The following is a 136,741-nucleotide window of genomic DNA, read 5'->3' as shown; positions in this document are numbered from 1 at the left end:
AGAAGGAGAGCTTGCTATTTTGCCTTCACTGGCTTAAGGCTCTTGTTCCCTAGGGGAGAAATTTCAGGCTTTGTGTCTTTTCAACAGTGACTGTTCTTCATCTCCCCAGACCTGAAACATAAGGGAAATTTGCCAATATGTTGTGACGTGCTTTCAAACTTACAGCATCTGGTGCAGTTTGTAAAGTACCTTCAGGGATCTGTGATTTACCTTTGTATCCCCAGTTCTCAGGGTGTCTGTGCACTCAAGCAAAACCACAGTCTGCCTTTAGCAACTTGTTAAACATTTTGGCTGAATTCTTTATAACAGCTTCTATGAATTGAGTATTTTCCCCAGGTGAAAAGATTGCATGTCCTATCTTTCTTTGAAAGTACCTGTCTTTTTCAGATTTCAGCTTAGATGACTACCCTATAACCTCAGAGCTCTGATAGGTTTAAGCAAAGTTATGAATTTGTGATGATGCAGCTCTATTTAGTTGTAAAAGCAGAAGTGGCTGACTTCCCACCCTGTCCTCAGAGTGTCACTGTTTCTTCCTTTCCAGGGGCTCTGTTCCAGGGACCCAGCCTTGCAGCCCTTACATGTTGACGTGTTTGCTCAGTTGCAGTGGGATAAACTTCCGCCACTTGCCATCAAGCTTGCTGTCAAGACCTGAAGGAATTAATGGATACTGACAAAGCAGAGACATTACTTTGCCAACAAAGATCCGTCTAGTCAAGGCTATGGTTTTTCCAGTGGTCATGCATGGTTGTGAAAGTTGGACTGTGAAGAAAGCTGAGTGCTGAAGAACTGATGCTTTTGAACTGAGATGTTGAAGAAGATTCTTGAGAGTCCCTTGGACTGCAAGGAGATCCAGCCAGTCCATCCTGAAGGAGATCAGCCCTGGGTGTTCTTTTGGAAGGAATGATGCTAGAGCTGAAACTCTAGTACTTTGGCCACCTCATGCGAAGAGTTGACTCATTGGAAAAGACTGATGTTGGGAGGGGTTGGGGGCAGGAGGAAAAGGGGACGACAGAAGATGAGATGGTTGGATGGCATCACTGACTCAATGGAGTTGGTGATGAACAGGGAGGTCTGGAGTGCTGCGATTCATGGGGTTGCAAAGAGTTGGACACCACTGAGCGACTGAACTGAACTGAACTGAAGCTTCAGTGTAGGTCCTACAACTCTCCAAAATAACCTGGCTGCAGTGCTTAAGACAACTGTTTGATTCATTGCGTCACAGTTCAGGTTTTAACACATCCTGCAGTTACAGACATGAGGATGGGGTCGGGTGGTTTCTGTGGTTAAATGCTTAGGCAGCAGAATGTGGGAGAAGTGAGGCTTTCCCATGCGATAGTGGTGTGACCAAACCACCTAGAATTCAGCCCTTGAACACACTAGCAAGGAAGTGCTAAGTTCCTACTCAGGCACCTAAAACCCACTTGCAGCATCAGAATCTCCTTTCTGGAATCTGACATGCAGACCCGCCTACTTACTGTGCATAACCCCATATCGTGAAAAAGGAGAGGAGAGCTAAGCAACTGCTATGCTTCCTATATGTGTGATACTGTTTCCTAATAAATGTTCTGTTGGGAATGCATTGTTTGACCATTAGCTTTTAAATATGTATGTGCTCGGTAGGTGTTGTGTAATCAAAGAAGGGCGATCTCCCTGTTCTGACCACAAAACTGTGGCTTGTATCACATAAAACGTCCTACCAAAAATTATTATCCAAGTTGAACAGAATTTGTAAAACAATTGAGAAGGCAAACTCAAGGGACTTTTTATATTCTACATGCCTTCTAGAAAGCAAACAAACACACACCTCTTTTTGTAGAAAAATATCATTATCATTCATAATCTATACTGTTTTTATTTACCTGTGCATGTGCTAAGTCACTTCAGTTGTGTCCTATTCTTTGCTGTGGACTGTAACCCCCTAGGCTCCTCTATCTATGGGATTCTGGAGTGGGTTGCTATGCCCTCCTCCAGGCGGTCTTCCCAACCCAGGGGTCGAACCCAGGTCTCTTATGTACATGGCTGGCATTTAATAAAAAATTGTGAAGCATCCTAAAAAAAATAGACTAAATGACAAAACATTAATGGACAAGTCAGGTAATAAAAACTGACCTATTGATACTTCAGATACTGATGATATCAGATAAGAAATTTTAAATAAAAATGATCAATGTGTTCAAGTAGAGAGAAAAGTGTAAAGAATCTCCACAGCATAGAAATAATTCAGGAGTCAAATGAAAATTCCAGAACCTAAATGAGTTAGAAATGACATTAAAAATAATTTAATTAAGGAATCAGTTCAGTTCAGTTCAGTCACTCAGTTGTGTCCGATTCTTTGCGGCCCCATGAATCGCAGCACTCCAGGCCTCCCTGTCCATCACCAACTCTCGGAGTTTACCCAAACTCATGTCCTTCGAGTCAGTGATGCCATCCAGCCATCTCATCCTCTGTCATCCCCTTTTCCTCCTGCCCTCAATCCCTCCCAGCATCAGGGTCTTTTCCAATGAGTCAGCTCTTCGCATGAGGTGGCCAAAGTATTGGAGTTTCAGCTTCAGCATCAGTCCTTCCAATGAACACCCAGGCTTGATCTCCTTCAGGATGGACTGGTTGGATCTCCTTGCAGTCCAAGGGACTCTCAAGAGTCTTCTCCAACACCACAGTTCAAAAGCATCAATTCTTCAGCGCTCAGCTTTCTTCACAGTCCAACTCTCACATCCATACATGACCACTGGAAAAATGAGGGCAGAAGGAAATTCAAGAAATAAAAGTGTTTAGCCACTGGCATCAAAATTCCATTTTTAATGTTTGTACTTGTTTTTCTCTTTGGAACCTCTCTGTGGGTCTCTTTTTTGAAACTGAATATGTCACTATGACTGTGGTCTCTGTATTCTGGAATGAAGTTACCCTTCTCCAGAAAACAGTCACATGTTACTTCCCTCTGGATCCAGGACTTTACAAATTTTGAGCCGTTAATCCCTGAATAAAGGTTGAAATTTCTTGAGAACACAGATGATCACAACCTGGGCTGCAAGATTTTCAAAGGGTTTGTTTCCTTTTGGTTCAATCTTACAGTGAAGATAGAATTATTTGAGTCCCTATCTCATAGTATTTAGAAAAGCCAGAGGAACCAGAGATCATGGATTTAGAAAAGGGAGAGGAACCAGAGATCAAATTGCCAACATCTGTTGGATCATCGAAAAAGTAAGAGAATTCCAGAAAAGCATCTACTCCTGCTTTATTGATTACACCAAAGTCTTTGTGTAGATCACAACAAACTATGGACAATTCTCAAGAGATGGGAATACCAGACCACCTTAACTACCTCCTGGGAAATCTGTGTGTAGGTCAAGAAACAACAATTAGAACTGGACAGGAAACAACAGATTGGTTCCAAATTGGGAAAGGAGTACGTCAAGGCTGTATATTGTCACCCTGCTTATTTAACTTATATGCAGAGTACATTATGTGAAATGCCAGGTTGGATGAATCACAAGTTAGAATCAAGATTTCTGGGAGTAATATCAGTAACCTGAGACACGCAGATGACAACACCTTTATGGAAGAAAGTGAAGAGCAACTGAAGAGGCTCTTGATGAAAGTGAAAGAGTAAAAGAGTTGGCTTAAAACTCAACATTCAAAAGAACAAAGATCATGGCATCTGGTCCCATCACTTCATGGCAATTAGATGGGGAAACAATGCAAACAGTGACAAACTTTTTTTCTTGGGATCCAAAATCACTGCAGATGGTTACTGCAGCCCTGAAATTAAAAGACACTTGCTCCTTGGAAGAAAAGCTATGACCAACCTAAATAGCATATTAAAAAGCAGAAACATTACTTTGCCAACAAAGGTCAGTCTAGTCAGAGCTATGGTTTTTCCAGTAGTCATGTATGGATATAAGATTTGGACCATTAAAGAAATCTGAGAACTGAAGAATTGATGCTTTTGAACTGTGGTGCTGGAAAAGACACTTGAGAGTCCCTTGAACTGCAAGGAGATCAAACCAGTCAATCCTAAAGGAAATCAGTCCTGAATATTCATTGGAAGCACTGATGCTGAAGCTGAAATTCCAATACTTTGGCCACCTGTTGAGAAGAGCTGACTCATTGGAAAAGACCCTGATGTTGAGAAATACTGTAGGCCAGAGGAGAAGGGGATGACAGAGGATGAAATGGCTGGATGACATCACCGGCTAGAGATGGACAAGAGTTTGAGCAAGCTCCAGGAGTTGGTGATGGATAGGAAAGCCTGATGCTGCAGTCCATGGGGTCACAAAAAGAAAGACACCACTGAGCGACTAAACTGAACTGAGCTCATAGTATGGAGATGACTTTGTCCTAACTTCCATTTCTCCAAGGCCCAGTATAGTGTTAGTCTCTCAGTCATGTCTGACTCTCTGAGACCCCATGGACTGTAGCCCACTAGGCTCCTCTATTGATGGGATTCTCTAGCAAGAGAACTGGGGTGGGTTGCCATTTCCTCTTCCAAGGGATCTTCCCAACCCAGGAATTTAACTTGGGTCTCCCAGGTTGCAGGCAGACTCTTTATTGACTGGACCATCAAGGAAGACCTCCAGGTCCCAGGATCTGTCTAAATAAAAGTTCAAATCTGTGTGAAAATGCAAGAATCTTCTCAGAAAAAAATAGAAGTAATGATTAAATTAGTTCTCTGAGCTCCTGTTTTCTCATGTTTTGGCCTGATTACTTCTTAGTTTTAATGAATGACTAAGGATATTTTAGTCTAGGGCGTCCCTTGTACTTCAGTCGATAAAGATTCTGCCTGTATGCAGGAGATCCTGTTTCAATCCCTGGATCAGGACGATCCTCTTGAGAAGGAAATGGCAACCCACTCCAGGATTCTTGCCTGAGAAATCCCATGGACAGAGGAGCCTGTCAGGCTATAGTTCGTGGGGTCACAAGAGTCGAACATGACTTAGTGACTAACCCACCACCACCAAGGATATTTTAACATAAAAGAGAGGATTAGTACTAGATTACATATTCCTTAAGTATCAGTTTTGTTGTCTTGAGAATCCTTCACAGATTTCCTGTTGATGAATATATGTAGTAATCTGGAGAAAAAGAATGATATTATCATAGAATGGAGCACACCTCAGATGCTTGTTTTATTAGTTGAACTTTGAAAGCTATCAGAAATTATTTTACATAATTCTCACAAGTGCAAATTTCAGAGATTTTTGCAGAATCTCACCTACAGGATTTTTATAGAATCCCACCTACAGGATTCAGTTTTCATTTACCAGAGTGTATTAACTCTGAGTAATCACGTGAAGTACAAACTTTGCTGCTATGTAAACAACAGATACTCAATCTTGTCACTTTAAAAATAAAAATTTCTCCGGAGTTGGTCATTGAGTATCTCTTGTTCAGTTCAGATATAGAGAGTAATGCATACTGTTCCTTTTTCTCCTTGTTTCCATGTTGTTGAGATACTGTCAGCAAAATAATTTAGTTTTTAGAGCACTTCTACTCAGATAATGCTCTAGGTCATGCTAATTCTCTTAGGAGCTTGAGTGAACTTGTGAAAATTTGCTGTCTATCATTAAATGTAGCATCATTAATCCAGTCAAGGGGTCAAGGAATTATCTCATCTTTTAAGATCTTTCATGTTTGATGGACATTTGGACAGACTATTGATAATATAATTATAATGCAATCAAAAACTCTCTAGCTGAGTTTCAGAAATCTGACATAAAGCATCTAGCTGAAAATACTCAAATATCCTGTCAGAAGAAGTGAATAACATGTTTATAGCATGACAGGAAATTTTACCAAATTGTACAAATAATAATCTAAATACAGTTATGAAAGAAATCCCTCACTTTGGGAATATTGACTCTACCATCATTTTAGAGAGTCTCAATATGCAGTCAGAGGAACTTAGTGAAGAAAGTTCATTAACAAATGTAGTTGCATGAAGAAAATGATGCTGACACTCTCTAAAGGAAGTGATGCCAGCAAAACAAAACAAAACAAAACACAAAAAAACTTCACAATTAAAGGAACTGTTGGAAATATTTCATGTCTTTGAGCACAGAAAGGATATAACAATAAAAGCTTATCCCAACTTAGAAAGGAGTGTAACAATTTCTTCAGTATAGAAAAGATATTCCATCTGCATAATAAAGTGTATTGAAAGAAGTTGTAGCCCTGTTTATACTACTCTTGATAAACAAAATAAACCACTTTAATTCTCAACGTTTCTAATATTTCAAATTAAATTTGGACAAGATAATATCAATTTTATTAAAAAAACTTTTCCTGTATAATTATAATCAACTGAAGCTGATTTTTAATGTTTTTACAAAAGGTTTTAAAGGTCACAAATCAATCAAATTTACTCCACTTGTTTCTAAGATTGTTTTTGCATAGTTTCAGCTTACACAGTCATTTCTATATCCTAAGCTATTATAAGTGCTTGCATTTACATAAGGTTGAGAATTTGGTACATCTACTTTGTTTTCACAGGTATAATAACTACTAGAGTCATTAGATTTCCAATTGTTAAATTTCCATTGGACATTGCATGCTTCACTGTTTTGGCACTTGAAATACTTCTGGAGGTACCAAACCTGGAACAAAAAGATAAATAAAAATGAGTCCTGTGCTTTATCTTGAAAAACAATTACCTCATAAATATAAACTCTTATTTCCAAAACTTATTCTTTTCTTGTTAAATCATTTTAGTTAAGAGAGAAGAAAGTGACAATAGCTCTGGTGATTCTTTATACTATTGTTAGAATTCTCTAATGCCCTCAACTTTCTTGGACTCAAAACTACCTCTGGTCTATCTATTACCACTTTTTATTTTTTACTATCATCTGTTAGAATTTTTTAAATTATTTTTTATTGAAGTACAATTGTTCCACAGGGCTTCCCAGGGGGCGCTAGTGATAAAGAACCTGCTTGCCAATGCAGAAGACATAAGGGTTTGATCCCTGGGTTGGAAAGATCCCTGGAGAGGGGAATGGCAGCCCACTCCAGTATTCTTGCCTGGGAAATCCCATGGACTAAGGAGTCTGGTGAGCTACAGTCCATAGGATCATAGAGTCAGATATAACTGAAGCGACTTAGCATAGCATAATTGCTTTACAATGATGTGTTAATTACTACTGTATTTGGATATTGGCATTGATTATTCAATCCCTTATACTATGTATAAAATAAATAATTAATGAGAACCTACTATATAGCACTTGGATCTCTACTCAGTGCTTGGTGAAGAACTAAATGGGAACAGAATCCAAAAAAAGAGGGGATATATGTGTCTGTTACCAATTTTACCCAAGAGTTCATTGAGTAACCTTGGTCTTCCAGGACACTATTGAGTTATCTCGGTATAATTATCAATAGTGCCTCATTTCAGTCTCAAAATCATATGGTCAATAAACCAATCGTATGACCAATAAATCATATAGTCATCTGGATTATAGTTCACTTAAAATATTGTTATAACCTTCCTTTAGTAAAGTATATAAGCTCATATTATTTACTTTAACAATGTGAAGTACTAGAAACAAAGCAGAATTTCTTGGCTCCAAGGAGATAATTTATTTTTTATTACACTGGATAATATCCCTGACCCTGAATTGACTTTGTCCTTATACCTTGTCTCCATTCCTTAGGGTCCTAGGAAAGCATGACACAGTCATGTGAAATAAAGGCAGGGAAGTGTAGCAACACTTCTGAATTTCTTCCTCCAGTGCTCTCAATTCCAAGGAATTTCTGTATAGAATAGATTTTTTTTTTTTTTTTTTTTTGCAAAAAAAGAATTGCCTAAGTTACAGAGAAAAGCTTCCAGGATATCCTTCCTTCCCTTTGTACATCTTTGACCATGTATGGAGGGTGACTGTCAGAGAAACATCAACAAAATTAGCACACCAGATATTCCTTTATTATTGACAAAAAAGGAAGAAAGAGGTTAACTCACAAGTCAAAATGGAAATATCTGAAACATTCCTTGCTGTCTGATTTGTGTTGTTGGAAACAGAATTCAGAAGCGTCTGGAAGATATGTACTGGATGACATCTAATGAACATCTATAAACAAAGGAAACATCAGTTACTTTGAATGACTTGGAGCTAATTCAAGTGCAACAGAAATAAGTTCATGTCATCAAAATTCCATTCAACATTCATGTTACTGCTCCTTTGTTCATTGTCCCCTTACCCTCAGTGGGATTTGAAGACCTTCTCTATTCTTCTCAAGTGTTCTATTTAACACCACTACTACGCTCTTAACAGTTAGCAGGTGATAGGTGAAAACAAGTCATCATGTAACCCATCATGTAGACATCTGCAGAGGTTCTAATTTTCTGTATTCACCATAGAACACAATCACATTCATTCAACCTTTCCCATGAGACCTCCCAATTCTTTTCCAATTTACCTGTCTTTATGTACTTTTTTTTTCCCTCTCTCTCTTTTTTAAGTTATGAAAGTATGATAACACATTCACATGAGACTTGGAAAATATAGAACAAAGTTATATATTGTTCCACTATGTGTGTGCATATATGTGCGCTCAATTGTGTTGGACCCTTTACAAGCTCATGGACTGCAACCCTCCAGGCTCCTCTGTCTGTGGGATTTCCCAGACAAGAATACTAGAGTGGGTTATCATTTCCTCCTTGAGGGGATCTTCCCCACCCAAGGAGAGAACCCATGTCTCTTGCATCTGCTGCACTGGCAGGCAGATTCTTTACCAACTGAGCTACCAGGGAAGTCCTTGGTTCCACTATATATTACAATTATTACTTTTTAAAAAATGTACATTACCATATGTAAAATAGATAACCATTGTGACTTTGATGCATGAAGCAGGACACCCAAAGCCAGTGCTCTGGTACAACCCAGAGGGATAGTGTGGGGAGAGAGGAGGGATCGGGATTCCGGATGGGGAGGACACATGTATACCTGTGGCTGATTCACACTGACGTATGGCAAAAAACATCAAAATATTGTTAAGTAATTATTCTCCAATTAATTTTTAAAAAAGAATCCTGAAAAATTTTGGAAATTGAAAAAAATACAATTTTTTAAGTAAATGAAGATTTTCAGTGGAAGTTTCAATATCAAACTCTCAAAAATTAATAGAATGAATATATAGAAAAGTAGAAGGATATAGTAGACCTGAAAAGTACCATGAACCAAGTCAACATAATTAAGATTTATACAATTTTCACCCAACCGTTGTCTATCCTACTCTTTTAATTTTTCCCTCCTCACTGGGCCCTATGCTGAGCTAAGTCACAGTATCTTTAAAACTTTCCCTGGCATCATGAATTTTCTCTTGAGATATAAAAGTTATTTTATCTTGCATTAACTTCCAAGATTCTTAAGAGGAAATCTGGAGTTTAAGCTTTGTTTTCATGCTTCTTCCTCATTCAGATTTCAACTGGTCTCTAACTATCCTCTTTGAGGTCTGACATATACAACATGGATGAGCCTTGAGGACAATATGGTGAGTGAAATAAGCAGTCACAGAAAAACAAATATGATATGATTTATTTGAATGTAAAGCTAAATGTAAAATTCATTTATTGACTATTACCCTAGTCAAATTCACAGAAATAAAGAGTGGAATCAGGCTTTCCAGGAGGCAGAGGAAGGAGAAATCGAGTTGTTTAGTGAGTATGGTGTTTCAGTTTTGCAACATGAAAAGAGCTCCAGAGATTGGTGGCATAGCATTGGGAATGTACTGTACACTTAAAATTGGTTAAGCCAGGGGATTTAATGTTATTTATTGTTGTTTAGTTGTTAAGTTGTGTCCAATTCTTTGTGGCTCCATGGACTGTAGCCCTCCAGTCTCATCTGTCCATGGGATGCCCCAGGCAAGAATACTGGAGTAAGTTACCATTTCTTCTCCAAATGTTATGTATATTTTACCACAATTAAAATTTTTTTTAATTAGATGACAGGAGTGTAACCAAGGTAACCCTAAAAGTGAAAGTCTCTGGAAGCCCAAAACTTTGAAACTTCCTTCTTTAAGGAAAAACCAGCTCGGAAGAATGATCTCTGACAAGAAGTGAGTAGCAGTCAGATAAGGTAATTTCTGAAAAGACCTCAAAATCACTCAGTAAGGAAGCCATTAATGGCACACATCTATTCTTTTCTTCCAGTTTGAAAGCTATGCTTTTCATTTTTTATAAATGCAGCATCATAATTGCAGTTAGATAATGATTTGCATAATTTTTGATTTATTATTTCAATCAACCTTAGTTTAAAAGCTTTATTACATGTATCACTCATATTACCAGCATTCAGTCCACATTGCAGACCTTAGTAAACACTTAAGAAGTACTTGTGTGAAATGTTATCAATATTTCACCCAAATTACCTATTGCATGAAAAATACCCTTGTCAGAGTCATCTTTAAATTGTCAACCAATTGTTTTTAGACATACTTCAGTCTTTGGAGATAAGCAGACTAGGTTTTTAGCTTATTTTCTGCTTCTTATTGCTCATGTGACCTTAAGAAATTTATTTATTCTCTATGAATTTCAGTTTTTGAATCTTAAATTTAGGAATAATGTATAGAGCCTGTTTGGAGGTTAAGTAAAACATCAGCTAGAAGGCATGATGCCATGGGAACTAACAAAGAAAGAGTTTCAAGAATAATGCAGTTAACAGTGAAAAACCTCAAAAAGTTTAAATAATGCATTAAGAGTAGTGACAAAAACTATTTACTATATGCCTATAATGAGCCACATACTCGAAACCTGAGTTGGATTAATCAGATTCAAAAGAGACAGAATAATAATCCAGGTAGCAAAACCAGAAAGGGCAAAAGTCACTGAGAGATTTGACCACATGCAGGTTAATGCTGAGGACACAGTCTTTTGGATTGGGGCTTGCTGTGTGTTATAAGAAAACGAACAAGTAGATTGTTCTGGATAGTAGGGAGTTGGGAGTTTGGTATTTTTGCTACAGTCAAATATTAAGAAAAACAACAACAGAAAAATAATCATGAGCATAACTTGATCTGATTTTTCTGTATTTTAACTTAAGTAAGATCAAGTAATATGTGAGGATAAGCTAGATAATTTACATGATTGTACCAAGTGGCTTATAGTCCAGAGAATGACTTTTTATCAGTGGACAACAATTCTAAGGGGGAAGAGAATCCTGTAATTTAATCTGCAGCAGTGATTATTTAAAATATACCTCACAATTGGAAATAAATAATTACCCACTCCTTCCTGACTCTATAAAAAATAAAAAAACAGAAATCACGGGTAACAAGAAATAACAAAGAAATAGACTTCCATAGCTTACCATATGAACCAGCAACTCTAATCACTGTAGATCCTTGCTTTCTGAACCTGTGATATAGGAATTTTCCAATGTCTCCACTCAGATGCAGAGAGCAAAAGTGAAGGGCATGAAAGCCATTTATCAGGAACAGCCAAGAATTAATGTTCTTACCCAAACTCTCCTTGCCTGTACTTTAACAATACCAAGAAATAGCTGCAGACATACCACAGATCATACCACAAACCTTGGTTTTATTCCTATTTTTCACACCATCCATATTCATGAGGGAGGAGTGATTCTTCTCACAGTCGCTGTTGCACATATTGCAAATTATTTTGGTAGAAAAGTTATAGCAGTTACTTCCATACTGTATCCATATCTCTGAACATAAGTGAGGTCCCAGGTCTGAATAAGGAAAGTCTATAAAGATATGATACATACACACATATGCATGACAGGTATGCACAGATATAGTACAAATTAGCATATACATCAGAATTTCTAAATATTTGTATTATACATTCCAATGATTAACAGGAGTTATATTTTGAAAGAGATGATTGCTTAAAATATGAGAGAAGGAAAAGAACACAGCCTGAGATGAAACAGATTTGGATCTGGAGCAATCTGAAGATTAAAGAAAAATCATGGCTATAGAGGGAAAAAATAATGAAGGGATTATTCAAAGCACTCAGAAAAAACTTCAGAATGTTTTGTTTGCTGCAAAAAAATTTTTAAAAAAGCAAGACCTTAGTCCATATCTATTCTGATACTTACCACCTCAATGTTTTCAGTGATATTTCTATAAGACTCTTCTCTAAATGATTCAAATAGATTTCAGGTTGAACCCAAGTTCTTCCCATTATTTATAGGAACCCTCATGGCACTCCAGTTTTAACTCTTAATCCACTTAGTTTCCTGTCATCTATTTATCTTGAAAATCTTGAATTTTTCTTGAGAATGCCTTGCTATCTCACTACTTTTATGGAAACATGCATCCAATCCCTGCATTAAATATTGTACCCCATTCAGTCTGACCTGTTTCCTCCAGCTATATGGTTTCTTGAGCTATGTGTTCATGTTTATGTACACTTATTACACTGAATTATAATTTTTCTGTTTACTTCTCTGCTTCTCCTGTCATACTCAAGATGAGAAATTGTTGTAACTGTTATACCAAAAAAAATTATATTCTCTAGGTTTCCCAGGTGCTTGACATATGGTGCACAGTGCATCTTTTTGATGAAAGAAGATAAGAAGTTAAGAGAGAGAGGAAGAAAATCAGTGACATTTATGCAATTTTCAGGAGAGGAAAGGATATAGTTAATCTCTAAAAATATTGAGTGAGCTATCTGGCAAGGCCTTGGTTTCTACTATCATTGTTGACACCATACTTTATATCCAACTTAATTTGAACAGGAAAGTTGCCTGTTCATCACTCCTCCCTGGTCTTCCACTCTTAAAATATATGTATAAATATAGCTGATTCACTTTGTTGTACAGCAGAAACTAAAACAACATTGTAAAACAATTATATTACAACAAAAATTTTAAGAACTAAAGTAGAGGGCAAAAAAAAAAAAAGTATTCAGATAGAGTTCTCACTTCTAGAGAGATCTAATGGAAAAACTATCTTCTTTATTTTTTATCCTCTTTAAAATAACAATAGAGGCAATCCACACTAGCCATCACTTCCTTTCTTGAGTATCAACAGAGAAGCAAAAATCCTAGGGTATATAGAAGCACCAGCACATGAAAGGAGAAGGTGATGGCACCCCATTCCGGTACTCTTGCCTGGAAAATCCCATGGACCGAGGAGCCTGGTAGGCTGCAGTCCATGGGGTTGCTAGGAATCAGACACGACTGAGTGCCTTCGCTTTCACTTTTCACCTTTCACTTCCATGCATTGGAGAAGGAAATGGCAACCCACTCCAGTATTCTTGCCTGGAGAATCCCAGGGACTGGGGAGACTTGTGGGCTGCCATCTATGGGGTTGCACAGAGTCGGACACAACTGAAGCAATTTAGCAGCAGCAGCAGCAGCACATGAAAGAGAATTCTCATGCTTAAAGGAAAAGAAAAGGAAAAACTGCCTCCTCCTTAAAAAAAAAAAAAAAAAGACTGATATTTTAAAATGTATCGCTAATCAATTTACTAAGATATCTCCAAAAGATAGTATATACATAAGGTAAGAATAGGATGCTACAAAAAAAAAAAAAAAAAACACCTCTTAAAAATCATTCAAAAATATGATAGCCAAAAAATAATCAATAGATTAAAAAGTAAAATTTAAGAAATCTTCCAGAATCTAATGCTAAAATAAACAGAAAATACAAAGAAAAGATGATAATCTGTAAATCTGAACATCCAAAAGAGAGAAGTCATGGAAAGAGCAGAGGAAATGAAGAGAAGTGAAAAATAAACTATAAGGAATAGCACATATATTCCCTAAATTTGAAGGCCCTAAACTTTCAGATTGAGAAGACTGTAGCACACCAGGCTCTCTTGTCCTTCACTATCTCCTGGAGTTTTTTCAAACTCATGTCCACTGAGTTGGTGATTTTATCTAACCAGCTCATCCTCTGCAGCCCTTTTCTCTTTTTGCCTCCAATCTTTCCCAGCAAAAGAATGTTTTCCAATGAGTCAGCTCTTCGCATCAGGTGGTCAAAGTATTGGAGCGTCAGCATGAGTTCTTCCAAAACACTCATACCCAAGAAAAACCCTAAATGTCAGGAACCCAGCAGCTAAAGTTGGGTCATTTTTATAAAATGAAAATTATACTGGAGACAGACTTATTAACAACATTGTTTTCCAGAGACAATGAAGTAACTCCCACAATACTGTCTAAGAAGTGAATTTTTAGCCACAAAATTTATAGCTAGCTAAGTTAAAGACTTATTTCAGACATATGAGAACACAGAATATTTATCTTCCATATACCCAGCTAAACACCATCACAGCTAAACTCCATTAAAATGTTTAAATGTCAGTGCTAAAGAAGGAAGAAAGAAGGGATTTAAGAAAACCTAGTCTAAGGAGAGAGAAGGCGAATCATTTGAAAAAAAAAAAAAAACCATATAAAGAAACTAAGTACATAAAGATGAAAATGCTTATTTACCAGAAGAATCTACACATGTTTACCATATGTTAATGGTTTTTCTTTAATTTTGTAAATATTTCAGGACTTTGAACACAATGAAAAAGAAGGGAGAAAACTGGGGAAAACTATGTTACTGATAACTCTGAAACAGAAAGATCTTTCACTTTGATTTTTCTTCCACTTTAACTCTTCAAAGTACTTAGAAGTAAAGTTATTCAACACTTTAGTGTGTATTCTAACATATTAAAATGATGTGCTCACCTGAGACAGTTGTAGGCATATCTGTGGGTAATGTGGTTGTTTCCACACGTTCTGTTACGTTCAGTTGTACATCATAAACTGTCTTGCTGTTAAAAATGAGCTTGTAGTAATCTATAATTCATATCAGGAGATTAATAACTGTCACATAGACTCTTCCAATAAATTATACTACTAACACAGCAGTTATTTAAAAATTTAATAGAAAGGACATTTTAAAATGATAGCTACAAAAGAGTAGAATATCAACTTTACATACTTTTAAGATTAACATTTATTTGAAATAATGTTTGATGTTACTCAACAGAGTACTAGTTCTTATATAAGGAAATGCCCAAATAAGTTTAAAAATATGGAACAAAAAGTGTCTATGTCATGCAGAGATTTCAAAATAAAAGACTGTAATTCAATAGTTAGGTTTTAAAAATGCAAACCCCACTTTTGAGACCAGGAGTCACCAGAATACATTGGTGAGGCTACATGTTATAACTTTAAGTTTCTTGGAGAGAAATAACCATACTTTATGGATATAGAATTAGTAAATACTAGCCTCAGAATTAAAAAAATAAGAATTACAGAAATCATGTATCTAAGAATATCAGAAGATTCAAAAAACATATATATCCATTTTGTGGATTATTAAACAAAACCTGTCTTTTCTACATGACTGATACTAGTTTTCTTGCCAGCCCTTAATCATAATAGAATCTTTATGAGAAGACTTATGAAGTTTTATGAGATTTAGAAGATTTAGAAGTTTCATGAGAATTAAATGAGAAACAATCATGAAGAATGGACACAAAGAAACAATTGCTATAATCATCCTCTGTTTCCTTAGAATGCCTTTGTACCCACTCTTACAGGAGGAAAGGGAAAGGGAATAAGTGTTTCCCAATGTCATCCAGGCTTGAGAAGAGATACTTCAAAAATGTCATGAAAATGAAGAATTTATTTCTAATAAGTGGACTCCTCATGAAAACTCTCAGAGTATAAATCAGTATACTGATTTCGGTTGCATTAATTGTATAACTTTTAGAAACATAGGCTTTACATTACTCTCTACAGCACTGGTTGCACTGAAGGAATCTGATATTGAAATAGCCTAAAAAGAATGACTAGTGTTACATGGTCACACAGAAATAAAACCTGTTTTCCTCTGTTTATCTGGGAGTTTTATATGGGTATGTCTCAGGATTTGGAGTCATTTGCAATATGCCTAAGAAAAGTAAGGGACAGCCTCAGAGAAAAGTGAGCACTTACACATCAAGCCCAGGGCTCCCAGTCCAGCCAGTATCACCAGGTTCAACAACAGTGAAACACAAGCAATAGGGTACCACACCTTTGATGGAGCGCTGTGTCCTGTGAGGAGAATGACAAGAAGTCAAGCATTTCATGTTACTTCCTCTTTCTTTAACTCCCTCCAACTCCCGCTCTTCTATAAATAGTGGCATCAGACTTACTCTAAAGTTTAATTTTAAAAATTGCTTGCAAAGTCAATGAGACCTCATTTATATTAGGCCGACATAAATACACCTGTACATTCACATCTGACACTAAAAACACAGAATTTTATATAAATGTGATTGTATGATATATTCTAGATATTTTATGAACACTCACTTATATTTTAGCAGTTTTTCCTCACTAACTTCTTAGTCTTTTTCTCATTGATCTACCTTCCTGTCTCCAGGTAATTAATGCTAACCAGCTGCTGGGTGTTCTTTTAATTGGAATATAGTTGCTTTACAATGGTGTGATAGTTTCTGCTATACAACAACGTGAATCAGTTATGAGTATACATATATCCTCTCCCTCTTAAACTTCCCTTCCAGCCCCCTGCCCCCATCTAGTTCATCACAGAGCTCTGGGCTGAGTCCAGGATAGTTTTGAAATCTGCTGTTTAATATAATTGCTAATTCTTTCTCTTATGATTGATTTTTTCCAAGTAATCTATTTAATATGTTAGTAGAAAAATAGACTCTCCAACCCAAACTTTTATAATGCTTTCATTCCCTCACTGCTTTTCTCCCTAACTCTAGGTTATACGGTGAGAGTTTATTAAAAATGATTCTAGGGGATGATAAACTTTCTCTTACAATATATCTGTTTCATTGAAAGATTGTTTAGCACTTTTATTATTGCAATTTTCATAGTCATGCCATTATCAGCTATTGCTTTTTTGCACACCTCTAAATGTCCCCTTAATTAATCATGGGACTGAAAATTTTCTTGAGTATTTCTCAAATGGAGTATATGATGTTTTTTAAATTTTTTCTAAAATGGATAAATTGTATCTTTTTTGATTTTAGGTTAAATGAATTGCAGCCAAAGATGAAGAAACTCTATAAGTCAACAAAAACAAGACCAGGAGCTGACTGTGGCTCAGATCATGAACTCCTTATTGCCAATTCAGACTCAAATTGAAGAAAGTGGGGTAAACCACTAGACCATTCAGGTATGACCTAAATCAAATCCTTTATGATTATATAGTGGAAGTGAGAAATACACATTTAAGGGACTAGATCTGATAGATAGAGTGCCTGATGAATTATGGATGGAGGTTCGTGACATTGTACGGGAGACAGGGATCAAGACAATCCCCATGGAAAAGAAATGCAAAAAAGCAAAATGGCTGTCTGGGGAGGCCTTACAAATAGCTGTGAGAAGAAGAGAAGTGAAAAGCAAAGGAGAAAAGGAAAAATATAAGCATCTGAATGCAGAGTTCCAAAGAATAGCAAGGAGAGATAAGAAAGCCTTCCTCAGCGATCAATGCAAACAAATAGAGAAAAACAACAGAATGGGAAAGACAAGAGATCTCCTCAAGAAAATTAGAGATACCAAGGGAACATTTCATGCAAAGATGGGCTTGATAAAGGACAAAAATGGTATGGACCTAACAGAAGCAGAAGATATTAAGAAGAAGTGGCAAGAAAACACAGAAGAAATGTACAAAAAATATCTTCACAACCCAGATAATCACGATGGTGTGATCACTCACCTAGAGCCAGACATCCTGGAATGTGAAGTCAAGTGGGCCTTAGAAAGCATCACTATAAACAAAGCTAGTGGAGGTGATGGAATTCCAGTTGAGCTGTTTCAAATCCTGAAGATGATGCTGTGAAAGTGTTGCACTCAATATGCCAGCAAATTTGGAAATCTCAGCAGTGGCCACAGGACTGGAAAAGGTCAGTTTTCATTCCAATCCCAAAGAAAGGCAATGCCAAAGAATGCTCAAACTACCACACAATTGCACTCATCTCACATGCTAGTAAGGTAATGCTCAAAATTCTCCAAGCCAGGCTTCAATAGTACGTGAACCATAAAGTTCCAGATGTTCAAGTTGGTTTTAGAAAAGGCAGAGGAACCAGAGATCAAATTTCCAACATCCACTGGATCATGGAAAAAGCAAGAGAGTTTCAGGAAAAAAAAAAAAACAAAACAAAACAAAACAAAAAAAAACATCTATTTCTGCTTTTTTGACTACGCCAAAGCCTTTGACTCTGTGGATCACAATAAACTGCGGAAAATCCTGAGAGAAATGGGAATACCATACCACCTGACCTGCCTCTTGAGAAACCTGTATGCAGGTCAGGAAGCAACAGTTAGAAATGGACATGAAACAACACACTGGTTCCAGATAGGAAAAGGAGTACATCAGGGCTGTATATTGTCACCCTGCTTATTTAACTTCTATGCAGAGTACATCATGAGAAATGCTGGGCTGGAAGAAGCACAAGCTGGAATCAAGATTGCCGAGAAAAATATCAATAACCTCAGATATGCAGATGACATCACCCTTATGGCAGAAAGTGAAGAGGAACTAAAAAGCCTCTTGATGAAAGTGAAAAAGGATAGTGAAAAAGTTGACTTAAAGCTCAACATTCAGAAAACGAAGATCATGGCATCTGGTCCCATCACTTCATGGGAAATAGATGGGGAAACAGTGGAAACAGTGTCAGAATTTATTTTGGGGGGCTCCAAAATCACTGCAGATGGTGACTGCAACCATGAAATTAAAAGATGCTTATTCCTGGGAAGAAAAGTTATGACCAACCTAGACAGCATATTCAAAAGCAGAGATATTACTTTGCCAACAAAGGTCCATCTAGTCAAGGCTATGGTTTCTCCAGTGGTCATGTATGGATGTGAGAGTTGGACTATAAGAAAAGCTGAGCACCAAAGAATTGATGCTTTTGAACTGTGGTGTTGGAGAAGACTCTTGAAAGTCTCTTGGACTGCAAGGAGGTCCAATCAGTCCCTCCTAAAGGAGATAAGTCCGGGGTGTTCATTGGAAAGAATGATGCTAAAGCTGAAGCTCCAATACTTTGGCCACCTCATGCGAAGAGTTGACTCTTTGGAAAAAACCCTGATGCTGGAAGGGATTGGGGGCAGGAGGAGAAGGGGACGACAGAGGATGAGATGGTTGGATGGCTTCACTGACTCAATGGACATGAGTCTGAGTGAACTCCGGGAGTTGGTGATGGACAGGGAGGCCTGGCGTGCTGTGATTCATGGGGTTGCAAAGAGTTGAACACAACTGAGCAACTGAACTGAACTGAACTGAACTGAATTGCAGATATTTTCTTTCCATATCTACTGAATACTAAATAGTAACTGGTTACTTTAATTACTTCCTTGCTTTTATCTATTCTTTTTGTTGTTTATGGAATCTTATTATTTACATTTTAGATTACTTGGTTTTATTATCCAAGTCCATCATGATTTTCATGTCTCTTTATTTTATTTTTTCTGTATGATCTTCTAGGACCTGCAACTGGGCCTTAATGATCATTCTTTCCATTAAAGTCATGTTTTTTTCAAATTGAAAATTTTTAGTGTGATAATTTAATATCATAAGTTATTTCGGTTATCTTTCTCTTGTAGGGATTCTGTTTTACTTGGAGCTGCTTGTAGGGTTTTTCCTTTTCCTCTCGTTCTGGGTTTCCTATGGTTCTGTGTTCCATAAATTTAGTAACTTTTATTTGTTTTCCCTTGGCTTTACTGACGTTTAAAATTTGATAACAAGATTTTGAGTACTTTGTGTGTGTGAAGTCACTCAGTTGTGTCCGGCTCTTTGTGACTCCATAGACTGTAGCCTACCAGGCTCCTCCATCCATGGGATTTTCCAGGCAAGAGTACTGAAGTGGTTTGCCATTTCCTTCTCCAGAGGATATTCCCCACCCAGGGATCGAACCCAGGTCTCCCACGTTGTAGGCAGACGCTTTGCTGTCTGAGCCACCAAGAAGTCACTTTGAGTACTTTGAGAGGCATCAAATCTATGTGTGATGGAATGCACAGGTGTTTCTTTCACTAAGTGCCAATGGAATGCCAGAAAACAAGTCCTTCATTTTATACCCCATAGAAGAAGAAACCTGTTCCTTTGTCTTCTCAGATGCAAAGTCTGAGGCTTTCTATGATTTAGGATTATAGAGGACCTTTTCTGCATTCTTATTTAGTTTCCACACTAACCCTCAGAAGCCAGAAAGATAAGCAAGTCCTCCCAGGACCACATAAGAAGTTGGCACCATCTTTTTTCTACAGAGTCTAATAAATCTCAAGAGACTGAATCCTTCCTAGGCACCAGAGAACCCTGAATCTAAGCCTTTTATTTATGAATCTTCAGGCTCTTAATGAGAGCAATGGTACACAAATCTCTTCTTCATTGGCACCCCATAAGGGTTTTCAGTACATACCATCAATCTGCTGCCTGGTTGCTAGCCCCAACAGTAGCTCCTTACATGGGCTTATGTATTTGCCAATAAGAAATGGGGGGGAAAAAAAAAGGCAGAATGAAAGTACATTTGAGCTGATTGAAGTGCTAATTAAAATCAGTCTGAAATGAACATTTATAGATGCACCATACCTTTACCTGGATTTTCTCTTAAAACTCCAATAAAATATAGAAAGTAGTTAAAGAAGGCATATAGATTCATAATAACAAAGAAAGGAAACCACGGAAATGGCCTTTGGGAAGGTAGGTAACAGATACAAAAGCTATTACTAACTTTGTAGGCACTTAGAAACTGAAGCAAAGTCAGTAGTGAGGAAACAAAAGTGAGCTGACTCTCGCGTAAGAACCCCAAAGGCTCCTGGTATTTTATCTTTCCAAGTGGAGGTATGGGTGAGTTGAAAACTGAAAAAAATGCCCGAAAGTTGACATAAGATATAGGTATTCCCTCCTATATATTTTTCTCCACTTTTTACAACAGTTACTCTCTCTTACCCATTATAACAGAAGAATGCCCAGGGAGGAGTGCTGGAAGATTTATTCACCTCCAGAATAGTCAACTGGCTCAAGAAGGGGGGAAAAATTCAAATATCAAAAATTGGATTTCTCAGAAAATTGCTTCAGTTCATGAATGCTACTTCAGTTCATCACTTCATAGCAAATAAATGGGGAAACAATGGAATCAGTGACAGACTTTATTTCTTGGGCTCCAAAACCACCGCAGATGGCGACCATACCCATGAAATTAAAAGACGCTTGCTCCTTCGAAGAAAAGCTATGACCACCTAGACAGCATATTAAAAAGCAGAGATATTACTTTGCCAACAAAGGTCCAACTAGTCAAAGCTATGGTTTTTCCAGTTATCATATATGGATATGAGATTTGAACTATAAAGAAAGTTGAGCACCTAAGATTTGATGCTCTTGAATTGTGGTGTTGGAGAAGACTCTCGCTGCAAGGAGATCTAACCAGTCAATCCTAAGGAAATCAGTCCTGAATATTCATTGGAAGAACTGATACTGAAACTCCAATACTTTGGCCACCTGATGTGATGAACTGACTCACTGAAAAAGACCCTGATGCTGGGGGAAATTGAAGGCAGGAGGAGAAGGGGATGACAGAGGATGAGATGGTTGGATGTTATCACTGACTCAATGGACAAGATTGAGCAAGCTCCAGGAGTTGGTGATGTACAGGGAAGTATGGCATGCTGAAGTCCATGGGGTCACAAAGAGTTACACATGACTGAGCAACTGAACTGAATTGACTGATGAATGCTACCATTTAGCAAGCCCATCTCACCTACACAAGCTCTCATTAAATCAGTTTAGTACCACACACTTAAGTGAGTATAGACAACCAAGGATCATTTGATATTTGAAGAAAGCAGCCAATATAAGGCTGAAATAGAAAACACAGAAAACAAGAATTTAGGGGAAGCAGAAATAATACAATGAGAACAGTTCAAAAACTCTGTAAATAAACAGACTCTCTTATATGACTGTGTTAGTCATTCAGTCACGTCTGACTCTGTGATCCCATGGACTTGCCAGGCTCCTCTGTCCATGGAATTCTCCAGGCAAGAATATAGGAGTGGGTTGCCATTTTCTTCTCCAGGGGATCTTCCTGACCTAGGGATCAAACCCAGATCTCCCTCATTTCACGCAGATTCTTTACCATTTGAGCCACCAGGGAAGACCTTATAAAGCATGGAAGTATATAAATGTAGAAAACAATTTTGTCAGTTTCTTATATAGTAAACATAAGCCATCCAACCCAGGCTTCTACTCTTAGTTGTGTTCCTTCAAAAATTTATAAAAATAGGTCTCTACAAAGACTTGTATATCTATCAGCTTTATTCATACTAGCTCCAAACTGGAAGCAACTGAAATGTTCATCTACAGATAAGTGAGCTAACAAGGTATGGTGTAGTCACACACTGGAATATTGTTTAGCCATGGAAAGAAATTCACTGCCAATGCATAGCACACAGATGAATCTCAAAAACATTATGTTTACTGAAAGAAGCCAGGCATAGAAGAAGTCACAGTCAATCATTTCATATTATTTGAAACTATTTACATAAAAACTCTTCTCCAGTGGCTCAGATGGTAAAGAATTTGCCTGCAATGTGGGAGACCAGGTTCAATTCCCAGGGTTGGGAAGATCCCCTGGAGAAAGAAATAGCAATCCACTCCAGTATTCCTGCCTGGAGAACCCCATGGATAGAGGAGCCTGGCAGGCTAGAGTCTGTGGAGTCACAAAGAGTTAGACACAACTGAGCAACTACAATGCTGCTGCTCCATAAAACCTCTAGACTTAACAGAATAGTCTAGAATGACAGAAAATAAAGCATTCTGATTAGCTGGGGCTAAAACTAAGATTGGTGGTGAGGATAAGACGAGGCACACAAGTTGTCTTCTTGTGGTGACAGAAATATTGTAAATATTAATTTTGGTTGGTTGTATGGGTATATATTTTTTAAGTCCAGTCAACCATATGCTTAAGTGGGCATATTATTTTGTATTTAAATTATAATGTTGACTTGAAAGTACAATTATTAAAACCATCAGAGAAGTAAGAAACAATTTTGCATCCACATATAAGAACAGAATGCCATAGAAACAGCCTTTAGAAAACCATAGCAGAAGTTCATTGAAAATAAAATAATACCAGATACATTTTTAATGGAAAAAGATAATTTAAGATCATCCATGAAATATAATAAAGGATAAAATGAAAAATGGGAGGGGAAAAGTCAATGAGGTTTAATATTATAAAAGTTGGAAAGATTCAGAAAAGTACACGAATACTTTGGGGGGATGGATGGAGAAAGTAATTTTAAAAAGCTGATTCTCCAGAATTAAAGGTTATGAGTTTATCACCTTTGGTTTGTCTTCCTTCTTTTCTCAAAAAATTTATTTTATTTTATTTTTTGTTGAAGTATAGTTGATTTACAATGCTGTGTCAGTTTCTGGTTATATATATATGTGTGTATATATATGCTGCTGCTGCTGCTGCTGCTGCTGCTGCTGCTGCTGCTGCTGCTGCTGCTGCTGCTAAGTCGCTTCAGTAGTGTCGGACTCTGTGAGACCCCATAGACTGCCTCCCACCAGGCTCTCTGTCCCTGGGATTCTCCAGGCAAGAACACTGGAGTGGGTTGCCATTTCCTTCTCCAGTGCGTGAAAGTGAAGTCGCTCAGTCAAGTCCGACTCTTAGCGACCTCATGGACTCCAGCCTTCCAGGCTCCTCCATCCATGGGATTTCCAGGCAAGAGTACTGGAGTGGGGTGCCATTGCCTTCTCATATATATATATACACACATGTGTATATATGCATGTATATAGATATTAAGATTCTTTTCCATTGTAAGTTATTACAAGATATTGAGTAGAATTCCCTGTGCTATACAGTGGTTCTTATTGGTTACCTATTTATATATAGTAGTGTACATATGTCAATCTTAAATTCCAAATTTATTCTTTCCTCCCTTTCTCCTTTGGTAGCCATAAGTTTGTTTTCCATGGCTGTGAGTCTGTTTCTGTTTTGTAGCTAAGTTCCTTTTGTATCATTTTCAGAATCCACGTATAGGTGATATCATATGGTGCATGTCTTTGTCTGACTTCCTTCACTTAGTATTATAATCTCTAGGTCCATCCATTTTGCTGCAAATGGCAATATTTTATTCTTTTTATGGCTTAGTAGTATTCCATTATATATATATATATACACCATATTTTCTTTATCTATTTATCTTTCAGTAGACATTTAGGTTGCTAATATGTCTTGACTATTGTAAATATTGCTATGAACATTGGGGTTACACGTATCTTTTTGAATTATGGTTTTCTCCAGATATATGTCCAGGAGTGGGATTGCTGGATCATATGATAGCCCTATTTTTAGTTTTTAAGGAGCTGCCATACCATTTTCCATAGTGGCTGCATCAATTTACATTCCCACCCACAGTTAGTAGAGTTCCCTTTCTTCCACAACCTCTACAGAAAATATCTTTTATTTTCAAAGGAAATCTTTATTTTTTCTGCTGCAACATCTCCCACTAGGTCCTTCTTACTTTTCTCCTTGCTCCAGTAGGTCTCACCTCTCATAGCTCTGCTCTCAGTCGCCTCAGCTGTGCCCTTGATGCTCCCTGCTCCAGTTTCAGCTTCACCGCCCAGCTCCAAGTCAGGAGTTTCATGGCTATCTTTTTCAGGAAAGATAAACAGTGGCAATATTTTTAGAAAATCATTCTTTTCTCTAAAATCTTTTTTGCCTTCTAATTATGCAGGTAGTCCTGTGTTCATGGCTTGATTCTGATTCTGATGATAGATTTTTCCAATAGACAAACATGATGTGACCTTTCATAAAAATAAAATTGAAACAGTTTCAGTTCAGTTCAGTCACTCAGTTGTGACCCCATGGACTGCAGCATGCCAGGCTTCCTTGTCCACCACCAACTCCTAGAGCTTACTCAAACTCATGTCCATCGAGTCAGTGAGGCCATCCAAGCACCTAATCCTCTGTTTACTCAGATATATAGAAAAGGATAAAATTGTTACATAAGGAAATACACATTAGAAAATATGTAGCAGAACATAAGGGCTTCCCAGGTGGCATTAATGGTAAAACACCCACCTGCCAATGAAGGAGACATAAGAGAAGTGGGTTCGATCCCTGGGTTGGGAAGATCCTCTTGAAGGAGGGCATATCAACCCTCTCCAGTTCTCTTGCCTGGAAAATCCCACGAACAGAGGAGCCTGGCACGCTACAGTCCATAGGGTCGCAAAGAATTGGACACGACTGAAGCTACTTAGAACAGCACTGCAGAACATAAATTGCACCTCCAATTTTATAGATACCACCATAGCAGTCTATGGTGTTTGTTGTATGATGAAGACAGAGTATTTTCCCCAAATACATGCAGTTCTTTCATCAGATGTTATAGAGACAGAGAAAATGACTCTTTGGAGGGAAACTAGTCCCGAACACATGATCCACTAACCTGATGCCTCTCTACTCAGAGATTTGTTCACATAGAGGGCTTTTACTTTATTATTTAAATATAAAATATCTCATAGCAATAAGAAATTTAATTGAATATGACTTTCATGTTTCAAAAAAATATCTTCCTACTGCTTCATTGTTATTAACTGTCTGGGAATTAAATTGCTGGATAAAGAAGACTGCACTTCTATTGTGCTGAGATAAGGAGCCTTCAGTCTTACTCTTTTTCAGAAATAAATAAATGTTTAATGCATAATCACTGCCTGGGTGTCCCATGATCCTATGAAACTCATAGCATATACCTATTTCTTATCTTATAGCAATTAAATAAAAATATTGGATAGCTATGTTCACACTATTGCTGTCTTTTTCTTCCTCTAATAGCCTGTATGTAAAGTCATCCTAAAATGTCTAAAAAATATAAGAAATGTTATTTTGGTGGCAACAGCAATCTGAATTTCCAGAGGTTTAGACCACAGTCTTTCTTCACATACTATGATGAACTTTGTTGTTGTCGTTGTATATTCATTAAACCAAGTCTGACTTTCATGCGACCCCATGGACTATAGCCCAGCAGGCTCTCCTGTCCTTGGGATTTCCCAGGGAATAACAGCGGAGTGGGTTGCCATTTCCTTCTCCAGGAGATTTTTCCAATGCAGAGATCAAACCCATGTCTCCTGAGTCTCCTGCACTGACAGACTGATTCTCTACCATTGAGCCATCAGGAAGCCCCAATGATGATGTTTCAAACTAAATAAGATAGACATAACTAGGCTCTGGCATAGTGACTGATATATGGACTAGTTCTCCAGAATTTAAATCTCAGAAGGGACTAACAGCCTTGAATTGAAGACAGGAGAACCCACCAGTATAGCTGATAACCTCTTCTCTGGTCTTTTTGATCCTCGAGGAGAATCTTACCTGTTCTCTTGAGACTGTGGCTTTCCTGGGGTTCCTTTGTCTTAGGATTTGAAAATTTGAGAGTTGCATAGGTCACTTCTTCAGACATTGTTGAGCAAAGCACAGTTCAGTCACCCAGTGTGCTGTGCCTATCACCTTGAACTCGCAGAAGCCACTCTTAGATGGCCTGTGCATGCAGGGACTGAGTTGACTGATCTATCTTTGTAAAGATCAAGCAAAAGAAGTGGTGTCAGAAAACAGAACTGTTCCCCTGAGAATTTCATAACTGCACTATTCTCACCTCTGTACATCCCTCTTATCTCACTTTTTCTAACTTCCTCCACTGAAACACCAAATTGAAGAAATGACTAAGAGAAAAATGTGGGTTTTAAATATAAACAATCTTCTATTTTTCATCTAGAGGGGAAAACATCTGGATCTTCAGACTCAACACTACCCTATGGAAATACAAATAAACATGTATTTATTTCTGCATGTATAATCAGTTCTTAGAAAGCATGTGCCTGTGAGAACTCTGTTAGAATTGCATGAAGTACATAACCCATTGCTGACTCCCAGAAAACTACAGGTGAGTTAATTCTAATCAAAATTTTTCATTCCATTTTTACGTGATTTTTTTGTGGATTTCAGATTCCTGAGAATTTAAAAGCAAAATATTACTGGATCAAAACAAAAATCAAGAAGAAAAGGACTACAATGAACTACACTAAATATTGTACCTCATCCTCCTTTTTATTTACTTTCAAGAAAAATTGGAGCATTGTGCAATGAACAGAAGATATCTACCACAGAATTTAAAAGAAGAAATAAAAAGAACTGTAAGGAGTAAATTTAGAAAAGTGTTCTGAAAATTGGCTCAAGGAAAAAGGAAATTGCTTTAACCTATAGAGTTTGAACTTTTTAAAAAACAGAATGGTTCAGATCCAATAAGAAATACTCAGAACTCACTGCAATAAGGTATGAATACAGTAAATTTTTCTTCATGATAGAGGGGAGAAACTCCACCAGGAGTTGGGGTGGAGACAGGGGTGGGGAGGGAATATGTAGGTAGTATGAACTTTAGTGTTTTATTTAATATTAAGTAAATTGGGAAGTCTCTAGGTCTCATTTGTCTCATTTACTAAAAGATCAACATTCAGAAAACTAAGATCATGGCATCCAGTCCCATCATTTCATGGCAAATAGATGGGGAAACAGTGGAGACAGTGGCTGACTTTATTTTTCTGGCCTCCAAAATCACTGCAGATGATGATTGCAGCCATGAAATTAAAAGATGCTTACTCCTTGGAAGAAAAGTTATGGCCAACCTAGACGGCATATTCAAAAGCAGAGACATTACTTTGACAACAAAGGTCTGTCTAGTCAAGGCTATGGTTTTTCCAGTGGTCATGTATGGATGGGAGAATTGGACTATGAAGAAAGCTGAATGCTGAAGAATTGATGTTTTTGAACTGTGGTGTTGGAGAAGACTCTTGAGAGTCCTTTGGACTGCAAGGAGATCCAACCAGTCCATCCTAAAGGAGATCAGTCCTAGGTGTTCATTGGAAAGACTGATGTTGAAGCTGAAACTCCAATACTTTGGCCACCTGATGTGAAGAGCTGACTCATTTGAAAAGACCTTGATGCTGGGAAAGATTGAGGCCAGGAGAAGAAGGGGACGACTGCCGGGGTCCAGCCCCGGTGGATCCAGGGTGATTCGAAGGTGGGGACGGAGTTGGCGTCTTTGGAAAAATACATATTTAATCACAGATATAGAGAGATTAGAAATGGATAGTGTAGTAGGAAGATTAGTGGAGAAAAAGAGGCTGAATAACTTGGATTATGTGGAATAGCATCCATGCTCCAGATGGGAATTCAGCCAGAAAAACGGGAGCAAGAAAGAAGCGACATGGGGGAATCAGTCTTTCTGGAAACTGATTCGATTTCTTTATTTTTGGGTTTGCTTATATACCTCTTGTTACACATAGGGATGAATACAGAGTCACGTGGGGGTCAGCAGTCCTGACCTTTATCAAAATCAGGTGCTTCACATAAATGTATAAAAAAGGTACATCATCTTCTGGCCATGAGTGAGACCTGCTGACATTTTATGATCCTTTCTTTCTGATAAACAAAAAACTTATTTCTTCCAAGGGTGTTTTCTCTTAAACCAGGAACCACCCTCCAAATAAAGTTGCATTCCTATAGGGTGAGGGTGTAGTGAGTTACAATCAAGAAAGGAATTTATTTAACCCAAGGCTAACAGGATTAGTCTTAAAGGTTAATACTTATTTCTCCTATATGTTAGTTATATTCATTATAAGGGTAGGGGACATGGAGATTTAACAGCAAACATCAGCCCAACAAATGAAAATCCTTTCACCAATGTTCCCCTTAAGATCTATTTAGTCTTAAGATAGTGATAAAGTTACATTTTTACATAACAAGGACACAGTGATTTATAACAAAGTACAGTGATCTATTACAAAAGAGAAAATCCATTAACTCAAAAAGTCTAGTATTGCTAACATCAAAAACTACTATATTTCCTTTGCTATATTCCAAATACATTGATTTATATATTCCCAGGTGCCTAAGGATATGGAGGCCTGGCGGCAATCATTGACTCAACAAGAAGAAAAAGCCCTATGTTAATTAAGACTCTCAAAATACTCCAAAACTCTCTGTGCTGTTTATGGTTGAGAGGTAGTAAACAATCATGTGGCAGGAGTATGGATAATCCTGTCACACAAACTAGTCTGTCAGCAGAGAGGTTTGACCTGAGACATCCTTGCCCCACCCAGAGCAGGGAATTAGCAGCAATTATTGACACAACAAATGAAAAACCCTTCACCAATATAATTCCTAACCAACCCACTTTACCAATAATTTTTAACTCCCCAAAAGAATTTGCCTTTAGTAAGTCTAAAACATCTCGTGCCTCTCAGATTGGGAGGCTGTAAACAATCACATGTGGCCAGACGAACCTATACAGGTGGGCTAGATAAACTTCAGAGGAGTCCGTAAGCTGAAACACTCTTCTCACGCCCAAGAATTTTTATTGCCTTGGAGCTGCACATTTACTCCTTCTCCAAGAGAAACGGTTATGGGGGAGAGCCCTCCATAAAGTCAGAGGTGTAGGTGAGAGCATAAAACAGACTCTGGTTTTGGGGTAGATGCTCAGGAACAGGAGGTTTCCTGAGGCTTGATCACGCCTTTGTGTATGCCAAGCCTCGTTCCTCATGACCTTTGCCATGGGCAGAGTTCCTCACACTGGCTCCCGGAAGACGACAGAGGATGAGATGGTTGGATGGCATCACCGACTCAATGGACATGGGTTTGGGTGAACTCCGGGAGTTGGTGATGGACAGGGAGGCCTGGCATGCTGTGGTTCATGGGGTCGCAAAGAGTTGGACACGACTGAGTGACTGAACTGAACTGAACAGATGAACCTAAAGTTTTTAACTGTTTTTCTAAATGCGTATGATGTTGTTATTCTACCTCTCCTTCCAAGAGTGAATATAATGCTTCTCTGAGATCTTAAAACATACATTTGCTTTGAGCCAGTAGTCTCATTGTTTAGAAGATGCAGAGATTAGACAACGATCTATGCACTTGCATGCTCATCATGTTGTCAGTTTGTACATGTGAGAAATGATTAAAGAGTTAAATATTGAACAAAAGAAAAAGTTGACATTCTTGACCATTTAGATTATGAGATCAGAAGCCAAGTTGATATTTTGCACCTCTCTTCTTAACAGAAAACATGTTTAAGGAGTATGATGTCTGGGGTAGATAAAAATACTATAAAAGTAGAAGTTAAGGAATATTTCATGTATTGTTGAGAAAGACAATATTTGCACATGTACATATATATGTAAGTGTATATATGAAAACCATGTTCTGATATGTAAACCTTGATATAAAGGGAAAGCCCAAAAACTCTTACCCTGAAGACCAGAATTTTCACTGGCCTGAATTCACTCTGGAGCAATAGATGTTTTCACCATCCTTCTAAATGTACATTCTCAAGTATAGTCAAAGCTGTGGTTTTTTCAGTAGTCATGTATGGATGTGAGAGTTGGACCATAAAGAAGGCTGAGTGCTGAAGAATTAATGCTTTAGAACTGTGATTTTGGAGAAGGCTCTTGAGAGTCGTTGGACAGCAAGGACATAAAACCAGTCAATCTTAAAGGAAATAAGCCCTGAATATTCATTGGAAGGACTGATGCTGAAGCTGAAACTCCAATACTTTGACCACCTGATGCAAAGACCCAACTCATTGGAAAAGATCCTGATGCTGGGAAAGATTGAGGGCAAGTGAAAAAGGAGGTGACAGAGGATGAGCTGGTTGGACGGCATCATTGATTCAATGGACATGAGTTTGAGCAAACTCCAGGAGGTAGTGAAAGATAGGGAAGCCTGATGTGCTTCAAACCATGGGGTCTCAAAGAGTCAGACACGACTGAGCAACTGAATAAGAACAAAGCCTACTACCTGAGAAGAACTCATTCACTATTCTAACTGACCGAAAACTTGAATAGTAGTTGACTTCCTACATTTTCAAAGGATCAAATCTCTTCTCGCATATAAAGATATGCATCCTAGTCTAATCATATCATTAGAAACTTTCCCTACATAAATACAAATGCAATGTATTTTATTTTATAAGTGGGTTCTGCCGATTTCCAGGTCACTCAGCGGTAAAAAAATATCTGCCTGCCAAGTAGGAGACGCAAATTTGATTCCTGGATTGGGAAGACCTCCTGGCAGAGGAAATGGCAACCCAATTCAGTAAGCTTGCTTGGGAATTCCCATGGACAGAGCAGCTACTGTCCATAGGGCTGCAAAGGGTCAGGCACAACTTAGAGACTAAACAAGATCTGCCTATGTAACTTTGAAAAATTTAATAAATAGTTTTCCTTGGCCATTCAGAAACATTAGTTTATTCATCCATTTATTCTTTCCTTTATTCAACAGACTGAGTACCCACTGTAAGGAAAGCAATATTCCAGAGCATCTGATAGAAGCATTTATTTTCTTAAGGTAGTTTACATTCTATGCTTCATGTATTTACTTGTAAATATATAGCTTATATTGATATTTTTTACAGTACCCATGTATAATCAATATAATATAAAGTAGTCAAAAATACTAGAATAGAAATAAAGTAAGGTAGAAGAAAGTGTGACAGAGAAAGGAGAGGAAGCTTATGCTAAATAGAGGATTTACAGAAGACTTCTCTGTGGGGTTGTCATTTAAAACAACCAGAGAATAGCAATGACAAAAATATTATCCTATGAAAACATGCTAATTTAATACTGTAATACCTACTAACTTTTTCAGTTTCTGAAATCTAAAAGTCAGAGGTTACTTACTCTTCAATTTCAAAGGTTTCAGTTCCTTTTAAATTTCCCCTTTCCTTTCAATTTCTTCATAATATGTTCCTCATTTTCAACTTCTGACTCCCTTGACAAATTTGACAATGAGAAGTATGTCAAATATTTGGTTTTCATCTCTCCTGAATAAGAATAACTTCATGTTCTCAGTTTCTGATCCACTGATCCAGTCCCAGAAATTTGATGCACATTGACTGTTGGGAGTGTTTCACAGCCAAAGATTCTTTATCCTGATAGCCTGAATCAGATCTCCTTCATCACCAGATATATCCACAATGACTGATTCACAAACATAGTACTATCTGAAAAATAACGAGCCAGCAAAAGAAAGCAGTGACTAAAACCTGACAAATGGAATCTGGCTAACAGTGCACAATCCTCCCAAGAGCAGTAACATGTTCCAGACTGATTATTGCAACAGTTTTTGCAAAATGCTAGTGCAAAATGAGCTTGGAGGACTAGGAACCCTGAGAAGGAGGAGAGTGAGAGAACAGGACACTCCACAGAATATGCAATAAGACAATCCAAAAATATGGAGATTATTATATTTTAAAAAATAATGAAAGAAGAATGGGAACTAAACAATCAAGAGCAAAAGCAAATAAAGGAATACCTTTTCCAAATGTGGAGCAAAGACAAATTCGGCATGTGTGAGACATGGTAATAGTATTCAATCTGAAATTTATGTTAAGAATGTTGTCTTTTGAATTGCTTAGTGGGGATGCAGGGAAAGATTTGCAGTCACTTCACTGAAATTAATCATTATGCAATAATAATGTGATAAATGCATTTTAAAAATTCACTCAAAATCAACCATTGGTAAAATCATGATATAATTATGGCTATGGTGCATAGGCATAGTATTCATAATAATGAAATATTATCAAGATAAAAGGAAAGGATCAAATTACAGAGATTAAGAGACAGGGGGAGGGAAGACAGAAGAAATAGGAGGAAGTGAAGAATTTTGAGATACATGGTTATAAGGAACTACTGTACAGCATAGGGAACTCTGCTCAGTGTTATTGGCAGCCTGGATGGGAGAGAAGTTTTTGGAGGCAAATGGATACATGTATCCATGGATCCATGGATAATATGTATGGCTGAGTCCCTTTATGGACCACCTGAAACCATCACAACATTGTTAATTGGCTACACTCTAGTACAAAATTAAACGTTATATATGGCGGCTGCGGGGGGCCGGCCGGCGCACTAAGCGCAGGCGGCTGCGGGGGGCCGGCCGGCGCACTAAGCGCAGGCGGCTACCGCGCACTGTCGCGGCTCGGGGGCAGCAGCACTAAGTGCCAGGCTGCGCACTAAGCGCAGGCTCCCGCGTCTGCAGGGTCAGTGTCGGGCGGGAGGAAACATACCACGTCCGAGGTCGGGGCAGCAGCCAGGGGAAGCTACCCCACGTCCGAGGTCAGGGGCGGCCAGGAGGAGACACCCCGCGTCCGAGGTCAGGGGCGGTGACCCTGAAGAGCCACCCTGAGCCTGAGGCCAGGGGCGGCAGCTGGGAGGAGCAACCAAGGGAGCGGTGGCTGCGCAGGTGAAGGAAGGCCTAGAGGAGCTACCCCACGATAAAGGCCAGGAACGGGACCGGTAAAGATAACCCTCGTCCAAGGTAAGGAGCAGCGGCTGTGCTTTGCTGAAGCAGCCATGAAGAGATACCCCACACCCAAGGTAAGAGAAACCCAAGTAAGATGGTAGGTGTTGCAAGAGGGCATCAGAGGGCAGACACACTGAAATCATACTCACAGAAAACTAGTCAATCTAATCACACTAGGACCACAGCCTTGTCTAACCGAATGAAAGCAACCCAAGACGGGCGGGTCATGGTGGAAAGGTCTGATAGAACGTGGTCCACTGGAGAAGGGAATGGCAAGCCACTTCAGTACTCTTGCCTTGAGAACCCCATGAACAGTATGAAAAGGCAGAATGATAGGATACCAAAAGAGGAACTCCCCAGGTCATTAGGTGCCCAGTATGCTACTGGAGATCAATGAAGAAATAACTCCAGAAAGAATGAAGGGATGGAGCCAAAACAAAAACAATACCCAGTTGTGCATGTGACTGGTGATAGAAGCAAGATCCGATGCTGTAAAGAGCAATATTGCATAGGAACCTGGAATGTCAGATCCATGAATCAGGACAAATTGGAAGTGGTCAAACGAAATGGCAAGGGTGAACATCGACATTCTAGGAATCAGCGAACTAAAATGGACGGGAATGGGTGAATTTAACTCAGATGACCATTATATCTACTACTGCGGGCAGGAATCCCTCAGAAGAAATGGAGTAGCCATCATGGTCAACAAAAGAGTCTGAAATGCAGTACTGGGATGCAATCTCAGAAACAACAGAATGATCTCTGTTCGTCTCCAAGGCAAACCATTCAATATCACAGTTATCCAAGTCTATGCCCCAACCAGTAATGCTGAAGAAGCTGAAGTTGAATGGTTTTATGAAGACCTACAAGACCTTTTAGAACTACCACCCCAAAAAGATGTCCTTTTCATTATAGGGGACTGGAATACAAAAGTAGGAAGTTAAGAAACACCTGGAGTAACAGGCAAATTTGGCCTTGGAATGCGGCATAAAGCAGGGCAAAGACTAATAGAGTTTTGCCAAGAAAATGCACTGGTCTTAGCAAACACCCCCTTCCAACAACACAAGACAAGACTCTACACATGGACATCACTAGATGGTCAACATCGAAATCAGATTGATTATATTCTCTGCAGCAAAAGATGGAGAAGCTGTATACAGTCAACAAAAACAAGATCAGGAGTTGACTGTGGCTCAGATCATGAACTCCTTATTACCAAATTCAGACTGAAATTGAAGAAAGTAGGGAAAACTGCTAGACCATACAGGTATGACCTGAATCAAATCCCTTATGATTATACAGTGGAAGTGAGAAATAGATTTAAGGGCCTAGATTTGATAGATAGAGTGCCTGATCAACTATGGAATGAGGTTCATGACATTGTACAGGAGACAGGGATCAAGATCATCCCCATGGAAAAGAAATGCAAAAAAGCAAAATGGCTGTCTGGGGAGGCCTTACAAATAGCTTTGAAAAGGAGAGAAGTGAAAAGTAAAGGAGAAAAGGAAAGATACAAGCATCTGAATGCAGAGTTCCAAAGCATAGCAAGAAGAGATAAGAAAGCCTTCTTCAGCGATCAATGCAAAGAAATCGAGGAAAACAACAGAATGGGAAAGACTAGAGATCTGTTCAAGAAAATTAGAGATACCAAGGGAACATTTCATGCAAAGATGGACTCGATAAAGGACAGAAATGGTATGGACCTAACAGAAGTAGACGATATTAAGAAGAGGTGGCAAGAATACACAGAAGAACTGTACAGAAAAGATCTTCACGACCCAGATAATCATGATGATGTGATCACTAAACTAGAGCCAGACATCTTGGAGTGTGAAGTCAAGTAGGCCTTAGAAAGCATCACTATGAACAAAGCTAGTGGAGGGGATGGAATTCCAGTTGAGCTGTTTCAAATCCTGAAAGATGCTGTGAAAGTGCAGCATTGACTATGCCAGCAAATTTGGAAAACTCAGCAATGGACACAGGACTGGAAAAAGTCAGTTTTCATTCCAATCCCAAAGAAAGGCAATGCCAAAGAATGCTCAAACTACTGCACAATTGCACTCATCTCACATGCTAGGAAAGTAATGCTCAAAATTCTCCAAGCCAGGCTTCAGCAATACGTGAACCGTGAACCCCCTGATGTTCAAGCTGGTTTTCGAAAAGGCAGAGGACCCAGAGATCAAATTGCCAACATCCGCTGGATCATGGAAAAGCAAGAGAGTTCCAGAAAAAACATCTATTTCTGCTTTATTGACTATGCCAAAGCATTTGACTGTGTGGATCACAATAAACTGTGGAAAATTCTGAAAGATATGGGAATACCAGACCACCTAACCTGCTTCTTGAGAAATCTGTATGCAGGTCAGTAAGCAACAGTTAGAACTGGACATGGAACAACAGACTGGTTCCAAATAGGAAAAGGAGTATATCAAGGCTGTATATTGTCACCCTGCTTATTTAACTTATATGCAGAGTACATCATGCAAAACGCTGGACTGGAAGAAGCACAAGCTGGAATCAAGATTGCCAGGAGAAATATCAACAACCTCAGATATGCAGATGACACCACCCTTATGGCAGAAAGTGAAGAGGAACTAAAAAGCCTCTTGATGAAAGTGAAAGAGGAGAGTGAAAAAGTTGGCTTAAAGCTCAACATTCAGAAAACGAAGATCATGGCATCCAGTCCCATCACTTCATGGGAAATAGATGGGAAACAGTGGAAACAGTGTCAGACTTTATTTTGGGGGGCTCCAAAATCACTGCAGATGGTGAGTGCAGCCATGAAATTAAAAGATACTTACTCCTTGGAAGAAAAGTTATGACCAACCTAGATAGCATATTCAAAAGCAGAGACGTTACTTTGCCGACTAAGGTCCACCTAGTCAAGGCTATGGTTTTTCCTGTGGTCATGTATGGATGTGAGAGTTGGACTGGGAAGAAAGCTGAGCGCCGAAGAATTGATGCTTTTGAACTGTGGTGTTGGAGAAGACTCTTGAGAGTCCCTTGGACTGCAAGGAGATCCAACCAGTCCATTCTGAAGGAGATCAACCCTGGGATTTCTTTGGAGGGAATGATGCTGAGGCTGAAACTCCAGTCCTTTGGCCACCTCATGCGAAGTGTTGACTCATTGGAAAAGACTCTGATGCTGGGAGGGATTGAGGGCAGGAGGAGAAAGGGATGACCGAGGATGAGATGGCTGGATGGCATCACGGACTCGATGGACATGAGTCTGAGTGAACTCTGGGAGATGGTGATGGACAGGGAGGCCTGGTGTGCTGCGATTCATGGGGTCGCATAGAGTCGGACACAACTGAGCGTTGAACTGATATGAATATATATATATTTTTAAGACACACATAGCTGTGACAATAAGAAATAAAGGTTTGTATGAGGGGGTTTCCCTGGTGGCTCAGGTGGTAAAAAATCTGCCTTCAAGGCAGGAGACCCAGGTTCAATCCCTTGGTGCAGAAGATCTCCTAGAGAAGGAAATGGCTATCCCCTTTAGTATTCTTGCCTGGAGAATTCCATGGACAGAGGATCCTGGTGGGCTACAATCCGTGGGGTCACAAATATTCGGACACGACTGAGTGACTTTCACTTACATGCGGGGATCAGGGAAAAGAATTGAGAGAGTGAATTCTTGAAATAAAAGAATTCATTTATCAAAACAAAAGCCAGTAGACAATTTCTAAAGTTATAAATCTGTATAGCATAGTACAAATATTAAAGCTACAATCACCATAAAAAATAAAGACAAATTATTAAAAACAATTTCCACTGAGGAGCAAAATACACATTGAGGGGAGATGTTTTTATTGGTAATCAGCTGTTCTGGTCTCCCCCCCCCCCCAAGTTAACATTTTATTTATTTATTTTTTATTACTTATTTATTTATTTTACTTTACAATACTCTATTGGTTTTGCCATACATTGACGTGAATCCACCCCAGGTGTACGTGAGTTCCCAACCCTGAACCCCCCTCCCACCACCCTCCCCTTATCATCTCTCTGGGTCATCCCCGTGCACCAGCCCCAAGCAACCAGTATCCTATATCGAACCTAGACTAGTGATTCATTTTTTACATGATAATATACATGTTTCAATGCCATTCTCCCACATCATCCCACCCTCTCCCTCTCCCTCAGAGTCCAAAAGTCCGTTCTATACATCTGTATCTCTTTTGCTGTCTCACACACAGGGTTTATCATTACCATCTTTCTAAATTCCATATATATGTGTTAGTATACTGTTTTGGTGTTTTTCTTTCTGGCTTACTTCACTCTATATAATCGGCTCCAGTTTCATCCACCTCATTAGAACTGACTCAAATATATTCTTTTTAATGGCTGAGTAATACTCCATTGTGTATATGTACTATAGCTTTCTTATCCATTCATCTGCTGATGGACATCTAGGTTGCTTCCATGTCCTGGCTATTATAAACAGTGCTGCGATGAATATTGGGGTACACGTGTCTCTTTCAATTCTGGTTTCCTCAGTGTATATGCCTAGCAATGGGATTGCTGGGTCATAAGGCAATTCTATTTCCAGTTTTTTAAGGAATCTCCACACTGTTCTCCATAGTGGCTGTTCAGTTCAGTTCAGTTCAGTTGCTCAGTTGTGTCTGACTCTTTGTGACCCCATGAATCGCAGCACACCAGGCCTCCCTGTCCATCACCAACTCCCGGAGTTCACTCAGACTCGCGTCCATTAAGTCAGTGATGACATCCAACCATCTCATCCTTGGTCGTCCCCTTCTTCTCCTGCCCCCAATTCCTCCCAGCTTCACAGTCTTTTCCAATGAGTCAACTCTTTGCATGAGGTGGCCAAAGTACTGGAGCTTCAGCTTTAGCATCATTCCTTCCAAAGAAATCCCAGGGTTGATGTCCTTCAGAATCGACTGGTTGGATCTCCTTGCAGTCCAAGGGACTCTCAAGAGTCTTCTTCAACACCACAGTTCAAAAGCATCAATTCTTTGGCACTCAGCCTTCTTCACAGTGCAACTATCACATCCATATATGACAACTGGAAAAACCATAGCCTTGACTAGACAGACCTTAGTCGGCAAAGTAATGTCTCTGCTTTTGAATATGCTATCTAGGTTGGTCCTTTCCTTCCAAGGAGTAAGAATCTTTTAATTTCATGGCTGCACTCACCATTTGCAGTGATTTTGGAGCCCCCAGAAATAATGTCTGACACTGTTTCCACTGTTTCTCCATCTATTTCCCATGAAGTGATGGGACCAGATGCCATGATCTTCGTTTTCTGAATGTTGAGCTTTAAGCCAACTTTTTCACTCTCCTCATTCTCACCAACAGTGTAAGAGGGCTCCCTTTTCTCCACACCCTCTCCAGCATTTATTGCCTGTAGACTTTTGGATCACAGCCATTCTGACTGGTGTGAAATGGTACCTCATTGTGGTCTTGATTTACATTTCTCTGATAATGAGTGATGTTGAGCATCTTTTCATGTGTGTGTTAGCCATCCATATGTCTTCTTTGGAGAAATGTCTCTTTAGTTTATTGGCCCATTTTTTGATTGGGTCGTTTATTTTTCTGGATTTGAGCTGCAGGAGTTGCTTGTATATTTTTGAGATTAGTTGTCTTTTCACCTTGCTTATAGATTCCTTTCTTATGCAGAAGATTTTAATTTTATTTAGATCCCATTTGTTTATTTTTGCTTTTATTGCCAGTATTCTGGGAGGTGGATCATAGAGGATCCTGCTGTGATTTATGTCGGAGAGTGTTTTGCCTATGTCCTCCTCTAGGAGTTTTATAGTTTCTGGTCTTACGTTTAGATCTTTAATCCACTTTGAGTTTATTTTTGTGAATGGTGTTAGAAAGTGTTCTAGTTGCATTCTCTTACAAGTGGTTGACCAGTTTTCCCAGCACCACTTGTTAAAAAGATTGTCTTTAATCCATTGTATATTCTTGCTTCCTTTGTCAAAGATAAGGTGTTCATAGGTGTGTGGATTTATCTCTAGGCTTTCTATTTTGTTCCATTGATCTGTTCTGGTCTATTTTGTTTTAAAAATATTCCTTTGAAAAAATGAAAATAATAGCAATTGTGTATATTCACATCTATTAAGCAAGGTTATCTCCATTTCATAATTTGCCTTCTTCTGACCTTGTCCCAGTAGATTTCATTACTGTAGATTCTGCCCTCAATTTAAAATCCACTGATTAGCATATTAAACTTTCTGCGGTAATATATAGATAGAAATGAATTTTATATTTGTTTTATTCCTATATATGTATCAATGTAATCTCTAAGTATTAAACTTTGCAATTAAATAATTAGTAGATATTTATAAAAACAATATAGATGTATTCATTTCAGTTCAGTTGCTCAGCTATGTCCAACGCTTTGCGACCCCATGGACTGCAGCATGCCAGGCCTCCCTGTCCATCACAAACTCCCAGAGTTTTACTCAAACTCATGTCCATTGATTTGGTGATGCCATCCAACAATCTCATCCTCTGTCATCCCCTTCTCCTCCTGCCCTCAATCTTTCCCAGCATCAGGGTCTTTTCAGAAGAGTCAGTTCTTCACATCAGGTGGCCAAAGTATTAGAGTTGCAGCTTCAACATCAGTCCTTCTAATCTATACTCAAGACTGATTTCCTTTAGGATGGACTGGTTGGATCTCCTTGCAGTCCAAGGGACTCTCAAGAGTCTTCTCCAACACCACAGTTCAAAAGCATCGATTCTTCCGTGCTCAGCTTTCTTCACAGTCCAACTCTCACATCCATACATGACTCCTGGAAAAACCATAGCTTTGACAAGACAGACCTTTGTTGGCAATGTCTCTGCTTTTGAATATGCTATCTAGGTTGGTCATAACTTTTCTTCCAAGGAACAAGCGTCTTTTAATTTCCTGGCTGCAATCACCATCTGCAGTGATTTTGGAGCCCCCCAAAATAAAGTCTGCTACTGTTTCCACTGTTTCCTCATCTATTTGCCATGAAGTGATGGGACTGGATGCCATGATATTAGTTTTCTGATTGTTGAGTTTTAAGCCAACTTTTTCACTGTCCTCTTTCACTTCATCAAGAGGCTCTTTAGTTCTTCTCTTTCTGCCATTAAGGGTGGTGTCATCTGCATAATTTGAGGTTGATACTTCTCCTGGCAATATTGATTCCAGCTTGTGCTTCCTCTACCCCAGGGTTTCTCATGATGTACTCTGCATATAATTTAAATAAGCAGGGTGATAATATACAGCCTTGATGTACTTCTTTCCCAATTTGGAAATCGGAATAAATGTATTACTCATTTCAATAACGTTTGAACACAAACATAATATTGTTTAGAAATGTTTTCTTTAAAGACACTAGTACATTCTATAATTTGTTAGGTATGTTTACATATTGATTGAGACAGTTTTCAGCAGTTTATATTGTTTATAGATATATAAACTAAGAAAATTCTTGTTCATACAACTAAAAAGATGAAATAACAAAATTCATTCTAACAATGCCACTCAGCTATTTGGATTTCTTCTGCATTGCCTTCTAAGGTTACATAATTATTTAATGGCAAATATCACTTAATTACCCAATACGTTGATTAAATCTCCCAATTTTGGTGGAAGAATTAGAAACCATGAGAATTGCAAAACTAGTTTGCTTCCTACTTTTGTTTAAAAAAGTTGCATATCAGGAGTGGCCGCGGTCCCGACCGTGGGAGGCGACCGGGGACCCGCCGCGCAGCACACTCTCGCAGCCGGCGGGGAAGGTCTCTCTCTCTCTCTCCCCGACGCCTGGCACCGCACCGCCGCACTGGCGTGGACCGGGACCCGCTCTCTCCAGCGCAGCCAGGACTCCCCAGCGTGAGGGCGGCTGGAGACGCCGAGCTGCTCACGATGAGGAGGGGAGCGAGGCTCGGACAAAGCGGCCTCTTCCTGCGAGTCTGAGCGCCCACCCCCGACGCCGGGACTCTGGCCTCCCTGGGCTTCCGCGATGAGCGCTCTGTGACCGGTGGCGCCGCAGGCAATGCTGGCTCGGCTTGGAGTGACTCGGGGACAGTGAAGAAACCCTAAAATGGAGGATTTTTCCACCAGGACCTACGGCACAAGTGGCCTGGACAACAGACCTCTGTTCGGAAAGACATCTGCCAAGGATCGAATCATCAATTTAGTTGTTGGCAGCTTAACATCTTTATTGATCCTAGTAACGCTGATCAGTGCTTTTGTTTTCCCTCAACTACCTCCAAAACCGTTGAATATATTTTTTTGCTGTCTGCATCTCTTTGAGTAGTATCACTGCCTGCATACTTATCTACTGGTATCGACAAGGAGATTTAGAACTGAAATTTAGAAACCTTATTTACTATATCTTATTTTCTATCATCATGTTATGTATATGTGCGAATCTGTACTTCCATGATATGGGAAAGTGAGGCTCCAAGAGGTACACTCACCAGGTCTCTTCAAAGCAATACATTTGGACTCGAGTAAGAGCTGGATAAGGTATGCTGAAGAGTCTCCCGCAAAAGTCTGATACATGATTTTCATGTTAATTGTAAATCTAAATTCTCTCTTACAGGGGAGACATATCTTGTCACTTTGCTTTTTCTTTAAGGAGCCGATGTTGCACTTAAACATTACCCCTTAAACCACAAGTCATTTTCACTTTTGAAATTTTTTATATAAAGTAATTGCGTGGTGCAAGGCTATGTAACAAACAATCTTGCATTTTAAGACAAATATTCTTTTATTTCTGTTAAACTGAATATACAATTATTGTTCCCTAGGCAACCAACTTTTGCTTTTAACTACAATTTCACGTTAACAAAACACAGACGGTGAAAAGACAACTTTGATTGTGTAGATCTAATTATAATAATGAATAAAATAATTTATACAAAAAATAAAGTAAAAAAGTAGCATATCAGATACTAGATTTAGTTTGTAATTGTATCAGAAGCTAACTTAGAAACGTACTTTACAAAATATGACTTACTCTGTGGGAACATTGTGTTAAAAATTAACTTCTTGAAAACCATTATAATTGTAGTATAGTTAGCCCTTAGTATCCTCACCTTCAACATCCAAAAATTCAACCAAATGAGATAAAAAACATTCAGGAAAAAAAATTTTTTCCAGAAAGTTCCAAAAAGGAACACAAATTTGCTGTATTAGCAACTATTTACCTAACATTTACTTTGTACCAAGGATTATATGTAATCTAGAGATGAATTGGGCTTCCCTTATAGCTCATTTGGTAAAGAATCTGCCTGCAATGCAGGAGACCCAGGTTCAATTGCTGGGTAGGGAAGATCCCTGGAGAAGGAAATGGCAACCCCCTTCAGCATTCTTGCCTGGAGAATCGCGTGGACAGAGGAGGCTGGCAGGCTACAGTCCATTGGGTCGCAAGAGCTGGACATGACATAGCGACTAAAGAGAGAGAGAGAGCCATTTTCTCAAGTTTGGGAGGAAAGTACTATATACTATATAAAGTTTAAAATTTCTCTATGACAACTCTAACATTTTTTTCACTTAGAGACTACTTCTTTAACCCAATATACACATAATATATTGAAATATCAAAACCCTATTAATTTCACTATACTCCATGAATGTATTTTTAAAACAAAATTTTTTATTGTATTAAGTATGTCTGTGTCAATAAAGGATAGGCACATGGTGCAATGAATTTATGAAAAATATTTTTCCTAATCCTGTTGGCAAAATCAGTAACCATTATCAAATCATCTAATCTGACTTATTCAGTGTCAAAAAATACCTTATTCTTAGTCATGTTAACAGCCAATACACATTTTTAAGAAATGCATTAAAACCACTAAAAATATATTATGAGCTACATTTATGACATCAAAACTGTTAAATCACATTTAGAATAATGTAGACCTAATAAAATTTATTTATACACTTTTGTGTTATAAAGGCAAGGTAATCAATCACTATGCTATTCTCATTGCTTCTTACTTTAATCATGCAAGGCAAAATGTTGATAAGATTCCAAGATATAAATGAAGTGAAAGTCACTCAGTCGTGTCTGACTCTTTGTGACCCCACAGACTGTACAGTCCAGGGAATTCTCCAGGCCAGAATACTGGAGTGGGTAGCCTTTCCCTCCCTCAGGGGATCTTCCCAACCCAAGGACCAAACCCAGGTCTTCCTCATTGCAGGCAGATTCTTTACCAACTGAGCTCTCAGGGAAGCCCAGATATAAATGAGGTACAGTATAAAACTTAAGGCACTGCATTTTACCAAATAGTTGTGTGCGTGTTTAATATATGTGTGTGTGTGTGTGTGTGTGTGTGTGTGTGTGTGTGTGTGTGTGTGTGTATACACATGCATGAATCAAGTTCATGGTCAAATTTTCCAACATATATAATGAAATTGCCAAAAAATGTATATATTGCCCTATTGTAATCTACTCTATTAAACAACCATCATATAATTTATCTCTATTAATGGAAGTTAAAAATTATTAAATACTTTATAAAATGAGGCTTGGCTATACTTGGAAAAGATAGCTTATGATAGAATTTGACTCATATTTTTTACAGACAAGTTATTTTTAAAAATCAAATGAAAGTTTAGCCTTGAGTTTTATTAATTGACTTTAAAAATTGGCACATATGGAAAAAGCTTCAGTCAACAGAAGGAGAATCATTTATTACTGACCTATTAAGTTTTGGATATTCAGAGGTGATTTTCCAACTTACAACATATCCTTGAGAGAGGAATTCAGAGTAGTTAAAATATCTTGTTAACATTGATGTAGTAAAACTAAACATTTTAATGCTCAATTTTAGCTTTACTCTCTTGGAACTTTTCCTTGAGGAAATGGTATAATTAAACACAATTTGGCATTATTCCTAACTCACTATCACGTGTCTCATTTCAGGATAGCCCACAAGTGTCAAGAGATTTCATAAAAAAACAAAGCTCCACTCTGCCATTTTGGCAAAAGCAAAAGTCATTCCTTGGTTACTTTCCATGTAGCAATATGTACTTTATCTTGGGGGGAAAATATGGGGCAAACAATTGCAAAAAAAAAAAAAATTGGCAAACAATTCCCACCAAAACACAGTATCTCAAAACTTGGGACATTCTTTCCCAAGTGAAAATTTATTAATTCACAATATGGGTATAGGATAAATTAATACATTATTCCCCATGAATAGACCCTTTCTCTTTAACTGTCTCAAGGTACTACAGAAGTATTGTAGAAATAAGATTTGAAAGTGTCTCAGACAACAGAATCTCCTTACATATCGTTGATTTTTACATTGGCCAGGTCACTGGCTTTTTGATCCAACTTATCCCCTGCATCCTGTTCTCATTCTAGTATTTGACATATGAGAACTATTTCAACAAAATAGTTTGTTAAAGAGGCAATTCAATCAATAGATTGCCATGCTTCATTTGAAATGAAGCACATTAATTTGACAGTATATAGTATACCTGAGCAAATCTACCAATTAATTTGGCCTAATTGACATCCTATAGCACTAATGATGAATAGTTAGATGTATTGAAACATAATGAAAAACGTATTGAAAAAGACAAGTTGGAAAACTTAATCTCTACCTGACTTTAAAAAACTATCATATGCAAAACCATGTGATGTTATTGTCAAGTAAATAATTCAGTGAAAAATATTGAAGTCCAAAATAGATTGTTATGTATGTGGTCGACTGATTATTTTCACTAAGATGCCACGGTGATTCAGTGAAGAAAGCATATTAATTTCTAAAGCTGACTATCACTATGAAAAAAAATGAATTTTTAACCATGCTTTGCACCATAGAAAATAGCTAACAAAAAAAAACAACCCCACAACAAAATCTCACTATGGGCCACAGACCTAAAGGTAAAATCTGAAATGATGAAACTTCAAAAACAACATAAAGGAGAAAATCTTTACAGTTTGGGGGCGAGGAAGATTTTCTAGCTACAACAACAAAGTGAACTGAAAGTGTGGTTATTCAGTCATATCTAACTCTTTGTGAGTCCATGAACTGTAGCCCACCAGGCTCCTCTGTCCTTGGAATTCTCTAGGCAAGAATACTGGAGTGGATTGCCATTCCATCCTTCAGGGGATCTTCCCAACCCAGGGGTCAAACACAGGTCTCCTGCATTGCAGGCAGATTATTTACCATCTGAGCTACCAGGGAAGCCCACAACAGCAAAAGCATGATCCAAAAATAACAAAATAAATAAAAAGCTAGACAATGAAAATGAAGAACTTCCACTTTTTGAAAAGATCTAGAAACAAATCAAACACTAGGAAAAAAATATTTGCCATTCACATAATTGATATAACATGTCTGATATTCAGACTATATCTCTCAACAGGAACTCTCAACACTAAAAGTATTACAAAATGGGCAAAAGGTTGGCACTGACACTATCAAAGAAGTTATACAAATGTCAAATAAGCACAAGAAAAGATAGCCAACGAGGGACACCCTTACATAACTATTAGAATGTTAATAAATTTAAAAAAAAAAAACAGAAAGACGTATATCAGTCTTGCTGAAGATATTGAACAAACAAAACTCTTTGTTCCCCAATTTTATTAGGATATAATTGGCACATGGAATTGTGGAAGCTTAAGGTATACAGTATAATGATTTGACTTACATATATTATGAAATGATTACTGCAATAAATTTAGTTATCCATCATATCATATAGATATGAAAAAAGGAAAACAATTTCTTGTGATGAGAACTCTTGGGATTTGCTCTATTAACAATTTTCAATTGTACCACACAGCAGTATTAACTATAGTCATTGTGTTATACATTAGATCCCCAGGACAATAACTATATTGTATAACTGGAAGTTTTTACTTTCTGACCACCTCATTCCATATCCTCTCTTCTTGGACTCTTGATCTGGGCTTGTTGCTGTATACCTATCCTGGTATCAAGTCAAAACTGTTTTTATTATTGTGGGTTTAGAGTAAGTCTTGTTATTGAAGATTGTAATTTATGCAAATATTCTTCTTTTTCAGTATTATTTTGGCTATTCTGAATCTTATGCATTTCTGTATTAATCTTACTATTAGCACATCAACTTAAAAAAAATCCCTCTGGTCTTATGCTTAGATCTTTAATCTATTTTGTGTTTATTTTTGTGTATGGTGTTAAAAAGTGTTCTGGTTTCATTCTTTTACAAGTGTTTGACCAGTTTTCCCAGCACCACTTGTTAAAGAGATGGTCTTTTCTCCATTGTATATTCTTCCCTCCTTTGTCAAAGATAAGGTGTCCATAGGTGTGTGGTTTTATCTTTGGGCTTTCTATTTTGTTCAATTAATCTATATTTCTGTCTTTGTGCCAGTACCATACTGTCTTGATGTACCATATTTTCTTGATGACTGTGGCTTTATAGTAGAGCCTGAAGTCAGGCAGGTTGATTCCTCCAGTTCCATTCTTCTTTCTCAACATTGCTTTGGCTATTCAAGGTTGTATGTATTTCCATACAAATTGTGAAATTATTTGTCCTAGCTCTGTGAAAAATACCGTTGGTAGCTTGATAGGCATTGCACTGAATCTATAGATTACTTTGGGTAGTATACTCTTTCACTATATCGATTCTTCCGATACATGAACATGGTATATTTCTCCGTCTATTACTGTCCTCTTTGATTTCTTTCACCAGTGTTTTATAGTTTTCTATATGTAGGTCTTTAGTTTCTTTAGGTAGGTGTATTCCTAACTATTTTATTCTTTTCGTTGCAATGGTGAATGGCATTGTTTCCTTCAGTTCAGTTCAGTTCAGTTCAGTCGCTCAGTCGTGTCCGACTTTTTGTGACCCCATGAATCGCAGCATGCCAGGCCTCCCTGTCCATCACCATCTCCCAGAGTTCACTCAGACTCATGTCCATCGAGTCGGTGATGCCATCCAGCCATCCCATCCTCGGTTGTCCCCTTCTCCTACTGCCCCCAATCCCTCCCAGCATCAGAGTCTTTTCCAATGAGTCAGCTCTTCGCATGAGGTGGCCAAAGTACTGGAGTTTCAGCTTCAGCATCATTCCCTCCAAAGAAATCCCAGGGTTGATCTCCTTCAGAATGGACTGGTTGGATCTCCTTGCAGTCCAAGGGACTCTCAAGAGTCTTCTCCAACACCACAGTTCAAAAGCATCAATTCTTCAGTGCTCGGCCTTCTTCACAGTCCAACTCTCACATCCATACATGACCACAGGAAAAACCATAGCCTTGACTAGACAGACCTTAGTTGGCAAAGTAATGTCTCTGCTTTTGAATGTGCTATCTAGGTTGGTCATAACTTTTCTTCCAAGGAGTAAGTATCTTTTAATTTCATGGCTGCAGTCACCATCTGCAGTGATTTTGGAGCCCCTAAAAATAAAGTCTGACACTGTTTCCACTGTTTCCCCATCTATGTCCCATGAAGTGATGGGACCGGATGCCATGATCTTCGTTTTCTGAATGCTGAGCTTTAAGCCAACTTTTTCAGTCTCCTCTTTCACTTTCATCAAGAGGCTTTTTAGCTTCTCTTCACTTTCTGCCATAAGGGTGGTGTCATCTGCATATCTGAGGTTGTTGATATTTCTCCTGGCAATCTTGATTCCAGCTTGTGTTTCTTCCAGTCCAGCGTTTCTCATGATGTATTCTGCATAGAAGTTAAATAAGCAGGGTGACAATATACACCCTTGTCGTACTCCTCTTCCTATATGGAACCAGTGTGTTGTTCCATGTCCAGTTCTAACTGTTGCTTCCTGACCTGCATACAGATTTATCAAGAGGCAGGTTAGGTGGTCTGCTATTCCCATCTCTTTCAGAATTTTCCACAGTTTATTGTGATCCACAGAGTCAAAGGCTTTGGCATGGTCAATAAAGCAGAAATAGATGTTTTTTCTGGAACTCTCTTGCTTTTCCATGATCCAGCGGATGTTGGCAATTTGATCTCTGGTTCCTCTGCCTTTTCTAAAACCAGCTTGAACATCAGGAGGTTCATGGTTCATGTATTGCTGAAGCCTGGCTTGGAGAATTTTGAGCATTACTTTCCTAGCATGTGAGATGAGTGCAACTGTGTGGTAGTTTTAGCATTCTTTGGCGTAACCTTTCTTTGGGATTGGAATGAAAACTGACCTTAATTTCTCTATTTTCTCTCTATGTTTCCTTAATTTCTCTATTTTCTCATTATTAGTGTATAGGAATGCAAGAGATTTCTGTGTGTTGATTTTATATCCTGCAAATTTACTATATTCATTGATTAGCTCTAGTAATTTTCTGGTAGAGTCTTTAGGGTTTCTATGTAGAGGATCATGTCATCTGCAAACAGTGAGAGTTTTACTTCTTCTTTCCAATTTGGATTCCTTTTATTTCTTTTCCTGCGCTGGTTGCTGTGGCCAAATCTTCCAAAACTATGTTGAATAGTAGTGGTAAAAGTGGGCACCCTTGTCTTGTTCCTGGCTTTAAGGGAAATGCTTTCAATTTTTCACCATTGAGGATAATGTTTGCTGTGGGTTTGTCATATATAGCTTTTATTATGTTGAGATATATTCCTTCTATTTCTGCTTTCTGTAGAGTTTTTTTTTTTTATCATAAATGGATATTGAATTTTGTCAGAAGCTTTCTCTACATCTATTGAGATAATCATATGACTTTTATTTTTCAATTTGTTAATGTGGTGTATTACATTGATTGATTTGCAAATATTGGAGAATCCTTGCATCCCTGGGATAAAGCCCACTTGGTCATGGTGTATGATCTTTTTAATGTGTTCTTGGAGTCTGTTTGCTAGATTTTTGTTAAGGATTTTTACATCTATGTTCATCAGTGATATTGGCCCGCAGTTTTCTTTTCTGTGGCATCATTGTCAGGTTTTGGTATTAGGGTGATGGTGGCCTCATAGAATGAGTTTGGAAGTTTACTTTCCTCTGCAATTTTCTGGAAGAGTTTGAGTAGGATAGGTGTTAGCTCTTCTCTAAATTTTTGGTAGAATTCAGCTATGAAGCCATCTGGACCTGGGCTTTTGTTTGCTTTAAGATTTCTGATTACAGTTTCAATTTCCGTGCTTGTGATGGGTCTGTTAAGATTTTCTATTTCTTCCTGATTCAGTTTTGGAAAGTTGTACTTTCCTAAGAATTTGTCCATTTCTTCTATGTTTTCCATTTTATTGGCATATAATTGCTGATAGTAGTCTCTTATGATCCTTTATTTCTGTGTTGTCTGTTGTGATCTCTCCATTTTCCTTTCTAATTTTGTTGATTTGGTTCTTCTCCCTTTGTTTCTTGATGAGTTTGGCTAATGGTTTGTCAATTTTATTTATCCTTTCAAAGAACCAGCTTTTGGCTTTGTTGATTTTTGCTATGGTCTCTTTTGTTTCTTTTGCATTTATTTCTGCCCTAATTTTAAAGATTTGTTTCCTTCTACTAACCCTGGGGTTCTTCATTTCTTCCTTTTCTAGTTGCTTTGGGTGCAGAGTTAGGTTATTTATTTGACTTTTTTCTTGTTTCATGAGGTATGCCTGTATTGCTATGAAATTTCCCCTTAGCAGACCCACCTCCCAGAATATTGGAAATAAAAGCCAAAATAAACAAATGGGACCTAATTAAAATTAAAATCTTCTGCACAACAAAGGAAACTATAAGCAAGGTGAAAGACAACCTTCAGAATAGGAGAAAATAATAGCAAATGAAACAACTGACAAAGAACTAATCTCAAAAATATATAAGCAACTCCTACAGCTCAATCTCAGAAAAATAAACGACCCAATCAAAAAATGGGCCAAAGAAGTAAATCGACATTTCTCCAAGGAAGACATACGAATGGCTAACAAGCACATGAAAAGATGCTCAACATCACTCATTATCAGAGAAATGCAAATCAAAACCACAATGAGGTACCATTTCATGCCAGTCAGAATGGCTGCTATCAAAAAGTCTACAAGCAATAAATGCTGGAGAGGGTGTAGAGAAAAGGGAACCCTCTTACTCTGTTGGTGGGAATGCAAACTAGTACAGCCACTATGGAGAACAGTGTGGAGATTCCTTAAAAAACTGGATATAGAACTGCCTTATGACCCAGCAATCCCACCACTGGGCATACACACCGAGGAAACCAAAATTGAAAGAGACACATGTACCCCAGTGTTCATCACAGCACTGTTTATAATAGCCAGGACAAGGAAGCAACCTAGATGTCCATCAGCAGACGAATGGATAAGAAAGCTGTGGTACATATACACAATGGAGTATTACTCAACCATTAAAAAGAATACATTTGAATCAGTTCTAATGAGGTGGATGAAACTGGAGTCTATTATAGAGTGATAGAGTAAGAGTATAGAGTAAGCCAGAAAGAAAAACACCAAAACAGTATACTAACACATATATATGGAATTTAGAAAGATGGTAATGATAACCCTGTATGCAAGACAGCAAAAAAGACACAGATGTATAGAACAGTGTTTTGGACTCTGTGGGAGAGGGAGAGGGTGGGATATTTGGGGGAATGTCATGGAACCATGTATAATATCATATAAGAAATGAATTGCCAGTCCAGGTTTAATACAGGATCCTTGGGGCTGGTGCACTGGGATGACCCAGAGGGATGGTACAGGGAGGGAAGTGGGAGGGGGTTTCAAGATGGGGAACACGTGTACGCCCATGGTGGATTCATGTTGATGTGTGGCAGAACCGATACAATATTGTAAAGTAATTAGCCTCCAATTAAAATAAATAAATTTAAATTCAAAAAAATTTAAAAAAAATTTAAAATCCCTCTGAAAAATTCAGGGATTGTATTGAATCTAGAGGTAAATTTGGGAAAGTTGACATCCCCCAACTATGAACTTTTCTAATCCAAGTATGTAGTTATCTTTCCACTTATTGAGGTTTTCTTTAATTTTGTCAGCAACCCCTACATTCTTGATTTCCAGGGAAGCAGATTCTGAAGTCAAGATTAGTATGATGGAGGTTTATCAGGGACATCCTTGGTGTGTCCACTTGTGGAAAAGAACAGAAGAAAGCAGAACTGGGGAAAGGGAAGTTGGAGCTCTGAAGCTGGAATAGAGCTTCTGAGTTTTCCCCAGTTAGGCCAAGGCATCAAGGCCTTCATATCCCCACATCGCAGATATGAGCTGCCCTGGGAAGGGAACATAACCTTGATTGAGTTCATTCCCTTCAACAGAGGCAAGGGCTCACACTTGATAGTTGGATGCTGATAGTTCTCCCAGCTACTAGGAGAATAAGCCCTTCAGTCCTGAAGAGGAATCTGTATATCACATCATAGAGTCCAGTACAATTTAACTTTCTTCAGCCTAGATGTATTTCTTCATGGAAATGAAGCAAGTTGAGGTTAAAGGTATGTCTCTTCTCTTGGAATAAGCTTGTAATTGGAAGGTGTGTGGCAATAATTCTAGCCCCCAACCCTGCAGCTGAGCTCAGAGTTACAACTGACATTCATTGTCTCTCTCTCCTATTTAAAAAATTTTTTTCTTCAACTTTTTATTTTATATTGGAGTATAGCTGATTAACAATGTTATGATAGTTTCAGGTGAACAGCAAAGGGACTTGGCTACTCTTCTCACTCTCCACACGTCTGCTGATCTTAGTCACCTTCACCTACCAGGGGTTTGAGCCCATCATACCACTCTCAAGCTGAGACTTCAGAATTTGCCTTTATACCATCAAAATAAAGGATGGATTATAAAGATGTCCTCAAGCGGCATAACTGGATGCCAAATGTCTTTCTTCCTGTCCCCCTATGGTGTAAAAACAGCCCCCTCTTCTGTTGGACAGAGTAAATAGCTCATCCCGATTCATCTAAAGAGATGTTGTGTCCCTTGGTGGAAGCTTTTTTTCTTTACAGACAAGATTTTCTTAAACCCAGAGTTACTCTGACAGAAGGCATGCATCTCCTAAGTTGGTTACTGGAAATGATGGTAAGAAGGGTCACTCCTGCTTCTCCCTTTGGTTTCCAGACCCATGTATTCTATCTGTTGAAGACACAGAACCGTATAAAGGTTATTGGTTTAAAGGATACACTATAACTTGGAAGATGACATCATGTTGTAGTATTAACTCCTGAGATGGATCTCCAACTGTGCTTTCAATGGACCTTTAGCCTTCCATTGCTCTGTCTGACTTGAAGTTGTGTGTTGATTCTGTTTTTATGTAACTAGTGGATCCCATGGTCAATGCTCCACTCCCTTATCTAAATGCTAGAGAGCATCAGACATGATGTTATATAAGGTCCTATTCCAGTTTGTGGATATTGGTTCTGGATGAACCTTATGGACAGGACAAGAATTCCATACCCAAATATGCATCTATTCCTGTCAATGCTCTTTCCATTGTGGAATGGGTATATATTAGCTAATTTGGCAGCAAACAGCTTATAGTTTTCTTTGAGGCATGACAGTGGAGTTCTGGCCCTTGCTATGCTGTTATTACCAGTTGCTGGATTTACAGATCTTTAGAAGAAGATGTAACTTTAGGTGAGGTATTAGGATCACACTTCATATAATATTTACATGTAGAGATTTTCCACATTTTAATCTTTATATTTATTATTACTATGCTTTTGGATGCTATTATTAATGGCATTGCTTTTGTAAATTTTATTTTGCACTTATTGCCAATATATAAAAATATGATTGATGTGCATACATTGAGAATATACTATATATAATTTATCACTGAGCTTGAAGCCGGGAGGACCCCATGCCCGAGGGGTGGTGGGCAAGAGGAGTTACCCTACGTCCAAGGTCAGGAGTGGCAGCCGAGAGTGCCAGGCTGTGACTACACAGGAATACCTGAGAGGAGCTACCCCGCGTCCAAGGTCAGGGGCAGCAGTGGGGAGGAGCAAGCCCATGCCCAAGGTCAGGAGTGGTGGCTGGGAGGAGCAACCCCAAGTCCAAGGAGTGGTGGCTGCATGGGCGCAGGAGGGCCTAGAGGAGCTATTCCATGTTCAAGGTCAGGAGGGGCAGCAGTGAGGAGATACCCCTCATCCAAGGTAAGGAGCAGCGGCTGCTCTTTGCTGGAGCAGCTGTAAAGAGATATCCCACGTCTAAGGTAAGAGAAAACCAAGTAAGACGGTAGGTGTTGCAAGAGGGCATCAGAGGGCAGACACACTGAAACCATACTCACAGAAAGCTAGTCAATCTGGTCACACCAGGACCATGGCCTTGTCTAACTCAATGAGACTAAACCATGCCCATGGGGCTACCCAGGACAGGCGGGTCACAGTGGAGAGGTCTGACAGAATGTGGTCCACTGGAGAAGGGAATGGCAAACCACTTCAGTACTCTTGCCTTGAGAACCCCATGAACAGTATGAAAAGGCAAATTGACAGGATACTGAAAGAGGTACACCCCAGGTCAGTAGGTGCCCAATATGCTACTGGAGATCAGTGGAGAAATAACTCCAGAAAGAATGAAGCGATGGAGACAAAGCAAAAACAATACCCAGTTGTGGATGTGACGTGATAGAAGCAAGGTCCGATGCTGTAAAGAGCAATATTGCATAGGAACCTGGAATGTCAGGTCCATGGATCAAGACAAATTGGAAGTGGTCAAACAGGAGATGACAAGAGTGAACGTCAACATTCTAGGAATCAGAGAACTAAAATGGACTGGAATAGCTGAATTTAACTCAGATGACCATTATATCTACTACTGCGGGCAGGAATCCCTCAGAAAATGTGGAGTAGCCATCATGGTCAACAAAAGAGTCTGAAATGCAGTATTTGGATGCAATCTCGAAAAAAACAGAATGATCTCTGTTCATTTCTAAGGCAAATGATTCAATATCATGGTAATCCAAGTCTAAGCCCCAACCAATAATGCTGAAGAAGCTGAAGTTGAATGGTTCTATGAAGACCTACAAGAACTTTTAGAACTAACACCCCCCAAAAAATGTCCTTTTCATTATAGGGGACTGGAATGCAAAAGTAGGAAGTCAAGAAACACCTGGAGTAACAGGCAAATTTGGCCTTGGAATGCAGAATGAAGCAGGGCAAAGACTAATAGAGTTTTGCCAAGATAATGCACTGGTCATAGAAAACACCCTCTTCCAACAACGCAAGAGAAGACTCTACACAAGGACATCACCAGATGGTCAACACTGAAATCAGATTGATTATATTCTTTGCAGCCAAAGATGGAGAAGCTCTATACAGTCAACAAAAACAAGACCAGGAGCTGACTGTGGCTCAGATAATGAACTCCTTATTGCCAAATTTAGACTTAAATTGAAGAAAGTAGGGGAAACCAGTAGACCATTTGGATATAACCAAATCAAATCCCTTATGATTATACAGTGGAAGTGAGAAATAGATTTAAGGGACTAGATCTGATAGATAGACTGACTGATGAACTATGGACTGCGGTTCATGACATTGCACAGGAGACAGGGATCAAGACCATCCCCATGGAAAAGAAATGCAAAAAAGAAAAATGGCTGTCTGAGGAGGCCTTACAAATAGCTTTGGAAAGAAGAGAAGAGAAACGTAAAAGAGAAAAGGAAAGATATAAGCATCTGAATGCAGAGTTTCAAAGAATAGCAAGAAGAGATAAGAAAGCCTTCCTCAGCGATCAATGCAAAGAAATCGAGGAAAACAACAGAATCGGTAAGAGTAGATCTCGTCAAGAAAATTAGAGATACCAAGGGAACATGTCATGCAAAGATGGGCTCAATAAAGGATAGAAATGGTATCGACCTAACAGAAGCAGAAGATATTAAAAAGAGGTGGTGGGAATATGTTGAAAAACTGTACAAAAAAGATCTTCACAACCCAGATAATCACAATGGTGTGATCACTCACCTAGAGCCAGACATCCTGGAATGTGAAGTCAAGTGGGCCTTAGGAAGCATCACTATGAACAAAGCTAGTGGAGGTGATGGAATTCCAGTTGAGCTCTTTCAAATCCTGAAAGATGATGCTGTCAAAGTGCTGCACTCACTATGCCAGCAAATTTGGACAGCTCAGTAGTGGCCACAGGACTGGAAAAGGTCAATTTTCATTCCAATCCCAAAGAAAGGCAATGCCAAACAATGCTCAAACTACCGCACAATTGCAGTCATCTCACACACTAGTAAAGTAATGCTCAAAATTCTTCAAGCCAGGCTTCAGCAATACGTGAACCGTGAACTTCCAGATGTTCAAGCTGGTTTTAGAAAAGGCAGAGGAACCAGAGATCAAATTGCCAATATCTGCTGGATCATCCAAAAAGCAAAAGAATTCCAGAAAAAAAAAAAAACATCTATTTCTACTTTATTGACTATGTCAAAGCCTTTGACTGTGTGGATCACAATACACTGTGGACAGTTCTTCAAGGGATGGGAATACCAGACCACCTGACCTGCCTCTTTAGAAACCTATATGAAGGTCAGGAAGCAACAGTTAGAACTGGTCATGGAACAACAGACTGGTTCCAAATAGGAAAAGGTGTACGTCAAGGCTATATATTGTCACCCTGCTTATTTAACTTATATGCAGAGTACATCATGAGAAACACTGGGCTGGAAGAAGCACAAGCTGGAATCACGATTGCCAGGAGAAATACCAATAACCTCAGATATGCAGATGACGTCACCCTTATGGCAGAAAGTAAAGAGGAGCTAAAAGCCTCTTGATGAAAGTGAAAGAGGAGACTGAAAAAGTTGGCTTAAAGCTCAGCATTCAGAAAACGAAGATCATGGCATCCGGTTCTATCACTTCATGGCAAATAGATGGGGAAACAGTGGAAAGAGAGTCAGAATTTATTTTGGGGGGCTCCAAAATCACTGCAGATGGTGACTGCAGCCATGATATTAAAAGACACCTGCTCCTTGGAAGAAAAGTTATGACCAACCTAGATAGTATATTCAAAAACAGAGACATTACTTTGCCAACAAAGGTCTGTCTAGTCAAGGCTATGGTTTTTCCAGTGGTCATGTATGGATGTGAGGGTTGGACTGTGAAGAAAGCTGAGTGCCGAAGAATTAATGCTTTTGAACTGTGGTGTTGGAGAAGATTCTTGAGAGTCCCTTGGACTGCAAGGAGATCCAACCAGTCCATTCTGAAGGACATCAGCCCTGGGATTTCTTTGGAAGGAATGATGCTAAAGCTGATACTCCAGTCCTTTGGCCACCTCATGTGAAGAGTTGACTCATTGGAAAAGACTTTGATGATGGGAGGGATTGGGGGTAGGAGGAGAAGGGGACGACAGAGGATGAGATGGCTGGATGGCATCACTGACTCGATGGACATGAGTCTGTGTGAACTCCAGGAGTTGGTGATGGACAGGGAGACCTGGCGTGCTGCGATTCATGGGGTCACAAAGAGTCGGACACGACTGAGCGACTGAACTGAACTGAACTGACAAATTATATTGATTTTATATAAAGAATTATCTACAAATAAAATCTTATTTCTGTCTCTTTTTTAATATTTTTAATCTCTTTCTTACTTTATTTCACTTTCAGGACCTCCAATAGACAGTTGAGGTTGTTGAATAGAATAACCGATAATTTCTATATTCTTCCAGGTTTCAAAGAAACCTTTCACTCTTTTACTAGAAATATATTATATAGGGGTTTCTGTTACTGCTTTTGTTAGTTTTTTTTTTTTTCTGTTCTCTTTTTAATGTTAACATTCTTTATCAGATTAGAGATATCTTCTGCTTCTAGTTTTCCAAGAGATTTGGTGTTGAACTTTATCTAACATTTTTTCTATATCTATTGAAATGGGACTGTATTCTCTTTTTTATTTTTTTTTCCCCGAAAGTAAGTAAATCAACTTGTATTCTCCTAATTGGTAATGATGGTATTATCTTCTTTGTATATTCCAAGATTTCATTTTATTTGATTTTCTGTAAAGTTTATATTTACCTTATTTCTGGAGAAGCAAGAAAAAATAGCATCTGTTTTCTGTGTATGCTCAGTCATATCTGACTTGTGACCCCATGGACTGCAGCCCACCACGTTCCTCTGTCCACTGGAATTATCCAGGCAAGAATACTGGAGTGGGTTGCCATTTCCTCCATCAGTTTTCTCTATTTTCACCCAAAATACTATATTTATGTTCAGCAGTATCTGGATTGAGTGAATGAAACATAAATTATAACTCTGACGTTAGGCTCCATTCACTCAGCAAATGAAGGAAAAGAAGAAAGTTTGAAAATGTAAATTGTTAGGAGGGAGGCAGAAATGTAGTCTTACTGTGTCTTTATTCTATTGGTGTTGTCAACAAGATGTATGGTCCCCAAAGTGTCCTTTAAGTGCAGGATAATACTTGGGACAAAATAATTGCACTAACTACTTTCTTCTATCCAAGACTTCACTCATTAGTATACTCTCAATTTTCACTGATTGAGCAAGCTTCTCACATACAATATTTTTAGTATCAGTACACTTAGCATAAAAAAAGGATGCATACTGTATGTATCCACAATACATCTTATCACTTATGACACTTGTATTTCTTGTGAACCTGAAAGAGAAAATGAAGAATTACACTTGGCAAGTCAAACATTTGAAACACAGTCCCAGAAAAAAAAAAAATCACTTTTCCAACATACCACTGCTCCTATGGTCTGTGTTGTCTAAAATAAATTTTAATTATTATTTAGAATGGCAAGTGTACAAGTTACTTATTTTTATGGACAAATGTGCATTGTCACACACTCCTGATTTATCTCAGGCTTTTCTAGTTTCTCACAGCTGGAGTATTTGTTGTCCTCTTCTTCCAGACCTAGCACCTCCCTTCCACAGTACCTAGTATGAGTAAAGTAATGCAATTCCATTAGATTCTCTGGGAAAACTGGGCAAGTAATAAATTTTGAGGCTGCCCTCCTCAAATATTTTTCATAATCACCAAAATCAGAAATTAACCTCATCTGTGATACCTTAAGCTCAGCATCATCTCCAAGTAACATTTCCCTCAGGCATTTTCCAGAAATTTTACGATGAAGCCCTGAATGATTGCCAGCTCCTAACATAAGATGACTGATGAGGGACTATAGATTAAAGATAAATTTTTAAACTGAATATATTATCTTTGGGGAAAAAAATGTAGCATCACCACTTGGATCAGTAACTAATGATTATTAATAAATAAGTTCCTCAAATAACTTTAATTTTCTATTTGAAATAGCATAAAAAGATTATTCACTACAGATGGTGATTGCAGCCATGAAATTAAGACGCTTATTCCTTGGAAGGAAAGTTATGACCAACCTACATAGCATATTCAAAAGCAGAGACATTACTTTGCCAACAAAGGTCCGTCTAGTCAAGGCTATGGTTTTTCCTGTGGTCATGTGTGGATGTGAAAGTTGGACTGTGAAGAAAGCTGAGTGCCAAAGAATTGATGCTTTTGAATTGTGGTGTTGGAGAAGACTCTTGAGAGTCCCTTGGACTTCAAGGAGATCCAACCAGTCCATTAAAAAGGAGATCAGTCCTGGGTGTTCTTTGGAAGGACTGATGTTAAAGCTGAAACTCCAGTACTTTGGCCACCTCATGTGAAGAGTTGACTCATTGGAAAAGACTCTGATGCTGGGAGGGATTGGGGGCAGGAGGAAAAGGGGATGACAGAGGATGAGATGGCTGGATGGCATCACCAACTCGATGGACAAGAGTTTGGGTGAACTCCGGGAGTTGGTGATGACAAGGAGGCCTGGCATGCTGCAATTCATGGGGTTGCAAAGAGTCAGACACGACTGAGTGACTGAACTGAACACAGATTATATTAATCCTAGCTCATTTCCAGGAACAAATCCCAAAATAACATCAAAGATTTAAAAAGAGGAATTACATATATTATACGTACATGATACATATAAAAATGTATTATATACATATACTAGGATATGTTTCTATTTCTATATTATTTCTTGTGATTTGAAATAGCTACTGCGTTTTCCATCCCATTATAGTTTACTTTCCCATTAGCAATAATTGCAAATAAACACAGGGAAGCTCTATTTTTTGAAACAAGATTCCATCTATACTGTCCCTTTATGCTCACACTACCTTTACTTCTAGAATTTCACTCCAAATGAGATCTTTAGAATATACTTCTTTCTCTTCTTTGTACAGATCTTATCCCCTGTTTGGAGGAGGGCATGGCAACCCACTCCAGTATTCTTGCCTGAAGAAATCCTATGGATGGAGGAGCCTGGCGGGCTACAGTCCATAGGATCACAAAGAGTTGGACAGGACTGAGCAACTAAGCACATCTCCTGTTCTGTGCTATCATTGCAGACTGACAAAGATAGAGCTGCACTATCTTTATGACCCATATTCCTACACATACTATTTCTATCTGATGGAAAAAAAACAAGCAGGACACAACAGAACAATAACCAAAACACAACCAAAGATTCTATTTGCTGCCTTGCTGAACGTCGTGTATATGGAAGAATCTCGGGGTTAGATTCAGAGTGGCAGCACCCCAGCACATAGGTATTGAGCTCACTCCAGCTTCATGTGTCCTCAACAAACAAATCTGTACAAATTTGTGAGATTGTAAGGGCATCCAGTGGGCTTCCCCGATGGCTCAGTGATAAAGAATCCATCTGCAATGCAGGCGACCTGGGTTCAATCCCTGAGTCGGGAAGATCCCCTGGAGTAGTGCATGGCAACCCACTCCAGTATCCTTGCCTGGGAAATCCCATGGACAGGGGAGCTTGGCAGGCTACAGTCCATGGGGTCACAAAGAGTCAGACACAACTTAGCGACTAAACAACATCTGGCGGATTGAGGCTGTTTCTTTCTTTAGTTGAATCCTGCCTGCTTCCTAAATTTAAGGAATTATAAAACAAATGAATTTTGGCATGATTTTTATATATGCTTTGCCCCCACCCATTATAAGCAGAACAAATACAACATATGAGTCCATTTATACTGGCATATTTATAACCAATTTCTTACTCTGTTGTGCAACAAAATATTTTTTATATCATGCCCATGTTCATTTTATTCTCTTTACCAAAAATGCTCTTCTAGTCAATCTCTAAATTTTTTATTCAAAAACGTCCACTTCAAATTTGAGTTATAACATAAATTTCAAAGACAAAATCTATTTTTTTGTTATTCTATGTATTCTTACTGGAGCATTTACACGTTTCATGATTTTCATCTGTTGAATTAATTTGTCTGTGCATCCAATCAATGGTTAAGTAACAAAAGGAAGAATCAATCTTTCACTTGTTTTAGAATCCTAGCATTGCACAATTTTAAGTACATATTCAAGCCCAGTGACCTGTGTTGACTTCTATAGTTTTCTTAGATAAAAGCATTATTCACAGAAATCCTCCCTTATTTGGCTTGTAGTTGTCAAAATAATGGGAAGACATTTGCAATAATTTTCTCATTATTAAACACATCATAAAAGTCTGATGGAAAAGCGTTCTTTGAGGATACAATTTCAGTAGAAGCTACAGTGCTCCTGAGAAAATTCACCTTTACTGAAACCAGCTATTAAAATTCAACAAGAATAAAAACTTACCAGTCGAAGGGGATACTTGTATCCAAGTTTCCATATTTTTTGTTATCTTTCCTGGGAGATAATCCCAACCAATAGTGATTTAACTGAAGAGATTTTATAAATTCCTATAGGAAACAGAGGTGGCTTGTTAAAATCATTGTCTTCCTTTTCTGTAAATTACCTCACAGTGTAATTTCTTACAAATTACTATGTCAAGGTGACATTTTTGACACTTTTCTACTATTTTCTATGCCATTAAAATAAATTGAGACAGAATGCCCCTTACTGCAAGATGTCTCTCAACATTTATATCTGTTACTATCTGGGGACAAAGAGATGGTTCATCGTCAAAAACCCAAGTTAAGAGAAACATGAGTATGAGAAAAATGTAATAAGGTCAGAGGAGAATGGTTATAGATTAGAATTCAAACCCAGTTCAGAGATTTGTAGCCAAAGTAATAGTTGTTTGTTTGTTTGTTTGTTTTTAATTTTCTTATATGCCAGTCATTTGTTAAGCAAATAACTATGAAAGGATCATTTGAGAATAATAAGACTAGGCAGAAACTAGATTGATTTCCCCCTTTTTATAAAGAAGAAAAAGAATTCTGACAGTAAGGAAGTTGAGACTTTTGAAAAAATATACTTTTGTTTTAAAATAAATATGGGATTATTATCTGAAAAACCACAAATGCCAATGAATAAGTAAACTCTAGAGAGTTGTTGTTGTTATTGTTTAGTTGCTAAGTCATGCCCAACACTTTTGCGACTCCACAGACTATAGTATAGCCCACCAGGTTCCTCTGTCCATGGAATTCTCCAGGCAAGAATGAATACTGGAATGGATTGTCATTTCCTACTCTAGGGGATCTTTGCTACCCAGGGGTCAAACCCACATCTGCATTGGCAGGTGGAGTCCTTAATGCTGAGCCACCAGGGAAGCCCAAAATATGTGTGTGTGTGTGTGTGTGTGTGTGTGTGTGTGTGTTAGTTGCTCAGTTGTGTCCAGCTCTTTGAGACCCCATGAACCATAGCCCACCAGGCTCCTCTTTCCATGGGATTCTTTATATTCTCCAAAATATAGAGAAATAATTTAAATATTAGGAAAAAATAAGATAAATAACTAGATCTTTCAGAGAATTCACTTTTCCTGGGACCCAGGAACTCAGTGCAATATATCTGCTTGGCACTTGCCTTTGCCATCTCTCTTTTATTTACTTATTTGGCCCTGATGTGCCACACAACTTGTGGAATATTAGTTCCCCAACCAAGGATCGAACCTGGGCCCATAGCAGTGAAAGAACCAAATCTTTTAAACTACTGGACCTCCAGGGGATTCCTGTTTGCCACCTAATCTTAATTCTTGTGTTCAGTTGTTCAGTCACATCCACCTCTTTGTGATCCCATGGACTGCAGCACGCTAGTCTTTCCTGTCCTTTGCTCTCTCCCAGAGTTTGCTCAAACTCATGTCCATCGAGTCAGTGATGCCATCCAACCATCTCATCCTGTCTTTGCCTTCTTCTCCTGCCTTCAATCTTTTCTAGCATCAGGGTCTTTTCCAATGAATCAGCTCTTTGCATCAAGTGGCCAAAGTATTGGAGCTTCAATCTCAGCATCAGTCCTTCCAATGAATATTCAGGGTTGGTTTCTTTGAGGACTAACTTGTTGGATCACCTTGCAGTCCAAGCGACTCTCAAGAGTCTTCAACACCACAATTTGAAAGCATCATTATTCTAGTATATGTAGCCTTTTCCTCTTAGTTAAAAAAATGCAAATGCAAAAGGGTGGAAACAGTGAACCTACTTCTGTGTAATTTTACAGAATTGGTAAGACTAAAGAATAATTACAAATCTTCTGTTTTTAGATAAATGCTAAAACCGATGTCCTGAGAATTGATTCTAAAGTTCTAGTTTGAAATATTTACAGACCTAAAGATTCTGGGGGCTCCATGTCTACCATCTGCCCATCAGCCTCTGAGAATCCGCTGATGCTAAAGTGCTAAGCTAAAGTTTCACATGGCCTGTCTTGGCTCGATATGAGTATACTAAGTTCCATTCACCTCATACCCCAACTAAAATAAGCCAGATTCATGTCTGGACTAATACAAATCATCCCCAACATGTCTCCCCCCTCTATTCTATGTTGGGGAAAGTGACTTCTTCCCTTACAGGCAGAGATCCATGCGATCTTACCAACACCCTTTTGCTTTTAATCGTCAACAGGCTGGCATTGTAGTCAGAACAAATCTCATCACTCTTTTGCCATGTTTTCCGATGTTGGTAGCCAGATAGTAGAAGGTAGCAGTTGTCATCATGCCACATCCACTCCTCTGGACAAGGTTTACATTTGTTCCCTGGAAGAAAAGCATACTTTGGTTTGGTTGTATAGATGTCTTCATAGTTCTTACTATTCCCATTGTTCTCTCAGTTTACAAAAATAAAGCATATTTACTTGTCTTTCTTCTTCTAACACCAAAAGTGAAGAAAGTAAATCTTGTATTCCAGGCTCCCATGTACAACCACAACGTGTCCAAAACATAATTTGAACACATTTGAAATTAAACACCTGGATTTCAGTCTATTTTCCAGTCTCAGGAGCCCTGATTAGCAATTAATTCATCTCCTTCTTTCCCTTTGTCATTTTGTGTATTTCTACATGGCAATAAAGGCCAATCACAAGACATACTGCCTTTTCCAACTAGAGCATTTCCAGCTCTTGACTTGTTGAACATTCGGGAGACTTCTTAAGATGACAATATGTTTTAGTTATAATAACTATAGAAACTGTTAGAGATATTAAAAGACTAGTGCCTCCCAATTCCAAAGGTAAGACTAAACTTGAATTTTTTTTTTTCTATTATCTCATCAAACATTGAGTGACATTTAGGAACAAGGTCATCTGTAAAAAGGTGACATATCTTCTATCGCTCTTCTTTTTAAAAAACAAAGAGGTGATCTAATTTCCCTGGTGGTCCAATGTTTAAGAATCCAACTTCAAATGCCAGAGACATGGGTTCAATTCCTGGTCCTGGAAGATTCCATATGCCATGGAACAGCTAAGCCTGTGCACCACAACTACTGAAGCCCAGGCTCCACAATAAGAGAAGCCACTGCAATGAGAAGCCTATGTACTGCAACTAGAGTGTAGCCCCTGTTTGTCACAACTAGAGAAAGACTGCACACAGCAGCAAAGACTCAGTGTAGCCAAAAATCATACAGTGCTCAGATGGGCCTTATGCGTGCTCAGCTGTGTCTGACTTTTTGCAACCCCATGGATTATAGCCTGCCAGGCTCTTCTGTCCATGGGATTGTCCCCACAAGAATGCTGGAGTGGGTCGCCATTTTCTCTTCAGGGGATCTTCTCTACCCAGGGATCGAATTCACACTTCCTGCATTGCAGGTGGATTCTTTGCCACTGAACCCCACAGAAAAATAAATTAAAGAGGTTATCTATCCTTTCTTCCTATATTCTATTGACTTCAGTGCCCAAAATAGTAGTAGTAAATGTCAGGTTACAGAAACTGCAGACCATATTATATTTTAGTAAGTATCATATCCTGATAATTTGGGAATGATAGTTATTTTTCTGTTTTTCTTCTAACTGCACAGAAACATCAATGGGTCTTCAATCAACCACATTTAATTGTTTTTTCCAAATAATAATTTCCTGGGAAAGGCTACTAGCTTTTGATGAAGTGATCAAGTGACTCCAAGGTTTAGTTCATTGTCTAATAAATAACTCAGAAAGAAATAAGGATTACCTTTGTTTTTTATATATAACTCACGACATAATTTGGTGGCTATTTCTTCAAGTTTGATAGAAAGGTTCCTGATTTTCTGGGAACTATTTGTGTTTTGCATGAGTTGTAGAGACATATTTCTTTGAAGTTCTTCTTTGAAATTTTGTAGCTTATTCAATTTTTCCATGCCTGTCTTCAAAGTTATGTGAATGTCAGATTTAAAAAAAAAAAAAAGAGAGAAATGATAAAAAAAATTGCAGTCCCTCAGTACAACCATCATCTCCTTTCTGCTGAATTAAGAGTATTAAATGTCTAGGGAAGCAGTTATTTCACAGAAGTAAGGGAAAGAGACTGAGTACATATGCCCCTATTTAGAGGACAAGAATAGAGGCACAGACATAGAGAACAGATTTATGGGCACACCTGGGGAAGGAAAGGGTGAGATGAATTGAGAGCGTAGCATTGAAACATATACATTACCATATGTAAAATAAACAGGTATTTACATTTAAATGCTATATATAACATGGGGAACTCAGCCAATGCTGTGTGCTAACCTAGAGGGGAGGGATGAGGTGTTGGAAGGGAGGTTCAAGAGGGAGGGGATATATGCATACGTATAGCTGATTCACCCTGTTGTACAGCAGAAACCAACATAACATTGTAAAACAAGTATCCTCCAATTAGAAATAAAATTTTACACTTAAAAAACTTTAATTGTAAAATTTTAAAATAGACTAAGTACCATGTTTTAACTGCCTAGTTTTAAGTCTCTTTGTGGACATATCACCTATTCCAAGACTTCGATTCAAAGAGCAAAACTCACTTCTAAGTGTTTTCCCTGGCAGTAAAAACATGGGGAATACATACATATGCCTCCTAAGACTCCCAGGCCAATCAGCAGCAGAAGGCACAGGACAGTCAGAGCCAAGGCTCTTTGACGCCATACATGGGAAGGAACAGGTGGCTCTGTGGGAAGCAAAATTAGTAAAGACACTTAGAGTGGTGTACATTTTAATTTGATTCATGTGTTCATTTATGTTGTCTTTATTTCTTTCCTCATAGGTCTGTGGTAAAGGAATGTGTTTTGCTAGAAACTCAGGGCATTTAAAAATAACTTTTTAAAGACTAAGTCAGTCAAGAAGTCAAAAACGTTTTGTTAATTGTTTTGCATGCAAACTGGTTTTCAAAGCAGAAGCTTGGGATTGATAGGCTGATTCAAGAAACAGAAGCAAAAATGGGGCTGAAAAACAAGTGAAAATGTGCTGACCCAAAGGGCCAAGAAAGGGCTTCCCAGGTGGCTCAATGGTAAAACTCTGCCTGTCAAGCAGGAGATGCGTGAGGAGTTACGGATTCAGTCCCTGGGTTGAGACGATCCCCTGGAGAAGGAAATGGCAACCCTCTCCAGTATACTTGCCTGGGAAATACCATGGACAGAGAAGCCTGGTGGCTACAGTCCATGGGGTCAAAAAAGAGTCAGACATGACTGAATGACTAAACAACAACAACAAAGGGAAAGGAAATCCAAAAAAAAGAAGGACCATGTGTATATGTATTCCTGATTCATTTTGCTGTAACACCTGAAGCTAACACCACAGTGGAAGCAATTTCACTCCAATAAAAATAAATAATAAATCTATGAAAAAGAGAAAGAAAAAGAAGTGAGAAGACCAATTAATCTGAAAAAAGATGTATCTTGTCTGTACAAAATTGGGGAAACTGAGCAACAAGCAGCTAACAGCAAAGTCAATTTAAGTGCTCCTTCCTTGAGTTGACAAATGTAGGGTATCAGAGAAAGTAATTTCCTTGTCTATGCTTTCCCCAGAAAATACTGACAGTTTGGCTGTGGAGCATACATGAGAAAGTGTCCCTGAAATGTCTCTGGGTGTTCTCCCATCAGCCAGTTCTTAGGTTAGACCAAATAGTTTCCTCAGAATTTTTTCATGCTTTGAGCAGCAAACTTTGATTAATGTTTCTTTTTTGTTGAACTATGAACATTTGTTGAAAAGATCATTTCCCTACTTAAAAAAAAAACTCAAGAAATTGTAAACTTTATATTATGTTAATTGCTATTAAATTACTATGTGATTTAAATAATCATTACTTGTATAAATGGATACTAGATATTTCTTGAAAATATAATTCAGAGATAACATAACCTTACTATAATTACTATACTGTGCCTATGTCCTTCATATCACAGTTGGTGATACCATGATACTATGAAATATAGAGAGAATTGAAAATGAAATATGAAACAATGTTTTTAGACCTTGGACAATAGTTAACAGTGAAAGAATTACATAGTCAAGATCATTTCTAAGGTCAGAAGCATGACTTCAAGTGCTATTATTTTTACAGACTTTTTCTAATTTATTTATATATTCAGTTAATCAAAAGTAATTGAATATCTCTGTACACTGGACACTAGTCTGGATACTAACAATACAGAAGTGAACAAGACATACCAGTCCCTGCTTTCATAGGAGACAAATTTTAATTATGAGTGAGCTGAGAGATATCTCTAACTGTTAAATGGTATGCTCAGGTTTGAAACTGAGCTATATTATAAAGAGCATTTAGTCAGAACTTATGGCCCCTGGGAATGAGAAATCAGAGCAAAGAAACTGCAGATAGCAAGAACACCTAATTCAAAGACTCTAATTTGGAGAAAAGTTTTACCTGTTTGAAAAAAACAGAAAAGATCCAGAGTGACTAAAGAATTGTGGCCAAGGTGAGAAATGATGTTCAGTTCAGTTCAGTCACTCAGTCGTGTTCGACTCTTTGCGACCCCATGAATCGCAGCATGCCAGGCCTCCCTATCCATCACCAACTCCCAGAGTTCACTCAAACTCATGTCCATCAAGTCAGTGATGCCATCCAACCATCTCATCCTCTGTCATCCCCTTCTCCTCTTGCCCCCAATCCCTCCCAGTATCAGAGTCTTTTCCAATGAGTCAACTCTTCACATGAGGTGGCCAAAGTACTGGAGTTTCAGCATTAGCATCATTCCTTCCAAAGAATACCCAGGGCTGATCTCCTTCAGAATGGACTGGTTGGATCTCCTTGCAGTCCAAGGGACTCTCAAGAGTCTTCTCCAACACCACAGTTCAAAAGCATCAGTTCTTCAGCGCTCAGCCTTCTTCACAGTCCAACTCTCACATTCATACATGACTACTGGAAAAACCATAGCCTTGACTAGACAGACCTTTGTTGACAAAGTAATATCTCTGCTTTTGAATATGCTGTGTAGGTTGATCATAACTTTCCTTCCAAGCAGTAAGCATCTTTTAATTTCATGGCTGTAATCACCACCTGCAGTGATTTTGGAGCCCCCCAAAAATAAAGCCTGATACTGTTTCCATGAGAAATGATGTTTGAAGTGGTCAAAGGAGAAGTCAGGAGACAGATTAGAGCAGAGATGTGACTGTCACAGTGGGTCAGGGAGGAGGTCATCCATGACTGAAACAAGGATGATCCCCATGGAACACTGGTAGAGACCTGGTAGAGTTAGATGAGAAGAGAGAGAGGGATGACTAGGAGTCTGTGACCAAAGACAATGGGTTCAACGAGTTGAGCTGTGGAAGGAGATGAAGAAATGGAGGGAAAATGGAGAGACTTAAGTGGTCAAGTGAGGATTATTATTATTATTATTAATAGGAATAGGATATGGCAACCCACTCCAGTATTCTTGTCTGGACAATCCCATGGACAGAGGAGCTTGGTGGGTTACAGCCCATAGAGTTGCACAGAGGCTACAGAGTTGGACACTACTGAACACACATATACATATATTGGCAAATGAGAGTAAACTGGGTTTGAGAGTTTGTGCATTTTTCATGTGGCAATGTTCAGCTGCTCAGATGGGGCACAAAGTGGGTAGATATTTAAGAATTGGAATTTTTCAAGGAAAAAGCACAGGGAGGGAGCATATGAGACTAAGGGGTAGATGTTAAATAATACAAAGTTTACATAATACTATATAAACTTTAAGCTGAATAATAAGAAAATTAGACAAAATTGAGAAAGCCAACAAGACATGGATTTGAGATTTTTTTCGAGTCAATTTCTGAAGTGGAAATTTAGGATAAGGACAATTAGTAGGACAGAAAATGAGATAGAATGTGATGAGATATGTTAAGAGCAATTATGGTATATTAAGTTCATGATATGTTCTGTTCCTCTCAAACCATATAAAAGGAGAAATACCAACAAGGAAGTTGACAGAAAGTATTGTAAATCCTTAACTTCCAGTCCTTAAAAAAAAGTTTGTGTTAGAGGAAAAGGCCACAGAATTAAGCTGTTATCCCTTCTCAGGATTTACAACGCTGATGATAAATGGACCCAAGATTCAACAATGAAAATGCTGTTCACAATAAAGTTAGAACTTCAAAGAATGCTACATTTTGGGGAGGGGGAGAACACTTAAAGACTACATGAGAATTTTTCTATTAGTTCCCTCTCCTAATTTCACTGTTTCTACCAACTTTTCGTGTTATCCATATCCAACTGAACTGAACTGTTTAATTTATGCACACTGATTTTAAGTTTGCATATTCTGGGACAGATTTCATCCAAAAGATTAAATGCCAGGAAGCAGAAGCTACATACAACTGGAGAAATACAGGATTATGAATAAGATGGAAATTACAGTATAGAAAGTAAACACAATAGTCCATTTATCTCAGAAATAAATTAAGATTAAAGAATATCAAATTTCCTGGCACAGGATGAATTTGAATGTGTCTCTTCTATGTTTCTTTATCTCTTTTCTTCCTTTAATACTTGATGTATCCTTTCATTTAATTTAACCTCTTCTGTATTTTAGCAAATTGGGAAAAGATCTCCAAAAAAAGTAGAAAAATTTTTAGAGTTTAATATAGACTCAGTTTGGTAAAAAAAAAAAAAATCAGATGCAATCCTCTAAAGTTCCTCTCTCTCTCTCTCTCTGTCTCTAGTATCTTGTGCACCAGACACACACACATACACACTAGCATTTATTTAGAAAAAAGAAGGTACAAAGCCTTGACTTTCTTGGACAGCACATGTTCATTTTTCCATGGCTTCCTTTCATGGGGGAAAAATGTTTCACAATCTAGTCATATGAAAATATTATCCTATCATAATTATGTTGATTGTGATATGAAAAAAAAACAGAAAATTTGTAAAAGATTAAGTGTCCAGTACATTGATCATTGTCTTAAAAAAACTTTACAGTCATTTTGTATGGACATTTTGGTATTTTGGGTAAAATTAAGATGCATAATTAAAAATTCAAATAGAGAGATCATTGCCAATTCACTAACATCCAAGGGGAATCTACTCAACACTTCTGCCACTTTGTACACCCTGACCACATTACAACACATCTGTAGCTCAAAATCTTACCTTCTTTCTCAAATTTGTCAAACTTCTGGATATTTTCTGTCTGACTGGAGTCCTGGAATTTTAGATCTGCGTAAGTAACTTCTTCAGACATTGATGTTATGCAAAGAAAGCCCAACAAACTGGAAAAAAAGGAGAGGACAAAGTAATAGAGTTGGCTGATAAACAGCTGTAATTTCAGTGTCTGTTCATAAGCCAACGTTTAAACATATCTTTAAACTTCTGTTTTTTAAATCCACAGTACCAGTCACTCACAGCTCCGGAAATGAGCTGCTATACATGACCGCAGAGAAGAACAGAGAGCATCTTTCTTCCTCTTATTTCTTCCCTTTCTCATTTCTCTGAATCTACGGACCACAGAAAGTGGTTTTTAAAATTGTGTTTGGGTATTATTAGCATTGGGCAAAGGGGCACAGATCAGCATGGTGTAAATATAACATGGAGTTTCTTGGAGAAAAACTCTCAAGGAAAAAAATAACAGAAAGGACATGACCCTCAAACTCTCACTAGTGTACAGCAGTGATTTGGCATAGATATTCTGTATGTGTCTTGGCAAGGGTCTTAATAGATTTGCTTAGCTGGCAGATCACACATGTGCAGAGAGAGGGAGAGCAAAAGCCCTACCCCAGGACTTCCCTGGTAGTCCAGTGTTTAAGAATCCACCTTCCAACACAGGTGACATGAGTTCAATACCTGGTCAGAGAACTAAAACCCCACATTTGTTTAGTTGCCAAAGTCACGTCTGACTCTTTTACAACCCCACGAACTGTAGCCTGCCAGGCGCCTCTGTCCATGGGAATTTCCCAGGCAAGAATATTGAAGTGGATTGCCATTTCCTCCTCCAGGGGCTCTAACCTGCGTCTCCTGTATTGCAGATGGATTCTTCACCATTAAGCCACCCATTCCACATGCTGTAGAACAATTAAGCCCACGCACCACAGCTACTGAACCTGCATGCTCTGGAGCCATGCACCACAGCTAGAGAGAAGCCCACGTACCAAAACTAGATAGTCCGTGCACTGCCAGGAAAGATCCCGCATGATATAATGAGGATCCCATGTGAGGTGACTGAGAGCCCATACAAATAGATGGATAATTAAAAAAAAAAAAAAAAAAGAAAAGCCTCACCTCTACACCCTGATACCCAGGTACAGGATAGCCTAAAAGGGCCACGGAATGCCTAGTTTCCCTAATAACAAAAAATATACTAAGGGATCTAGAATAAAACCATACCAGGGAGCATGCATATTGATGGCTATGGTCAGTATACCAAAAGTCCCAGAAATAGCTTTGCAGGTTAGGAGATTAGCAGACTTTGGATCCTTGACAAAAGGTCCATGAGACATTTGGTCCATGCCAAAAGTTTCTTGACATTTTCCTCCTATCCAAAATGTCCATGACTACATTTGTGCTGTGCTGTGCTTCAGTTCAGTTCAGTCACTCAGTCGTGTCCGACTTTTTGCGACCCCATGAATCACAGCACGCCAGGCCTCCCTGTCCATCACCAACTCCCAGAGTTCACTCAAACTCACGTCCATCGAGTCAGTGATGCCATCCAGACATCTCATCCTCGGTCGTCCCCTTCTCCTCCTGCCCCCAATCCTTCCCAGCATCAAAGTCTTTTACAATGAGTCAACTTTTCACATGAGGTGGCCAAAGTACGGGAATTTCAGCTTTAGCATCATTCCTTCCAAAGAAATCCCAGGGTTGATCTCCTTCAGAATGGACTGGTTGGATCTCCTTGCAGTCCAAGGGACTCTCAAGAGTCTTCTCCAACACCACAGTTCAAACGCATCAATTCTTCAGCGCTCAACCTTCTTCACAGTCCAACTCTCACATTCATACATGACTACTGGAAAAACCATAGCCTTGACTAGGTGGACCTTAGTCGGCAAAGTAATATCTCTGCTTTTGAATATGCTATCTAGGTTGGTCATAACTTTCCTTCCAAGGAGTAAGTGTCTTTTAATTTTATGGCTGCACTCACCATCTGCAGTGATTTTGGAGCCCCTAAAAATAAAGTCTGACACTGTTTCCACTGTTTCCCCATCTATTTGCCATGAAGTGATGGGACCAGATGCCATGATCTTCGTTTTCTGAATGTTGAGCTTTAAGCCAACTTTTTCACTCTCCTCTTTCACTTTCATCAAGAGGCTTTTTGGTTCCTCTTCACTTTCTGCCATAAGGGTGATGTCATCTGCATATCTGAGGTTATTGATATTTCTCCCGTCAATCTTGATTCCAGCTTGTGTTTCTTCCAGTCCAGCGTTTCTCATGATGTACTCTGCATATAAGTTAAAAGAGCAGGGTGACAATATACAGCCTTGATGTACTCCTTTTCCTATTTGGAACCAGTCTGTTGTTCCATGCCCAGTTCTGACTGTTGCTTCCTGACCTGCATACAGATTTCTCAAGAGGCAGGTCAGGTGGTCTGGTATTCCCATCTATCTCAGAATTTTCCACAGTTTATTGTGATCCACACAATCAAAGGCTTTGGCATAGTCAAAAAAGCAGAAATCGATGTTTTTCTGGAACTCTCTTGCTTTTTCCATGATCCAGCAGATGTTGGCAATTTGATCTCTGGTTCCTCTGCCTTTTCTAAAACCGGCTTGAACATCAGGAAGTTCACAGTTCATGTATTCCTGAAGCCTGGCTTGGAGAATTTTGAGCATTACTTTACTAGCATGTGAGATGATTGCAATTATGCAGTAGTTTGAGCATTCTTTGGCATTGCCTTTCTTTGGAATTAGAATGAAAACTAACCTTTTCCAGTCCTGTGGCCACTGCCGAGTTTTCCAAATTTGCTGGCATATTGAGTGCAGCAGTTTCACAGCATCATCTTTCAGGATTTGAACTGGAATTCCATCACCTCCACTAGCTTTGTTCGTAGTGATGCTTTCTAAGGCCCACTTGACTTCACATTCCAGAATGTCTGGCTCTAGATGAGTGATCACACCATTGTGATTATCCGGGTCGTGAAGCTCTTTTTTGTACAGTTCTTCTGTGTATTCTTGCCACCTCTTCTTAATATCTTCTGCTTCTGTTAGGTCCATACCATTTCTGTCCTTTATCAAGCCCATCTTTGCATGAAGTGTTCCCTTGGTATCTCTAATTTTCTTGAAGAGATCTCTAGTCTTCCCCATTCTGTTCTTTCCCTCTCTTTCTTTGCATTGATCGCTGGAAGAAGGCTTTCTTATCTCTTCTTGCTATTCTTTGGAACTCTGCATTCAGATGCTTATATCTTTCCTTTTCTCCTTTGTTTTTCGCTTCTCTTCTTTTCATGTGCTTAGTCATGTCCAAGTCTTTGTGACCCCATGTGTAGCCCACCAGGCTCCTCTGTCCTTGGGGAGTCTCCAGACAAGAACACTGGAGTGGGTTTCCATGCCCTCCTCCAGGGGATCTTCCTAACCCAGGGATCAAACCCAGGTCTCCCATATTGTGGGTGGATCCTTTACCAGGAAAGCCCATGAATACTGGAGTGGGTAAACTATCCCTTCTCCAGAGGAACTTCTGGATCCAGGAATGGAACTGAGGTCTCTTGCATTGCAAATGGATTCTTTACCAGATGATCTATCCAAAAAGCCCATGAACATATTTGGTTCATGCCAAATGGTTTTAGACAAGACCAAATATGACCAAGTATCAAAGACCTTTCAGTATGGGTCTTATGGATGTTTGAACAGGACCAAATGCCTGGTAAGGGGGAATTCTGCCAGCTGATCTATTCCAATTGTGCATTCTGGAAATTGAAAATAACCACAAACCAGTGTTTGGAGAAACACTGGGCCCGCAATGAGATGGACCTAAACTAAAACTAAACTAAACTAAACTAAAACTCCACTGATCACCTGACCTCCCTAAGCTCTTACTCTGTCTGGTGGGTCACAATGATGTTATGGGTCTCCTGGCATTAGTATAGGTTCAGAGCCAGAGATTAGTATTTTCTGAAAGGTCTGATTATTTCCTTTTCTGAAATGCATGATTATGCTAGTAAAAGGGGAATTTGTGCTTATGTCCTCACCATTTTAGGATTTGTCAGAAGCTCTGGTTTCCTGAGTGCAAACTCTTTTCTCAGGCAACATGATGAGAATCTCATTAAATTTTAAGCTATGTCTGCTCCTCTGGACTTCTTATGCCAGGAGCCCTGCAGGAAAGAGAATGAGTCACAGTCCTAACAGGGCTCATTAAACCTGGTTATCAGGAGAATGTAGGGCGGTTGTCTAAGACAGGAAGTGAAGCATATATTTGACCCCAAGCTGATCCACTAGATATCTCTTGATAGTTCCCTATTAAGTTTTGACAGCAAATAGGTAAGTTCAGTAGAAATGGGGTATTATATCCAGGGGCTTAGACCCCTTAGTGATGAGTACCTTGGTCACCCTATCAGATGAAACGTCTAGTCTGGTTCAAGGTGTTGTCAATGGTCATGGAACTAGAATTGTAGTGGGATAGGAAGATGATGAAGATTAGTTGCGGTTTCAGGACAGATTGCAATGATTGGAAGTGTAGTTAGTCCCACTAACTTTTTGTGAGTTTCACCAAGAAAAGAGACTGAATAGAACACTGGAGGGGCTGGTAAAGGAAAGTCACATACTAATCAAGCAAATCAAGCAGTGAGTATAGCAAGTACTTTGTACAGCGTATAGCAAGTACTCTGGTTTGCTACCAAGATTCTCCCATCAAGACTGATGTATTTCCCAAGCTACTGAGAATGTTGGCAACTGAATTCTCTACTGAGTCTTTTTCTTGGAATTGCTGTCTGCTAAAGTGAGTCACCCTTCTCAGGGACAGCCTACATCAAATGAGTGGACAAGGTAACAGGTGGGGGGTATAAAGGTTCAGACTTCTGACCTCCAGAGATGCAAATTTGAAGGACCAGCCTAGCTCCAGAGTTCCCTATAGGATTGCTGCTCCTGCTGCATCACTTCAGTCGTGTCTGACTCTGTGTGACCCCACAGATGGAAGCCTGCCAGGGTCCAGCCCCAGTGGATCCAGGGAATTTGAAGCGTGGACAGCAAAGGCAAGGAAAGCTTATTTATTTATTTACTTAGAGATACAAGATTAGATTAGGAAGAAACAGTGTAGTAGGAAAATTTAGTGGAGAAAAGAGGCTGAATGACTTGGTTTATGTGGAAAGCCAATAAAGGTCCAGACAAGGAGCTTGCACCATCTACGTTAGGCCACTGGCATCCTCTTGAATAGCGGGGGGTGCCCCATCTTGGGCTCCCTCTCATGTGGATCTTAGAAGCCAGGGCAAGTAAGTATACATGGTGAGCCTCCACGCCCCAGATGGGAATTCAGCCAGAAAATAGAGTAAAGAGAAGACACGGGGGAAACCAGTCCAGCGACTGGCCCCTCCCCTGTTGTTCAGAAGGGCCTTTTATACCTTTTTTTGTACATAGACATCAAAGGATAATATAAAATTATGCAGCATCAGCAGCCCTGCCTCTTATCATAACCAGGCTTTTCTCTCTGCATACCTAGTTGTATACGCAAGTCTTAGGTGATTTACATCATCTTCTGGCCAGAGAGCCAATTAGCATTTTATAGCCTTTTTTCTGATAAGGGTTTGTCAACCAGAAGACTTATTTATGTTGTTCTTCCCAAAGTCTGGTGCCACTCTCAGAAAGCACTAAATAAAGTTACATTCTTACACAGCAAAGATACAACAATTTACAACAAGTAGAAGGAGTACAGTGATTTATAACAAAAGAAAAGTAATTAACTCAAAAGTCTAGTGTTGCTAACATCAAAACTACTATATTCCTATTTCTATATCCCAATTACATTGATTAATATCCTTCAGGTGCCTAAAAGATAAAGAATATGGAGGCCTGGCAGCAGTCATTGAGTCAACAGTGAAAACCCATCACCAATATGATTTTTCAGTTCTGTTCAGTTCAGTTGCTCAGTCATGTCCAACTCTTTGCGACCCCATGAATCGCAGCACGCCAGGCCTCCCTGTCCATCACCAACTGCTGGAGTTCACTCAGAGTCAGTGATGCCATCCAGCCATTTCATCCTCGGTCATCCCCTTCTCCTCCTGAGCCAAATCCCTCCCAGCATCAAAGTCTTCTCCAATGAGTCAACTCTTCGCATGAGGTGGCCAAAGTACTAGAGTTCCAGCGCCAGCATCATCCCTTCCAAGGAATTCCCAGGGCTTATCTCCTTCAGAATGGACTGGTTTCCTGCAGTCCAAGGGACTCTCAAGAGTCTTCTCCGACACCACAGTTCAAAAGCATCAATTCTTTAGCACTCAGCCTTCTTCACAGTCCAACTCTTACATCCATTCATGACTACTGGAAAAACCATAGCCTTGACTAGATGGACCTTAGTCGGCAAAGTAATGTCTCTGTTTTGAATATGCTGTGTAGGTTGATCATAACTTTCCTTCCAAGAAGTAAGCATCTTTTAATTTCATGGCTGCAATCACCATCTGTAGTGATTTTGGAGCCCCCCAAAATGAAGTCTGACACTGTTTCCACTGTTTCCCATCTATTTCCCATGAAGTGATGGGACCGGATGCCATGATCTTCGTTTTCTGAATGTTGAGCTTTAAGCCAACTTTTTCACTCTCCTCTTTCACTTTCATCAAGAGGCTTTTAGTTCCTCTTCATTTTCTGCCATAAGGGTGATGTCATCTGCATATCTGAGGTTATTGATATTTCTCCCGGCAATCTTGATTCCAGCTTGTGCTTCTTCCAGTCCAGCATTTCTCATGACTTACTCTGCATATAAGTTAAAAGAGCAGGGTGACAATATACAGCCTTGATGTACTCCTTTTCCTATTTGGAACCAGTCTGTTGTTCCATGTCCAGTTCTAACTGTTGCTTCCTGACCTGCATACAGATTTCTCAAGAGGCAGGTTAGGTGATCTGGTATTCCCATCTTTTCAGAATTTTCCACAGTTTATTGTGATCCACACAATCAAAGGCTTTGGCATAGTCAATAAAGCAGAAATCGATGTTTTCTGAAACTCTCTTGCTTTTTCGATGATCCATCGGATGTTGGCAATTTGATCTCGGTTCCTCTGCCTTTTCTAAAACCAGCTTGAACATCTGGAAGTTCACGGTTCACGTATTGCTGAAGCCTGGCTTGGAGAATTTTGAGCATTACTTTACTAGCGTGTGAGATGAGTGCATAGCTCTTTAGAAAACCCTCTGTATCTTAAGATGCTTTAAGCTTTTTGCCTCTTGTGGTTGAGGGGCTGTAAACAAACCACAGATTGTAAAAGTCTCTAACTGTCAGGCAAGTTAGAGAGCCATCAGAGGGGTATGAGCTGAGACACTCCTCTTGAAGGAGACTGTTAACTAAAGCCCTGAGTTAACTCTTTCCAGAGAGTGTCAGAAGAGTGGAAAGCACAGAACAATAAAATCAGGCTAACTCTGATTTTTTGGGGGTAGATGTTCAGGAAAACTCAGGGGGAACCCCTGAAGCTAGATCATGCCTTTGTGTTTTGTTTGGCTTCCTTCCTCATGACCATTGCCATGGGCGGGATTCCTCACGCTGGCTCCCGGCAGAAGCCCACCAGGCTCCCCTGTCCCTGGGATTCTTCAGGCAAGAACACTGGAGTGGGTTTCCATTTCCTTCTCCAGTGCATGAAAGTGAAAAGTGAAAATGAAGTCGCTTAGTCATGTCCAACTCTTAGCGACCCCATCGGCTGCAGCCCACCAGGCTCCTCCGTCCATGGGATTGTCCAGGCAAGAGTACTGGAGTGGGGTGCCATTGCCTTCTCCTCCCTATAGGATTAGCTGAGGCCTAATCCTCAACTGTGTTGTATGGATGAACTTTCACCTTTATCCAGTGTTGTTGCATTAAATTTTCTACATAGAAATCTCAGAATTTTAGAGACTATTTGCTAAGGAATCCTACATGTTTAGAAAGAAATAAAAAAGCTAAAGTGATTATTTTCTGGATTCATTTTATATTTTTAAGGGAATAAAAACATGTTTTCATATATGACTCTAGCTGCTTCTTTTTACTTAACTCTTACTGTATTCACTTACTTATTAATTATCCAGCCAGTCAATCAATGAGCATGCTCTAATCACAGAAACAGTAGTTGTTGTTCAGTCGCTCAGTCATGTCCGACTCTTTGCAACCCCATGGACTGTAGCATACCAGGCTCCTCTGTCCTTCACTGTTTCCCAGAGTTTGCACAAATTGATGTTCACTGAGTCAGTGATGCTATCTAACCATCTCATCCTTTGCTCCCCACTTCTCCTTTTGCCTTTATCTTTCAAGATACACAATAAATGACATATTTGTGGTTTTTAGTCTGACATGTAAGGAGTCTAGACATGATCATGCCCATTCACCCAACAAGTTTAAAAAAAAAAAAAAAGCTAAAAATAAGCAACCTTTCTCCATCAGAGAACTGAGGTCACAGGGTAAATCACCACACCATAAAACTGAAGAGACAGATAAGTAGAATCATAGCCTCCTGGAGCCCAGGAGTAGAAAAATACGTAAGAGTTGCTACCAGAGCAGGAAAACCTAAACTGTAATTGACAAAATTATGGAGGAAATGTTGAAGAAAAGTTCTGCAAAGATAATGACAGCTCATCCAAACAAGATCAATGAATAGACTAAGTTATGTCAAACATTTTCCAAAAAACAATTTCTGCATGGGATACTTCCTTCACTGAGTTGTTGTTATTTAGTTGCTGAGTTGTGTCTGACTCTTCTGCAACCCCATGGACTGCTGCCCATCAGGCTCCTCTGTCTATGGATTTTCCCAGACAAAAATACTGGAGTGGATTGCCATTGCCAACTCCAGGGGATCTTCCAGACCCAGGGATCAAATCCTCATCTCCTGTGTTGGCAGACAGGTTCTTTACTGCTAGTGGCACCCAGGAAGCCCTAGGGTTATTGTGAGAAACAAATAAATCAATAAATGTAAAGTTTTAAGGGGACTCTCCACATAAATCTGGTGTGAAGACAGATTTGGAAATCATGTAATTATTCAATGAGGAAAGAGTTATCCAAAATAAATACAAAATTGGGCTCTCCCAAGGCAGTGTGTGTGTGTGTGTGTGTGTGTGTGTGTGTGTGTGTGTGTGTGTGAGATAGCTCCCAGGAGTTCTAACCAGGGCAGGAGAAAAAGAGATAGTAGACAGAGAGAGAGAGACTGGTTGAGATTCTTGAGATACGCTGTGTCTCATATGCCAACCTATCATAAAAATCAATGAAGGATAAACTATTCTGACACAAGAAGCTAATATATCCTCAAGAAGACCTTTGGATTTACCCCTACGCTATAGAGGCTGCCAGGGATAACATGATGATAGCAGGGCAGCAGGGAGAAGACTATGAGCAATAGAATCTGATCAAATTTCATAGTCACTCCAAGGTCGGAGACAAAAATAGTCATTTTTAGTGAATATGAAAGAGAGTCCATGAAATAAAAATTAAAAGACACAAGATTTCAAGGAAAAGAACTGTAACCTCTTTCTGTGAACAAAATAGCCAACAAAGATATCAAAATTATTAATAGCAGATATTTCTCTGGAGAGGAACAATAGAAGAAACGAGCTTTCCCATGAGAATAAAGAAAAACCCAGTGTATGGGGGTCAAGTGCAGCGTTTTTGACCTTCAGTGAATAATTTTATCTTTCTGGGAATGACAGTGACAATAGGCTACTTTTAAAAAGAATGATAAAGTTGCTTTTTAAATCTGTGTATATGAGACTTCCATTTCAGTCCTATATGAGAATAGTAAACCTGTTTACTTGAACTATGAGGCAAGAATACTGGAGTGGATTGCCATTTCTTTCTCCAGGGAATCTCTCTGACCCAGGGATAGAAACTGTATCTTCTGCATTGGCAGCTGGATTCTTTACCATTGAGCCACCCAGGAAGCCCATATACCCCTTCTCCAGGATCCACCAGATTTCTACATGATCCAGCAACTGTCACAACAGGGTTTCCTGGACCTTGTTCCACTGCTGTGGTCTGTCTCAGTTCTGGCTGTTAAATATTTTTTAAATATAATTTATTTTAATTGGAGGTTAATTACTTTACAATATTGTATTGGTTTTGCCATACATCAACATGAATCCGCCACAGGTATACACATGTACCCCATCCTGAACCCCTCTCCCTCCTCCCTCCCAGTACCATCCCTCTGGGTCATCTCAACATTGCCCCTGTTCACTTGGGCATATTTAACAACAAAGCAAGGAAAGTCTGTTATTTGAGAGAAAGGAAATTCAGTGAAATGAGTCTGAGATTGAAGATGGTCATAGGACAGCTATTCCTATAGGTTTCCAGTGACCTTGAGATGAAATAACAAGAACATCAGATCAGAAGACATCAGACAATGATGTGGAATGTGTTCTGTGTAGCAAGTTTATTTGCCTGTTGCCTGATGGTTTAAATATACAGACAGTCACCATTTAATCTCTTTTTTTCCCCTTTAATAGTAAAGCTCTTTCCTTCCTCATATCACCTTAATAATAAGTCCCTTACATCTTGGAGGAAGCATATTAATCCAAGTCTTCAATCTTCACTAATGCAGCTGTCTTCTCACAAATCCAAGAAATTTCAGCACTGCAGCAGGATATATAAATATTCCCATTTTGAAAATAGGCACATCCCTTGGATTCATTGATCTGAGCATATTCATTAGCACTAAATCTGAAAAAGAGAATCAATTTTAAATTAGCTACAAATATTACATTTGAAACAATCACAATTCAGTTTTTAGCTTCCCTGACAGTGAAACTCATCTGTGTGAATGTTGAAAGACTTCTGTGGCCAGCAACCATCAAAATCCCTAAAGCTTGCATATTTGTTTTTTGTTTTTTTGGTTTTTTTTAATTTTTATTTTTACTTTATTTTACTTTACAATACTGTATTGGTTTTGCCATACATTGACATGAATCCACCACGGGTGTACATGCGATCCCAAACATGAACCCACTTTCCACCTCCCTCCCCACAATATCCCTCTGGGTCATCCCTGTGCACCAGCCCCAAGCATGCTGTATCCTGCATCGGACATAGACTGCATTTGAATCAGTTTGGATGAGATGGATGAAACTGGAGCCAATTATACAGAGTGAAGTAAGCCAGAAAGAAAAACACCAATACAGTATACTAACACATATATATGGAATTTAGAAAGATGCCAATGATGACCCTGTATGCAAGACAGCAAAAAAGACACAGATGTGTATAGCGGACTTTTGGACTCATATTTGAGTTTTTAAAAATTTCCAATTACTCATGATCTCAGATAGAACTATTTAAGAAGTAAACTTAAACCAGGAGTTGAGAATTTCTATTCTCTCCATAACATGATAGAAACTACCCAATGCAGAGTATATATTAAAAGAACTAGAATTCCTTTACTCTAGAACTGAAGAAAAACAGAAAAATACAATCACAATCTGTATAAAAATATGTTACATTTTACTGTGCACAAGTATCATTTTGTATATATTTATATATACGTGGGGAGTGAAAAAAGAATAAAACAGAGGTTAGAGGAAATGAATGACAACATAGATGTAGCTCTGATGTTGGTTCCTAGTTCTTCTGCTAAAGATTTGATGATAACTCTTAAGTAATGTCATCAGAAAATGATGACCATGTCTAAATCTTCCATGTGCCCCAGACTGCTTTTATTCAAATGATCTGCCCTACACTATAATATTCTTTTCTTGCTTGAAGGCTTAGCTCACTAAATCTTACTTGCGATGTATACACTTCTGTTTACTCTATGACAATTTTTAAATCTATAAAATGGGAATATAACAGTGCTTTTATCATAGGGATAATAATACTTTGAACATCATAAGTATTACTTGTGTTTGTTAAATAGAGAAATAAGCTTAAACTAATAGACGGAATTCAGTGTCCTGCCATGAATTTATCTCACACACGAAGTGAGATCCTCCTCATTTCCATCTGTATTAATGAAGCTCTCTTTTGTCGGAGGTTGTACTGTTTTGTATCTAGATGTATAATTCTTATAATTCACATTTATTTTCTTTATGTTCCATTTTTAATATCTTTTGCTTGTTTCTTTCCCCAACAGTTAGAGACTTACAAGGATGGAGAGGGTCTAGAGCTATCCTCCCAAAGCCAACTTCTGCCAGATGGGTCCCAAGATAGTCCCAACCAGAAGAAAGGAAACTTGGGTAATGGTTGTGACCTCAGAAAATCCTGAAAGAGAAAACAGGAAAAAGTTCTGTGAGGGGCACATTCCTGTTTGCTGGAGGAAGAGAGATGGGACCATTCATCAGATTCACGTGAAAAGTGAAAGTGAAAGTTACTCAGTCGTGTCCCTCTTTGAGACCCTCAGTTGTGTCTGATTCTTTTGTGACCTGGAATTCTCCAGGCCAGAATACTGGAGTGGGTTGCCATTCCATTATCCAGGGAATCTTCCCAACCCAGGAATTAACTGGGGGTCTCCTGCATTGCAGGCATATTCTTTACCCCTGAGCTACCAGGGAAGTCCAATTCTTACTCAAAATGCACTGAATTCCTACCGTGTGACTCAGGAATTCTATTTATTTTCAAATACATGAATAATTTCTCTAACCAGGGAAGGAGATTCAACCTGACCTTTTCTTCTAGGCTGTTTATCTTCACCAGCGTGGAGTTCTTGTCCATGCAGTTTTTTCTACTGTTAGGCCAGGTTTTTTCCTCATTTATTGCAAAATAATAGCAGTTGGTTTGGTACCATTTCCAGGTCTTAGGACAAGGATTGCATTTGTGGTCTGAAAAAGAAATTACACCCAGTAACACAAACTCAACAACTCTGAAGAGACTGGGACCTGGAAAATAAATCATTCAAATTGATAATAGGGTTTCAAAACCAGCACACTAAAAACAAATCGCTTTAGGAGCCCCCGGAAGTAGTCACCCAAGATTATGTGTTGGGACAGTGGTGACTGAAATACTCTTTTCAGGACTCAGTCTTCTGGCCTCAGAAATACCAGCTATATTTTTAAATTCCTTATAACAACAAGATCACCTAAAAATAGTTCATAAAATGAGGAGCTGAAATATCTGATTGATATCATCCCAAGATGTTTCCCAAATCCAGCTCCATGTTTAAAAAAACAAAAAAAAGAAAAACTATCTTCTGTAAATTTATGGTCGCATCATTAGAAGTCATTGGTAATACTCTCTCATATTCTGATGTGGTGCACATCATCAATCTAAACCAGAGCAACAGATTTGATCTGACTGGTCAGCAAATCCTGGTTACCTGAAGTGTGAATGATTAGTTCTTGACAGAGTTTGATGGCCATTTGTCCCTGCCTGTTCAATAGACTGGAGATTTGTGATTTGAGAAACTCCTCCTCCACAGGAAAGTTCCTGTACTCACTCAGCTGCTGGGATAAATTGTCCTGCTGTTGGTGGGTGATTTGCTGGAGTTGAGTCAGTTTGTCTGAATCTGAGTTAATTTCGCTGGACATCTGCAAAACTCCAAGACAGAAGACAAACTCATATATATCCTTCCATTCCTTATGACAGCTGTAGATAATTCTCTTAACACAGAAATATTGCTTAGGTTTAATACTTATTGGTAGTCTCTAATAATCCAGGTATCATGGAAAAACACAACTGATGCCTTTTTATTTCAACTCTTAGGAAAAAGAATAAAAAAACAAAAATCGTCTTCATAGTCTAGTTTGTCAAGAGAAAACCATGTATTCAGGGCAAAATCCTCGTAACAATGAAGTACATCTTTTTCAGGTTTATCTTAGATATATAGAGAACGAGAGACAGCTGAGGTGGCAGAAAGTATTAGGGGGCTTATGATGCTAGCACCCACCATATAAATATAATCTAACCTAAATTTATATAGTTTACAGCTATATTTCCTAATCCCCTGCCCTGAGTTTGATGCAAGCACACTTACACATAATTCCCAAGGTCACCAGCCCAATCAGCAGCATCAAACAAAGAGTTAGCAGACCCAGGGCAGCCTGACGCCATATAGAGGATGGAGCTGGATACCCTGGAAAAAGCCAACACAAAGATTAGCAAACAGAACTGCCTTGTTGTTGTCACACATTGAGTTGTTTACTTCTCCTACTTAACAACCATCCAGGTATTAAAATTTCTCTCTTGCTGCTTCAAATCCTCTATCTCCAAAATATCTAAAATGATACAAAACAAGGGCCCCACCACAGTTCTTCTCCATTTTTTTTCTCCACCATCCTCCGTTGCTTTAAGAGTCTCCTAATTTTGAGGTTTTTGTTTTACATCACCACACATATTTCTTCTTCAAGATGACTGAATTCATGAATGAGATATTGTGGAAAATTCCCTGGATGATTTAGACAATGGAAGAAACCCTTAGAACCGCAAACCTCCACAAGGCAGGTGTTTTGTGAAATCTGCTTATATCTACTCTGCATACTATTTTTCACCTAGTAGATAATGAAGTGATACTGAGTGAGAGAATGAGTGAATATACAAGATAACCTACCAACAGCAGAACAGACCACAAAGCCAGAGGATAACTCTTCAAAATGTAATAACTTACCTATATATCTGTATGTATATATATGTATATGTATGTATATATATTATATATATAGTTTTTATACTTCCCTCACCTTCCTATTCCTTAATTCTGGATCTAGGGGCATCTAGCTTAGTGTCTCAGATAGATTAATGCAATCTCCAGGTGCCCTGACATATGCACCATATTCACCACTCCCTTTTTCTCAAGTATTAGATATTTTTTTAACAACAAAACAGAAATGCATAACCACCTTTATTAGACACATGCAAAGTCTATCCTACCATCTTTTTGTATCTCATCCCCAAAACCACACATACACTTATATACACATGCATGCTTAAAATAAAAACAAATCTAAAAAGCAGGAGAAAGTTGTGGATGACTCAGGACAACAAACTGTCCTAAACTATCAGCAGATTCCTGAAGGTAAAGAATGTAGTCTGATTCATTAAATTGGATTCCTGATCACAGAAACAGCTATTTCTTTCAATTTGGTACAAGAGAATGAGCAGAGGATAAGAACTGAGTCTCAACTCTACCATGTAACAATTGCATGAATTTGGTTAAGTCATTTAATGTTTTTCAGCTCAGTTTTCTCATTAATACTTCAGAGAAAGTACTACTATTGTCCCATTTCTTTCATAATTTTAGTTTGATGAAGGCATGATATCATGTATATAAAATACTACACACATATCAATATTGATTCAGCATGACTAATTATACTAATTAGTCTAATTATACTAATTTAACTTCCCTTTGAAAAATTTGTAAGTACTTATAAGACAGAAGCAAGCTCTTGTCTATTTTTACCTCACTCATCCTCCAGTTTATCTTTTCAGATAAAGTTCAGATAACTCTACAAAAAAAAAAAAAAAAATCCCTCCGATTTCTCTAGTTTAGAAGTTTCCAAACTGGACTCTAAAAGGATATTTCCCTTGGCATCTCTCACGAGGTATAAATATCAAGGACTACATTTATAAAAAGAAATCTCAGTCCCCAAACTCAATCTCTCGCATCTTCAGCTGAAATAATTCATTATAACACAGAGCTTGGTGACACACAGCAATATCTCCCAATTTTAAAAAGTCCTGGAAGCCACACATGTCCTCCTCAATGTAGAGCACACCACTGTACCAAAAATTTCTCCAACTTTGTCTCCATTTTGAAAATTCCACAGCAGACCTCTCAAACAGCATCAATGTCAAAGCCAGCACCTCAGGGTATCTAACACCTGTCCATCCCCCAAGATCACATCTTGCCATCTCTGAACTCTTACCTCTTTTTCTTAGGTTATTTCTATCCTGATTATTTCCTGCTGAAACAAAATCCTGAAACGTGAGTGTTGCGTAGGTCACGTCTTCAGACATTGTAGAAGAAAGCTCTGCTTTATGGGTAATTAATGTTTCAATATCATCAGACCCAGGAACACAATGTTCTTTGCAAGGATGGGAGTTCTTATGTCCACACCCAACTGACCCAAGACACATCCCACCATCCCCTCATTAGGGGGGAATGAAGACCAGTTTTTCTGCAGAAAAAGTGAGAGAAAGCAACTGTTGCCTTTAGCAATCAAAATACTATAGATCTCAACTGACTGTCTGTTCCTTCAGCATTGTTTCTTGCTGAAGCAAAGAAGGGATACTTGGAAGTGGAGCAGGGATGATGGGTTTGTGGGTAAGTTCCCACGATTCTCAGCACAGAGGCTGGGGACTGAGTGTTCCCAGTTCAGGCTGCTCTGGGTGTCTTAATAATGACACAGGTTGTCCTCTTCACCTGTGTCTAAGGTCAGCTAATTCTGTGAATCTGGTTTACATGCTCTTTAAAAAATATATATTTTGGAAGTGCTTTGTGCATGTGAGATCTTAGTTCCCTGACCAGGAATTGAACCCATGTCCCCCTGCAGTAGAACTGCAGAGTCTTGACCACTAAACCATCAGGGAAGGCCTGGATCTTGGTTTACACTCATTCATATGGGGTATCAAGGAGACACACATAAGAGAGCAGGAGCTCTGTAGTTACACATACCGAGACAGGAAGAGCTGTACAGTTGAAAACCACCCACATATGGCTGCTGATTAAAAAAGAGAAAGAAAGAAATGTTGGTGAGAGACAGACCGACAGCTGGTGTTGGCAATGGGCTCAGAGAAGAAATGAACAGCTATTGAAATGGGACATTATGGGAGTTTCCTTTCTACATGACTATGTTCTTAATGGAATAATAACAGCTAACACTTAAGAACAAGATTTTAAAAACGATTGCTTGATGTTTAGGAGAGTGAAAAAAAGCAGGCAGGTTAGGGAGAGAATGAGGCTGGCACATGGGAAAATGCTTTTGTTTCTGTTTTTAATGTGTTTGTTTGCTTGGCTTTTAGCCCAAAGGCAGCCCACAGCCATTGTTGAGGGACAGGTGAAATTCCTATGGAAAACATGTGGTCTTCTAGGTATGAAAAATCGGAAGATAGAGTTTGGGGAAACCACAGGGATGGATAGTGCTGGATATTCATAAGGAACACTGATAATGGGGAAATGATCAGTGTATTTTTATGCCTCTCCAGGGTTTCTCTTTCAGCTACAATTTACTTACATTTCATTAAAAAAAAAAAAAAAAACTTGATGAAATAACCAACCTCTATCTTTTCTTAGGCCTAAAAATGCTCTGAAAAGGTGTTTCCAATAAAACTGAAATGAACCCACTGCACAAAAACTGGAGTTAACCCACAGCTGGGACTACAGGTTTCAGCAATACCCCAATGAGAAATAAAGAGCTGACAATTTATATAGAAAGCATTCTGACTGGTTTTTTGGGGTGAATATGAGAAAAAATAGCACACCACATGTGTGGTTTGTCATTTAGTCACAACAAGCGTCGGATTTAACAGTTTTTAGAGGACTGCATATTTCCAATCTCATCGAACTTTTTAAAACATTCTCATTTATGCAAGGAAGTAAATTGCTGTTAAGAACCTGTGGTAGGCAGAAGAAAAGCCCCAAAAGATGTTTGTGTCCTAGTCCCCAGGACCTTTAATAGCCTAGTTTACATAGTAAAAGGGACAATTCAAATGTGATTAAGATAACGAATTTTTGAAAGAGGAAATTATCCTGTATTATCTGGGTGGTCCTAATTTTAACTTTTTATTTTGTATTGGGGAATAGCCTATTGGGCTTCCCTGGTGGCTCAGACAGTAAAGAATCTACCTGCAATGCAAGAGACCCAGGTTCAATTCCTGGGTTAGGAAGATGCCTTGGAGAAGGGAATGACAACCCACTCCAGTCCAGCCTGGAGAATTCCAAATCCCCCATCTCCCTCCCCGCAGTGGCTCAGCAGTAAAGAACCTGTCCACAGTGCAGGAGCCTCAGGAGATATGGGTTCAATCCATCGATCTGTAAGATCCCTTGGAGGAGGGCATGGCAATCCTCTCCAGTGTTCTTACCTGGAGAATCCCATGGACAGAGGAGTCTGGTGAGCCACAGTCCATAGGATCACAAAGAGTCGGATATGACTGAAGCAACTTAGCATGCATGCATAATCAATTAACAGTGCTGTGATAATTTCAGGTGGACATTGAAGGGATTCAGCCAGATATACATATATACACTATCCATTCTCCCCTAAACTCTCCTCCCATCCAGGCTGCCATATAACATTGAGCAGAGTCCCATTTGCTACACAGTAGGTCCTTGTTGGTTATCCATTTTGAATATAGTAGTGTATACAGGCAACTATAAGTTCATTCTCTGTGAATCTCTTTCTGTTTAGTAACTAAGTTTACTTGTATCATTTCTTTTCATATTCTGCATATAAGAATGCCACATGATATTTCTCCTTCTCTGTCTGACTTACTTCACTCAGTATAACAATGTCTAAGTCCAACCACGTTGCTGAAAATAGCATTATTTCATTCTGAGAGAAAGGACTATGCTGTGAAAGTGCTGTACTCAATATGTCAGAAAATTTGGAAAACTCAGCAGTGGCCACAGGACTGGAAAAAGTCAGTTTTCATTCCAGTCCCAAGGAAAGGCAATGCCAAAGAATGCTCAAACTACGGCACAATTGCACTCATCTCACACGCTAGGAAAGTAATGCTCAAAATTCTCCAAGCCAGGCTTCAGCAATATGTGAACCATGGACTTCCAGATGTTCAAGCTGGTTTTAGAAAAGCAGAGGAATCAGAGATCAAATTGCCAACATTCTCTGGATCATCGAAAAAGCAAGAGAGTTCCAGAAAAACATCGATTTCTGCTTTCTTGACTATGCCAAAGCCTTTGACTCTGTGGATCACAATAAACTGCGGAAAATTCTGAAAGAGATGGGAATACCAGACCACCTGACCTGCCTCCTGAGAAACCTGTATGCAGGTCAGGAAGCAACAGTTAGAACTGGACATGGGGGCCTGTGGTTGACTCAAGCTCCCGGGTGGTCGGGGGCTCCAGTGCTCTCCTCCTCGCTGAGCTGCTGCCTGGTGCAGAAGAAGCCATGGCGCTCCGGATCACCAGGAACACGAAGATTAATGCTGAAAATAAGGCGAAGATCAGTATGGCAGGGGCCAAGCGCGTGCCTGTGGCCGGTGTTGCAACCTCTAAGCCTGGGCTGAGGCCCCGAACAGCGCTTGGAGACATCGGTAACAAAGTCAGTGAACAACCGCAGGCCAAACTGCCTCTGAAAAAGGAAGCAAAAACTTTACCTGCTGGAAAACTTATTGCTGAAAAAGTACCAAAACCTCTGGAAAAGGCTCCTGTACCTGTGCCGGAGCCCCAGCCGGAGCCAGAGCGGGAACCCGAGCCTGTTAAGGAAGAGAAACTTTCCCCCGAGCCTATTTTGGTCGATACTCCGTCTCCAAGCCCCATGGAAACATCTGGCTGTGCCCCTGCAGAATAATATCTGTGTCAGGCTTTCTCAGATGTAATTCTTGCAGTGAGTGATGTGGATGCAGAAGACGGAGCGGATCCAAACCTTTGTAGCGAATATGTAAAAGATATCTATGCTTATCTAAGACAACTTGAGGAAGAGCAAGCAGTCAAACCAAAATACCTAATGGGTCGTGAAGTCACTGGAAACATGAGAGCCATCCTGATTGACTGGCTAGTGCAAGTTCAAATGAAATTCAGGTTACTGCAGGAGACCATGTACATGACTGTTTCCATAATTGATCGGTTCATGCAGGATAACTGTGTGCCCAAGAAGATGCTGCAGCTGGTGGGAGTCACTGCCATGTTTGTTGCAAGCAAATATGAGGAAATGTACCCTCCAGAAATCGGTGACTTTGCCTTTGTGACTGACAACACCTACACCAAATTTCAAATCAGACAGATGGAAATGAAGATTCTGAGAGCTTTAAATTTTAGTCTGGGTCGCCCTCTACCCCTGCATTTCCTTCGGAGAGCATCTAAGATTGGAGAGGTTGATGTTGAGCTACATACTCTGGCCAAATATTTGATGGAACTAACTATGCTGGACTACGATATGGTGCACTTTCCTCCTTCTCAGATTGCAGCAGGAGCTTTTTGCTTAGCACTGAAAATTCTTGATAATGGTGAATGGACACCAACTCTACAGCATTACCTGTCATACACTGAAGAATCCCTGCTTGTTGTTATGCAACACCTGGCAAAGAATGTGGTCATGGTGAACCGTGGGCTTTCAAAGCACATGACTATCAAGAACAAGTATGCCACATCTAAGCATGCTAAGATCAGCACTCTAGCACAGCTGAATTCTGCACTAGTTCAAGATTTAGCCAAGGCTGTGGCAAAGGTGTAACTTGTGAACTTTGGAATACTATCTGCAAATAAAATTGGCACCATGTGCCATATCTGTACATATTATATGTTACATTTATTTATTTTTAATAAAGTTGTAGTTCTTTTTACTTAAAAAAAAAAAAAAAAGAACTGGACATGGAACAACACACTGGTTCCAAATAGGAAAAGGAGTCTGTCAAGGCTGTATATTGTCACCCTGCTTATTTAACTTATATGCAGAGTACATCATGAGAAACACTGGGATAGAGGAAGTACAAGCTGGAATCAAGATTGCCAGGAGAAATATCAATAACCTCAGATATGCAGATGATACCACATTTATGGCAGAAAGTGAAGAAGAACAAAGAGCCTCTTGATGAAGGTGAAAGAGGAGAGTGAAAAAGTTGGCTTAAAACTCAGCATTCAGAAAACAAAGATCATGGCATCCGGTCCCATCACTTCATGGCAAATAGATGAGGAAACAGCAGAAACAGTGGCTGACTTTACTTTTCTGGGCTCCAAAATCACTGCAAATGGTGATCATAGCCATGAAATTAAAAGACGCTTACTCCTTGGAAGGAAAGTTATGACCAACCTAGACAGCATATTAAAAAGCAGAGACATTACTTTGCCAACAAAGGTCCGTCTAGTCAAGGCTATGGTTTTCCAGTGGTCATGTATAGATGTGAGAGTTTGACTATAAAGAAAACCGAGCACCGAAGAATTGATGCTTTTGAATTGTAATATTGGAGAAGACTCTTAAGAGTTCCTTGGACTGTACAGAGATCCAACCAGCCCATCCTAAAGGAGATCAGTCCTGGGTGTTCATTGAAGGACTGATGTTGAAGCTGAAACTCCAATAGTTTGGCCACCTGATGTGAAGAGCTGACTCATTTGGAAGACCCTGATGTTGGGAAAGATTGAGGGCAGGAGGAGAAGGGGATGACAGAGGATGAGATGGTTGGATGGCATCACTGACTCAATGGACATGGGTTTGGGTAATCTCTGGGAATTGTTGATGAATAGGGAGGCCTGGTGTGTTGCAGTTCATGGGGTCGCAAAGAGTCGGACATGATTGAGTGACTGAACTGAACTGAATATTCCATTATATAAATGTACCACATCGTCTTTAACCATTCCTCTGTTGATAGACATTTAGGTTGCTTCCATGTCTTGACTATTGTAAACAGTGCTGCAATGAACACTGGGGTGCATGGATCCTTTCAGATCATGTTTTTTTCTGGATACATGGTCAGGAGTAGGATTGCAGAGTCATATGATAGCTCTGTTTTAGTTTTTTAAGGAACCTCCATACTGTTCTCCATAGTGGCTGCACCAGTTTACATTCTGAGTGCTCCCAATTTAATCCTAGGAAAGTGGGGGATCATTCCTAGATGGGATCAGAGAGACATGAGACCCAAAGAAGGGTCAGAGAGATACAATGTTTCTGGGTGAAGACTGAGAAAAGGGGCCAGGAGCCAAGGAATACAAAGAAGCTAAAGGATGAAAACTTGAGGAAATGGATTCTTCCCACAGAACATTCAGAAGGAGGGCAGTTCAGCCTTGACTTTACCGAGATCAGGGTTGGCCTTCTAACCTACAGAACTGTGAGACAATAAACTTGTATTGTTTAAGCTGTTGTTTCTGTGTAATTTGGTAAAGCAGCAAATACAAAACTCTAAAAATATTTGGAGACTATACATGAGGAAGGAAACAAATCATTTCTAAAGGCTTCCTTTGGGGTAAGGAGGAGTTTAGGTAACTGTACTCAGGAAGAGAATGTGGGTTAGGGTTCTGTTTTCAGATGACTTGGGGAGTGGTTTGAAAGCTCTCAAGGTTCACCTCTGTGTGAAGATTAGCTTAGTCACAGGTCTCCAGAATGAGCGGCAACCACTTTCGGGGTGTGAATTAATATCCAACAGGCTGCAGAGATGCAACCAATTCTTCTTCAGTAACACTTTGGCATGATCTCTAAATACATAAACGTATATATAGTTCTTGTTTATTTTTTTTTCAAACTTATGCAGTGCTCAGTCCAAAGCAAGCTAACAAACTGACAAACTGAAAGACATGAAAGTGAAAGAAAGTGAAGTTGCTCAGTTTTGTCCGACCCTTTGCGACCCCATGGACTGTAGCCTACCAAGCTTCTCCGTCCATGGGATTCTCCAGGCAAGAATACTGGAGTGGGTTACCATTTCCTTCTCCAGGGGATCTTCCCAACCCAGGGATCAAACCCGAGTCTCCCACATTGGAGGCAGATGCTTTAACCTCTGAGCCACCCGGGAAACATGCAGCAGCTCTAAATCCCACTGCCAAGAATGTGGAAATGAATAATAAATTTACATTCATGTTCTGTTCTAGGTAAATTAGGTGAAGGCACAGACCATTAATATGAGCAAAAGTTAAATCAAACCAGTGATTTTTTTTTTGAGAGAACTTGAGCATTCCCTGCTGGTCCAGAGGTTAAAACTTGGAACTTTCACTGCCGTGGACCTGGGTTCCATCTTTGGTTGGGGAACTGAAATCCTGGGAAATAAGATTCTGCAAGCTGCATTGCCATAAATAAATAAATAATAATAAATAAATATTAGCTGACCAATTTAAAAAAAGGGAGAGCTCAAGGTTGTTTTTCTTAGTTTTGGACTTTCATTAAATTTTGCAAAGATGGAGTTCTTGTTTTCATTTCCCTAATTCTTTCATATGCCTTAAAGTTCCCTTAAAAAGTAATTAATTTTTTACTATCTTATACGAAACAATACTTTGGTAAAACAGTGATGAAGAATCTCACCTGGTTCTGAATTATTTCTATAATGAAGACTGATCCTACATACGTTCTACTATTATGATCCTTAAATGCTATATTATCTATTATTCATTGATTTTAGAAATTACTGCCTATACTTTTCTCCCTTAAAAATTTCCAGCATCTCTGCCTTCCCGGCTGGCTCAATTGTAAAGAATATGCCTGCCAACGAAGGAGACATGGGTTAGATCCCTCCTTTAAGAAGATTCCACATGTCCTAAACCCTGGGCCTCAACTGTTGAGCCTGCGCTCTAGAGCCCGGGAGCCAAAACCACTGAGCCCATGTCCTGCAACTACTGAAGCCCTTGTGCCCTAGAACCTGTGTTCCACAAGAAAAGAAGCCACCGTATTGAGAAACCTGTGTGCTGCAACTAGAAAGCTGCCCCCACTGACCACGACTAAAGGAAAGCCCATGCAGCAACGAAGAACCAGCACAGCCAAAAATAAGTAAATGAAATAAATATGATTAAACAACAACAAAAAAATTCCTGCCTCTCAATAGCACTTTGTGCCAGATTATACTAGCAAATAACACTGCTTGTTGTAATCATCTACAATTTCTAGGACATTTCTCCTCATTTTTTTTTTTTTTTTTTTACCATTTTTCAACTGTCTTAAATCTCTACGTTCACCTCTATTCCTGTCATGATCATCAGTAATTTCAGGGCTCTTGTAGGTGAAATTCCAATACCCTGTGCCCTCAGATACTGGATTTACCTCCAATAACCTTGACCACACCCACAAATTAGTCACTCATTATGGTGATCATACATTAAAGCTATGCTGTTCTTTACTGTAGTTACTAGCCACATATGACAGTATAAACTTCTGTGAATTAAACTTCAAAACTCATTTCCTTAGTCATTCTAGTTATAATTCAAATAGAATTTTCAGGCTGAACACACACAAAAAAATGAACAGCCCTTTCCCAGCTGTTTCACTGTACTTCTCCATTTCAGTAAATGAAAACTTTACCCGTAACGGTTTCTCAGCCAAAAACTTAAAATCACCTTTGACTTCCCCTGTGGCTTTCAGATGAATTAAACCCATGAGAAAATACTGTTCCTTGCAGAAAATAAGGGAACATAGGCATTAAACATAGAAGTATTGTTCACTTGGGATACATTAAAAGAAATAATGAGTTTACATGACAGAAAATTGTGTTCATTCTTCCATGATCATTCCATTCCCATATACTATTCTTATTTCAGAGTACGCTTTTAAAGAGGGACCTATATTGGATAGTGCCCAGAGAATGAGGAGAATAGGAATTAATTCAAAATTATTTACAAAAAGGAATGGACTAAAGTGAAAGTTAAACTGGAGGTATCAGACCTAAAGAAAAGATAAAGCAAAAGCAACAGTAACAAAAATGACCACTGGGTGGAGCCAAAGGATGAACATTGGAAAGAATTTATTTTAATGTATATTTATCCAATCAAGGTAATAAAATATTTTGTTTAAACTAAAGAGCTATGCGGAGAAGGCAATGGCAACCCACTTCAGTACTCTTGCCTGGAAAATCCCAGGGACAAAGGAGCCTAGAAGGCTGCAGTCCGTGGGGTCGCGAAGAGTCGGGCACGACTGAGCGACTTTACTTTCACTTTTCACTTTAATGCACTGGAGAAGGAAATGGCAACCCACTCCAGTGTTCTTGCCTGGAGAATCCTAGGGACGGTGGGCTGCCGTCTATGGGGTCGCACAGAGTCAGACACGACTGAAGCGACTTAGCAGCAGCAGCAGCAGCAAAGGGCTATGAAGACAGACTGATTGATTCAAATCCAGAACATTTGATCAACATTTACAAAAGTCCAGTGACTTTTGGCAAGTCCCTTAATCTCTGTGCTTTATTTTTCTTATTAGTAAAATTGGCATAAAATCTACCACAAGGGTAATTAAGTAAGACAAATAGGAGTAATAACAAATGGTATCACTATTATACCAGAATTAACCTTAAATTATTCTAGATGCTCTTAAAAGTGGAAGCTTTTGCACAGCAAAGAAAACCAGTGACAAAACACAAAGACAGGCTACTAAGTGGGAGAAGATACTTGAGAAATACTGGTGATGGATAAGGGGTTAATAGCCAAAGTGTATAAAGAGCTCATACAACTCAATATTTATTTATTTATTAATTTTTTCAACTCAATATTTAAAAAGAGACAACTTGATTCAAAAATTGACAGAATAGCCCTGAATAGACATTTTCCCAAAGAAGATGCAGTGATGGCCAACAAGCACAGGAAAAACGCTCAACACCTCTAGTCACCAGGGGAAATACAAATCAGACCACAGTGAGATATCACCTCACACCTGTCAGAATGGCTATCAACAAAGAGACCACAAATAGGAAATGTCGGTGAGGATGTGGAGAGAAGGGAACCCTCCTACACTGTGGTGGGAATGTCAGTGCAAATTGGTGAAGCCACTAACAGTACAGAGGTTTCTCAGAAAACTAAAAAATAGAACTACCACAGGATCCAACAATTCCACTCGGGAATATATCGAAGAAAGCAAAAACACTAATTTGAAAAGACACAGAATTCCAATGTTCATAGCAGTACTATTTACAATAGCCAAGATATAGAAGCGACCTAAGAGTCAATCAACAGATGAATAGATAAAGATGTGGTGTGAGCGTGTCTAAGTCGCTTCAGTCGTGTCTAACTCTTCGCAACCCTGTGGTCAGTAGCCCACCAGGCTTCTCTGTCCATGTGATTCTCCAGGCAAGAATACTAGAGTGGCTGCCGTTTCCCTCTCCAGAGGATCTTCACAACCCAGGGATTGAACCCGTGCCTCTCAAGGCTCCAGCACTGCAGGTGGATTCTTTACCACTAGGCCACCAGGGAAGCCCAAAGATGTGGTGTGTGTATATATATATATGCATGTCAATTTAGGTACATATGATATATACCACTTTATATATACATGTATATATACACACAAAATGAAATACTGCAGCCATTAAAAAGGAACAAAATTCTGCTGTTTTCACACTGTGGATGGACTTGGAAAGTTTTATGCTTGGTGAAATAAATCAGACAGAGAGAGACCAATATCAAAAGATATTGCTTGTATGTGCAATCTAAAAGTTCAAATGAATGTGTATAATGAAATAGAAACACATCTGCAGATATAGAGAACAAACTAACGGTTACCAGTAAGGAGGGGCCAGAGAGGAGAGGCGCATTACAGGTATGGGACTAAGAGATACAAACTTCTATGTATAAGATAGATAAATCACAAGGGTATACTGTACAGCATAGGAAAATATAGACATCAATTTGTAACAACTTTATTATAAGTACAATCTATAAAAACATTGAATCTCCATTTTGTACACCTTAAAAAATAATATTGTAAATCAACTGAACTTCAGTTTAAAAAATGGAAAAATGTTGTGCAATTCTCCAGCCCTCTTCTAGTCAAGTTTAAACAAATCAGTTCAAATGAGCACAACCAGAGTTTGCCAGAAGCCTCACCAGTAAGGCTCTATTATAAGACTTTTTTCATAGCCTCTATGATATCTGAAATAGTCTAGCTCTTTCCTTTCTTTCCTCTTTTGCTATCTGCATTCACCACCCTCCACTAGAACATAACCTCAATAAAAGCACAACTCTCATATGTTTCTTTTACCACTTAATCCCCCAGAAAATAGAACAGTGTTTAAGACATACACACAATGATCAGTGGATACACTGATCAACTGACTGGTTAACTGTCCTTGAAATGTTAAGTTTTACAGTGATTTTAATAGGATGCCTTGTATCCCAATATACTATGACATGAATTTTCAGTTCAAGTATGCTTGATCAGTTCACATCCCTCAAACACAGAATACAGCATACTCCAAATTTCACTAGCTTTGCATCAGATGTGTGCCCCCTCGGATAAACATTCCCCTTTCCTTCTCTTCTTATGCAACCTGTGCCTTTTCTTCAAATCTTATCTATTTCATCTGATAAGATGTGGAGGAGGGCATGCCAACCCTCTCCAGTATTCTTGCCTGATGAATCCCACAGACAGAGGAGCCTGATGGTCTACAGTCCATGGGATCAGAAAGAGTCGGACATGACTGAAGTGACTTAGCATGTACATTCCATTTGATTGTTATCTAATGTTCTTACAGGGATTTTGCACACACGTGCATGATGAACATCTCAGTCAGTGTTGGGAAGGTGATCTAATACATTTTCCCCCTTTCATTTTCTCTGTTGTGTGTAAACAAAAGCTCTGTTACAGTTATCATCTGATAATTACGCATTACTTAACTTATTCACTTTCAGTTCAGTTTGGTCGCTCAGTCGTGTCCTACTCTTTGTGACCCCATGAATCACAGCACGCCAGGCCTCCCTGTCCATCACCAACTCCCGGAGTTCACTCAGACTCACATCCATAGAGTCCGTGATGCCATCCAGCCATCTCATCCTCTGTCGCCCCCTTCTTCTCCTGCCCCCAATCCCTCCCAGCATCAGAGTCTTTTCCAGTGAGTCAACCCTTCACATGAGGTGGCCAAAGTACTGGAGCTTCAGTTTTAGCATCATTCCTTCCAAAGAAATCCCTAGGGCTGATGTCCTTCAGAATGGACTGGTTGGATCTCCTTGCAGTCCAAGGGACTCTCAAGAGTCTTCTCCAACACCACAGTTCAAAAGCATCAGTTCTTCAGCGCTCAGCCTTCTTCACAGTCCAACTCTCACATCCATACATGACCACTGGAAAAACCATAGCCTTGACAAGACAGACCTTAGTTGGCAAAGTAATGTCTCTGCTTTTGAATATGCTATCTAGGTTGGTCATAACTTTTCTTCCAAGGAGTAAGCATCTTTTAATTTCATGGCTGCAGTCACCATCTGCAGTGATTTTGGAGCCCAAAAAAATAAAGTCTGACACCGTTTCCACTGTTTCCCCATCTATTTCCCATGAAGTGATGGGACCGGTTGTCATGATCTTCGTTTTCTGAATGTTGAGCTTTAAGCCAACTTTTTCACTCTCCTCTTTCACTTTCATCAAGAGGCTTTTTAGTTCCTCTTCACTTTCTGCCATAAAAAATAACACTTATTCCACTTTTCTGACTCCCTCTTCCCCTTCTGGCTTCTCCTTCTTTCTTTTTTACACATCCTTTATCCATCATTACCAAAACAAACCAGAAGCAATATTGTAACAAATTCAATAAAAACTTTTCAAAAAGAGGTAATTTATGTAACAATCAATCTCTAAAATATTAAACAAAGGTTTTTATTCCAAATGCAAACTCATCAGGCTATTTGGAATAAAAACTTCAGCTGTACTTTCCTAAGCCAAAAGAAGAAGGAGCATTACTCAAGTAGAAAAGAATTTTTAAAAGATATGAAAAAGTTATGGAATATATATACACTGCTGCTGCTGCTAAGTCTACTATGCATAAAATAGGTAAACAAGAGCCTACTAAAAAAAATATGCAAGTAAAAATAAAATGTCAGTGGTAGGCCTTGTGGGGTGACTGAGAAACTTCTGCAAACCTCTGGATTTTGGAGAAGGGAAAAGAAAAGCATTTATCTACCACTTTTTCCTGCAGTTGTCTGCTTAATTTTTGCTGAGTAATTCAGCTTGCATTTATGGGTTATGTAGAGAGAGGAAGCAGAATTAAGACTAATGCTATCAGGCCTCCTTTGACCCTGAGAGTCTCTGTACTCACCCAACATACTTCTAATACCACAAAACCACACTTGATAGATACAAATAAAGGCAAATATATTTTCATGAAACATAGATCCAAGCAAGAGATGCTCAGCCTGTGGTTAAAGCTATCATTACTGGCAATTTAAAGTGAAAGTCTGATAGTCTCTCAGTTGTGTCCGACTCTTTGAGGCCCCCATGGTCTGTCAGTGGGATTCTCTAGGCAGGAATACTGGAGTGGAATCCCTTCTCTTAGTATCTTCCCAACCCAGGGAATCAAACCAGAGTCTCCAGCATTGCAGGCAAACTTTTTTTTTTTCACCATCTGAGCTACCAGGGAAGCCTGGTTTAAAGTGAAAACATTACTAAAAGACAATATATCAATTTTGTTTTATTTCACTGTATTAGATTGTTTTCCTTTGATGCATAAACCTAACCTATATAAATCCTGCCTCATGTGGATTTCTTGACTTTTTAAAAATTTTTACATGCAAAAGATGCAAGAATTCTAGGCCATAATTAGACATTCTAACACAAGACCATGGAACATCAAATATAGCTCTTCTTAGATCAAATTATATCAGACTCATTTATCACAGAGAGATAAACTCTTTATAAGATGATATTTTATTTATGAATTTTCATCAGAAGTCAGTCTGCTTAAACAACATGATTTGCACTCGGCTGAGGTTAAGATGAAGCATGAACTTTTGTTCTTGGAAAGGATATACATGATGGAAGATTCAGAATGGAAGCTAAGGAAACAGGAAACAAATGCCATATCTACTCCTTTACCACAAGTTATTATTTTAGTGTTTTTGTGTTCAAGGTCCATGTATCTCTGAGCAGCTATCTAAGGGCTTCCTGGAAAGAAACAAAAAAAAACAAAAAAAAAAACAAAAAAAACAAAAAAAACATGTGCCCCAACTCATGTGGCTCCAACTTAGCAAACAGAGGAGAATCACAGGCGGGTAGACATTGAGATCATTAGAGTGGACAAATTTTGTGAAACCATTGAACACTGAACTCACTTGCAGCCCAAGGAAAGCCATGCAGGATGAAGATGGATATGTCACCTTAAATATTAAAGCTCAAAAACCAGCTCTGACTTCAGGTAAGAACGCCCAGAGCCAGCAACTTGCAAATGAACTATTGAAATGGTTCTACCCTAGAGTCCTTTTTTCTACTAGTGATAGCATGTATAGTTTTGTTTTCTTTTCCTGAATGACCCTTTTTCCCAACAGCATTTAAGTGGTATCAGCATAAACTTAGATAGATTTGCTTAGAATATAAACAACATAGGTCTTCCCTTGACTCAGTTGGTCAAGTCTGGCCTTTAATGTGGGAGATCCAGGTTCAGCCCCTGGGTTGGGAAGGTCCTCTGGAGGAGGGCCTGGCAACCCACTCCAGTATTCTTACCTGGAGAATTCCATGGACAGAAGAGCCTGGTGGGCTATAATCCTTAAAGTTGGACACAACTGAGTGACTAACACTTCACACTTCACATAAACAACAAAGGATACAAGCAGGGCACATTATATTAAGGTTTACAGAGTTAAATGTGGAGGGACTAGAAATCTAGGGGATAAGCGAAGAGAATGTTCAGAAATTTCATTTTCTAAGATGTCAGCAAATGAGTGTGATTCTATAGTTGCTCCTTATCACCACAGTTGTTTATATGGTTGGGCACAAAACAAAGAGAGATACAAACACACAAGACCTTAGCAGCTAGTTACATTCTGACTCAGAGAGAAGTCCAGTGGGAGTGGGGATGGAGCAGGTTGTGTTTACTGTTGGTGATCACCACGGGAGCAAAGGCAAGATGGACAGAAGAAGCAGTTTATGTCGCTTGGAGAATGCTGACAGGGCAGGGATGGGGTGATGCTGTCCCATAGCTATGCCATGCTGCCTGCCCTCTGACGTCTTTATTGTATGCCCACAGTGGAACCTGCTTCCTCCCCTTTGTGGCGTGTGATGGCGTTGGCTCTGCTGGTCTTATGCGTGGGGATGGTTGTTGGGCTGGTGGCTCTGGGGCTTATGTGTAAGTATTGACTTTTTCCTAATGATGTGGCATACCGAAGTGTCCTGGTGTATGTCACTAAGCCTAATTGTCACTATTTGTATATTTGTCACCACACCAATCATCCTATGCTTAGGGGCCAGGACACTCTCAGTAAGGGAGAATTCTGACCTTTAACTTCTGATTAAAACTAAATTTTAGATTAAATTAATTGGGCTTCTCTGATGGCTCAGATGGTAAAGAATCTGCCTACAATGTGGAAGACTCAGATTCAATCCTTGGGTCAGAAAGATCCCCTGGAGAAGAAAATTACGACTTGCTCCAGTATCTTTGCCTGAGAAATTCCATGGATAGAGGAGCCCAGTGCGCTGCAGTCCATGGTATCTCAAAAGAGTCAGACATAACTGAGCTAATAAACAATAACAAATCTTTATAATGTATAATTGTTCATATACTGTTTATTTTTCCATAAGATATTTTAGAATGTTTCATTCACCGCCTTTGATTGATTTCAATGTCACTGTACTTTGAGCACAAGAATGAATATTCTGGTATTACATGGAAGAATAATAATAGAGGTCATTCACCTCTGTGAAACACACTTAGAAGTTTGTGTTCAAGGAAAAATCAAAACAGCCACTTTGGGCATACGATTTGATCATGGCATGTTCTTACTTGTGATTATCTCCTTCAAGTATTGACAGTTCTCTTTTTTTAATTTTTTTTTATTTTTTCAGAACCCTCAGCTGCCATTCTGCACAGTACTTAATGTGTTCTTTTTTTATTATTATTATTTTACTTTACCCATTTTACCCTGATCACTTTTCAGCACTCATCTACTCATATATCTCCTGGAGGAGGAAATGGCAACCCACTTCAGTATTCTTGCCTAGAAAATTCCGTGGACAGAGGAACTGAGTGGCCTATAGTCCATTAGTTTGCAAAGAGTTGACACAACTGGGTGACTGAGCACACACACACTACTTATATGTATTCAGTAAATACTTCATAGATTGATAACTCTACTGAATTTGAAGTTCATAGAGAGGACATTTTTGCATCGCCCTTTTTATTCTAATTACAAATGATTATCTAATGTTTCCATCTAGCTGTCATGCAGCAAAACTACCTACAAGCCGAGAATGAAAATCTCTCAGGAACTCTGAAAATGTTAGTAAAGAAGGTCTGCCAAGATTTAATACAACTATCAGGACAAAAGGAAAGTAAGTATGGTTTGTTAGCCTCTTCATCTCCCCTAACTCTGGAGGGTTTTTGTTGTTGTTGTTGCTGTTGTTGATGCTATCTCTAAAGAATCTTGAAATATGCAGGAAACAATGAAGATGAGGAAAAAATAAACTTAATTCAGAATGAAAGGGATCCTATGCTTGGTTTCTCCTCAAGGTCATAAGTGCAACCCATGTGACACACACTGGCGATACTATGGAGACAGTTGCTATGGATTCTTCAAGCACAATCTGACATGGGAAGAGAGTAAGAAGTACTGTATTGACGTAAATGCTACTCTTGTGAAGATCACCAGCAAGAGCATCCTGGTAAGGATATTTCTATGTCAAATATCTTGGGAGTGATAAGGAGATAAATCTCAAAGGAGACAAATCTTCAGCATTTTTCTTTTTTTCACATGTCTATGTTGTCCAGTTTTTTCTCATCTGAGAAGTTTATCAAGCTCGGTAAAAATTAAAATCTTTGCGAGTAGAAAGTATTTAAATAGAACTAATGAAACTTTGAGTTCTGGTATTATCTCTGCAACAAAAGTTAAGATAATTTCTTAGTTTCCTTAACTCTATTTATGAATTCAAAAAAGAATCTGGAAGTATAAAGAAACTCAATATGATTGTGAAATATAAATATCAGTGTTATCCCAACATAACATGCCTTCTCAGTTTTTGCTAAGTTGTTGACTTTTTGAATGAACCATGGTGCAAATTCTGTCTTTTCACAGATTCTCCCAGATATAGTTTTATTAATTTAAATTAATAGTTTAAATTATTTTTTATTGGAGTACAGCTGCTCTGATTTACAATAGTGTGTTAGTTTCTACTGCACAGCAAAATGAATCAGCTCTATGTGTGCATGTATTCCCTCCCTTTGGGATTTCTTTCCCATTCAGGTCATTACAGTGCGTTGAGTAGAGTTCCCCGTGCTATGTAGAATCTAGAAAAATGGTATCACTGATCTTATCTGAAAAACAGAAATAGAGACACAGATGTAGAGAACAAATGTAGGGATACCAAGGTGGGAAAGGAGGTGGTGGGAGGAATTGGGATACTGGGATTGACACAGTTGAAAACACTTTAAAACATTTCCCCTCTTCCACAGTTCCCTCTTTGACAGCTTCTAACAAAAGCTCTTTCTAAGCAAAACGCATTCACTTTCACTACTGCACTCTCCCTTTTTGTAAATCTTGGGAGCAAGCCAGGGGCCAAGAATTGGAGTTTCCCTTCTACCCAATAACGTTTGTCAAAACATTGTTGTTCAATTGCTCAGACAGTCCAATTCTTTGTGACCCCATGGACTGCAGCACGCCAGACTTCCCTATCCTTCACCATCTCCCAGAGCTTTCTCAAACTCATGTCCATTGAGCCAGTGATGACATCCAACCATCTCATCCTCTATTACATCTTCTCTTCCTGCCTTCAATCTTTCCTAGCATCAGGGTCTTTTCCAATGAGTCAGCTCCTGGCATCAGATGGTCAAAATATTGGAGCTTCAGCATTAGTCCTTCCGATGAATATGCAGGGTTGATTTCCTTTAGGATTGGCTAGTTTGATATCCTTGCAGAAGGGACTCAAGAGTCTTCTCCAACACCACAGTTCAAAAGCGTCAGTTCTTTGGTACTCAGTTTTCTTTATGGTCCAACTCTCACAGCCATACACGACTACTGGAAAAACCATAGCTTTGACTAGATGGACCTTTGTCGGAAAACTAATATCTGCTTTCTAACAAGCTGTCTAGGTTTGTCATAGCTTTTCTCCCAAGGAGGAAGTGTCTTGATTTCATGGCTGCAGTCACCATCCGCAGTGATTTTAGAGCCCAAGAAAATAGTCTTTCACTGTTTCTATCATTTCCCCATCTATATGCCATGAAGTGATGAGACTGGATGCCATGATACTCATTTTTTGAATGATGAGTTTTAAACCAGCCTTTTCACTCTCCTCTTTCACCTCAATCAAGAGACGCTTACATATGTGTATATATATATGTATATGCATATTTTTAATCTTTTTATTTTGTATTGAGGTATAACCCATAAACAACGTTGTACAGTTTTAGGTGAACAGTGAAGGGACTCAGCCATTACATATACATGAAAGCACATATCTTTTAAATGGCAGAAATTGTTTATTGTATTTATCCCACAATTTGAATATAGTAATTATTCACATTTTTGCATATTAAAATGAAATCAAATGTAAATTGGAATAGATCAGGATTTGGGTTCTATGCAGACTGAGATTCAATAGAATTCAAATATTTAGGCAAGTCATTTTCTTTTTTTTTATTTTGATTCAAAGCATTTATTAATTCAAACTTTAGAACAGTCCTACAAGGATTTTTTTTTGTTTTGTTTTTGTTTGGTTTTGTTTTGTTTTTCTCTTCATTTTACAGTGATGAGATTAATGCACAAGGAAATAAAGTAATTGCTCAATTTCCCACGTTCCCACATAAAAGGGCTTTTATGATTTGAGCTCAGGAAGTCTGGCTCCAAAACCCACAAGGGCAGGTTTCCATTCTCTGCTGTTAAGTCACTTCAGTCATGTCCGACTCCATGCAACCCATAGAGGGCAGCCCACCAGGCTCCCTTCCCCGTCCCTGGGATTCTCCAGGCAAGAACATTGGAGTGGGTTGCCATTTCCTTCTCCAATGGCAAGTCATTTTCTATAGAACTGCTGGGGTCCAGCCCCCGCAGGAACCAGGGGAACCTGAAGGAAAAACAGCGTCGGCGGATGATTTAGAGAGAGATAAAGAAAGAATATTGTAGATAACAAACTAGAGGAGAGAAAGAGGCTGATATTCCTTGCTTTACATAGAAAGCCAATAAAACTTCGAAACAAGAAGTTTGCCCTGTTCACAGAAGCCACAGGTGCCTTCCCAGTCTACCGAGGGAGTGAAGACACAGAACGTCTTCCCGTTTAGCTCTTAGAAACCCGGGCAGATAAGTGAATGCAGGGAGCCTCTATGCTCCAAGGGATCAGCCTGAAAAAGAAAGTAAGAGAGAAAAAAAGAGAAAAAAGAAAAACACGGGGTGACCAAGCTTCTTCAAGAGAGGCCCAATAGCTTTATTTTTAAAAGTACTTTTATACCTTGTCTTATACATAGAGGGAAATAAAAGATGCAAAGTCATACAGAGTCAGCCCAAACATTACATCTGTTTTGTCTTTATCGAAACCAGGATTTTTCTGCAAACCTTTCCCATAAACAACATTGTGTACATTATCTTCTGGCCTTGGAGGCCTGTGAACATTTTATGACCCTCTTTTGATAAAGGCTTCTCAACCAGAAAACTTATTTTCCCTTAAAATGTTTTTTCTTATATTTCTAATCTATGTCAGCCTCAAAAAGTATTAAACAGAGTTACATTCTCATGAAACAAAGGTGCAGTGAGTTACAAGAAAGAACCAATTAGCTCAAAAGTCTGATGTGGTTAATTTCAAGGCTACACTTGTTTTTCTTACTTTCCAACTATGTTAACTAATGCACTGCCAGGTGCACAGTGGATACGAGATATGGGAACTTGGCAACAAGCATTGGCCCAATAATGAAATCCTATGCCTAGCACTACTCTAATAACTTTTAACTCTTTAAAAGGCTCTATGTTTTAGGCTTTCCATGCTTCTCACAGTTGGGAGGATGTAAATAATCATATGCGTAGCTGCAAGAGTCTGGATATACCTACCAAGCAAGCTATAATGCTAACAGAGGGGGTTTGATTGGAAATATTCCTCTCATGTCCAGGAGACTTATTAGCTATAGCCCTAAGTTAATTTTCTCCAGAGAAAGGTGGTCAGGGTTAGCCCCCTGTTAATGTCAGAGGAGTTGGTGAAAGTCATGAAATTGTAAAACAGACAGATTCTGGTTTTGGGGTAGATGCTCGAGAAAGCCTAGGGAGCCCATTGAGTCCTGAAGCCTTGCTTAACCAGTAACTGACCAGGAAAGAGGAAATTAACCCAGTGACATTCATGTTCATTTGTATGTCCTGTTATTCTAACTTGCTGTACCACATATTTGCTCTTCTTGTGGGCTCAGCCTCATAGAGAAGATACTCAGATAAATTAATTTCTTTCAAGTCAGACAAAATAAGAGAGTGCCTTAAAATCTCAATTCTATTACAAGAAGGTTAATTAGAGACTAAACATGTCTTCTCAAGTCTTATTGCTATAGGCAAATATCATGTTGAAGATGTACAATTAAAAGAAGTAATGTAATTTTGGAGGAATAAAAAATAGTTGAATTTTGGGCAGAACTTCAGGTAGAATCTGTCAGTTCTATAGTGAAGTATATATTGCGGATGTATTTTAAAGAAAAAAAAGTTAATAGACACATGACAAGTATCTCACATTTAAGAAATAAGTGACTCTCATGAAATCTCTCTCATGGAATGCCGTCTTGTGCTTCATGTTCCTGCCAAGATGCTCAAGCCATTTTTATTTGCCAAGAGCATGTTCTCATCTATTTTTTCCTGGGAGGTATGCGAGCACGTGAACATTTGACTTTCTTCTAATTTTGCTACCCATAGATTGATTGATTGATTGATCTATCCATTAATTCAACACGTTCCAGGACTTGAACCTGTGTGTTAATAAAACCTACAAAAATTCGTAGCTTCATGGAACTTTATTCCAGTTGGAGCAACAGGCAATGAACAAAATAAATAAGTATTACTGCATTTAGTCACTAAGTCATGTCCGACTCTTTGAGACCCCATGGACTGTCGCCTGCCAGGCTCCTGTCTATGGGATTTCCCAGGCAAGAATACTAGATGGGTTGCTGTTTCCTTCTCCGGGGGATCTTCCCAACCCAGGGATCAAACCCCTGTCTCCTGCATTGCTGGTGGATTGTTTACCACTGTGCCACCAGGGAAACCCATATAGTACAGTAAATAGAGATAATTTCAAAGTGAAAAATTGTAGATGTATGTTATTTGTAAATCCTTTTGAGAAAGACATCTCTTTTATCCAGTCAACTAAAAAAAATTGATATTTCTATATGAAGATTTTGTAGACAAGCTAAGCAATGAAACCAAAGCAAGCAGAGCTTAATTCTAGGGAATATAAAATTTCATCAACAATGTATTTTTCATTTTCCTTCTCATATGTGGTACTTTATTTGGGATTCTAACCTTCAATTGATGGAACATAAACATATAGGATTATTAGAATATTATCTATCTTGTTTACAGTTTTTCCCTATCCTACAAGTATTTTTATGCTAAAACAAGTAAACTTGGTATAATTCTAAATATCAGATATAATCAGTTAGCATTAATATAGACATATAATCCATTGTTTTGTCCAGAGTCTTATCATGAAGTTTTTCCTTTATACCATTACACGAACTGTAGAAACACTCTGACCGTTATAATTATTTGTGTTTGCAATAGCAATATCTCAATAGCAGGACTGGATTAATTCGTTGGATTGGATTGTCCCGCCAGAAATCCAGTGACGTCTGGAGGTGGGAAGATGGCTCAGTTCCTTCCGAAACTGTGTAAGTCATTGGACACTCAGAACACAAGGCACAACTAGGAATTTTTATTTCTGAGATCCTCTCTGCTCTTGAGTACAAGTTACTTAAAAGCTGGGAAGTGGCTCTGTGTTATACTTGGTGTTACAAAGGTGATGACTGAGTTACTTACTCCCTAATCCTAACAAGAGAGTGCTTGCAATTAATTAGATTCTATTTTCCGACTCTCCCATTCTCTGCTTTTCATCTAAGTCGTAATCCACCCCATTCCTGATACTTTTTTTCCCACTTGTTTCTACCCTTAACTTTACCATTGAGCATTTTCCATGTGTGTTTGGTTTGGTTTTGGTTTTTTGTTTGTTTGTTTGTTTGTTGTTTGTTTGTTTGTTTTTGTAGTGTGATCTGATTCTCTTCACATATTTTGAGAACAAAATTTTCATCCTTATAGTTTATAGTTGGAACGTCTTGAGTCTTTTTTTGACTTTTCAGTATCATTTTCCCTTGTCTTCTACCTTAGGGGGTTTCCCTGATAGCTCAGTTCGTAGTGAATCCACCTGCAATGCAGGAGACCCTGGTTTGATTCCTGACTTGGGAAGATCCTCTGGAGAAGGGATAGGCTACCCGCTCCAGTATTCTTGGGCTTCCCTTGTGACTCAGCTGGTGAAGAATCCACCTGCAGTGAGGGAAACCTGGGTTCAGTCCTTGGGTTGGGAAGATCCTCTGAAGAAGGGAAAGGCTACCCACTCCAGTATTCTGGCCCTAGAGATTCCATGGACTATACAGTCCATGGGGTCTCAAAGAGCCGGACATGACTGAACGACTTTTACTTTCTACCTCAGAGGTCTCCAAGAATCAGGCACATTATCAATTACAAGAGGATTCTAAAGTCTATGTCAAAAGGCTCTAACCTTCTACAGACAATCCAGGCAAAAGGATCAATTACAATACAATTACTTTACAACATTGTAAAGTAATTAACCTCCAATGAAAATAAATAAATTTATATCTGAAAAAAATAATTTTCTAATCTCCAGTCACCTTTGTTCACATTGTGCAATGTCTCTCCATTTAAAATGTAAATTGACGACCCAAACTTGCATAATTAGATCTTACTTAATTTTTAATTAATTCATTCAACAGATACTTATTAAATTTTTATTATGGACAGAACTCAAGAGTATTAGGAGTACAAGCAAGCTTCTTCATAGATCTGGACTTTACATTTATTGCTTGCTGACTTTTCACAATAGTTCAGGCACACTGGTGACCCCTCTGTTCTTTCAAAAAAATTAAACATGTTTTGTGGTCTTAGGGTTTTGTACCTGCTGTTTCCTTCTAGAATCCCCTCCTCCGTGGCAGGCTCCCTCTTGTCACTCAAGTCTGTTTAAACATCATTTTCTCAATGAGACCATCTTTAATTACCAAACTAAACTAGCCTCCCTCCACCGCATCCACTCAAGTCTATCACATCACACTGTTCCATTATTACTTTTACCAGTCTCTGAGATTTTCTTTTTATTTGTTGACTCCTTATCAACATTCCCTCACTACAGTGTAAGTTCCCAGTAGAAAAGACCTTATGTTTTGTTTATCCCTCTATTAGCAGCATATGAACAAGTTTGGCATGTAGCAGGTATCCCATGCTCGTGCTTGTGCTTGTACTAACTCAGTCGTGTCCGACTCTTTGCGACCTTATGGACTGTAGCCCACCAGGCTCCTCTGTCCTTGGGATTCCCCAGGCAAGAATACTGGATTGGGTTGCCATTTCTTCCTGCTTGGGATCTTCCTGACCCAGGGATGGAACCTGAGTCTCCTGAGTCTTCTGCATTGGCAGGGGGGATTCTTTACCACTGAGCCACCTAGGTATCCCACAGATATTGGCAAATGAATTAATAAATATCCATTCTTTGTCCTCTTGTTATAGCAGTGTAGCAGGAAATATAGGCAAGTGAACAAGCAATTATAATGCAGTCTTATATCTGTTACCCTGTAACATAAATCCTCATTTCAAAAATAACTAATCGACTTACTTTTCCTTGAGCTCATTTCCACCCTGTGTAGGTACTTGTCCGATAGGGCTTCTCTCAATCTAAATTCTACCCTTCTTTCAAAACAGAACTAAAGCATGATCTTCCATGAAAAGACGAGAAAGTAAAGCCTTTTCTCATCATTTCAGATCCCCATCCATCTTTTCCTCTGGACTCTTATTGTACCTACTGTTCACTTCTACTTAATCTTAAGATATATTAAATTGCCATTGTGTTATTCACATGTGCACACTTTGTACTCCAAAGCAGGCTGGAAGTTCCTCAAAGATCTGAATGTTGCTTTTTATTTTTTTCCCTCATACTTCTTATCTTCACTTTGTGCAACAGACTACTTCACACAGAGTTTGACTGAGTGTTAGTCGCTCAGTTGTGACTGACTCTTTGCGACCCCATGGACTGTAGTCCGCCAGGCTCCTCTGTTTGGGGAATTCTCCAGGCAAGAATACTGGAATGGGTTGCCATTTCCTTCTCCAGGACATCTTCCCAACCCAGAGATCGAACCTGGGTCTCATCCATGGCAAGCAGGTTCTTTACCATCTGAGCCATCAGAGAAGCCCAGACCCAGAGTTTGATTGCTGATTGTTTATTTAGCTTTCAAAGGAGCTCATTCTACCTTTTCTATTCACAGGTTGAAGCTTTCTGGAACTGGAACAGAAAATATGAACTGTGCTTATTTTCATAATGGAAAAATTCACCCTACCTTCTGTGAGAATAGACATTACTTAATGTGTGAAAGGAAAGCAGGCATAGTAAAGGTGGAACAACTACTTTAATGCAAAGACAGGGCAGAATGTCACAGATAAGTGCTTGATTGGACAATAAAAGATCTGGGTGAAGGAACCATTAGCCACAGAATTGCCTATTTTTCCCTTTTTTTCAGCTTGGAGTCATTATCCATGACTTTGCATTATCTATCCTACCAAAAACATGTAGTTCCTTCTTTATATGGCCCTTTATACTGAGGAACAGGTTAGTGCCTTCTTTAAACATCCAGAAGCCAGTGTGTGAACCCATCATTTGCTTCCCAATTGTTCTGTTTCCATTAATTTTCATTCTCCTTGTCTTCCATTCCTAATTATCACAAGATATTCATACTATGATTCACTGCATCTTCAGACATAAATACATACATTTTACATTGAAACAAGAAAAGTTAGGGCTTCACTGACTTAAGCTATGCAAAATATCTAAGTTTGAAGGACAGTATAAGGTAAGAGAAAGTATACAACTTGAAATCAGTAAAATTATTTATTTTTATATTAATTTTTACTGGTGTATAGTTGCTTTACAATGTTGTATTAGTTTCTGCTGTACAGCAAAGTGAGTCAGCTCTACATATACATATATTCCCTCTTTTTTGGATTTCCTTCCCATTTAGGTAGCCACAGAGCACTGAGTAGAGTTCCCTGTGCTATACAGTAGGTTCTCATTAGTTATCTATTTTATATGTAATATCAATAGTGCAAATACATCAATTCCAATCTTCCAGTTCATCCCACCCTCCGCATTTCCCCAATTAGTGTCCATGTTTGTTCTCTACATCTGTGTCTCTATTTCTGCTTTGCAAATAACATCATCTATACTTTTTTTCTAGATTCCACATATGTGCATTAATATACAATATTTCTTTTTCTCTTTCTGACTTACTTTGATCTGTATGACAGTCTCTAGAGACATGGATGGAATCAGAATAATTTAGATGGCATGATCACCCAAGTACAACCATGGACCAGTCATGTAACCTCTTAACTTTCATTTTCTCATATTTAAAAACAAGATAACACCTATCATATACCTCATAGTCCTACAACCTAAAATAAAACCTCAGAGTATTAATTATATCTGAAATTCCATGAAAGCAAATGCAATGTTGTTCCTAATTTTTATTCTATGCCTTCAAGCACAGCTCCTGGCTCATAAAAAACAAAAATATTTGCTTCTCATTGTTTGAGACAGTTCCTTAGAAAGCACAGCAATCGGTAAAACACTATACAAATATATAATTTCTATTGAAAGTCTACCTCTGGTCAGACTCAATAGCAATGATTTTCTGTCCAAGAGAAGAAAAAGTTTGCAAGAAAACAAATGGGGCTTGAAAATGAGTAAATGCAAGGCTCACAGGCTAGTTGAACAGCGAGCACAAATGCTTTATCTAGTTCTTTTCCTGACAGTCCTGTGTTTGGTTTTTGCTGAATAACTCATGCAATATTTATAGATATGTAGAAAGAGAGGCACCCTTTAACAGGATAACAGGCAAAATTTTCATTTCTTTTCACAGCTTCCCTAAAGGTACCCTTTATTCTTAAATTTGTGGTATTAAAATTTATGAACATGGTTCTCAAAATCTCAGCTAATGTGCTTGTTAAAACATGCAAAAGTTCAAACACAAATACTTATGGTACTCAGTGGGAAGGCTGAGAAGAAAAGGTTTTGTTTCTTGTTTTGTTTTATTGGAGTATAATTGCTTTACAATGTGGTATTAGTTTCTGCTGTACAATGAAGTGAATTAGCTATATGTATTCCCTCCCTGTTGACCCTCCCTCCCATCCAGTTTCACTCATCTGTTATATGGAATAGAGAACTCAGCTTGGTGCTCTGTGATAACCCAGAGTCCTATGTTTTTAATAAGTGCTCCAACTTAATTATGACACAAATATCTTTTAATACATCTTGAGAAACACTACTTTACAACTTATTCCCTATCTGCCTGTTGGTAAATTAGTTAGTCTCTTTAAAACTCAGTTTATTCATCTATGAAATGAGTTTGATATTATTACCCTACTTATAAAGTAATTGTGAGGATCATTTAATATAGTGTGTAAAGCATGAGCAGAGTACCAAGCATATAATTAATACTCAACACATACGTGTAACTTTTATAGCTCTGGACTCTGATATCCAAAGACACTTGATTGTTTTGCTCTAAATAACTAATAAACAAGCAGATTTGGCAGGGGGAGGGACACTGAGGAAAAACAGAAATATTAAGGATTCTGCTGCTACTTCAAATATCTTGAGATTTGGCTTTGGAGCATAATTTCATTATTTTCCTGTTTTCACTTGTCCATTTAGAGAGTACAAATTTGAACTAATAATTGAGAAAATCAAATTATTAGTTCCAAAGATCAGCCATATCTCTGCAATTTTGTGTTTTATCTATCCTCAATGGAAAAGCACAGATTTTATATCACTATATATGACTGAATTGTAAAGAATAATATTTTAGTTGATGAAAAAAATATAATTAAAAATGTAAACCAATCAAATCATACCTACAAAGATTCTTTTTCTCTGGTACTCATACCCAGACTGTCTTGTACATGAAGTCAGAATAGCTTGGATTTTAGTAGCACAGTTTCTGTGATCAGCTCCCCCAGTTTACATACTAACTCTTCCACTGAATACATGAATGAATTTGGGTAAATATTTTGACTTGTCCATGCCTCTATTTGCGGTTTAGTTACAACACACTAATAATAGTAACTAGTTCACAGAGCTGTTGAGAGAATCAGAGTAATGCATGTAAAAGACCTTCAGTAAATACTTCAAAAGTGCTTGGAGCAATAAATAAGACAGCATGATTAAAACCATTAAAAGCCATACAAGTAACATACTAATCTTTGGTTAAGAGAGCCCAGTGCTTTTCCCAAAGTGACTTATCAGAGAATATACCATATTGGGAATAAACTAGATCTTTCTGAGCCTGATATTTAGTGAGGATGAAATTCGAGAGCCCCTGGAAATTAATGTCTGTCACTGAAGTTCCATTTCTTCATTCCTGACATGACTCTTAATGCATATTTTTTTAATGTTTATTGTTTCTTCCTCTTTGTCACCTCAAGATAGAAACTGCCCCATTGAAAAAGACTGAAGGAAGTTAAGTCACATTATTTTTTATGTCAGAATCTCAGGTCACATAAAAATCATATGAAATACTTGGAGAATTTGCTGAATATTTTCCTTTTGCTTCTAGAGATGCTCTTGGTCCCATCCTAGACCTTGGGAGGCAGAACTCAAATATACAGCAATATCTGGAAAAACTTGGCCTCTGATTTCCAGTTAATTCAACTTTGGGGAAGTACTAGCAATGTTCATGGGGTGAAAGGGGAGAATGGTCCTGGTGTTTATTCCACTGGCTTTCTCCTACCATGCTGTGGTTTGGCAAAGCCTGCACATTCTATATCTTGGGCCATGATCTTATCAGATAGGTCACAAAGTTCCAACAAACATCCTTTCCTTACCCTTTCAGGCCCAGGGGTGATAATAACTCACCAATGCATATTTAACCATCCCTTTTTGGATCCCTTGTTGCTGTGGTTGTTCAGCCACTAAATCATGTCTGACTCTTTGAGACCCATGAACTGCAGCACTCCAGGCTTCCCTGCCCTTCACTATCTCCCTGAGTTTGCTCAAACTCATGTCCATTGAGTCAGTGATGCCATCCAACCATCTCATCCTCTGTTGCCCTCTTCTCCTCTTGCCCTCAATCTTTTCCAAGATCAGGGTCTTTTCCAATGAGTCCCTTAATCCTTCCCAAAACTTTATAAAAGTGTCCTTGTTAAATGCCCTCAGATGACCCCTGGAGTGTGCCGTTTGATTTCTTCTGTTACAGAAATCAATGATTGATCCAGTGAGACACTGAAACAAAAGAGAATTTTGCAGATAGTTGGGATTTGCAGACTGTAAATTACTAAGATATGACTTTTGACCACAAGGACAAATGGCCAATATACGAATGATGATTAAAGTATCAAGTTTCTCAATACCAATACTGTAGTCACAGGATGTGGCAGAAACCACCCTCCATCCATTAAATAATTCATGCTTCCCTTCTACAGGGAAATTACTACAGAAATCTTGCCAGCCAGGCAAAAATTATGTTGATCTGGCCCAACCTTTAGAACCAAACACGGACATTATTAGTGGATGTGAATGTGATACCCAGTACTTCAAGGTCATGGCTTTTAAGAAACGGTTGTAGATTTTCCAGCTTCTCCTTTTCTATCCAATGGCTAGAAGTAGACAGTTTAATCACTCACAAGACAGAAGGAGCAGCGCTACATTCAGGAGACAGCTACCCATTAACTAGGATTTGTCGTTGTTCAATCACTAAGTTGTGTCCAACTCTTTGTGACTCCATGGACTGCAGTAACCAGGCTCCTCTGTCCATTGGGTTTTTCAGGTAAGAATACTGGAGTGGGTTGCCATTTACTTCTGCAGGGGATCTTCCAGGATGAGGGGTCAAACCCACATTGGCAAGTGGGTTCTTTACCACTAAGTCACCTGGGAAACCCATTAACCAGGATTACTGGAGCTAAAATTGTTACAGGGGACAATTTATTCCACTTGATTCTGTTATCTTTTACTTTAATTTTTGCTTCCTGTTGCTTTGTTCACTAAAAAGATACCTTTTATTTTTCAAGGATAATGTATTCTTTCTCTCTGTTTTTTTCCCCCTTTGCTGAATTTTTAAAAATATTTTTAAATTTTTTACAATGTTGTGTTGGTTTCTGCCATACAACAATGCCAATCAGCCATAATTATACATACATCCCCTCATTCCCTAGCCTCCCTCCCTTCCACAGGGAAACAACTGAAATAGCACAACAGTAAATGCATATGTTAGCATTATTGAGTCTAAGATTAAAATAGCAATGATCAAAGACAACAAAAATAAAGGATACTGTTCACACATAATAACCTGCCTTGGGGAACACTGTCCCTATGCCTAAATGTTAAACCAAAATACCTTTGTTTGGGACCCTGTCCACCTGTGGATGGCTACAGGAAGGAAGAAATTAACACATCCCCCATGCTCACTCCGCAGAGACAGGCCATTCCAGGAAATATTTGTAAGATTGATGGCCTTTTTCATTTTACCTCCTCATCCCCATCCCATCTAGTCTATAAAAGAATCTGGTATTAAGTCCCCATAAGATGGTTATTTTGAGACATTTGTCTGCCATCTTCTCCTATTCATTGCCTCAATACTTCATCTCTCATTTAATTGGCCTGTTGTGTGGTGAGCAGAGTGAGCTTGGACTAGGTAACAAAATGTTATGTAAATGAGAAATAAACTTTGTGTTAATACTTATTTTGAGGTTTACTTGTCACAACACCTCAACTAACATATAATGTGTACATTTATTTTAGAGATTAAATCCCTTTCCAGCTTCTTTGTTTAATGATGTACAGTAATGTACAACTCTTTCCATACTGGTTTGCCCAACGTGAGTTATCCTCATTCTTTGCTATCAAGGTCATCCTCATCTTCATATTCTATCCCAAATATAAGCTCATTCTCTGTCCTTTTCATCTTGACAGTAATCCAGTACTATCACCTTCAACATCTGCTACATTGTAGAAACCAGAGCAATAATGTATTCTGTAACTGGCCTTATTGGTTTAGTTTCTTTCTCATTTCCTTCTTTACCAAGTTATGCTTTGGCTAAAACTTCATAAACTTCTACTTTCTGGATGAAGATGCATCTATTCTATTCCTTAAACTCTACATGTTTTCCCAGGGGCGTGAAAAGGTAGCTAATTTCAGTTCTTGCATTAATCTGTTCCTGACTACAAAAGGAGAATTTGTCTCAGCCTCTCATGTGGACTGCCTTATCCATCAAAGCATCCCAGACATGCAAGAGGATGAAACATACACCTCTCTTCAGTGGGATACTCCAACATCAAACCCTTATCAGAGACATCTGTCTTCCACCAAAAATTCAGGTAACCAGTTATAACTATTTACACTAAGACCTTGTGGCTTATGGGTTTTCTTTTTTCCTGTTCTATGATGAGCCCCAGGTGATATTTATAATCTGAAATAACCCACTTATAAGTATAATAATATGCATAACATGCTAATATTAAAAATGAAATAAAGTGGAGGAGAAGTAGAGGACTTGACAAATATGTAGTACATTGGGTTTCTCTCTCTCTCTCCCTCTCTCTCTCTGTTGCTGAAAAGACAAAGAATTCCTGGATTTGGAAAATAAGTGAAAGAACTCACATATTTTGTGTAATTTTAGCCCTTCCCTGGTGGCTCAGAGGTTAAAGCGTCTGCCACCAATGCAGGAGACCTGGGTTCAATCCCTGGGTCAGGAAGATCCCCTGGAGAAGGAAATGGCAACCCAATCCAGTACTCTTGCCTGGAAAATCCCATGGACTGAGAAGCCTGGTGGGCTGCAGTCCACGGGGTCACAGAGTCGGACACGGCTGAGTGATTTTACTTACTTACTTAAAAAACATCCTGTAAATTATCTGATAAATACTAAGAAATAAAAGAGAAAACATAGGTTGAGAAAAGTGGCAAACATTCATCAGCCTGGGTTAGTTCTGTCTTTAATATAAAATATTTATATCAATTTTCTTTTGTTTAGGTAATAAATTACCACAGACTTAGGAGCATAATACAACATAGCTTTATTTTCTTACAGTCTTAGAGATCAGAAGTCCAAAATGGATTCTGCTGGATTGAAACCAAGGTGTCTTGGGTCTACCTTCCATAGAGAGGCTCTAGGGGAGGGGTCCCCAAGTTCTAGGAACTAATGACTGGTGATTTGAACTGGAGCTGATGCAATAATAATAGAAATAAGTGCACAACAAATATAATACACTTGAATCATCCCAAAACCATCCCCACCTTCTTGGTCCATGGAAAAACTGTTTTCCATGAAACCAGTCCCTGGTGCCAAAAGGTTGGGAAACAGTGCTCTAGGGGAAAAACCATTCCCTGTCTTCTCCAGTTTCTAGAGTTGCATCCTTGCTTTCCTGAACCTGTGGCTCCTTTCCAATCTTCAGCTACAGTGGTACATCTTCAAATGTGTCTTGGCTTCCTTTGTTATATGGCAGTCTCTTCCTCTTATCTATGTCTCACTTATAAGGGCCAGATAAAACAGGATGATCTTCCCATTCAAAGATCCTTTACTTAATTATACATTTAAAGTCTCCTTCTCCTCATAAGGAAATATTTATCCGTTCCAGAGATTAGAACATAGGCATTTGGGGCATTTTGGGCAGAGTCATTATTCAGCCTACATCATTATCCAGAGATAAATTGTATGCTTTTTTCTCTCACTAACATTAAGAATATGACAAATCACTCATTCATTTTCCCTCCCCGAATTGTTGCAAAATTGTCTTTAAAAATGTTCCTTATCCAAAATCATGTATTCAAAGGGAAATACCTTTGAATCAATCATGCTCAAATGACTCTGACCAGAGATGAGGAAATTGGAGACAGCTTTTCTAAATTAATTCATTTATTTATTGTTTATTTTGGGGGGCTGCACTGGGTCTTCCTTGCTGCACATGCACTTTGTCTGGTTGTGACACGTGGGAGCTATTTTCCTGTTGCGATGTGTGGGCTTCTCATTGCAGTGGTTTCTCTTGTGGAGCACAGGCTCTGGAGCACAGGCTCAGTAGTTGCAGTGCAGGAGTTCATTTGCTCCGTGTCATGTGGGATCTTTCCAGACCAGGGATCGAACCTGTGTCTCCTTTATTGGCAAGAAGAGTCTTAACCACTTAAAGTGAAAGTGTTAGTAGTTCAGTCGTGTTTGACTCTTTGAAACCCCATAGATTATAGCCCACCAGGCTCCTCTGTCCATGGAGTTCTCCAGGCAAGAATACTGGAGGGGTTGTTGTTCCCTTCTCCAGGAGATCTTCCTGACCCAGCAATCGAACCTGGGCCTCCCGCATTGCAGGCAGATTCTTTGTCTCTGAACCACCAGGGAAGCCCTCTGAACCACTAGACTCCCAAGAAGTCCTGGAAACAGCCCTTTTGCTGTCAAAAATTAAAGCCTACTGCCTAGTTTGCCATCATCTCTAAAAGACTGTTGGAAGAGAATACATCTAACAAGTTACTGAGCTGGTGGTGTCATACAAGGATAAGAGAAGTATATTGTGAAAGCTGTCCAAGCTGGCATTTTTCCAAATTATGGCTTGCATTTCAAAGAGTTTGAGTTCACCTTTTCCTGTTATACACAATTACAATGTTACCTCCTCATTTTACGCAGTTTAGTCCTTTCCTGTCGATTGAGGGCAGGAGGGGAAGGGGACAACAGAGGATGAGATGGCTGGATGGCATCACCAACTCGATGGACATGGGTTTGGGTGGACTCCGGGAGTTGGTGATGGACAGGGAGGCCTGGCATGCTGCGGTTCATGGGGTTGCAAAGAGTCAGACTCACGACTGAGCAACTGAACTGAACTGAACTGACTCACTTCTTTCCCCTACTTTCTCTAAATCAATTTCATTCCTTCTATTCCTTGTTTAGGAGTATGGTGTCTTGTGACGGTGACCTTATGTATTTTCTGCATTGGCTCATTAGCAACCTCCATTTTCTTGGGCATCAAATGTAAGTATAAAAAGATATCTTCAAAATAATCTATATAGATAGATAGGTTGCTTACTACATGTAGCATTACATAGACGTATGCATATCATTTTAACTGGAACTTCATAACTTATAAATGGATAAATAAATCAACTAGAAACACCTAAATGGATATAAATTATATAAAATAATGACTTCCTTATTTAAGTTATGGAACATCCATTAGCTATAACTCTCTAAAGCACTCAGATGCCACTGATAACTTTTAATATTCAATGGCAAGCTGTTTAACTCAAATCTAATACCATAGGTCTCTATGGGAAAAATGATGCAAATAATTGCTTATATTATGATCCCATTTATGAATTATGTTAATATGCCAAAGCATGCAATTTGAAGGTTTTCAGTACTATGCTCTTCCTTTTCTAATATACATTTGTTCTAAATTATATAGATCATTTTATTATGAACTTTTCAGTTTATACTAGACAAGGTACAATTTAGTATGTTTAAGGTAAATGTGAGGACATTATTTGGGCCAATATTTTGCCACATTTCTTTTTTTTTTTTTTTCAGTTCAAAGTGAAAACATGCTTTTATATATAACAAATGAATTTTATATAAAGTGTAACAATTACAGAAGCACAGGTTCCAGAAAAAAGACCAAGAACCTTTATTGTCACTTATGCTAGCACAAAGAAATATGCTTAGAAAGACAGTGATGAAGAGCAATTGTCTAGATAATTCTTATGTCTTGTATGCCTTGGCAAATCGTTTCTCCAACTAGGAGGAATTAGCTGGTGATGAATTAGTTGCTGTAGCAAATGAATAGAACCCAGGAGGAAGTCATGGAAACTTCTAATTTATAGCCAAATCAAAAAGAAGTCATGCTAACCTGGGAATCTACTACTTGCATTGGCCTCTGAGGTGGGGAGCAGTCTTTGGGACTGAGCTCTTAACCTCGGGATACTGATGCTATTTCCAGGAAGATAGTGTCAGAATTAAATTAAATTATAGGACACCCAATTGGTGGTGTAGAGCAGGGCAAGGGGGTGGGGTGGAATGGGGACAATGCATTTGGTGAACGGAAGTGTCAGAAGTGTGAGTGTGGTAGTGGTGTAAAAGTCAAGGCGATTCAAGCCTATGCAATTTGCATCAGGATACATGGAACGTAATTTGGAAATATCTAACGCAATGTAAATGCACAAAACCTTGACCTATTCACTTATCTTACAAATGTACTTGCACATATGTGAAACTATGTATAACTAAGGTTCCTCATTAGAGTATTTCTTTCTACAATAACAGAAGATTACAAATAGTGTAAAAGTCAATGAAGCATTATTAAAATAAATCATGCTATATTCATACCATAGAATCCAATATAAAAAAGAATGAGAATGAATGAAGAATACCAATATGTCAAAAATACATTTTAAGTGATCAAATGAAAACTGAAAAACCATGTAAAAAGATTGTTATCATTTGTGTAAAGAAGATTGAGGGAACTTTATATTCATTTGCATGTAAATTTCAGAACACCTCTGGAAGAATAAAAAATAGATTGATAAATCTGAGTGCATTAAAGGGCTAGAATTGAGTGGGTAAGGAAACAGGGATGGCAAAGAGCTTTTTTGTTGTACATCCTTTGTAGCTTTTAAAAAAAATTAATTGGAATATAGTTGCTTTACAATGTTGTATTAGTTTCTGCTGTACTGTGAAGTGAATCAGTTATATGTATCCATATTTCCCTTCTTTTTTAGATTTCCTTCCCTTTTAGGTCACGACAGAGCACTGAGTAGAGATCCCTGTGTTATACAGCAGGTTCTAATTAGTTATTTATTTCATACATTGTAGTATATATATGTCAACCCTAATCTCCCAATCCATCCCAAGTCCCCCTCCCCTTTAGTATCCATAAGTTTGTTCTCTGTATCTGTGTCTCTATTTCCACTTTGTACATAAGTTCATCTGTATCATTTTTCTAGATTCCACATATAAGTAATATTATATGATACTTGTTTTTCTCTTTCTGACTTATTTCACTTTGTGTGACAGTCTCTAGGTCTATCTATGTCTCTGCAAATGACACTATTTCATTCCTTTTTTTGGCTGAATAATATTCCATTGTATATATCTTATCCATTCCTCTGTTGATGGACATTTAGGTTGCTTCCACATCCTGGCTATTATAAATAGGGCTGCAATGAACATTTGGGTGCATGTGTCTTTTTGAATTATGGTTTTCTCTGAGTATGTGCCAAGTAGTGGGATTGCTAGGTCATATAGTAGTTCTATTTTTAGTTTTTTAAGGAACCTCCACACTGTTCTCCATAGCGACTGTATCAATTTACATTCCCACAAACACTACAGGAGGGTTCCCATTTATCTACATCTTCTCCAGCATTTATTGTTTGTAGATTTTTTAGTGATGGCAAAACTATAGAATACTGATGAAAGAAAGAAATCAAAGATGACACCAAGAGATAGACAGATATACCATGTTCTTAGACTGGAAAAATCAATATTGTGAAATAGTTGTACTACTCAAAACAATTTACATATTCAATGCAATTCTTATCAAATTAGCAAGGGCATTTTTCACATGATTAGAAAAAATTACAATTTGTATCGAAATACAAAAGACTCTAAGTAGCCAAAGCAATCTTGAGAAAGAAAAATGGAGCTGGAGGAATCAGACTCCCTGACTTCAGACTATACTACAAAGCTTCAGTCATCAGTGCAGTATGGTACGGGCAAAAAAACAGAAATATAGATCAATGGATAGAAAGCCCAGGGATAAACCCATGAACCTATAGTCACCTAATCTACGACAAAGGAGGCAAAAATATACACTAGAGAAAAGGCAGCCTCTTCAATAAGTAGCATTGGGAAAACCAGACAGCTATGTAAAAGAATGAAATAAGAGCATTCTCTAACACTGCACACAAAAATAAACTCAAAATGGATTAAAGACCTAAATGTAAGGCTGAACAATGTAAAACTTAGAGGAAGCATAGGCAAGAACACCCTTTGACATAAACCACCAGATCGTTTTTAACCCACCTTCTAGAGTAGTGAAAATAAAAACAAAAACAAACAGAGGAGACTTAAAAGCTTTTGCACAGCAAAGAAAGACATAAATGAGACTAAAAGGCAACCCTAAGAATGGGAGAAAATATTTGCAAATCAAGCAACCAATAGGCGATTGATCTTCAAAATATACAAATAGTTCATGTAGCTCAATATCAAAAAGTGAACAACACAATAAAAAAAGAATGAGCAGAACACCTAAATAAACATCTTTTGTAGCTTTTATTCACAAATATAATGAGTAATATGTAGTTCTCTTCAGTCTGCTTTGAAGGTTTATTTTGTTATGTGTCAGTATTTTATCAGGAATGGTTGTTATTGTTTAAAGTGTTTCAGATGTCCACTGCTATAATGCAGCAGCAAGAAAAACTCATCCAACAGGAGAGAGCACTGCTCAACTTCTCACAGTGGAAGAGAAACCCCAACCTACAGATGACATATTGCCAAACCTTAATGCAGAAGTCTTTCAGTTCAGGTAATTGATATAAAGTCAATTTTCACTGTGCAGATACCAATGTATACACCAGTTCCTCAAAACAACAACAGCAAAACAAAAAACCCACAGCAACGCATATTTCTCTGTAAATTATAGTCAGGATTTCATAAAAAAATAGGAGAGAGATACTTTTGATCTGCTCTTTACTTCAGTGTCATTTATACATACATCAATGCTAAGTCACTTCAGTGGTGTCCAGCTCTTTGTGACTGTATGGACTGTAGCCCGCCAGGCTCCTCTGTCCACGGAATTCTCCAGGCAAGAATACTGGAGTGGGTTGCCAATCCCTCCTCCAGGGGATCTTCCTGATTCAGGGATGGAACTCACTTCTTCTGCATCTCTTGCATTGTAGGCTGATTCTCTACCACTAATACCACCTGGGAAGCCCACATTACATTAATAGTATGTGGAAAATACTGAGGTTCCAAGAAATAGAAAAAAAGGAAAATATACAGTCAAACGTCAAAATGTAATGAGTGAGATGAGTAGGTAAGATTAAACAAAAAAAGCAGCATTTTATGTTTTATCCAATCATTCAAATTTGTGTATATCTCCAGCATTCTTGCCTGGAGAATTCTATGGACAGAGGCGCCCTGGTGAGCTGCAGCCCGTGGGTTCACAAAGAGTCGGGTACAACTGAACACACACTCTTACACCTATACATAAAATTTAGAAAATTAACTTCTCTGTTGTGGCTATCATTTTAGTAATTGTCAATAAGCCAGATAGTTCCTTCTAATTGAGATTCAGTCAAGTAAATGTTTAAAAAAATACAATGTTTTACGAACTGCTGAAAGCATGGATTAGGCCCACCTCTGAATCATCAACTTTAATCAGCGTTGTTATTGTTTAGTCGCTCAGTCACATGATCGCTTAAATCAGTGACAAAATCCATTTTGGAGATTAATTCAAATCCAGCATGTTCTCAGCCTTTCAACTGCCACTGTCAGCACTGCTTATGCTATAACTTTAATAACACTCAGGATACTGATTAGAGTCGTTCTCAAGGATAGTGAAGAAGAGCCCTAAATAATTTGACATCTGGGCCATGGAAACTGATAATGAACTATTCGTGACCCTACGTAGAAGGCTTTTCCCTGGAGACTACACTTCTGGAAGTATGAGAGTCTTTCCTTCTATAAAATTGTGCTAGAAACACTTGGTCAAAGTGCTGATCTTTGGTTCCCCTTTTACACATCTGAGCATCCTTCTTTCATGAATACATTTTTTCTTAAGATAAGTTCTATAAAACTGGTGAAACGTTAAGACTTACTTCTTAGTTATATCAAAGTCCTAAATTAAACGTATTGGTCACTTGTTCAATTTTTCCTCACCTACATATTTTAAAATCACTCCTCAAGGTGCACTCTTTGTTATTTCCACTATATGAGAAACATTTTCATGCTTGACTCTCAGAATTTAAACATCAACTTGAGGCTTACCACTCTACTCACCTAATGGCTCATTACATTCTCAGTTAAATTGGGCCAATAATATTAATGGACACAAAACAATAAGCAAATAAGTGAAGATTATAAATGATGTAAATTAAAAGGAGGAAAGATATCTAAAAATAGAATAATCAGATCAATTATTATAGAAGAGAAACAATCCGGGAAAATATTCCCAAATTAAATTTATCTTAAACTCTTAGAGACCTATTGCATTTGGAAGTAATTGTACAAATCTTACTGTATTTAGGTTCAAAGGAGGTTAAATTGCTGAGAACTGCATCATATGAGCCATTGAGTTAAAGCAGGGGTCCCCAACCTATGGGATCTAATGTCTGATGATCTGAGCTGCAGCTGATGTAATAATAATAAAAATAAAGTGTATAATAAATGTAATGTGCTTGAATCACACTGAAACCATGCCTCACTCCCAGGTCCATGGAAAAATTGCCTTCCAGGAAACTGATCCCTGGTGCAAAAAAAGTTGGGGATCATTGGAAAAAATTCAGCTTCACTGGGAATAATACAAGGGGTTCTTTTGCAGAGGTGTGCTACCAATATTTTTACAATAACTTTAATGAAATGTTTATATTTGAAGCCTATAACTGCAGCCCTTGTCCAAACAACTGGATTCAGAATGGAGAAAGTTGTTACTATGTCTTTGAAAGCTGGAAATTTTGGCACACTAGTAGAGAGGATTGTTGGAAGAAGGGATCTGATCTTCTGCAAATAGAGAGCAAAGAAGAAATGGTAAACACTGCTTTATGATTTCATATCATTCTGAAAATACCTATGAAATGAAAAGACTGATTCTCATAGTATTCCTTAATACTCTGTAACAATGGTATATTTGTTGGGAAAAAAAAGTTTCAATATTCAAAGTAGGAATTGGCATGCCTTGTTTTCCTTTTAATTGGAGAAACAAAATACAGGATGGTTATTCAGAAATCAGGGAGAATATGTTAGTTCTATGTTTTTTGTTACTCAAAAAGGGAGGGAACAAGAGAAATTCCATTTTGTAACTGCTAATCCACTCCCAGATACGCACACATTATGATTGTATATATGTTTAATTTGTTTTAAATTTGAAGTTTCAATACTTTAGGGAGGTAAACTAAACTATAACAATTATATAATTATCATGAAAAGTAGAAGTACAAAAAGTGAGGTGACATCATGAAATGGAGAGACCTGTGAAAATACACATTTGCTAAATGAACTGTTTAATTGACATTAAACCTAGTTTACTAATATTTTAATGAGTAAGATGCTTCCTTGAAATCGTTATACCCATAAATTATGTGTGAAGTAGAAAGCACAGTTACACATTTCTGACTTTATCAAAAATGTATATCTGCCATATTCAGTAATTAGTCAAAGCTCATTTTTATAAGAATAATAGAACAATTTGTTAAAGATATGTAATAAACCAAAGCAACTTGGACTAGCTAATGACAGTTATGGGTTTGCACTATTTTTCTGTGCAAATTAAGTAACAAAAATTAGAAGTATTTATTCCCACAAAATATGCCTGCAGTTAATTGCTGCTGGACTCTTCTAAACTATTTCTCACACTGATGTATCCTGGAAAAGACATATATATACTATCTGCCAAATTCTGAATCCATTAAAATTATTTTGACATCAGATGCCTATTTGTTTCATAGTTTTTAACACCACCTTGATCATTTAGCAATAAAAGGGAAAGTATACTTTCTTTAAAGTCTCTCTCTTTCCAGCCTTCAAGTTCCAATTACCTTTGTAGAGGCAAAATATCACACTTCTATTTCATGGTAGTTTATTAGCTTTTTGTTTATTTTGGAGTACCACTCCAACCTTGGTTCACTGTTCAAGTCTTGTTTCTTATAGGACTTTATCACGGGCAGCCTGAAGAAGATCAAAAGAAACTATGATTACTGGGTAGGACTGTCACAGAACGGGTCCAACCAACCTTGGCTTTGGCAGGATGGCTCCTCTCCTTCCGCTGACCTGTAAGTCTCTAAGGGAAATGTTCCAAGAATTAGACACAGGTGGGAAATTAGCCATTAATTTTATCTTATACCTTACATTTCCTCCAGGAGACATGATGAGCATGATAATTTCATAGGCTTGATTGGAATCCAAGCCAAGATAAAGAGTAGCTACGTGGCTTCTAAATCTTTCTCCTTCTCAGCCCCAGGCGAGCACATTCACATCAAAATCTGAAAGTCTGAATGAATGATATTATGTGATTATCAAGTACATTTCCTTTGTATCATTGAATGGAGAGAGTGCTAATTAAGTAATTCCCATAGTAAGATTTCAGAAAGAACTGGGGAGACTGGTCATCCGTGCCTTCATATTTTGAATATTAAGAGTCAGAAAAAGAGATTTGAAATTAGAGCCTATCTTTCTGTATTCAAGCATTTTAAAAAATATGCTGCCCATTGAAATAATATTTGCACATTTTATTTTGAGAAAATAGCTGTGTTATTGAAGAAGGAGAGGAAAACTACCACAAGAGGGTGCCATATTAAAACAAAAAGCTGTGCATCTCTCATTTTATTGCCCAAAGAACATCTCCTTAAGCCCACACCTAACCTCAGATATACTGACTTGCCGCTCCAGGTTGCCAAGACAGGGACCCCAGCCAACCGATCAAGCCTGTGGATACCTCAGAGACAATGACCTTTCTTCTGCTAACTGCAGCGTTTGGAAATATTTCATCTGTGAGAAGTATGCACTAAGATCTTCTACCTGAAAGAAATTTTGCTTAAAGTGATCACTCCATTATGATCATATTTGCAATAGATCCTTCAAAAACCTGTAATAATGAGCCTAAGGGCCAGCACAGAACTAAACCAGTGCAAGGGCTGTAAAACCAGCTACCTGGGACACAAAACCTATCTTGCCTTTACGCTTGGTAATATTCCTCAATGCTTTCCATATGTTTCTTTGACACTGCTCAAATTACTTACCAAGAATAAAATTGGTTTAGAGCAACAGAAGACAAAACTGTAAAGAATGGAGAACAAGCTGAAGAAAAATCATTTCCATTTGTCATTTTTTTCCTCTCTCTCTATTTTTTTTTAATTTAGAGTGACTATAAACTCTACAGAAAAATCAATAAATCACTGGTGAGATGATGCGATTTTAGCTAACCAATACCCTTTTCAATAAATGAATAAATGTGACCTTTCAAACTCACTGTTTGCAAAATCTTTCTATGCATTTACTGGGCTTGCCAGGCATTATGTTATCAGACTGGTAGGATGGGAAGACAGTGACACGGATTTTCAAATTGGAAGGAAGATATGCTGCTATCTTCTGCCTATAAGACAAAATCATTTTTAGGACTGCAGAATTTTACTGGAGAGAAGAACAACCAGAGCTACATGTATGTGGAAGGAATAGTCAGGCTGGCATAGCAGTATCCAGTAAGGAAGAGCTGGCTGATTCATGTTGTTGTATGGCAGAAATCAACACAACACTGTAAAACAATTATCCTTCAATTAAAAATAAATTTTTTAAAAACTGCAAAAATAGAACTGTGATCTTCCTTTGCCGGGACCCAGCGTGAGGAATTCCACCCGTGACAAGGTCATGCGGCAAGAGCTCTGATGGCAAGGCTAATCAGACCTCAGGTTTTCCCCCTGGAATTTCCTGAGCATCCACCCCTCAAAAAATAAGAATCTGCCTGCTTTTCCACTCTTCTAATATTCTCTGGAAAAAGTCAGCTCAGGGCTTTAGTCTTCTGCATTTGAAAGGGATGTTTCAGTTAACCGCCTCTGATTGCTCTCTAGCTTGCCTAACAGGTTCCCCGGACCTCTTACAGCTTGTGAATTGCTTACAGCCCCACAACCGTGAGAGGCACAAAGCTTGAAAGCATCTTGAGGTACAGAGCGTTTTCTAAAGAGTTAAAAATTATATTGGTAGAGGGTTTTCACTGTTGACTCAATGACTGCTGCCAGGCCTCCATATTCTTTATCTTTTAGGCACCTGGAAGGATGTTACTCAATGTAAGCAGGATGTAGAAATAGATACATAGTAGTTTTGATGTTAGCAACACTAGACTTTTGAGTTAATTGCTTCTCTTTTGCTGTAAATCACTGTACTCCCTCTACTTGTTATAAGTTGCTGTATCTTTGCTGTGTAAGAATGTAACTTTATTTAGTGCTTTCTGAGAGTGGCGCCAGACCTTGGGAAGATCAACACAAATAAGTCTTCTGGTTGACAAACCCTTATCAGAAAAAAGGCTGTAAAATGTTAATTGGCCCTTTTGGCTGGAAGATGATGTAAATTACCTAAGACTTGTGTATACAATTAGGTATGCAGAGAGAAAAGCCTGGTTTTGATAAGAGTCTGGACTGCTAATGCTGCATAACTTTGTGTTACCCATTGATCTCAATGTTTTATCAAAAGTATAAAAGGCCTTCTGAACAATAGGGGCCGGAGCCAGTCGCTGGACTGGTTTCCCCCATGTGTCTCTCTCTCTCTTCTTTTCCCCCTTCCCCTCCCTCTGTTCTTTACTCTAATCTCAGGCTGAATTTCCATCTGGGGCGCGGAGGTTCGCCAAGTCTACTTACTTGCCCTGGCTGTTAAGACCAGCATGAAAGGGAGCCTAAGGTGAGGCACCCTTAGATATTCAAGTGAGCACCGGTGGCCCAACGTAGATGGTGCAAATTCCTTGTCTGGAATTTTATTGGTCTTCCGTGTAATCCAAGCTCTTCAGCCCTCTTCCTCCACTTAATTCTCCTACTACACTATTTCTTCCTAATCTAATCGTACCTCAATCAATAAATAAGTTTTTCTTATGCCAACGCCGTCCACCCTTCGAAATCCCTGGATCCACCAGGGCTGGACCCCGGCATTCCTTTCTGCTTCTTACTGACCATCCCCACTGCTCACATATCAAAAGACTCATGACCTGTATGACAGACTCCAGGTTCACCCACACTACTACAAATGACTCAATTTCATTCCTTTTTATGACTAAATAAGATTCCTTGGTATGTATGTACCACATCTTTACCCATTCATCTGTCGGTGGACATCTAGTTTGCTTCCTTGTCCTGGCTAAAATAGTTGCGGCAGTGAACTGTTATACAGAGAGAAGTCAGAAAGAGAAAATCAAATATCAGATATTAATGCATATATATGGAATCAAAAAATGGTACTGCTGAAACTATTTGCAGGGTAGGAAGGAATAGAGACACAGGTGTAGAAAACAAACTTGTGGACACAGGGTTGAAAAGGAGAGGGTGGGAGGAACTGAGAGTGCAGCTACCATGTGGCAAATGGTATCTGGTGCAAAGCTACTGCATAACACAAGGAGCTCAGCTTGGTGCTCTGTAATGACCTAGTTGGGTGGAATGGGGGGTGGGGGTGGGAGGGGGGCTCAAGGGGGAGAGGATATATGTATACATGTGGCTGATTCACCTCATTGTACAGCAGAAACTAACACAACATTGTAAAGCTATTACACTCCAACTTTAAGAGAAAGAAAAAAAAAAAAAAAAGACTCATGACCTGGATCCCTGAGACTAACACTCCAGTGCTTTTAACTAAATCTCTCATTGTGTCAGTTTCCTCTTTGAAAATAAATATAGAATTTGCTTCAAATGTTGTTTGAGGATGAGATTATCCATATATGTAAATTTGCTGAGAAGAGCATCTTACATGGAATTTTACACTCTACTTGTGCTTGCTGCTGTTGTCTGGGTAAATCCTCAGTCATCGCTAGACATCACTGCTTTGTGTACTTCAGATGAAAACGATCCCTTTACTGCTTATGTTATAAGGATATCAAGAAGACAAAGTTGACAGGTAAATTGTCAGCAAGTATCTGAAGAGGATACTTGTCTTAAACCTAATGAATCTATAGACAGTCTCTGTCCTAGGTCCGCAGGCTCCCCTAGGCATGGACTACCTTGTTCCCTGGAGACAATGGATGTGAAAGTGTCTTGGGACTTACAGGAAGGGAATTTCCACTAATTATTATTATTATACTAATATATTTCACTAATTATTATTATTAATATACTAAAACTGGAGAAGGCAATAGGAACCCACTCCAGTATTCTTGCCTGGAAAATCCCATGGACCGAGGACACTGGTAGGCTATAGTCCATGGGGTCACAAAGAGTCGACACAACTAAGCAACTTCACTTTCACTTTCATTATATATAATATAATAGTATACTATTATATTATTACTTTTCTACCACTTATATACCATCCCTAGAACAACACCTTACCATAAAGCAGACTCTCATCAAATACATGCTAAATTAAAAATACTTTTACTTAATGTCTCGTTTCTCACAAAAAGTAGCTCAGATATGTAAGATTCTTATCATTCTCTCCTTATAATAAAGACACCACTTACAGTAAAATGAAATCTAATTTACTGCGGCAGTAGAAATCATTGGCCTCCTATACAATGTCAGGAACCTCAGTTCTTAGTTCTTCAGGCACTCTGTCTATCAGATCTAATCCGTTGAATCTATTTCTCTCTTCCACTGTATGCAAAAAGGCAAAATGGATGTCTGAGGAGGCCTTAGAAATAGCTGTGAAAAGAAGAGAAGCCAAAAGCAGAGGAGAAAAGGGAAGATATACCCATTTGAATGCAGAGTTCCAAAGAATAGCAAGGAGAGATAAGAAAGCCTTCCTCAGTGATCAATGCAAAGAAATAGAAGAAAACAATAAAATGGGAAAGACTAGAGATCTCTTCAAGAACATTAGAGATATCAAAGGAACATTTTATGCAAAGATGGGCACAATAAAGATAGGGACCTAACAGGAGAATATTTTAAGAAGAGGTGGCAGGAATACACAGAACTGTGCAGAAAAGATCTTCATGACCCAGATAACCATGATGATATGATTACTCACCTAGAGCCAGACATCCTGGAATGTGAAGTCAAGTGGGCCTTAGGAAGACCTTACAAACAAAGTTTTTGGAGGTGATGGTTGAGCTATTTCAAATCCTAAAAGATGATGCTGTGAAAGTGTTTCACTCAACATGCCAGCAAATTTGGAAAACTCAGCAGTGGCCACAGGACTGGAAAAGGTCAGTTTTCATTCCAATCCCAAAGAAAGGCAATGCCAGAGAATGCTCAAACTACTGCACAGTTGCACTCATCTCACACGCTAGTAAAGTAATGCTCAAAATTCTCTAAGCCAGGCTTCAATAGTACGTGAACCATGAACTTCCAGATGTTCAAGCTGGTTTTCGAAAAGGCAGAGGGACCAGAGATCAAATTGCCAACGTTCTCTGGATCATGGAAAAAGCAAGAGAGTTCCAAAAAACATCCATTTCTGCTTTATTGACTATGTCAAAGCCTTTGACTGTGTGGATCACAATATACTGAGGAAAATTCTGAAAGAGATGGGAATACCAGACCACCTGACCTACCTTTTGAGAAATCTGTATGCAGGTCAGGAAGCAACAGTTAGAACTGGACATGGAAAAACAGACTGGTTCCAAATAAGGAAAGGAGTACGTCAAGGCTGTATATTGTCACCCTGCTTATTTAACTTATATGAAGAGTACATCATGAGAAATGCTGGGCTAGATGAAGCACAAGCTGGAATCAAGATTGCCAAGAGAAATATCAATAACCTCAGATATGCAGATAATATCACCCTTATGCAGAAACCAAAGAAGAACTAAAGAGCCTCTTGATGAAAGTGAAAGAGGAGAGTGAAAAATTTGGCTTAAAACTCAGCATTCAGAAAACTAAGATCATGGCATCTGGTCCCATCACTTCATGGCAAATAGATGGGGAAACAGTGGAAACAGTGTCAGACTTTATTTTCTTGGGCTCCAAAATCACTGCAGATGGTGACTGCAGTCATGAAATTAAAAGATGCTTGCTTCTTGGAACAAAAGTTGTGAACAACCTCAGTTCAGTTCAGTCACTGAGCCATGTCTGACTCTTTGTGACCCCATGAATCATAGCATGCCAGGCCTCCCTGTCCATGATCAACTCCTGGAGTTCACTCAAACTCATGTCTATCAAGTCGGTGATGCCATCCAACCATCTCATCCTCTGTCATCCCCTTCTCCTCCTGTCCTCAATCCCTCCCAGCATCAAGGGTTTTCCCAATGAGTCAACTCTTCGCATGAGATGGCCAGAATATTGGAGTTTCAGCTTCAGCATCTGTCCTTGCATTGAATATTCAGGGTTGATCTCCTTTAGGATGGACTGGTTGGATCTCCTTGCAGTCCAAGGGACTCTCTAGAGTCTTCCCCAACACCACAGTTCAAAAGCATCAATTCTTCAGTGCTCAGCTTTCTTCACAGTCCAACTCTCACATCCATACATGATCACTGGAAAAAACCATAGCCTTGACTAAACGGACCTTTGTTGGCAAACTAATATCTCTGCTTTTGAATATGTTATTTAGGTTGGTCATAACTTTCTTTCCAAGGAGTAAGTGTCTTTTAATGGTGAACAACCTAGACAGCATATTAAAAACCAGAGACATTACTTTGCCAACAAAGGTCCGCCTAGTCAAAACTATTGTTTTTCCAGTAGTTACTTATGGATGTGAGAGTTGGACTATAAAGAAAGCTGAGTGCCAAAGAATTGATGCTTTTGAAGTGCGGTGTTGGAGAAGACAATTGAGACTCCCTTGTGTTGCAAGGAGATCAAACCAGTCCATCCAAAAGGAAATCAGTCCTGAATATTCATTGGAATGGCTGATGCTGAAGCTGAAACTCCAATACTTTGTCCACCTGATGCAAAGCGCTGACTCATTTGAAAAGACCCTGATGCTGGGAAAAATTGAAGGTAGGAGGAGGAGGGGATGACAGAGGATGAGATGGTTGGATGGCATCACCAACTCGATGGACATGAGTTTGTGAAAACTCCGAGAGTTGGGATGGACAGGGAGGCCTGGCGTGCTGCAGTTCATGGGGTCACAAAGAGTTGGACGTGACTGAGAGACTGAACTAAACTGAGATATCATTTAAATGAACCTGGAAGTCTCTTGTAAAAGATGTCCTCAGAAGGAGAAGTTCCTTTAAGAGTGAGATGAGTGTGATTTTGTATTTGTTTCTTTATTTACCCTTGACCTGAAGTTTAAATGGGAATTTCAATAAAAGGGACTTTTCTCTAGTTTTCTGCTGAACCCATAAAAGGAGAATAGCAAAGAAAACATAAGCTGTCTCTTCTGGTTTGCACAGCTGGCAGCTGGCAGTTCAATATAATAACCTGGAATAAAGGAGAAACAATGGCAAATTTTAGTAGGAAAGACTGTTTGTCTTCAGGACTCTTCAAAGTATTGTCATGGAGTTGTGTTTAGAGAAAGGATAGGAAACATTTAATAACTCTTTTGAGAAGAAGTACAATGAAGCCAGAAGCAAACATCCTTCGGCTGACATCATCCGTCAGCATGTGATGCAGTATTTACAAGTCTGAGGTTTATCTACAGAGCAGCTGGCATAAACCTCTACAGATTTCCTCAGTGGCAGTATTGCTTTCCACACAGATCGCATGGGTGGAAGATTTTTCCTTGCAGTTTTCTTTTGGCCCAGAACAACAAGGCTTTTTAACACAATGGTAAGATATTGGACCTTAGCTCCAGGATAATCAAGTTCAGTTCAGTCGCTCAGCTGTGTCTGACTCTTTGTGACTCCATGGACTGCAGCACTCCAGGCTTCCCTGTCCATCACCAACTCCTGGACCCTGCTTAAAATCATGTCCATTGCATCGCTGATGCCCAGCAAATAATGAACTGGGTATCTGATCCATCTCACTGAGTTCCAGACTAGTTCTTTTTAGATTTATTTTTAATTAGAGGATTACTTTACAGTGTTGTTTCTGCTATACAACAACATGAATCAGCTATAAGTATACATACATCCCCTCCCTCTTTAGTCTCCCTCCCACAACCCGCATCCCACTCTGCTGGGTCATCCCAGAGCACTGAGCTGAGCTCCCTGTGTTATACAGCAGCTTCCCACTAGCTATCTGTTTTATACACGGTAGTGTAGATATGTCAATGCTGCTCTCTCAGTTCATCTCACCCTCTTCTTCCCTGGCTATGCCCACAAGTCCATCCTCTACATGTGCGCCCCTATGCCTGCCCTGAAAATAGGTTCATCAGTACCATTTTCAGATTAGTTTCTAAAAAGTAAAAGGATAGGAAAAATAAAACCCTATCCTGCAAATGTAAAGAGGCTTTTTTTAACATGCTTTATTCAAACGCTGTTAAATGTATGAAAAGAAAAACTTTAATAACATTTTAGATCCCAAAAATCTATTCACACAATGAAACTTGTACCAGAAGTTATGTACACCTTAAATCAGATTGTGCTGCTTTTTGTATTCTTCGAAAACTATAAGAATTCCATTAGAAAGTATCTGACTTCCAAATATTGAGGCCAACTCTGAGACAGCCTTCTAGACCTTCCTACATATTTCACAATCAGCTACTATCTCTAAAGCAAAAGTTCCCAGCACACTTCTCACATTTCCTGCTGCTACCGGGCTCCTGACCTGTTTCCTGTTGATAAGTTTTTAAGAGCGGTTCAATATCCTCAGGAAAAGAAATAGCTCATTGTGTACCCTGGGGAACTCAGATCTACCAGGAAAGGTCATGTTCCTCATTTGACTTTTCCCTGCAATTTCTTCAGAATTACCTAAATGCACAAGAATCTAGAAAAAGAAAAGTCCTCTTGTGTTAGAAAACCCATTCACAGGGTGCTACCTCTCTGATTTTTGACAGAAAATTGTTCTCAGAAAGTCATATTTTCAAATTCATGTTATGATTATTTCCTATTCTTAAAATTTAAAAAAAAAAGAGAGAAAGCTTATGGAAAGAATAATGTGCCATATTTATTTCTGTTCTTTTAAAATATTATACTCACTTTGTGATCAGTATTGTGGATTTTGTTAGGCTGAGAAGAAATCGAGGAAAGGGTTGGAGAAGAATCAGCTCAAGAATTGGTAGAATTCGTTTCATATGGAATTCTCCAGGCCAGAATATTGGAGTGGGTAACCATTCCCTTCTCCAGGGGATCTTCTCAACCCAGGGATCAAACCCAGGTCTCCTACATTGCAGGCAGATTCTTTACCAGCTGATCCAAAAGGGAAGCCCTTTAATCTATTAATAAATGTTAAATGAAAGCTATTCAGTGAATTAAAGTCATCATCGTAGCAACGCACACAATTGTTGACTTCCCTGGTGGTTCAGATGGTAAAGAATCTGCCTGCAAAGCAGGGCACCTGGGTTGGATCACTGGGTTGAGAAGTTCCCCTGGAAAAGGGAATGGCAACCACTCCATTATTCTTGTCTGGAGAATTCAACGAAGAGAGGAGCCTGCTGGGCTAAGGTCCATGGGGTCGCAACAAGTCAGACACGACTGAGCTGAGTGACTAACACACTTTCAGTAAAGATTCAACAGTATTTTCTATCTCATAGAATCAGTGAAGATTTAACAGTATTTTCTATCTTATATAATATGCATTTTATTAAACAAATCGGTTGCTTTGTGCATTTTATGCTAGAAGTTTGGAAAATGCAGAGGAATAAAGTGTGGTTTGTTTTTTTCCAAAAATAAATAAATAAATGCTATTATTTTTTCTTCCTCCTCATCCAAAATGACACTTCCCCTTAGGTTGCAGATTTGGACAGAAAACACTGTTCATTACCCACTAACCAGGCAGTTAGGCCCACTAAAGCAATGACATTTAGAGACACTTGTCATCTATGCTGAAGTAGTCTGTAATTGTGTAAGATGCCAGGGGTCAAAACCACATATGTGCTAATTTTATTCAGTTCACAAAATCACTTGACTTTCTCATGAGGCAAGGCTTGAATAATACTTAATTGCTTAACTAAAAGCTTAATCCCCATCTCTTGTTATGTGCTCATTATATTAACCATGTTCATTAAACATCTGTACTTGTCATAGAAAATATTTTGTAATATCCACAGGTCCCCAGTGTAGAGGTCTCTCTGCAATTTGTTCACGAAAGAAGGTTGTTTTTTTCTTGCTTTCACTCATCTATTTTTAAAAATTAAATCCCTTCTCTGCTTTGCAACATATTTTTAATATCCCTTACATTACATATTACAATGTAGATTATGAAACTAGTTTCACATGTACCTCATTTCATCTAACAGTAACACCCTGAGAAAACTGTAAATATGCTCACTTTATGCCTAATGAAATAAGCTTTGTGAAGTAAAGGGATTTGTCTGATAATAAATTACAATAAAGGGTCTTTAACTTCCATTTTATGACCACAAATATAGTTCTTTCTGCACGACACAATAAATTAATGCACAATTTGTTCAACAATGAAGAAATTTCCTAGCTAACCAATGGAAAACTGAAGGGAAAATTCGTAAGAAAGAAATCTACAAGCAACGATTGATAAGTGGCACAGTATTATGGGAATAAACACAACCATATTCTCTTTATTGTGTATTTGCTAATTTTATGTCATTTCATCATGAGATAGATGTTTATGGAAAATAAAAGTGAAACATCCCAGCTTCCACTGTTGAAAAACAAAGAATGATAACAGATTATCCCTTCTAGTGTTACACCCATAAAATTGACTTCTCTCTAATCCAGTGAAGTCAGTGTGTCGTTGCCGGGAGCCACCATGGGAGATCCCACCTGTGGCAAAGGTCATGAGGAAGAGGCCTGATGGGCAAAGGCGAGATCAGGCCTTGAGGGGCCCCCCTTCTCGAGCATCTACCCCCAAACCAGAATCTGTCTGTTTTACTATTTCATGACTTTCACCAACTCCTCTGACATTAACAGGGAGCTATCCCCGACCACCTTTCTCTGGAGAAAAATCAACTTAGGGCTCTAGCTAATAAGTCTCCTAGACATGAGAGGAGTATTTCCAATCAAACCCCCTCTGTTAGCATTCTAGCTTGTCTGACAGGTTTATTCAGACTCTTGCAGCTACACATATGATTGTTCACAGCCTCCCAACTGTGAGAGACACAGGAAGCCTAAAACATAGAGCCTTTCAAAGAGTTAAAAGTTACTAGAGTAGTGCTAATGTAGGATTTCATTATTGGGCCAATGCTTGCTGCTAAGTTCCCATATCTCTTATCCACTGTGCACCTAGGAGTGCATTAG

General features: G+C 38.7%; 7 protein-coding genes and 1 pseudogene across 12 annotated transcripts; 5 read left to right on the top strand and 3 right to left on the bottom strand.

Annotated features, from left to right (window-relative positions):
- Positions 1-2,256: 2,256 nt before the first annotated feature.
- Positions 2,257-26,481, bottom strand: LOC105613004 (C-type lectin domain family 12 member B-like). Of its 3 annotated transcripts, none has more exons than XM_042247554.2 (7): positions 26,285-26,481; positions 24,435-24,563; positions 15,891-15,989; positions 14,634-14,744; positions 11,518-11,693; positions 7,949-8,057; positions 2,257-6,590 (listed from the first exon to the last, which is right to left on the bottom strand). In XM_042247554.2, the coding sequence occupies exons 1-7, from the start codon at positions 26,370-26,372 to the stop codon at positions 6,550-6,552; spliced, it is 753 nt and encodes a 250-aa protein (XP_042103488.1). In that variant the 5' UTR covers positions 26,373-26,481; the 3' UTR covers positions 2,257-6,549. The 3 variants fall into 3 exon arrangements, with proteins under 3 accessions (XP_042103488.1, XP_042103489.1, XP_042103490.1); XM_042247555.2 differs by having other exon boundaries at positions 24,462-24,563; XM_042247556.2 differs by lacking the exon at positions 24,435-24,563.
- Positions 26,482-40,956: 14,475 nt separating this feature from the next.
- Positions 40,957-44,121, top strand: LOC114113677 (transmembrane protein 243-like; annotated as a pseudogene).
- A 13,285-nt stretch (positions 44,122-57,406) lies between these two features.
- On the bottom strand, positions 57,407-70,010 carry CLEC12A (C-type lectin domain family 12 member A). Of its 3 annotated transcripts, none has more exons than XM_004006880.5 (6): positions 69,810-70,010; positions 65,292-65,390; positions 64,443-64,610; positions 62,875-63,035; positions 60,707-60,810; positions 57,407-57,688 (listed from the first exon to the last, which is right to left on the bottom strand). In XM_004006880.5, the coding sequence occupies exons 1-6, from the start codon at positions 69,898-69,900 to the stop codon at positions 57,514-57,516; spliced, it is 798 nt and encodes a 265-aa protein (XP_004006929.3). In that variant the 5' UTR covers positions 69,901-70,010; the 3' UTR covers positions 57,407-57,513. The 3 variants fall into 3 exon arrangements, with proteins under 3 accessions (XP_004006929.3, XP_042103487.1, XP_027821658.1); XM_027965857.2 differs by lacking the exon at positions 57,407-57,688 and adding an exon at positions 57,791-57,972; XM_042247553.1 differs by lacking the exon at positions 64,443-64,610.
- A 10,132-nt stretch (positions 70,011-80,142) lies between these two features.
- Positions 80,143-85,893, bottom strand: CLEC12B (C-type lectin domain family 12 member B). Of its 2 annotated transcripts, none has more exons than XM_004006879.6 (6): positions 85,577-85,893; positions 83,686-83,784; positions 83,029-83,247; positions 82,380-82,534; positions 81,862-81,977; positions 80,143-80,444 (listed from the first exon to the last, which is right to left on the bottom strand). In XM_004006879.6, the coding sequence occupies exons 1-6, from the start codon at positions 85,785-85,787 to the stop codon at positions 80,294-80,296; spliced, it is 951 nt and encodes a 316-aa protein (XP_004006928.4). In that variant the 5' UTR covers positions 85,788-85,893; the 3' UTR covers positions 80,143-80,293. The 2 variants fall into 2 exon arrangements, with proteins under 2 accessions (XP_004006928.4, XP_042103486.1); XM_042247552.2 differs by having other exon boundaries at positions 83,149-83,247; positions 85,577-85,890.
- A 2,836-nt stretch (positions 85,894-88,729) lies between these two features.
- LOC101102473 (G2/mitotic-specific cyclin-B1-like) lies at positions 88,730-90,116 on the top strand. The gene has a single exon (XM_042247551.2). It carries the CDS (start codon positions 88,775-88,777, stop codon positions 89,174-89,176), a length of 402 nt encoding a protein of 133 aa, XP_042103485.1. The 5' UTR covers positions 88,730-88,774; the 3' UTR covers positions 89,177-90,116.
- LOC121819207 (G2/mitotic-specific cyclin-B1-like) lies at positions 88,730-90,116 on the top strand. The gene has a single exon (XM_060414226.1). The coding sequence runs from the start codon at positions 89,333-89,335 to the stop codon at positions 90,056-90,058; it is 726 nt and encodes a 241-aa protein (XP_060270209.1). The 5' UTR covers positions 88,730-89,332; the 3' UTR covers positions 90,059-90,116.
- A 9,326-nt stretch (positions 90,117-99,442) lies between these two features.
- On the top strand, positions 99,443-112,536 carry CLEC1B (C-type lectin domain family 1 member B). Its single transcript, XM_012175411.5, has 6 exons — positions 99,443-99,611; positions 100,440-100,538; positions 101,627-101,740; positions 101,919-102,070; positions 107,140-107,246; positions 109,899-112,536. Exons 1-6 carry the CDS (start codon positions 99,548-99,550, stop codon positions 110,041-110,043), a joined length of 681 nt encoding a protein of 226 aa, XP_012030801.2. The 5' UTR covers positions 99,443-99,547; the 3' UTR covers positions 110,044-112,536.
- Positions 112,537-115,875: 3,339 nt separating this feature from the next.
- On the top strand, positions 115,876-126,834 carry CLEC9A (C-type lectin domain containing 9A). The gene is made up of 6 exons (XM_004006876.5): positions 115,876-115,999; positions 118,549-118,629; positions 122,030-122,176; positions 124,247-124,398; positions 125,518-125,639; positions 126,256-126,834. Exons 1-6 carry the CDS (start codon positions 115,909-115,911, stop codon positions 126,386-126,388), a joined length of 726 nt encoding a protein of 241 aa, XP_004006925.4. The 5' UTR covers positions 115,876-115,908; the 3' UTR covers positions 126,389-126,834.
- Positions 126,835-136,741: the final 9,907 nt, after the last annotated feature.

This window comes from Ovis aries, chromosome 3 (assembly GCF_016772045.2).
Source record: "Ovis aries strain OAR_USU_Benz2616 breed Rambouillet chromosome 3, ARS-UI_Ramb_v3.0, whole genome shotgun sequence".
In the NCBI taxonomy this organism is placed as follows: Eukaryota; Metazoa; Chordata; class Mammalia; order Artiodactyla; family Bovidae; genus Ovis; species Ovis aries.
The sequence above is the reverse complement of the archived record's forward strand: the minus strand, read 5'-3'. Positions and strand labels throughout refer to the sequence as shown.

Excerpts from the sequence above, each read along its gene's own strand:
- CLEC12A (XM_004006880.5), bottom strand. The coding sequence starts at position 69,900 with ATGTCTGAAGAAGTTACTTACGCAGATCTAAAATTCCAGGACTCCAGT. Across the intron at positions 65,391-69,809 it reads TGACAAATTTGAGAAAGAAG|AGCCACCTGTTCCTTCCCAT; the intron begins GTAAGATTTTGA and ends TGCTTCCCACAG. Across the intron at positions 63,036-64,442 it reads GTTATATATAAAAAACAAAG|GGAACAAATGTAAACCTTGT; the intron begins GTAATCCTTATT and ends CTTTTCTTCCAG.
- CLEC9A (XM_004006876.5), top strand. The coding sequence starts at position 115,909 with ATGCAAGAGGATGAAACATACACCTCTCTTCAGTGGGATACTCCAACA. Across the intron at positions 116,000-118,548 it reads GTCTTCCACCAAAAATTCAG|GAGTATGGTGTCTTGTGACG; the intron begins GTAACCAGTTAT and ends TTCCTTGTTTAG. Across the intron at positions 125,640-126,255 it reads TCCTCTCCTTCCGCTGACCT|GTTGCCAAGACAGGGACCCC; the intron begins GTAAGTCTCTAA and ends TTGCCGCTCCAG.
- CLEC12B (XM_004006879.6), bottom strand. The coding sequence starts at position 85,787 with ATGTGTCTTGGGTCAGTTGGGTGTGGACATAAGAACTCCCATCCTTGC. Across the intron at positions 81,978-82,379 it reads TAAACAGCCTAGAAGAAAAG|GATTTTCTGAGGTCACAACC; the intron begins GTCAGGTTGAAT and ends TTTCTCTTTCAG. Across the intron at positions 80,445-81,861 it reads TCTAGACCCTCTCCATCCTT|ATTTAGTGCTAATGAATATG; the intron begins GTAAGTCTCTAA and ends TCTCTTTTTCAG.
- LOC101102473 (XM_042247551.2), top strand. The coding sequence starts at position 88,775 with ATGGCGCTCCGGATCACCAGGAACACGAAGATTAATGCTGAAAATAAG.
- LOC105613004 (XM_042247554.2), bottom strand. The coding sequence starts at position 26,372 with ATGTCTGAAGAAGTGACCTATGCAACTCTCAAATTTTCAAATCCTAAG. Across the intron at positions 24,564-26,284 it reads CCACAGTCTCAAGAGAACAG|ATAGCCATGAAACTCCTGAC; the intron begins GTAAGATTCTCC and ends TTCCTGAAAAAG. Across the intron at positions 14,745-15,890 it reads GGGAGCCCTGGGCTTGATGT|ATTACTACAAGCTCATTTTT; the intron begins GTAAGTGCTCAC and ends TATGAATTATAG.
- LOC121819207 (XM_060414226.1), top strand. The coding sequence starts at position 89,333 with ATGGGTCGTGAAGTCACTGGAAACATGAGAGCCATCCTGATTGACTGG.
- CLEC1B (XM_012175411.5), top strand. The coding sequence starts at position 99,548 with ATGCAGGATGAAGATGGATATGTCACCTTAAATATTAAAGCTCAAAAA. Across the intron at positions 101,741-101,918 it reads ACTATCAGGACAAAAGGAAA|GTCATAAGTGCAACCCATGT; the intron begins GTAAGTATGGTT and ends TTTCTCCTCAAG. Across the intron at positions 107,247-109,898 it reads TCAGTTCCTTCCGAAACTGT|GTTGAAGCTTTCTGGAACTG; the intron begins GTAAGTCATTGG and ends TTCTATTCACAG.